The sequence below is a fragment of the Lynx rufus genome, unplaced genomic scaffold, assembly GCF_022079265.1.
Source record: "Lynx rufus isolate CCGP_SWC_20201006 ecotype Redwood Valley unplaced genomic scaffold, mLynRuf1.p SCAF_4, whole genome shotgun sequence".
In the NCBI taxonomy this organism is placed as follows: domain Eukaryota; kingdom Metazoa; phylum Chordata; class Mammalia; order Carnivora; family Felidae; genus Lynx; species Lynx rufus.
In genome coordinates, this window is record NW_025814856.1 from 3,712,755 (window position 1) to 3,845,464 (window position 132,710).

The following is a 132,710-nucleotide window of genomic DNA, read 5'->3' on the forward strand; positions in this document are numbered from 1 at the left end:
AGACAGAGGAGCTACCTAGGTTCCCTACTTGTCTCTTCCAGGTGATGTGGGGAAACCCTAGTGGCGTTAGTTTCCTGGGGCTGCTCCAACAAAGTGCCATAAACTGGGTGGCTTAAAGCACCAGATAATTACTGCCTGCCAGTCCTGGAGGCCAGAAGTCCGAATTCGAGGTGTTGGCAGGGCCATGCTCTCTCCAACAGCCCTGCCTCTTCCAGCTTCTGGTGGGTGCTGGCCCTCCTTGGCGTTCCTTTCCTGGCTACTGACGTTACTCTCGTCTCTGCCTCCATTGTGGCATGACTGTTTCCCTTCTGTGTGTCTCGTGTTTCTCTTCTGTTTGTGTAAGGACACTGCTCTTGCTGGATGGAGAGCCTCCAACTTCCTGCTTCAGTATAACCTCATCTTAATTTAACTGGTAATATCTGCAAAGACCCTATATCCAAATAAGGTCACACTCTCAGGTTCCAGAAAGGACACGAACACCCCACACCCCACCCCACCCCACCCCGCGGCGGTCGGGGGTGGGGGTGGGCGACATTATTCAACCTAGTACATTTAGTGTCTACCCTTAGCAGCCATGGGAAACTTGGGTGCCCTCCCATGAATTTCCTTCTGGGGTGGGTTCTGTTCCATGCTGCTCGAGGATGCAGGCCTTCAAGGTTGTTGGTGCCTTTCTTGGTAGTTTTGGGGTCTGAGAGTCTGTCCTACTTCCTGGGTTATTTGGGTCTGGGCGTGTCCCACGACAAGGATACTTAGGCCGCATAATGTCGTAGGATGTTACCAATACCCAAGGTATACAGATGGAATTCGACAACAGTGACAGTAATTACAGCTGACATTTATTAATGCTTACTGTTCCCAGGCACTAATTGCTTTGCAAAGACTCCAGCAGGAAGCTACTATTTTAATTCTCATTTTACAGGCAAAGAAACGAAGGCCGAGGGAGGTTAGCCCAAGATCAGACAACTAATAACAGAGTGGTTGACAGTGTGAGTTGTAGAACCAGGCTTCCTGGAGCCCTAGTCACTTCCAAGTGACCTCATAGAATACAGAAAAGTTGGGGTCGAATAGTGTTCCCCCCCATTCATATGTGGAAGCCCTACCTGCTCAGGACCTCAGAATGTGACTGTATTTGGAGATAGGGTCTTTACAGAGGTAATTGTGTTAGAAGGAGGTCATTAGGCTTGGCCCTAATCCAGTATGACTGGCATCCTTCTAAAAAGGGGAAATTTGGAGATACACACACACACACAGGGAGAATGCCATGTGATGGTGAGGAGGCACATCGATAAACCAAGGCCTGGGACAGACCCCTCCCTTGCAGCCTCAGAGAGAACCAGTCCTGACCACACTTTGATTTTGGACTTTTGGTCTCCGAACCGTGAGAGAATAAATGTGTTTAAGACACCCAGTTTGTGCTACTTTGTTGTGATAGCCCTAGCCAACTGATACTGATGGTTACAGGATTCCGTTGCATTTAAGAGACACTTAATGCACAGTGCCAGTCTCTTGGTAAGCACTCGATACATTTCACACCAACTCACACATGGAATTCTACAGTGACATAAGGGTGTGTGACAAAGAAACAATGGAATGATGCCTGAGTGGCTCAGTCCATTAAGTGTCCAACTCTTGATTTCAGCTCAGGTCATGAGCTCATGGTTCATGAAATAGACCCCTTCATCGGGCTCTGTGCTGACAGTGTGGAGCCTGCTTGGGATTCTCTCTCTCTATCCCTCCTCTGCTAGTGCTCTCTCTCTCTCTTTCAAAAATAAAGAAATAAACTTAAAAAGAAAACAACAACAAAGGAGAGGGGGTACAATGGCACATCTGTGATGTCAAAAAGACACCCTTGCCAAGATAGGGGTTATAAAGTTACAAAGGCAATTCTAGAAAGATGTGGTGTTGCAAAGACAACCACAGAGGGGCGCCTGGGTGGCTCAGTCAGGGCTCCCGTCTTGATGATCTCTTGGTTGGTTGTGCAATCTAGCCCCATGTTGGGCTCTGCGTTGAGTGTGGAGCCTGCTTAAGATTCTCTCTCTCCCTCTGCTGCTCCCCTGCTCTCTCTCTCTCTCTCTCAAAAAATAAAAAAACAAAAATAAAAAAGCCTAAAAAAAAAAAAAAAAAAGACGACCATGGATTCATAGTCCTGCATCCACAACTATAAAATCCCCAAACAGAAAAATCTTCATAAACTCCTTCAACAGCCCAAATGGACTGAACTCATGTGAATGTGTTTATGATTTTTACTGATTCCTTAGCTCAAATATTCCTATAATAGGGATGTTAGTATGCTTGATTAATGGGTGCTGTTCCAGAAGCCTGTGGTATGTGGTGGTAACATATGTATAATATATACTGTATGAGTCCCCTTTAATATGATGTGATATATATGGTACGAGTCTGCTTTATTACTCACACAAAACCACTGCTGATTCTTCTGGCCACCAAATCTGTGGAGGCTTTTCCTGACACCAATAAGCAATTCTCAGCCACCAGCAAGGAGTCATCAGAGTCCCCTTCCCCCAACCCCCGGAGTCACCTCATAGAACAAAGATGCTGCTAGTGTTTTATTTTAGGAATTTACTAGAGTTTACAAGCCCTGTGTTGGGGGTGAGGTCAGATATATAGAGATAGATATCTAGATATCTGTCTATATCTCTATCTATTACCAGTGTAAATACTGGATTCCAAAACATATTTGACTTCTAGGGTTTGGGATCAGGGATTGTGGAGTTGTATGAGAGAGTGGGATGTAAATCCAGACCCTTCACAAGAGGTGGGATGTACAAAGTGGTGATGGCCACACCATCCCAGGGGCAGGACCCTTTGGAGGAGGGTTTCCTGGCTGAGGGTTCTCAGACTTTTCAAGTGCAGTTTCCAACCTCTCTGCAAAGAGTCAAGGCTCTTCTCATCCCTCTCTTGCTTCCCTCAGTCTCTGACTCAGTCTGCCAGGAAACCTCTGCTACCCAGGATGGGTGTGGGTCTGAAGACACTGAGCAGAGACCCTGCACCCTCCCACCTCCCCACCAGCAGCGTTGTGGGATGAATTTCCAGTGATGGAAGCTGAGTGGAAAGCCTGAAGCCTTGCCCGTGTGTGTGTGTGTGTGTGTGTGTGTGCGTGTGCTGGGAGCAGTATGGTGAGGAAGGAGCAGAGATGGGTCACAGAGCATTTTTGAAAATGATGTTCAGAATACTTAACGTGAGAGCTACCCTGTTAACAATATCAGAAGTGCACAACACTCCCCCTTGTCAGCTACAGGCATAACATTGTATAGGGGAAGTCTAGAACATCTTCGTCTTGCATTACAGACCCTCTGCCCCCACTGAATGTGAACAATCACCCGGTTGCCCCTGGGGTCAGATTTCTACGAATCTGACGACTTTAGATACCACATACCAAGAAAATCTTCGGTATTTGTCTTACAGTCTGTGTCTGTCTTACTTCACTTAGTATAATGTCTTCCAGGTTCATCTGTGTTGCTGCAAGGGGCAGGGTTTCCTTTTCTTTTTAAAAAATTGTTAACTTTTTTTTTTTTTTTGAGAGACAGAGCACGAGTATGGAGGGGCAGAGAGAGAGGGAGACACAGAATCCGAAGCAGACTCCAGGCTCCGAGCTGTCAGTTCAGCGCAGAGCCCGACACGGGACTTGTACCCACAAACGATGAGATCATGACCTGAGCCCAAGTCAGATGCTTAGCCAGTGGAACCACCCAGGTGCCCCTCCTTCTCTTTTAGGGCTGAGTGGTATACCCCATGATATGGCTACACCACATTTTCATTATCTGTCAGAAGTCATTTAGGTTGTTCCCAGATCTTGGCCATTGTGAATGATGCTTCAGTGAACATGAGAGTGTAGATATTTCTTGGGGAATCCTGATTTCAACTCTCTTGGATATATATACCAGGAAGTGGAATTGCTGGGTCATACAGAGTGTGCATTTTTAGACTCACACAGAGCTGAGTTCAAGCCCTCATTCTGCCAGTGCTAGCTAAGCTGTGCACCCTTGTGCAAGTGCATTGACCTCTCTGTGCCTAGTGTGTCTTCAACTGTAAAATTGGAAACGATTTTGTGTCTCATGGGCATTTGGGAGCATCTAGTCAGCGAATGGGTTTAATAGCATAGTGCCTTGTACTTCACTCAAAATATGGAAGCTATTATCAGTTGGGTCACAGAGAGATGATATCAAAGGTCCCAGGTGCATCAGGAAAAGAGAAGGTTTGGGGAAGTGAGTTCCAGGTGGGCAGGGCAGCATATACAAAATCCAGAGGTAGGAGAGTGACCACAACAGTGTGAAACGGGGGGAAGGGATTAGACCATACCAGCTCGAGGAGGCCAGGCAGTTTTATCCTGAGCATAATGGAGTGTTAGGAATACAAGAGGTCAGATTAGCTTTTTGACTAGATTTCTGCGGCAGGGATGTCAAATTACAATGAAAAGCAGAGAGTAGAGGCAAGGAGGCCCATGGGATTACTCGGCCGAGAGAGAGCAGGAGGTTTGGGATGAAGTGTTAGGTCTGAAGATGGAGAGGGAGTGTGTGCATATAAGAGAGAGACAGAAAGGAACAGGAGTTGCCAAAGCTTTGAATATGGGCGAGAGGGAGGAGGAAGAGAAGCCAAGACTTGTGGCTCGTGCAACTAGGAGGTATTTAGGGATTTGGGGACCCTGGAAACTCATAGGTCACTTTGGGATGAATGGAATTTCCACGTGCCTCTGAGGTGGCCGTGTGGGAATATTAAGTTGGTTCTGCGGCTATGCAAGCTCTTTGGCTAGGATGGAGATTTAAGAGTTGTTGGTATATTTATATAAAGGATGTTCGGGGCAAGGATGAGATGTCTGAGAATAACAAGTGAAGAGGTAACAGAAAAGAGGGTCTCAGATCAAGCACTGAGGAACTTCAACATGTAATGGTTCAGTAGGTGGTCAGATGTGCACAAAAGCCTGCGAGAGGAGCAGTCACACAAGAAAGAGGAAAGTCAAGATCCCAAGGAATGTGCTTCAAAGGAGGAAGTTGTGCTCAATGATATCTGATAGTGCAAAAAGTCCGTTAAGATGAGAACCAAAAATATCCTCCAGAGTTTGAATCATCAAAATCATGAGTGGTTAACTCTTCTCAGGGGCATAAATGAATGAATCAAGTTGCATCAGAGTGGCTTGAGAAATTAGTGACAAGCTAAGACTTTGAGATGGCCTCTACAGGCAACTTCTTTTTAAAAAAATTTTTTTTTCAACGTTTATTTATTTTTGGGACAGAGAGAGACAGAGCATGAACGGGCGAGGGGCAGAGAGAGAGGGAGACACAGAATCGGAAACAGGCTCCAGGCTCTGAGCCATCAGCCCAGAGCCCGACGCGGGGCTCCAACTCCCGGACCGCGAGATTGTGACCTGGCTGAAGTCGGACGCTTAACCGACTGCGCCACCCAGGCGCCCCGTACAGGCAACTTCTTTTAAAGAAGTAAGTTTTTGGGGCGACTGGGTGGCTCAATCGGTTAAGTGCCTGGCTTTAGCTCAGGTCATGATCTCACGGTTTGTGGGTTTGAGCCCCGCGTCGGGCTCTGTGCTGACAGCTCAGAGCCTGGAGCCTCCTTCGGATTCTGTGTCTCCTTCTCTCTCTGCCCCTCCCCTGCTCATGCTCTGTCTCTCTCTGTCTCAAAAGTAAATAAACATTAAAAAATTTAAAGGAGTAAGTATTTGGAGCTCACTTTGGCAGCATAGACACTAAAACTGGAAGGATACAGAGAAGACTGGCATGCAACCTGTGTAAGGGTGATGTGCAAATTCGAGAAGCATTCCATAATAGAAGAAAGAGTATTTGGGAATAATTTCAGATTTCAAGAAAAGTTACATGAATAAAAAGGGTAGAAAGGACAACCACATACCCTTCATCCAGATGCATCCGTTGTTAACATTTTGTCCCATTTTCTTCACCATTCGCTCCCCGCCGGCCCCTATACGAGAATATAAACTGTAAGTATTTATTTAAGATGAGTCAGACAAGAACAAGATTATTAAGAAACAAACCCAGAGGAAACCAAAACCCCAAAGGCTGGGGCAGTTCTAGGAAATTCCAAATGTGGTGTGAGTGGATTCAAGAAATAGGAGGAAGTTTTGGGGTATTTATCAAGGTGATTACTTAGAAAGAAACACAAGAGGTGAGGGGATTGGACAAAATGGAGGAAGAGGAGTGGGAGATAGAGGTTTCCAGTTATGGAATGAATAAATTGTGGGGATGAAAAGCACAGCATAAAGAAAATTGCCGATGTTGTTGTGATAGCATTGCATGCTGACAGGGGGTGGCTGCACTTGTGCTGAGCAAAGTGTAAGACACAGACTTATTGCATTACTATGTTGTGCATCTGAAACTAGTGTAACATTGGGTGTCAACTATACTCAAGAAAGAGAAAGAGAAAAAGAAAGGAGAAAGAAAGAAGGAAGGAAGGAAGGAAGGAAGGAAGGAAAGAAGGAAGAAGAAAGGAAGGAAGGAAGGAAGGAAGGAAAGCATGAATAGAAAGAAAGAAAGAAGGAAGGAAGGAAGGAATAAAAGAAGGAAAGAAGGAAGAAGAAAGAAAGGAAGGAAGGAAGGAAAGAAGGAAGGAAAGCATGAATAGAAAGAAAGAAAGAAGGAAGGAAGGAAGGAAGGAAGGAATAAAAGAAGGAAAGAAGGAAGAAGAAAGAAAGGAAGGAAGGAAGGAAGAAGAAAGAAAGAAGAAGAAAGGAAGGAAGGAAAGAGAAAGAAGGAAAGAAAGAGAGAAAGAAAGAAAGAAGGAAGGGAGGAAGAAAGAAGAGAAAGAAGAAAGGAAGGAAGGAAAGAGAAATAAAGAAGGAAAGAAGGAAAGAAAGAAGGAAAGAAGGTAAGAAAGAAAGGAAAGAAGGAAAGAAAGAAAGAAAGATGAAGGAAAGAAAGAAGAAGGAAAGAAAGACACACATGGAAACTAGCTGCGTTAGCCCTACCTTCTCTTCTGATCCACATACTGAGCAAACCCAATGATATAATTTATCCTTAGGCTACATCAATGGATGTAACTTATCACTCCTCTCCTGAGTCAAGTTATAGCAAATAGAACAGGCAGGAAAATTGTTTTTTTTTTTAAGTTTATTTATTTATTTTTAAGTAGTCTCTATTCCCAACGCAGGACTCAAAACTTATGACACCCTGAGATCAAGAGTTGCAATGCTCCGCTGAGACCACAGGTGCCCCAGGAGAATTGTAATTTTCAAACTCAAAGCTGAACAGACAACTAAGAATCACGGGGCATGAGACCAAAAAAATCAACGCTATGAGAGACATACCCCGAACTCCACATCAGCAGAAAAGAACCAACACCTAAAGATTCAGAGCTAAGAGAACAAACAAAAGACTCCAGAATTAGTCTAAATCATTTCCCTAGAAAGGCTTTAGCAAATTTTTGATTTGATATTTAAATACATGACTAATAAAATCTATAAGAACACTCCCTCAGATCGAGTAAAACCCTCCATTATCAATCTTTCAGGGAGATATTAAAGCTTAAAGATTACACATTGTTGCTGATTAAAGTTAGGTTGTTATGACTTACCAGAGTGAGATGGGACAACACCTTTTCATTCGCTCATTTATTTACTCAACAAATATTTACTGGAGGTTTTTAATCTGTCAGCATGTTTCTAGGTACTGGGGACACAGGGTAAGGAAGAGAGGCTGGGGTTCTGCTTATATTCTAGATCAGGGGTCGGCAGCCCATCACCTGTTTCTGCAAGTGAAGCCTTATTGGAACATGGCCATGAATGAGCGTTTGTTTATGTATCGTGAATAGTTGCTCTCATGGCCCAGCAGTGGAGTTGAGCAGCTGTGACGGAGGCCATATGGCCCATGAAACCTAAAATACTTATTGTCTGGACCTTTACAGAAAATACTACTCATCTCCCTTCTAAATAACCCCTAAGTATAATAATTCAAGATGGTACAAATGCTGTATTAGTCAGAGTTCTGCAGAGAAACAGAACCCATGGGATAAGCATGTATGTGTAGAGAGATTTGTTTTGAGGAGATGGCTCACACAACTCAGGTGCCGCCCTGAAGGCATTCTTGGGGCAGAATTCCTTCTACCTCTGGGGAACTTCTGCCTTTTTCCCTGAAGGACATCAACTGATTGGATGAGGCCCAACTACATTACAGGGGGCAATATGCTTTGTTCAAAATCTGCTACTAATTTAAATACGAGTCATCTAAAAGAATACCTTCACAGCAAAATTTAGACTGATGTGTGGCCAAATATCTGGGGACTGTGGCTTAGCCAAGTTGACATACAAAATTAACCATTACAAATGTTGTGAAAGAAATATGTGGGAGATGTTCTAGACAATGGGGGGGTCTATTTTTTAAATTTTTATTTATTTATTTTGAGAGGCAGAGAGTGTGGACAGGAGGGGGGCAGAGAGAAGGAGAGAGAGAATCCCAAGCAGGCTCCGTGCTGTCAGTGCAGAGCCCAACGCCGGGCTTGATCCCATGAGCCGTGAGATTATGATCTGAACTGAAACCAAGTGTCAGACACTTAACCAACTGAGCACCCCAGGCACCCCTGGTGGGGGCGTGTCTATTTTTAAGTGGTGGTCATGGATATCTTCTCTTAGAAGGTAGCACATGTGGTGAAATTTGAATGCTAACAAAAATCCAGCCCCAAGGATATCTGGGAGGAAGACATTCCAGACAGAGGACACAGCAGGTGCAAAAGGCCCTGAGGTGGGAACAGTCCAGGTCTGTTTGCACCCCAGGGAGGACCAGTGTGGTTGGAGGGGAGTAGTGAGGCAGACAGTGGTAGGGAATGAGGTTAGAGAAATTATGAAGGCCTCCCGTGCACATTTGGGGATTGGACATTTTTCTGTCTTCAGGACAAAGTCAGTGGAAGATTTTAAGCTATGATTGTGGTGTAGAAATTGGAAGGAGGAGGGGCTCCTGGGTGGCGCAGTCGGTTAAGCATCCGACTTCAGCCAGGTCACGATCTCGCGGTCCGTGAGTTCGAGCCCCGCGTCAGGCTCTGGGCTGATGGCTCGGAGCCTGGAGCCTGTTTCCGATTCTGTGTCTCCCTCTCTCTCTGCCCCTCCCCCGTTCATGCTCTGTCTCTCTCTGTCCCAAAAATAAATAAAACGTTGAAAAAAAAATTAAAAAAAAAAAAGAAATTGGAAGGAGGAACGTGACTGGGAAGCTGGCAGAGGCCTCTAGGGTTGGCTTGGGCAAGGATGGGGATTGTGGAGCTAGATAGAAGTGGAGAAGCGTAGGCTGCACTGACTGGGATTTGGTGCTATTTCAGTGACCTCAAGTGGCTTTCTATTAATCACTAACCAAAACCCCCAGCTATTCACACTGACTCATCAGATCCTGCCCAATGTGCTCCTGTTACCTCCCGCATCTCACTGTCCACCTGCCCCTTCTGTTCCCGCCACAGTGGGCTTCCTAGCTGTTCCTGCGCACGTCAGGCACAGTCCTGCCTCAGGGCCTTTGCTCTGGCTGTTCCTTCTGCCTGGAAGTCTCCTCTCCCAGGTCTTCCCGTGTAGATTCTTGGTCACCATTCAGTGCTCAGATCCAAAGCCATCTCCTTACCTGACATTCCATTAAAAAGAGCACCCCTGGCCAATTCACTATTTATCATCGACCCTGTTTGATTTTGCTATCCAACACGGCATAATAAATCCCCCAAAGTTAGTGGCACAAAACAACAACCATTTTATTACACTCCTGGCTTCAGTGAGTCAACAGTCATGGCAGGGTGTAGTGGAAATGACTTATTTTCCTGTCTACAGTGCCTATGGCTCAACTGGGAAGATTCAAATGGTTGGAGATGACTTAAATAACCGTGAGTTGGTTATTAAGAATCCTCTAGATGCTTGTCAAAGTTCATTCGGGACTCTCAAACCATGCACATACCCTCGTCTTTCCTTAAAATTTTTTTAATGTTTATTTCTGAGAGAGAGAGAGCAAGAGAGACAGAGAGAGAGAGAGAGAGATCGGGGGAGAGGCAGAGAGAGAGAGGGAGACACAGAATCCAAAGCAGGCTCTAGGCTCTGAGCTGTCGGCACAGTCTGACACGGGACCCTGAATCCACCAACCGTGAGATCATGACCTGAGCCCAAGTTGTTTGACTAACCACCTGAGCCACCAAGGCGCCCCTATACTTGTCCTTTCTATGTGGCTTGGGCTTCTCGCAGCATGGCAGGCTCACGTGGTGGCTGGATTCCAAGAGGCAGGGAGTGCAGAAATGGAGGCTGCCAGGACAATTCAACACTATACCTGAGAGTCACTTGTGTCATCTGCCATTCTTTCCTTAGAGCCCACCCAAATTTAAGGAGGTAGAGAAAATGACTTTGGAGGTGCAAGTTCCAACTGCATAAAGGCCCATTGGAATGGGAGATGTTAGGACACTCATCTTTGGAACACACCATCTGCCACACCACTTTGATGGCTTATTAGGAGGATTTAATAAAATGATGCAACTTTAGCAACGAGAGAGAAGGCTTCCTGTTTCGGGAAATGGTAGAGTCCTGTATGTAGGATGAGGTGCAGATGGCAGAGACCCAATTTTGATTTGCCAAAGTGTGAGCTCCATGATAGCAAAAGTTTGAAATTTACTGATGAATCCCAGGTATTGAGAACAGTGCCCGACACATTAGGCAATCAGCAAACATGGGTGGGTAAGGAGGAAACGTACAAAATGGAGCATTTCAGGGTACCGCCATAGGGGAAAAGCAAAAAGGAGGCTCTCAGCACTTGGTTAGGCTTCATAGGATCCATAGAAGTCTTACAATCTTAAGAATGCCCCCCAAGAGGGAAGAGGAATTGTGCAGTGGGTACATCCTAGGGAAGGTCTGAGAGCCTCAGAATCCCTAGTAGTGCTGACTGGTGAAGCCATCTCCCTCCTGCAGCCAATCAATAAAGACTGAAAGACACAAGCCATTCTTCAAATCTGAAGACAGCAATGCAAGACTTCAAGGAACACAAAAAATCAAGAAAATGAGACACTGCCAACGAAACACAATGTTTCAGTAATTAACCCAAAGAAACTTAACTATGATGAGGGGGATGTAAGAGGGTAGAGTTATTTTATGTGGTTGAAATTAAGCTGTAATCAGCTTTTTTTTTTTTAATTTTTATTTTTCAACGTTTATTTATTTTTGGGACAGAGAGAGACAGAGCATGAACAGGGGAGGGGCAGAGAGAGAGGCAGACACAGAATCGGAAACAGGCTCCAGGCTCTGAGCCATCAGCCCAGAGCCCGACGCGGGGCTCGAACTCCTGGACCGCGAGATCGTGACCTGGCTGAAGTCGGACGCTTAACCGACTGCGCCACCCAGGCACCCCTGTAATCAGCTTTAAAAAGACTGTTTTAACTACGGGGTGTTTTACGTAAGCCTCGTGTCCACAGAACAAAAACTGACAGTAGATACAAAAAAGATAAAGAGAAAAGAATCAAAGCATATCACTATGGAAAATCGTCAAATCAAAAAGGAGGGCAGCAAGAAAGAACGAAAGGAACAAAGGAGTTACAAACATCCAGAAAACAATTGATAAGATGGCAATAGGATGTCCTTACCTACCAGTAGTTACTTCAACTGTGAATGGATTAAATTCTCCAATCAAAAGACATAGAGTGGAGGGACACTGAGGTGGCTCAGTCAGTCAAGCATCTGAATCTTGACTTTGGCTCATGTCAGGGTACATTGAACCCTGTGTTAGGGTCTGCACTGAGCATGGAGTCTACTTGAGATTCTCTCTCTCTTTCTCTGCCCCCTCCCCTGCTTGCACGGTTTCTCTCTCTCCATCTCAAAAAAAAAAAAAAAAAAAAAACAAACAAAACATTGAGTGGATGAATGGATTTAAAAAAAAGCCCAAGACACAACTATATGTTGCCTACAGGAGGCACACATCAGCCTTAAGAACACGAAAAGGCTCAAAGTGAAGGGATAGAGGAAGACATTCCATACCAATGGAAGCCAAAAGACAGCAGGGGCAACTACGCTTTTATCAGACAAAATAGACTTTAAATAAAAATGTAAAAAGAGACAAGTTCATTATATAATGGTAAAGGAGTCACTTCATCAAGAGGATATAACATATATGTACCTCCAGCACTGGAACACAAGGATATGTTATGCAAACATCAGAAAATCTGAAGAGAGACATAAACAGTCATGTAATAATAATAGAGGACTTTAATACCCCACTTCAATGGTGGGTAGATTAGCCAGGCAAAAAACCCAATAAGGAAACATTGGACTTGAACTGTACTTTAGGCTGAACAGACCTAACAGGATAGAGGACATTTCATCCAACACCAGCTGAATACACATCTTTTGGTACACATGGGACACTCCTTGGGATAGATCATATGTTAGGCTACAAAACAAATTTAAGAAGATTGGAACCAAACCAACTATCTTCTCTAACCACAGTGATATGAAACCAGAAATCAGTAACAGGAAAGAAAGGGAAACATTCGTGAATATGTGGAAATTAATCAATACACTCCTGAACAATCAATGGGGCAAAGAAGAAATCGAAAGGGAAATTAAAACACATCACAGAGCCAATGAAGATGGGAATATTATATACCCAAACTTATGGAATGTAGCAAAGCAGTTGGATAAGTTAGAAGAAATAGAAGAAATGGATAAGTTAGAAGAAATTCCTAGAAATCTACAACCTGCTGAGATTAAATCATGAAGAAATAGAAAATCTGAACAGACAAATGACTGGTAAGGAAATTTAACCAATAATCAAAAATCCCCCAACAAACGAAAGTCCAGGACCAGATGGCTTAATTGGTTAATTCTTCCATACACTTAAACAAAAATTAGTATCAGTCTCCCTCAAACTCTTCCAAAAAACAAAAGAGGGGAGAACTCTCCCAAATTCATTTTATGAGGCCAGTATTTCCTGGATACTAAAGCTGGACAAGGACATAACAAGTGATCAAAACAGTACGGTACTGGCATTAAAGCAGACACAAATCAGTGGAACACAATAGACAGCCCATAAATAGACCTGCGCATATGGGCAATTAATTTATGACAAATGAAGCAAGAGTATATGATGGGAAAATAACCATCTTTTCAACAACTGATTTTGGGACAACTGGGTGGCCATGTACGAAGGAACGAAACTAGACCCCTATCTTACACCACACACAAAAATTAACTCAAAATGGATTAAAGACTTGAATGTAAGACCTGAAACCATAAAACCTCTAGAAGAAAACAGTAAGCTCCTTGACATAGATCTTGGTGATGATTTTTTGGAACCAACTTCAAAAGCAAAGACAACAAAAACAAACGTGAACAAACACGACCAAGCCAAACCAAAAAACTTCTCTGCACAGCAAAGGAAACCATCAACGAAGTGAAAAGGCAACCCACTGAATGGAAGAAAATATTTGCAAGCCATTTATCTGATGAAGAATTAGTCTTCAAAATATATAAGGGACTCACACAACCCTATAGCTAGCAAACAAACAAACAAACAAACAAACAACAACCACAGCAACAAAAAAACAAATAATCCAAAGAAAAAATGGGCAAAGGACCCAAGTAAACTTTTCCAAAGAAGAGATACAAATGGCCAACAGGTACATGAAAAGGTGCTCAACATCACTCAGCATCAGGGAAATGGAAATCAAAACCATAATAGATGTTACTTCATACCTGGTAGAAAGGCTTTTATCAAAAAAACTCCCAAAATAACAATTGTTGGCAAGGAAGCGGAGAAAAGGGAACCCATAGGCACTGTTGGTGGGAATGTAAATTGGTGCAGCCATTGTGGTAAATGATATAGGGTTTCTCAAAAAAATAAAAAATAGAACTACTTTGTGATCCAGCAATCTCACTTCCGGGTATGTATCTGAAGAAAACAAAATCAGTGCCTTGAAGAGATATTGGCACTCTCGTGTTAATTGTAGCATTACTCACAATAGGCAAGATGCGGAAATCACCTAAGTGTTCACTGTTAGATGTGTGGATAAAGAAAATGTGTTACATTAACAACTCAGGCAACAACAGATGTTGGCAAGGATGCGGAGAAAGAGGATCTCTTTTGCACTGTTGGTGGAAATGCAACCTGGTGCAGCCACTCTAGGAAATAGTCTGGAGGTTCCTCAAAATATTAAAGATAGAACTACCCTACAACCCAGCAATTGCACTACTAGGTATTTATCCAAGGGATACGTGTATGCTATTTCAAAGGGACACATGCATCCCAATGTTTATAGCAGCACTGTCAACAATAGCCAAAGTATGGAGGGAGCCCAAATGTCCATCGATGGATGAATGGATAAAGAAGATGTGGTGTATATATACAATGGAGCATTACTCAGCAATCAAAAAGAATGAAAGCTTGCCATTTGCAACTATGTGGATGGAACTAGAGGGTATTATGCTAAGCAAAATTAGTCAGAGAAAGACAAATATCATAGGACTTCACTCACGAGGACTTTAAGATACAAAACAGATGAACATAGGGAAAGGGAAGCAAAAATAATATAAAAACAGGGAGGAGGACAAAACACAAGAGACTCTTAAATATGGAGAACAAACAGAGGGTTACTGGAGGGGTTGTGGAAGGGGAGATGGGCTAAATGGGTAAGGGGCATTAAGGAATCTACTCCTGAAATCATTGTTGCACTAGATGCTAACTAATTGGATGTAAATTAAAAATAAATAAATAAAAATAAAAAATAAATAAAATAGAAACTATTAAAAAAAGAAAATGTGTTATATACATACTTCTTTTATTATAAATAGAATGCTATTATATATGGAATTATATATTATGATATTTATGTTGTATATATTATTTATATATGATATATAAATGGATATATTTATAAATATATAAATATAATATCATTTAATGAAATATGTGATTAATATGTTAATATGTATGAATTATATAATTATAGATTAATTAGTATTGATAAATGGATATTAATATGTTATGTTGATAATATATTGATATTATATACATATATATTTTTCTTTTTAAAAATATAATTTATTGTCAAGTTAGCTATCATACACTATATACAGTGCGCTCTTGGTTTTGGAGTAGATTCCTGTGATTCATCGCTTACATACAACACCCAGTGCTCATCCCAACAAGTGCCCTCCTCAATGTCCATCACCCATTCCCTCTCCCCCACCTCCCCATCAACCCTCAGTTTGTTCTCTGTATTTAAGAGTGCCTTACGGGTTTGCCTCCCTCTCCGTTTGAAACTATTTTTTTCCCCTTCCCTTCCCCCATGGTCTTCTGTTAAGTTTCTCAAATTCCACATATGGGTGAAAACATATGATATCTGTATTTCTCTGACTGACTTATTTCACTTAGCATTAATACCCTCCAGTTCCATCCATGTTGTTGTAAATGGCAGGATTTCATTCTTTCTTATTGCCAAGTAGTATTCCATTGTATATATAAACCACATCTTCTTTATCTGTTCGTCAGTGGATGGACATTTGGGCTCTTTCCATAATTTGGCTATTGTTGAAAGAGCTGCTATAAACATTGAGGACAAGTGCCCCTATGAATCAGCACTCCTGTGTCCTTTGGATAAATTCCTAGTGGTACAATTGCTGGGTTGTAGGGTAGTTCTATTTTTAATTTTTTGAGGAACCTCCATACTGTTTTCAGGAGCGGCTGCACCAGTTTGTATTCCCACCAACAGTGCAAGAGGGTTCCCCTTTCTCCTCATCCTCAATAACATCTGTTATTTCCTGAGTTGTTAATTTTAGCCACTCTGGCCAGTGTGAGGTGGTATCTCAATGTGGTTTTGATTTGTATTTCCCTGATGAGGAGTGACGTTGAGCATCTTTTCATGTGTCTGTTGGCCATCTGGATGTCTTCTTTGGAAAAGTGTCTATTCATGTCTTCTGCCCATTTCTTCACTGGATTATTTGGTTTTCAGGTGTTGAGTTTGGTAAGTTCTTTATAGATTTTGGATACTAACCCTTTACCCAATATGTCATTTGCAAATATCTTCTTCTGTTCTGTCAGTTGCCTTTTAGTTTTGTTGATCGTTTCCTTTGCTGTGCAGAAGCTTTTTATCTTCATGAGGTCCCAATAGTTCATTTTTGCTTTTATTTCTCTTGCCTTTGGAGACGTGTCAAGTAAGAAGTTGCTGTGGCTGAGGTCGAAGAGGTTGTTCCTGTTTTCTCCTGCAGGATTTTGATGGTTTTCTGTTAATGTTTATTTATTTTTGAGGTGGTGGGAGGGACAGAGAGAGAGAGGGAGACAGAATCTGAAGCAGGCTCTAGGCTCTGAGCTGTCAGCACAGAGCCAGATGTGGGGCTCAAGTGCATAAACCGTGAGATCATGATCTGAGTCGAATTCAGATGCTTAACCAACTGAGCCACTCAGGCGCTCCTATATTTTTATATATTAGTATTGTTGAGCCATAAAACAGTAGAAATCCTGCCATTTACTACAATGTGCATGAACCTGAAGTAAAATAAACCAGACAAAGACAGATACTGTATCATATTACTTATAAGTAGAATCAGGAAAAGAAAGGTCAAATTTATAGTAACAGAGTAGGACCATGGTTACCAGGGTCTGGAGGGTGGAGAAAATGGGGAGATATTGGCCAAAGGGTACAAACTTTCCCTTATAAGATGAACAAGTTCGGACACCTGGGTGGCTCAGTGGGTTAAGTGTATGATTCTTGGTTTTAGCTCAGGTCATGATCTCATGGCTTGTGAGTTTGAGCCCTGCATCAGGCTCTGCACCGATGGTATAGAACCTGCTTGGGGTTATGTCTCTCTCTCTTTGCCCCTCGCCCCCTCTTAATAAATAAACTTGAAAAGAAGGATGAACAAGTTCTGTGGATCTGATGTACAGCACGGTAACTATACTTTATTGTATAATTGAAATTTGTTGAGAGTAAATTTTAAGCCTTCTCACCGCACATCACAAAAAGGTAACTATGTATAATGACTTTATTGTTAACTGACTTTATTGTGGTAATTCTTTCACAATGTATAGTTATGTCAACTCATCACGTTTTACACTTTATTTTATTATATTTTTATATATTTTTTTATTTTTGAGAGAGAGAGAGAGAGCGAGCGCCAGTGGGGAAGGGGCAGAGGGAGAGGGAGACACAGAACCCGAAGCAGGCTCCAGGTTCTGAGCTGTCAGTACAGAGCCGGATGCGGGGCTCAAACTCACGCAAACCGTGAGATCATGACCTGAGTGGAAGTCAGATGCTCAACTGACTGAGCCACCCAGGCGCCCCATGTTGTACACTTTAAATATATGCAATTGTATTTATCAGTTATACCTCAATAAAGCTGGGGGTGGTGGTGGTGAGTCCCTTTAAACAAAGTTACTCATTTGGACATTAGGCATTTCACGCTGCCTGCCTCCATTTCTGCTTCCCTCCCTAAAAAGGTGATTAGGAATGTGGGGGTTGGAGTGAGGTTTGAATATCCTCGTGGCAATGGGGCACAGGTGGCCCTTAGTTAATACATTTGGTATGCTTTCGTCTAGAATATTTCCTGCAACGATTCTCTCTTGTATGATGTTTGCTTCTTGGTTCTTCGTGCTATCTATAGCACGATGCACTTGACTTGTTTTTGCCATGGAAAATATCAGAATTATAAATATTTTTAGTTGTATAGGTAAAAAGCCATATTTTGGTACTTAAAAATTTCTGGTCAGAAGTATTTGCATGCTGCATACTGTTCATTGTATCTTATGAAATGGAAACTTGATGTTAATTCCTGATCTCAGAATCATGTACTTGGATGTGACCACAGACACTGATTCTACAGAAACTATCACTTTAACTGTTATTTGGGATTATCTAAACTCGTTTAAAGGAAAGAAAGGAGTCAGCCGCTATTTTGGAGATCACCCTGATGATGAATTTTACTTTTTGAATTTTTTCTTATTTGGGGGGAAAAAGAGTTTCAGAATGTGCTGCTATTGATAACTACTCACAAACCCATTTATGATCAAAGATGTAGCAGAAAACAATTTTTTTTTTTTTGTTCTGGTCAGCCTTGTCTGTCTAGGTAAATATATTGGTTTCCAATATAATGACATTTTAAAAATGTAAATCATTGTAAATATAAATGTAAATAATTTGTGAAATGTAAATAAATGTAAAATAATTTATTCTTTTAATATACATGCTCCCCTTAATGAGATTCAAAAGAAGTCAGATGTGAGGGATGTGTACCGATGCAGAGACAAGGTATGAAGTTCCTGTAATCCACATCATGTCTGTTTCAATGGGGCTTTGAGAACCAACTGAAACCATATAATTTTCCATCATAAGGGCAAGCAAAACTATAAAAAAAGGCAACTAAATCTTGGTCCAGAAACAGATAACTACTAGGGCGCTTGGGTGGTTCTTCAGCTCATGGTTTCGGTTCAGGTCATGATCTAAGGGTTCATGAGGGCGAGCCCCACGTCGGGCTCTGTGCTGACATTGGGGAGTCTGCTTGGGATTCTCTCTCTCTCTCTCTCTCTCTCTCTCTCTGTGCCCCTCCCCCGATCATGCACGGGCGTTCTCCCTGTCTGTCTTAAAATCAATAAATAAACATTAAAAAGGTAAAGAAAAGGATAACTACCCACTGACAGCCCCCTCCATCCCAAACCTCAGGACACTTCTTTCCTTGGGACTACATAAAGGGTGATTGTGGTACTCTCCTAAAAAAAATATATATATATATATATGTGCGTGTGTTGAGTAAATAAATGTGCTGAATCTTGGCTGTGCCTTGTGGGGAGGGAGAGGCTGGAAAGGAGCAAGGGGGCTGAGGAGAGAGCGGACCGGGGCACAGACCTGTGAGTGATGGGGTCACTTCGGAATTGGATTCTCTAGACCCAGCTGCCCCAGCAGGTACCACTTGGATCACAGAGCAACCACCCCAACAAACCCTTTTTTAATTCCTGACTCTTACAATTTTAAGCAAAATAAAGCCAGTACTTTTTTGGGGCAGCTTGCTGCCCCATTCCAGCCAAAACGGTGGTGATGGGGTATCATTCTGATTCTAGCAACAAAGCAGCTGAGGCTAGCGCTTGAAGTAATTTACCTAAGGAGGGGGGCTTAGGGCTTGTACCCAGACAGTTGAATTTCCAGGCTTATTATTGTGCTTACCCCAAACCTAGACTAATGGTTCTCAACTGGGGATGACTCTGCCCGCCCCCCCCCAGCCCCCTGCCAGGGACACCAGGCAATGTCTACAGATATGTATGGTTATCACATGGTGGGAGGAAAACTCCTGGCATCGGGTGGGTGTGGGCAGGGATGCTGTTCAACACCTCGAAGTGCCCAGGATGCCCCCACCATGGAGAACCACCCAGCTCCAAGCGTCAATAGCACTGAGTCTGGGAAAGCCTTCTCTAGACCTGAGAGTCTATTATTCTGCTTACGAGATGCTCTGTATCACGCATTGGCTGCGTGCAGGTCTGGAGTAAAGATCCCTTCCTGAAGTGTAGCACCCAGCTCCAGGAAGGCTGTCCTAGTCAGCTTGAGCTGACGTAATAAAATACTACAGACTCGGGGAGGGGGCGGTGTAGACAACAGACCTTTATTTTCTCACAGTTCTGGAGGCTGGGAAGTTCAAGAGTAAGGCCCAGCAGGGTCAGGTTCTGGCAACTACTCTCCTCCTGGCTGGCAAACAGCTGCGTCCTGCTTGCTGTGTCCTTACATGGTAGTGGGCGGGGGGCTGGGGAGAGAGAGAGAAAGAGAGACAGAGGGGTGAGGAGGGGAGGGGCAGAAAGAGGGAGAGAGAGAGAATCCCAAGCAGATTCTGCACTCTCTGCATGGAGCCCTATGTGGGGCTCTAACCCCCCAACCGTGAGATCATAACCAGAGCCAAAACCACGATTCCGTCGTTCAACAGACTGAGCCACCCAGGTGCCCTCATCGATCACTTTTGACACCGTATGTGTGGGTTTTTCCCCCCACACTGGCCAATTCTCTGACCCCAGCTGGGCATCCTATGATTCAATCCCCCCACCATCTATCTGGAGTTAGTGGGAGATGCCACCAGTTAAGGGCTCGGTCCCACCAGACTGCCCACCACCCCCCCTTCAGGTGCCAACCATGTCTGGGTCTCTGACCCAGCTGTGAGTAGCAGGTTTCCACAACTCCTCGGGTTGATAATTTGCAATCCCAAACTCACAGAACTCAGGAAAACAGTCTACTAACTAGATTGATTACCTGTTTGATATAAGAGGATACAAGTCAGCAACGGCCAGATGGAAGAGACACATGGGGCCAAGTTTGGAGGCCTCTGCGCCCTGTCCAGACAGACACCCTGCCCTCCGAAAACGCCTTCGGGTCAGAGCTTTCGTTATGTAGGCACGGTTGATTAAATCATTGGCCATTAGTGCTGAGCTCAATTTCCAGTCCCTCTTCCCACGTAGGCCATGAGGGGGTGGGGCTGAAAGTTCGAACCCTCTAAATTACTTTCGTTCCGTGGCAACCAGCTCCCCCATCCTTTGGGGCTTTCCAAAAGTCACTTCGTTAACACAAACTCAGGCACGGTTGAGTTTAAAAAGGGGCTTGTTATGAATAATGAAATGAGATTACAGGATTTTAGGAGCTAGGAGCTCTGTGTCAGGGACTGGAGACAAGACCAAATATATATATTATTATATTTATAATATTATAAATATATATAACTATATAAATATATATTTTTAGTATATATAGTATATATAATATATACTATAAATAAAAATATATATTATATGCAATATCACCTTCCAATGGCCCCATCTCCGAATACCATTACACTGGGGTATAAGACTTCAACTTGAGAAATTTGGGGGACACATTCCATCTATAACATGGGTACCCCACACCCCCAGTTGGTGCTTCAGCTAAGTTGTTACCTGGCTGTTCTACTGGCCTATGACTCCCCGTGGTTTTTACTTCTGATGTTTATGATTTCCCTCTCAGTGGACTCTCCATTTTATTTCTCGTGCAGGAGGATAGTTTGGGGACTACTTGGCTTCCAATTCATTAGAAGAAAAAGACTTTTTTAAGTTTATTTATTTATTTTGAGAGACAGGGGAGGGGCAGAGAGAGAGGGAAAGAGAGACAGAATCCCAAGCAGGCTCTGCTCTGTTAGCCTGGAGCCCAATGGGGGCTTGATCCCATGAACTGTGAGATCATGACCTGAGCCAAAGTTAGATACTTAACTGACAGCCACCCAGGCACCCCAGAAGAAAAAGATTTTTTTCTTTTTGTGGAAGCAATTTCAGAAAATTGGTGAGCGCCTGTGAGATGAATTATGTTAATTATGAAACCCAAATCCCAGGGCTTTAATTTATTTTTATTTCTTTATTTATTTTTAAGTAGGCTTCACATCCAACATGGGGCTTGAGCTCACAACCTGAGCTGAGATCAAGAGTTGGAGGCTTAACAACAACAAACAACAACAACAACAAAGAGTTGGACTCTTAACTGACTGAGCCACCCAGGCACCCCCAAATCACAGGGTTTTTAATGGACATAGAATTTACATAATTACAAGCATAGCATTGCAATGATATTGACCGACGCTTTTATCTCGGTAACCCACATTCCTTCCAAGATTCGGACCATTTCCATCACTCCAGAAACGTCCTATGTGTCCTTCCCAAGTCAACACAACAGGGTTGTAACCATTGTTGTGTTGTTGTAACCATTGTTCTGACACTCATTACGATGCATAAAATTGTTCCTGAACGTCTGATATGTAGAAGTATATAGAGTGTGTTTGTTGGTGTCTGGCATCTTTCACTCAAAATAAGGTTTCTGAAGTTCAGTCATGTTCTGTGTATCAGCAGTTCATTCCTTCTTCGTTGTTGAGTAACACTTCATTGTACAAATGGAGCTCAGTTTGCTTATCCTGTTGGAAAAGAAACAACGACCCTGAATGGAGTCATTTGCTCCCACGATGGCAAGCCTAGACATGATGGCAGCCTCAACCTCCCCAAAACGTGATTTTTGAACAGTCAACCTGAAAGGTCCTGATCAGTGCTAATGAGGTAATGCATGAACTAAGATCCTTTCTATTTCCTCTTCCTCTTCTGTAGAATGAATGGGGCTTAGCCTGAAACTTTTTTTTTTTTTTTTTTTTTTTACAGAAAGAGACCACAAACAAGGAAGAAGGGCAGAGGGAGAGAGAGAGTCTCAAGCAGGGCTGGATCCCACGACCGTGAGATTGTGACCTGAGCAGAAACCAAGAGACCAAGAGTTAGACACTTAACGGACTGAGTCACCAAGGTGCCCCTGAAACAGTCTTTTCTTTTGTTTTGTAATAACTTCTTTGCTCCACTCTCTCGCTCAGAAAAACTTTGTTTTATACCGCTCCAGAGTGCCATTTTCTGGAAGGGATGCTCCCGAACTGATGGATTGTTAAATTTATTCCATTGAATTTTTGTTCTTTAGAAATCTGTTCCCTAGTTGACGGACATTTGGGTTGTTTCCCGGTTTTGCTTATTATGAATAATGCGGCTACAAACAGCACTGGGCACCTGTCGGTCAACACATGTTCATCGTTATCAGGGAAACATCTAGACATGAACTGATTAGTTACAGTGTTGGTACACATTTAATTTTACAAGGCTCTTACCATATATATTTTTTTAAATAGCAATATAAAAATCAAAATAGAAACAGAAACTTGAAAACACATACGTGTGTTTGCACATCAGTTACAAAACGTGGTACCCATATGTTACCATTTTTATGCAACCACATGATAATTCAATACATCTCGCTAAAAAATTTTTTTTTAATCTTGTAAAATGTACCTAATATTTAACATCTTAATCGTGTTAAAGTGTGCAGTGCAAGGGCATTAGGTACATTCACATTGTTGTGTGACCATTCTCCATTACTCATCTGCAGGACTGTTTTTTTTAAATTTTATTTTTTATTTTTTAAAATTTACATCCAAATTAGTTAACATATAGTGCAACAATGATTTTAGGAGTAGATTCCTTAATGCCCTTGACCCATTTAGCCCATCCCCCCTCCCACAACCCCTCCTGTAACCCTCAGTTTGTTCTCCATATTTATGAGTCTCTTCTGTTTTGTCCCCCTCCCTGTTTTTATATTATTTTTGCTTCCCTTCCCTTGTGTTCATCTGTTCTGTGTCTTTTTTTTTTTTAACTTTTTTTAACGTTTATTTATTTTTGAGACAGAGAGAGATAGAGCATGAACGGGGTGGGTCAGAGAGAGAGGGAGACACAGAATCTGAAACAGGCTCCAGGCTCTGAGCTGTCAGCACAGAGCCCGACGCAGGGCTCGAACCCACGAACTACGAGATTGTGACCTGAGCTGAAGTCGGAGGCTTAGCCGACTGAGCCACCCAGGCACCCCTGTTCTGTGTCTTAAAGTCCTCATATGAGTGAGGTCGTATGATATTTGTCTTTCTCTGACTGACTAATTTCGTTTAGCATAATCCCCTCCAGTTCCATCCATGTAGTTGCAAATGGCAAGAGTTCATTCTTTTTGATTGCCGGGTAATACTCCATTGTATATACAGACCACATCTTCTTTATCCATTCATCCGTCGATGGACATTTGGGCTCTTTCCATACTTTGGCTATTGCCGATAGGGCTGCTATAAACATTGGGGTGCATGTGTCCCTTCAAAACAGCACACCCGTATCCCTTGGATAAATGCCTAGTAGTGCGATTGGTGGGTCATAGGGTAGTTCTATTTTTAGTTTTTTGAGGAACCTCCATACTGTTTTCCAGAGTGGCTGCACCAGTTTGCATTCCCACCGCAGGACTGTTTTAATTCTGCCCCCCTTTGCATTTATATTTCTTTTTCTGGTAGCATGAACTTTCTGGGAATGACCTAGAAACTGTGAAAGCCTGAAAGTGATTTTGAACAGCTTTTCTTCTTTTTGAGTGTTTTTTTGGAACTCTCTCTTTTTTCCTTTTCAGCATTTCTCTGTAAGTTTATCTCCCTCTTTCTCTTTTTTTAAGTAGGCTTCACGCCCAGTGCAGAGCCCAACGCGGGGCATGAACTCAAGACCTTGGGGTCAAGACCCGACCAGAGATCAAGAGTTAGATGCTTAACCGACTGAGCCACCCAGGCACCCCCAGAACTCTAACATATTCTGTCCATTTGTTGTTTTTTCTCTTTCACCTGTCCTATCTCTGATTCAGATGTTCTGGAGAAAATTGAACACGTGTTATAACTATTCCAGGTTTGTGAGACATACCTGCAAGGGGGCTGTTTCTCAGCATCATCTCAAAAGCTTTAAATAACACTGAGCCTTAGGACCATCTGAGACTGACTGCATTGGAATTTCTAGATGTGAGGCCCAATAATATGTATTTTAACAATATTGGTATATGGTAGGCAGAATTGAAGACTAACCCCAATGACCCCTGCCCTTATATAACTTCCTTCCCTGTGAAAAGGACAGGATATCACTTCCATGATTATGTTATACAGCAAAAGGGATTTTGCAGATTTTGCTTAGTTGACTTTGAGTTAATCAAAAGAGATTATTCGGGTGGGCCTGGGCTTTTTATACAAACTCTTCTTTTTTAAAAATTTTTTAAATGTTTATTTATTTTTGAGAGAAAGAAAGAGTGTGAGTGGGGGAGGGGCAGAGAGAGAAGGAGACACAGAATCTGAAGCAGGCTCCAGGATTCAAGCTGTCAGCACAGAGCCGAATGTGGGGCTTGAACCCACAAACTGTGAGATCATGACCTGAGCCAAAGTTGGATGCTTAACTGACTGAGCCACCCCAGGCGCCCCTACACAAACTCTAACTCTGGATCTAGAAGTGAGAGGTGGAGAACGTTAGAGGCCAGAGATTCACAACTGGAGAAGGAGTCAGCCTGTCCTTGCTGGCTTTGAAGATGGAGGGAATCCTGTGGCAAGAGCCTGCGCACATCTTCAAGCTGAGAGTGACTCCTGGCCAATAATAAGTGAGAAAGTGGAGACCTCAATCCTCCAACTGCAAGGAACCAAATTGTGCCAACAACACAAATGAACTTGGACATGATTCTTCTCTAGTCCAGCCTCCAGGTGAGAACACAGCTTGTAAACACCTCCATTGTGAAACGCTGAGCACAGAATCCCATGGAGCCTTGTCTGGACTGCCCCCTCTACGGACACCATGAGTTAATAAATGAGTGTTTTTTTTTTTTTTTTTTTTTTTTTTTTTAGAAATTTTATCTAAATTTTTTTTTTCAACGTTTATTTATTTTTGGGACAGAGAGAGACAGAGCATGAACGGGGGAGGGGCAGAGAGAGAGGGAGACACAGAATCGGAAACAGGCTCCAGGCTCTGAGCCATCAGCCCAGAGCCCGACGCGGGGCTCGAACTCACGGACCGCAAGATCGTGACCTGGCTGAAGTCGGACGCTTAACCGACTGCGCCACCCAGGCGCCCCAATGAGTGTTGTTTTAAACCACTAAGTTTGTGGCAATTCATTACATAGCTCTAGGTGACTAATAAACCTACTTATTTCTATGTGGTGAACCTGTTGATTGGGGTCACTTGTCCTGAGAATTTTACACTGTGTGGATGTAGCACATTTTGTCTGTCCATTCATCAATTGATGGGCGTTGGATTATTTCCACTTTTTGGCTATTATGAACAATCTGCTACAGACATCTGTATGAAAGCATTAATCAGTTTCATATATATTAGCAAACTCACTTCAGATATTCTTTGGCTGACTATATAAGTTATGTTTCCTGAATTTGAACCTGCCCTACTATCTCACCAATTCCTTCCTTAATGAATGAACTGAATAAACTCTTTGGCGCATGCTCATTTTATTTGCATAAAGACTGTGGTTTATATTTTTTGAACTTCACTAAAGGCCAGAGGTTTTCTGTAGCCTTTGGCTAACAACTAGGGCTATCCTTCTGGGTTCCTGTAATTGCTTCCTCCTCTGGCCTGTGAGAGCTGTGGCTAGCCCTGGGGATCCACATCTTTCCTGGTGGGTTCCCCTGACCCTCTCTACATTGTTGAACATGGTCCCTTTACCGATCACAGTGAGTGTGCTCTTTGTTTTCAGGCCGGACCTGACTGATACTGTAGAGGCAGGGAGCATTATGGGATATAGTTCCCTGTATCCCCGGCAGATACATAGTAGTACATAGCAGGTCCTCATTAGACCTTTGTAGAATGAAGAAACCAAAGGGCCCATTCAGGCACTCAAGTTGCAGGTTCTTAAAGGTTTCTTATGTTATCTGCTGCTATGAATTGGCAATGTTGATTAACTGTAGGTTAAGAAATCCCTATACCTTTCTGTTCCAGAAAATTGCTTACTGCAAGGAGCAACCCCTCACCATATGACATAGATAAGACTCACAGATGTCCCCCTCATTTATCTGTAGTAAGGCCAGACACAGACCCTCCAAACCCTCGTTCTTTGCCTCAGAAGTGCTCAGCTGAACTGCTTGTCCCTGCTGACCCATTGAAGCACAATGCTTGTTAACCAAACTTTGGTTAAGCTCCTTTAGAGTAAAACTTCCTCTGATCCAATACCCCCTTTCACTGCCTTTTCATCCCACCTTCCCAGTGCTAGAAAGCTCAGTTCTTTCTAGCATTGTTTACTCCTTTCTACAAAAGAAAAAAAAATTTCCCCCTTAAATCTTGAGATGCTTGAAGACTTTATACTCATGGTGTTCTCTTCTTGCAACGGTCCCCCTGACCAATTTCAATTATCTTTCCCTGCCCCCTTGTAAGTCTCCTTTGGAATAAAGTCTCTCCTTACTGAGTCTGGATTTGCTTTTTATTGGACAGAGTAATGGCCGGACATACATGGTGCAGGGGAGGAAACAATTGCTCTACCCTGTTTGGGGAATTATTACTAGTAGTTTTAATTATATACATTAGTTGGAATTCTTATCTCTTAGAAATCTTGCTTTCTTGGGGCGCCTGGGTGGCGCAGTCGGTTAAGCGTCCGACTTCGGCCAGGTCACGATCTCGCGGTCCGTGAGTTCGAGCCCCGCGTCAGGCTCTGGGCTGATGGCTCGGAGCCTGGAGCCTGTTTCCGATTCTGTGTCTCCCTCTCTCTCTGCCCCTCCCCCGTTCATGCTCTGTCTCTCTCTGTCCCAAAAATAAATAAACGTTGAAAAAAAAAATTAAAAAAAAAAAAAAGAAATCTTACTTTCTTAGAGAAAACTAAAAAGCAAGCAGTTATGAACTGTTATATACCAACATCTTATAGATTGGCAAATTCATGAATATACTATTTCATTATTTCTAGAAGCATCTATTTTCCACAATTTTCAACGTGGCACAAGACATGTTTACTAACAGACTCCAAAATTCTTTCATTTAAATAGGAAGCCAAAAGCGGGTACTGATTTGTAAATAATCTAGATATTCAATTAATACCCATCATTTCACTTAAATTTTTTTTTAAATGTTTATTTATTTTTGAAGGAGAGAGAAACAGAGCATGAGCAGGGGAGGAGCAGAGAGAGAGGGAGACACAGAATCCAAAGCAGGCTCCAGGCTCCAAGCTGCCAGCACAGAGCCTGACATGGGGCTTGAACTCATGAACTGTGAGATCATGATCTGAGCCAAAGTCGGATGCTTAGCCATGCTTAGCCGACTGAGCCACCCAGGCACCCCAATCATTCCACTTTTACTTGGTAGAACTGTAAGATTTAAAGGTACCAAAAATATTTTGGAAACTATTTTAAAGTGGACACACTTTAGGGGTGCTTGGGTGGCTCAGTTGGTTGAGCGTCTGACTTTGGCTCAGGTCATGATCTCACTATTTGTGTGTTTGAGCCCCCCCATCGGGCTCTGCTGACAGCTTCCAGGGCCTGGAGTCTGCTTCAGATTCTGTCTCTCTCTCTCTCTCTCTCTCTCTGCCCCTCCCCCAATCATGCTTTCTCTCTCTCTCTCAAAAATTAATAAACTTTAAAAAAATTTCAAGTACACACACTTATTAAACATAATCATTGTTGAAAAGTTCATTTATAAACTTTCATCTCACATTTCTTTAATTCAGTTGTTCTTAACAATTATGTTTAGATGACTTACCGAAACTTCATTAAACATTGAACAAAGCTGGGGCTGCGGGCTGACTCAGTTGGTGGAGCATGTGACTCTTGATCTCTGGGTCCTGAATTTGGGCCCCACGATGAGTGTGGAGATGAGTTAAATAAATAAAAACTTAAAACAAAATTAAACAAAGTTAACCATCATCTCAAGTTATTTTTCTTGCTGACAATTTTTGTTACATATCTATATTAGGCAAGCATCAAACCTTATAGGGTTGGAGCCCTCCCAGGGCCTTATGAAAGGCTATATGCATATGAGGAGGAGGGTGTGGATGTTATGTGTGTTTTCAGTTTGTGTTTGAGCCTGGGAGTCCAGATGGCAGTTCAAGCTAAAGAAAGCCCAGGCATGTCTGGGCTTGTCTCCAGAGTCACGGAGCACCGTCTATCTAGGCCTATTTGCATAACAATAATGAAGAGTCCTTCCAGTATAGAGGTGATTTTAAGGGAGAAAAGAACCATACAACTGGAATGTGATCTTGGGGTAGGAGAAAAGAAGTGTCTGCTCCAGATCTGCCAGCATGGATTTTTGACTTCTCTGGGGTCTTGTGTGATCCCAATGGGGAACAGGTGGAGAGTGAAAAAAGAAATTAACGGATCAGTTTTTGCTAAGGCTGAACAAGCCTGCCACCTTCTCCGAGAACCCAGTGTTGTGGGGGAGGTCTCACTGTCTGATAGCTTTAAGCCTCAGGGGCTTTAGTTAAAGGTCTTAATGCCTCTGGACCTTGATGTGCTCACCAAGGAACTGATAGTGTCACAGGTGCATTTCGGTCCCCGAACACATGCCAAACCCCCAGATGCAAAGAAATGCAGAATGTGGGACTCTGGTGTCTTGCATCATACCGAAGGATGTGGTTGCCCCAAGGGGGGAAATCTGAGCTATCTTTGTTCAAATAGTTTCATTTAGGTCCTAGGGCTGATGAGATCTGGGGGAAATTCAGGTTAGACGCCCAAACTGGCATGGTCTTTGAGTCAGTATTTGGTGAATTTGAAAAAGATACAGGTTTTCCTTCTCAGATTGACAGACTCTCTGGCTTTTGTCATCCTCCGTCCAAAGGGGCACACAGAGAATGTTGAAATCTGGGACTCCTGGCTGGCTCGGCTGGTGCAGCACATGACTGGATCTCGGGATTGGGAGTTCGAGGCCCACGTTGGGTGTAGAGATTTTACTTAGAAACAAAATGTTGACAACCACCATCACCACCACCACCACAGAGAATGCTGGAGTCATGACTTCCTAATGTGGATGGGCCTCAGCCAATCAGTTAAAACCTGAGTGGAACAGAAAGATGGAGGAAAAAGAAATTCCTCCTGCATGACTGCCTTTGAGCCTGGATGTTTTTGTTCATGCCTTCATACTCAAACAGGAAGCCTGGTTCTTTGGATGGGTGTGAGCCTGTGGGACTTTGGACTATTTTATACCATTGATACTCCGTGGTCTCCAGCTTGCCCACTGCAGCTCTTAAGACTTGTGCAACGCCACGATTACGTAAGCTAATTCCTCATAATAAATCTCTCCCTCTATTTTTGCGCATCCCATTGATTCTGTTTCTCTGAAGAATGGTTACTAATGCAACCACTAATCTATTTTCTGTCTCTACGTGTTTTTCTATCATGGATATTTCATAGAAACAGAATCCCATAAAATGGAATCACAAAGTAGAATCATTTTGCGTCTGACTTCTCTCACTTAGTGTGGTCTTTCTAAGGTTCATTCATGGTGTAACATGTATCAGTGCTTCGTTCCTTAACTGCCAAATAATATTCCATCATATCAATGCCACATTTGTTTACCCATTCGTCTGTTGATGGGCATTTGGGTTGTTTCAACTTGGGGCTATTTTGAATAATGTTGTAGTGAACATCTGTGTACAAGCTTTGTGAGGATGTAGGTTTTTATTTCTGTTGGGTACATACCTAGGAGTGAAACTGTAGGTCATATGGCAGCTCTATGTTACTTTTTGAGGAACGGCTGGGCAGTTTTCCCCGGACGCTAACCCGTTTTAGAATCCCACCAGCGATGTATGAAGGTTCCTTTGTTAGTCAAGGTCAGGGTTCTCCAGAGAAACAGCCAACAGGAGATACACATCTGTAAAGAGGTAGAGTGTGAGGAATTGGCTCACAAGTGTATGCCCCCTGATCTGCCACTTGTGCCCATGCTCGAGGCCAAAGAGAGCTTGGTGAGTTGGTGTAATTCGAGTCCAAGTCAAAGGCCTGAGAACCAGGGGAGCTGATGGACATCACAGTCCAAGGGCAGGAGAAGACCAATGTCCCAGCTCAGTGTCCTAGCTCCCCTTCTCTGCTTTCAGTCTATTCAGGCCCTTGGTGGGTTGGATAGGCCCACCCTCATCAGGGAGGGTAGTGCTTTCTTCTCGGTTTACAAATTCAAATATTAAGCTCTTCCAGAAACACCCTCACAGACACACCCTGACCTCATGCCTAACCAGGTGTGTGGGTCATGTGGACACCTGAAGTTAAACATCCTGGTTCCAATTGTCCTCCATCCTTGCCAGCATTTTTTATTGTCTGCCTTTTTGATTACAGCCATCCTGGGGGTGTGTAGTGCTATCTCATTGTGGTCACGATTCATACTTCCCTCACAACTAATGATGTTGAGTCTTCCTTTTTTCTTTTCTTTCACCAATATTTATCCTTTTTTTTTTTAAATTTTTTTAACGTTTTTATTTATTTTTGAGACAGAGAGAGACAGAGCATGAACAGGGGAGGGGCAGAGAGAGGGAGACACAGAATCGGAAGCAGGCTCCAGGCTCTGAGCCCTCAGCCCAGAGCCCGATGCGGGGCTCGAACTCACAGACCGTGAGATCGTGACCTGAGCCGAAGTCGGACGCTTAACCGACTGAGCCACCCAGGCGCCCCACCAATATTTATCCTTTTTTTCCCTATCATTATTATCCTTATTTGCCTGCCAAACCACAGATACTCTAATGCCTGAAGTAAACAAGGCTACCCTGGTCCTGATGGACAGTCAGCCAATCTCCCCATGGATAGCTGTTATTTGTAGACAGCACAGTGAAGGAAAGTACCAGGGGTGCAGAAGGAGAGAATGTGATCTAGTCTTGGGGTGGGGAGGATTGTGTAGACGGTTCCTGGAACGATCTCTTAAAACTGCAAGTTCAATCAGGTGCCTCTTCAATTGTTCCCTCTTGCTGAGCCTGGTATTCAAAGATCTGCCTAACCTGCTTCTAGCCTCATTTTCCAGCTCACAATACACCAAGAGCCCTTTCTATATCTGCCATCATGGGGCTCATGTCCTGACATGAGCTTTCAAGTTAGAGTGATACAATTCCTTTCCGAAAGTGGATGACAATGTCTTTGTTTATGAAAACCTCTTGATGAGTCCTGTTATATAGTCTTTGGTGATTGTTGAGCAATATAAAGTTCCCTGGATATCAATAAGGGCAGAATTCAGGTACTCTGCATGATAGAACCAGCAGAATTTTTTTTTTAAGAGGTAGAAAGTGCAAGAGATGAGTGTTGCAACTTTAAATGTTTATTTATTTATTTTGAGAGAGAGCATGAGCGGGGTAGTGGTAGAGAGAGAGAGGAGAGAATCCCAAGCAGGCTCTGTGCTGCCAGCCCAGAGCCTGACAGAGAACTTGATCTTGTGAACTTCAAGATCATGAGGTGAGCTGAAACCAAGAGTTGGATGCCCAACAGACTGAACCACCCAGGCTCCCCGTGGAGTCAGCAGAATTTTGAGACAGGGAGTCAGATCAGAGAAGGGAGCCAAGGGGGGAGGGGAGCAGGAGCTAGTGAGAAGGTGGAATCCCAACCATTATGGCAAAGGGGAAGACATGTATGGTTTTCTAGGGTTGCTGTAATGAATAATCACCAAACTTGTGGCATAAAACAACATAAGTTTGCATTCTTATGGTTCTGAAGGTCAGCGTCTGAGATGGGTCTTGCTGGGCCAAAAGAATGAAACTGGGCCCGTAACCTGCAACCATACACAAAAGTCAACTCATAATAGATTAAAGCCTTGAACAGTTGCCACCAAAGGCAAAGGCAACAAAAGCAAAAGGAAGCCAATGGGACTATCTCAAGGTAAAAAGCTTCTGCACAGAAAAGGAAACCATCAGCAAAAATGAAATGGCAACCTAGCAAATGGGAGAAAAATACTTGTAAACTATATATCTGAAAGGATTAATATTCAAAATATATAAAGAACTCATACAACTCAACAGTGAAAACAGGAAGTAATCCAATTAAAATATGGGCAGAGGACCTGACTAGACATTTTGCCAAAGAAAACATACAGGTAGTCAATAGGTATGTAAAAGATGCTCAACATCACTCATCATCAGGGAAATCAAAATCAAAACCACCCGAGATACCCCTCACACCTGTCAGAATGGCTATCCTTCCCATACTCAGCTGTGCTGTCCTCTTGAAACTCAGATACACTAGCAAGCAATCTGGAAGGATATATTGCCAAATGGCCAACAGTGGTCCTTTTAAAAGGTAGTTCAAGGGAGGGAAAATATCAGGCTTTTATTGTTGTTGTTGTTTTATTTTACTTTATATTCTTCTGCCCTGTTGGGGTTTTTTTCCACTGGGCATGTTTTACTTTTGGAAAAATTTTAAAAGCTGCAAATCCAAAAATTCCTGCTAAGACCAGTGTCAAGTAGTTTATTCCCTATGTTTTCTTTTAGGAGTTTTATGGTTTCAGGTCTTTAACAGTCTTTAACCCATTTGGAGTTGATTTTGTGTATGGTATAAGACAGGGGTCCAGTTTTATTCTTTTGCACATGGCTGTCCAGTTTTCTCAAAACCAATTGTCTTTTCTGCATTGCATATTTTTGACTCATTTATCATGGATTAATTCATGTTAATCCACATGCATGGATGTTTTTCTGGACACTATTCTGTTCCATTGATTGATGTGTCTGTTTTCATGCCAATACCTTACTGTTTTGTTGGCTATAGCTTTGTAATATAGTTTGAAATCAGGAAGTATGATGCCTGCAGCATTGTTCTTTTTTTTTCTTGAGATTTCTTTCGTTATGTGGGGTCTTTGTGGTTCCATACAAATTTTAGAATTATTTTTTATATTTCTTTGAAAAATACCATTGTAATTTTGATAGGGAGTGCACTGAGTCTATAAATGGCTTTGGGTAATGTGGACGTTTTAATAATATTAATTTTTCCAATCCATCAGCATGGGGTAAGTTGTTTTTGAGCCCTTTTATGATCCTTTGTATTTCTGTGGAACCTGTTGTAATGGCTCCTCTTACATTTCTGATGTTATTTATTTTAGTCTTCTCTCTCTCTCTCTCTCTCTTTTTCCTGGTGAATCTAGCTGCAAGTATTTTGTTTACTTTTCAAAGAGCTAGCTCTTAAATTCAATGATTTTTCTCTTGTTTAATGAGTCATTGTTAACCCTTCCATTTGTAGGATACATTGAGTAGGGCTGCTGTGAGCATGGGTGTACTAAATTTAAACATTTACATCTAATTGACATCATCTTGTATGCCCTGGTGAGATCACCTTGGAAGCTAGGATTTTACAAGTCCACTGCTTGAACTTTTGACACTTAGAATCCCTTCCTTGGCTACAGCATCTTTCCACTGAAGCAATTTTTATTGCTTTATTTTTTACTAACAAACTATTTTTAAGAACAGTTTTTGGTTTACAAGACAACTGAAAAGAGAATATAGGTTTTTTTATATACTTCCGTGCACACCATTTTTCTATTTTTAACATCTTACACTAGTGTAGTGCCTTGCTATACAACTCATGAACCAATACTGATGTATTATTTTAACTAAATCCCACAGTTGATTCAGATTTCTTTGCTTTTCCTCTCATATATCTTTTTTCTGCCCAGGATCCCATCCACAATTCCCAAGTACACTTGGTCATCACATCTCCTAAGTTTCCTCTGGGCTGCAACAGTTTCCCAGACTTTCTTTGTCTTTGATGACTTTTAACATTCTGAAGAGGACTGGTCAGGCATTTTATAGGATGCCTCCCTCTTGGAATTTATCTGATGTTTTTCTCACGGTTAGACTGGGGTGATGGATTTGGGGAGGAAGACCCCTGAGGTGAAATGTTCTTTTCATCCTATGGTACTCATACTGGGGGCCTGTGCTGTCCCCATGGCTTATCACTCCTGATGTTGGCCTTGGTCACCTGGCTGAGGTGGTGGTCAGATTTTTCCACTGTAAAGCTACTGCTCATCCCTGCACTTTCCATATTGTCTTCTTTAGAAGGAAGTCATTATGTGCAGCCCACACCCATGGAGAGGGAGTTGTGGTCCCCTCCTTTAGGATGGAGTAGCTACATTGTGAAAATTGATAAAGGGAAACCTCACTAAAATGGAGTTGGGAATGTGTGGCACAAGGGTTCTCGTGCCCTACCACTCCTCACTAATTGCAAATGCAACAGGAAGAGAGGCACCTTGTGCATGGATACAACTTTATTACCCCAGCAGGAAGAAGAAAAATTTCCCTCCTCCCCCTGGCAACAACACAGCCAGTAAGAGACAAACTAGCTCAGCCAATGAGAAGCAACTTCCTTCAAACTCCCAGGTTGGGGCGCTCCAGTGGTTCAGTGTGTTAAGCCTGGGATTCTTGATTTCTGCGTAGGTCATGGTCTTGCGATTGGTGGGATGGAGCTTGGCATGAGGCTCTGCTCTGTCAGTGGAGCCTGCTTGGGATTCTCTCTCCCCTCTCTCTGCCCCCGCCCATGCTCACATGCCCTCTCTCTCAGAATAAATAAATAAACTTAAAAAAAAAAAAAACAACCTTCCAGGTAACTCTAGTAGACTTTTTGTTTATGACAGTCTTCCCAATTTCCTGCTTTACCTTGTTAAAGAGCAGTCCTCTCCTTGGTTTGGCAGACTTGCCTGTGGTTTTGCCGTTAGCGTGCTTGCCCTGGATTGTAGTTTTCTGTTATTCCTGAATAAACCCATTTTGCTGGTAAAATAACTGGCAAATTTATTTATTTATTATCTATTTATAATTTATTTATTTAAAAAAATTTAAAAAAAATTTTTTCAACGTTTTTATTTATTTTTTGGGACAGAGAGAGACAGAGCATGAACGGGGGAGGGGCAGAGAGAGAGGGAGACACAGAATCGGAAACAGGCTCCAGGCTCTGAGCCATCAGCCCAGAGCCTGACGCGGGGCTCGAACTCACGGACCGCGAGATCGTGACCTGGCTGAAGTCGGACGCTTAACCGACTGCGCCACCCAGGCGCCCCAGTTAAAAAAAATTTTTAATATTTATTTATTTTTGAGAGCCAAAGAGAGAGCATGAGCAGGGGAGGGGAGAGAGAGAGAGAGAGAGAGAGAGAGAGAGGGAGATACAGAATCTGAAGCAGGCTCCAGGCTCTGTGCTGACAGCACAGAGCCCACTGTAGGGCTGGGACCCACAAACCATGAGATCACGACCTGAGCTGAAGGCAGATGTTTAACCGACTGAGCCACCCAGGAACCCCTATTTTTTTTTTTATTTTTGAGAGAGAGAGAGAGAGAGAGAGAGAGAGAATCCCAAGCAGGCTCTGTGCTCAGCTAGGACCCGGATGTGGGGCTCGCTCCCATGACCCTGGCATCATGACTTGAGCTGAAATCGAGTCCAACGCTCAACCGACTGAACCACCCAGGTGCCCCTGGCAGTTTTATTTTAAAGGTAAACAACATAAATTATTTGAAATTCTGCACAAAGGTTTTGGCCCTTCCCCACTTACAAATATATTGAATCACCTATTTATATCAATATAGACTCATGGATATTTATTTCATACTCTGAATTATAATCTGATACTATTCTATTTATTTTATTGCTCAAATTGTTCTAATTTTAGCCACTGGGGGCTTTGTCAGTTGGCTTCTGTGCTCCTTCGACATACACAGATCAATATGGCTTTGCTTTCTTTTTTACATAATTTTTTAAAGCTGGACGCTTAACCAACTCCTAACTGGTCTGGCCACCCAGGTCTCTCTCTTTCTCTTTCTTTCTCATCCTTATTTCTGCCACTTACCAATGCACCATTCTCATCATACATATTTTTTTTGTCCTATTCCTATAATCAGCCATTTCTCTAAGGAGCCCCGATTCCTTTTTTTTTTTTTTTTTTTTTGAGAGATGGATTGAGAGAGAGAGAGAGAGAAATTGCAAGCAGGGGAGGGGCAGAGGGAGAGAGAATCTTAAGCAGGCTCTATGCCCAGCACAAAGCTTGACCAGGGGCTCTATCTCACTACCGTGAGATACGGACCTGAGCCAAAATTGAGTTAGATACTTAATCCACTGAGCCACCCAGGCACCCTCCCACCCCACCCCCCCCCCCCCCGCTCCCCTCCTCCCTCCAATTCCTTTTTCATGGAATGGTATTAGAAATCATGATGTGGGTGCTAAGTGTGCACATTGCTATGTGGGCTCGTGATGGTGGTTTTCTAGTTGACAGAATCCATTCCTCCGTTCAAAATTACGTGCCAAGCACTCCCTCGGCGTGGGGCTCTGGCTGTGACTGGCACAGAATGCAGTCCCTGGCCTCATGGCGTCTTCATTCCAGTGGGATGTGGGGGGAAGACAGCCAACAAGCAAAATAAGTAAGTGGATTCTTCTAATATGTTCAAAGGTGACAAGTACTATAGAGATCTGTTAAAAGATAAACTGAGGCATATCAACATTTTTGAGACTTTATTTGAACAAAAACCAGTATGAGTCAGGCAGCGCCTAACCAGAAGTGGTGAGTGATGTTCCATCAACCTCACTCAGTGTTTTCTCCACGGGTGAGCACCCTCTCAGGACTTTCACTCGCTCATCAGTCTAGAAGCTTCTAACCCCATCCTTCTGTATTTTTGAGCATGACACGGATGCCATTGGTTAAATCACTTGCCCTTGCTGGCTGAGCTGTCTGCAGCCTCTCTCCCCTCCCTGGAGGTCAGGCCAGTGGGAAGGGACAGTTCCGACTCCCACCTCTCCAGGTGACCTCAGGGCTTTCCCCAAAGTCACCTCATTAACACAACAAAAGGCACCCAGACCGCTGGCCACACAGGAAATTCCAAAAGCTTAAGCTAGCAGCAAGGATTGAGACCGATCAGATGTTATACATCACTATATTACAGAGACACATCAAGAAAAAAGCTTCTACAAGAGACAGGAAAAAAAAAAAAAGAGAGAGAGAGAGAAAACACACTCTCCGACAAATCTGGGCCAGGGGGCGCAACAGTCAGGGGTGCACCAGCTGAACCCCAAAAAAGGTCTCATCAGCATTTGCGGAGGGCAGCAGAGGCAGCGTGAGGTTGGTGCACAGCGTGTCCCCGCGAGCCAACGGCGTCAGGCGCTGGGAGGCGGCCACGCAGCCTCCGTGGAAGCCGAGCCTCAGCAGGCTGATGCTGTGGGCGGCCGGGGAGCAGATGCCCACCGTCAGCGTGGCCCTGGGAGGCCGGGCGGCCCGCGTGGAGGAGGAGCAGTTGGCCAGCGTCACTTGGATGTGCAGCCTGTAGACCCCGCCGCGCCGGACACGCAGTTGCCCGCCGTCGTCCAGCTCCAGGCCATCCACGAAGGAGCGGCCCAAGGCCGGACTTCCCTGCCAGCGCAGCCTGTGGTCCAGCCGCTGTCCTGGCGGCACAGCGTCAGGGACGTGGGAGGACAGACGTTCAGGGACCAAATGTCCAAGCCTGCTCTGTCGAAACCTAACCCCCCGCCCCCCTCCCTCCCCCTCCCCTCCCCCTTTCTCTCTCCTCCTCTCATTCCCCCCTCCCTCCCCTCCCCTCCCCCTTTCTCTCTCCTCCTCTCATTCCCCCCTCCCTCCCCTCCCCTCCCCCTTTCTCTCTCCCCCTCTCTCTCCCGCCTCTCTCCCTCCCCCTTCCTCCCTCTCCCCTCCCCCTTTCTCTCTCCCCCTCTCATTCCCCCCTCCCTCCCTCTCCCCTCCCCCTTTCTCTCTCCCCCTCTCATTCCCCCCTCCCTCCCTCTCCCCCTCCCCCTTTCTCTCTCCTCCTCTCTCTCCCGCCTCTCTCCCTCCCCCTTCCTCCCTCTCCCCTCCCCCTTTCTCTCTCCCCCTCTCATTCCCCCCTCCCTCCCTCTCCCCTCCCCCTTTCTCTCTCCCCCTCTCATTCCCCCCTCCCTCCCTCTCCCCTCCCCCTTTCTCTCTCCCCCTCTCTCTCCCGCCTCTCTCCCTCCCCCTTCCTCCCTCTCCCCTCCCCCTTTCTCTCTCCCCCTCTCTCCCGCCTCTCCCCCTCCCCCTTTCTCTCTCCCCTCTCCCGCCTCTCCCCCTCCCCCTTTCTCTCTCCCGCCTCTCTCCCTCCCCCTTCCTCCCTCTCCCCTCCCCCTTTCTCTCTCCCCCTCTCTCCCGCCTCTCCCCCTCCCCCTTTCTCTCTCCCCCTCTCTCTCCCACCTCTCTCCCTCCCCCTTCTCCCTCTCCCCTCCCCCTTTCTCTCTCCCCCTCTCTTCCCCCCTCCCTCCCTCTCTCTCCCCCCTCCACCTCCCCTTTCTCCCCCTCCCCCTTTCTCTCTACCTCTTTTCCCCCCTCCCTCCCTCTCCCCTCCTCCTTTCTCTCTCCCCCTCTCTCTCCCGCCTCTCCCCCTCCCCCTTTCTCTCTCCCCCTCTCTTCCCCCCTCCCTCCCTCTCTCTCCCCCCTCCGCCTCCCCTTTCTCCCCCTCCCCCTTTCTCTCTACCTCTTTTCCCCCTCCCTCCCTCTCCCCTCCCCCTCTCTCTCCCACCTCTCTCCCTCCCCCTTTCTCTCTCCCCCTCTTCCCCCCTCCCTCCCTCTCTCCTCCCTCTTTCTCTCTCCCCCTTTCTCTCTCCCGCCTCTCTCCCTCCCCCTTCCTCCCTCTCCCCCTCCCCCTTTCTCTCTACCTCTTTTCCCCCTCCCTCCCTCTCCCCTCCCCCTTTCTCTCTCCCCCTCTCTCTCCCGCCTCTCTCCCTCCCCCTTTCTCTCTCCCCCTCTTTCCCCCCTCCCTCCCTCTCTCCTCCCCCTTTCTCTCTCCCCCTCTCTTTCCTCCTCCCCTTTCCCCTTTCTCTCTCCCTTTCTCTGTTCTCTCTTTCCATCTCTCTAGCTCAATTTCTCCTTCTCTCTCCCTCTCTTCCCCCCTCCCCCTCTCTCTCTCCCTCTTTCCCCCTCCCTCCCTCTCTCCTCCCCCTTTCTCTCTCCCCCTCTCTCCCGCCTCTCTCCCTCCCCCTTTCTCTCTCCCCCTCTTTCCCCCCTCCCTCCCTCTCCCCTCCCCCTTTCTCTCTCCCCCTCTCTTTCCTCCTCCCCTTTCCCCTTTCTCTCTCCCTTTCTCTGTTCTCTCTTTCCATCTCTCTAGCTCAATTTCTCCTTCTCTCTCCCTCTCTTTCCCCCCTCCCTCCTCTCTCTCCTGCCTCTCTCCATCCCCCTCCCCCTTTCTCTCTCCCTCTTTCCCCCTCCCTCCCTCGCCCCTCCCCCTTTCTCTCTTCCCCTCTCTTCCCCCCTCCCTCCCTCTCTCTCTCTCCCCCCCCTTTCTCTCTCCCTTTCTCTGTTCTCTCTTTCCGTCTATCTCAATTTCTCCTTCTCTCTCCCTCTCTCTTTCTCCCTTCTACACATGCACTCGCGGTTACCTGTGTGATTTAGCTGCAGCTCAGCCATGTCCCGCTGATAGAACAGAAGAGAACACGTGTGGTGAGCACAGAAGCACGGAGGTTTTACGTCCCCGCACCCGCCCCCCACCACCCCGCACCGTCCCCGACCGAGATCAAGACGTCTCTTTTCTCTGCTCATCTTCCTACCCGCTTCTCAAACAGCTGGACTGAGTTGTGACTTTTTAAAAAAGATCTTTTAAAGAGGAAGTACTTTGAACTAACAGCCTACACCTGCTCTCTCGGCTGCACAGCCCCCCCCTCCCCCCGCCCGGCCTGCGTCGCCTCCAAAGGGGGTCCCCGTGGTGGGTGTCGGGGCTCCCAGGTGAGCGGCGCGGGTCGCCCTGCCCTTGCAGGCCCCGAACCCACCCCCCTCCCGGCTTCGTGAAGCCCCCAGCAGCCTCTGAGTCAGCTCGCTGGGGAACACCGAAGACGAGTCACTTTCCATGCCCGCATCGGATGCTCCTTTCCTAGCTGCGACCTCCCCACTCCGGGATCCCCACCCGGGACTTACCTCCAGGGCGCGACTGACATCCCCCGCGCCCCCACCCCGCTCCCCCCCCCACCCCCACCCCAGCCCGGACCTCCAGGCAGCTGTGCCCCAACAGCCGGCTCGGTCTCCATCTCTCTTCGCACCCAGACCTTCCGGGACGATTTTTATCCATCTCATTTGGATTTTTTTTTTTTTTTAATTTTATGTATTCTTGGTCGTTCGCCCGTCTGCGCCCAAACGCACGGTCCCTCTGCTTCGATCCCATTCTCTTCCTGGTGGTTCGCCTCCCTCCTCTGCGCCCCCGCAGAGCCGGCCCCACCCAGAGGTCCCCAGGCTCCGCCGAGCAGGTGGGAGGTTTGCATCTTCCTCCCCCCCCCCTTCTCTACGCACCTTAGGCGGCTCGAGCTGCCCTTGCTGGACGCGCAGGAAGCAGTATGCCATTACGCCGGTAAGAGACAGGATCGCGGCAGAGCGCAGCACCGACATCCAGGACAGGCGGGGCACCGGGCAGCCGGAGCTCCCCTCCTCCGGCACCATGATTCTCAGACAGCGCTGCATGGGGCCCGTGCTGGCGGGGCGCGGGGCGAGCCAGGGAGCCGGGAGCACGGAAACCTCAGCGCTCTCACGGCTCGGGGGCCTCGGCCTGCCCGAACCTGCCAGAGACCCGCCCCACCCCACTCTGGGGATGTCCGGCAAAGGGGAGGGATTTGAGCTGTTCGCCGGGCAGGGAAATCCCCTCCAGCGTTTGCCCACCCCCAGCTCGCAGAGGGGTATGCCAGGAATCCGACCGCCCCACGGAGCCCCTCAGTCTTCTGATGTGGCCCCTTGTCCTCACCTTCCTCACAGTCATTCATTCATTCATTCATTCATTCAACAAACCTTCACTGAGCATCCCCTGTGGACCAGATGCTGTGCGGGAGCGGGTGTGTGTGTGTGTGTGCGCGCGTGTGCGCGTGTGTAGGGGGAAACCAGGGGTACAGCCAGCAGCCAGAGAGGTCAGGGAGGCTCCCCACATATCCAGGGGCTTCTTTCCATTTTCCCAGTCTCCCTGCACGCGATGGGGCCACGTGACTGACCTGCCCACCAGGAAGAGAGTAGACGCAGATGAATTTAGGAGAGCTTGGGTGGCCTGCTCGGCTAAACACCCCGCATCACCCTTCAGCCTTCTCGTCCTCTCAGAAGTGGCCTCTGCTTGGTCTGCAGTGGGCTGAATAGTGTCCCCCTCCCTCCCCCCAAGAAATTCATGTCCACCTAGAACCTCAGGTGGTATGTGACCTCACTTGGGAACAGGATCCTCGCGGTTACGATTAGATGAGGTCATAGTGGATTAGAGCGGGCCCTAAATCCAAAGAACGGCAAGCTTGCAAAGAAAGGAGAGGGCACACACAGGGACACAGAAGGATGATGGCCATGTGACGTGGAGGTGGACGTCAGAGGGACCGGTTCATCTACAAGCCAGGGAACCCCAAGGATTGCCCCGAAACAGCAGACACCGGGAAGAGGCAAGGAAGGATTCTTTCCTGAAGCCTTCAGAGGGAGTGAGGTCTGCGGACGCCTTCATTTCAGACATCTGGCCTCTCAAACTGTGACAGGATAAATACCTTTCGTTTTAAGCTGCCCCGTTTGTGGCACTTTGTTGTGGCAGCCACAAGAATCCAGTAACCTTGGGGGCCCCTGGGTGGCTCAGTCGGTTGAGCATCCGACTTCAGCTCAGGTGGTGAGCTCACGGTTGGGGAGTGGGAGCTCCGCATGGGGCTCGCTGCTGTCAGCGCTGAGCCCGCTTCGAATCCTCTGCTCCTCCCCTGCTTGCGCGCTCTCTCTCAAAAACAAACAACACCACCAAAATAAAAGCATTGAAAAGAAAGAATCCAATGATAATGGCACCACTGCCAGATGTTGAGAGATCACCTGGGCTCATAGGATTGTGCCAATAGCAGTCGGTATCAGTGAGTCTAACCCCTCGCCGGCCCCCGGGGCAGGAAAGCTGCTTCAGCGGCCGTTGACAAGCGCCTGGGGCTGTGTTCTCAGAAGCTTTACCTGTAGACCCCAGAATTGGAAAATTTCATCCCAAAGTGAGGAGTCATGGAGGCCTGGTCTGGAGGATGGATACAGGACAGAAGTCAGAGCTTGAGGCAACCACATCGGCTGATGGGGGCAGGGGGTGCGGGGAGGCAGGTGAGAGAGAGGGAAAAGGAGTCAAACATGTCCAGAATCCCCGGGATGCAGGTGACTGGGGACCCCAACTACTAAAACAATGTCCTTCTCTAGGATTATGTCTGGGGATTCAGCTGGCAGCCTCCCCATGGGGGCCCCCAACTCAAGCTTTCCTGAGTATAGGGGCATGATCCTAAGAATTTTTTCCAACCTTCTTTCTTACTCTATGACACCCCTGCTGGGTTCTAAAGTCTAGCTTTACCCACTAACCCCATCTCCAGAACCTTCCAGTTCCCATTACATCATGTTCCCCACAACGGACTTTTGATGGTTTCCTGCGGTCCCACTGGTGTCCCTTCCCCGCCTCCATCTAGCCACGGCAAAAATGCCGCGGAGGGTGTAGTCAAGTACGAGGAGTCTGCAGTCCCCCAACACACCTGCATTCCAGTCTTCAGAATGTCACATTTTAGCTTCGAAGTTTGGGAAACTCGTGCCCTCATCGTCTTTTAAGGGCCAACGCCCCCGACCATAAGTGGACCATGATGTGGTTCAGAAGAAAGATGTGTGCAAGGCCGTAGCGTCGTATAAGCACATGGCAAGCGCTCAGTAAAGGCCCGCTCCGACTCGGTTATTTTCTCCCTCGAAACACGCCTCAGAAGAACGGTTGAGGACACAAACGAATGATTCGCAAAGAAAGGAATTCAAGTGACGCATAAACCCAGAGAAAGGGCGTCAACTTCTCTCAACAATGAAGTGCAAATTACAGCCATCGCTGATTGACAGAAACGCTTAAAAGATGGGTAACCTGAAGTAAGTTCCAGCTGAATCAAAGATTTAAGCGTGAAAAGGCAAAAAAGAAACATGAAAATGCCGAATGTGGTAAATTCATAAAAATTCATCCCGGGGCAGTGATTTGTTAAGCATGTTAAAAAAGCAACTAAGAAGGCATAAAAAAGAATGATGCTCTGTTTCACGTATAAGTGAATAAATTCCTCCATTAAAAATACCAAGTTGAAAGGCATACACACACGTAAATTAAGGAGCAAGAGAAAACACAAGGAAAGGTTGGTAAGACATTGATGGCGATTGATTTCCTTTAAGGTATAAATATCTTACAAGCGATGTCTTCAAGAAATGACTAATATTCCCTAGGAACATGAAACAGAAGAAGCAGCCAGCTCGTAAAAGAAATGCCTATACACATGAAACAACATCGAATGATACGCTCGCTTTTCATAACAAAAGAAATTTGGAAGTTAAAAGCCCGTGGGGTACACTTTTTCGTTTTCATCTGTGAGTTGGTAAAAGATCAAAGCACTGAATGATTTGCCGCTTTGCCAGACTGTGTGGCATCCTTACACCTGGGATCTGAAACGGATCCAACCTTTTGCAAGGACGGGGTTTAGCAAAATCAGTCAAGATACCAGAATGCACCTTCCCTTTCTGCCATTGGTTTTACTTCAAGGATTTTCTTCCCTTAATATTATTATTATTTTTTTTATTTTTATTTTTTTTAACGTTTATTTATTTTTGAGACAGAGAGAGAGCATGAACGGGGGAGGGTCAGAGAGAGGGAGACACAGAATCTGAAACAGGCTCCAGGCTCTGAGCTGTCAGCATAGAGCCCGACGCGGGGCTCGAACTCACGGACCGCGAGATCATGACCTGAGCCGAGGTCGGCCGCCCAACCGACTGAGCCACCCAGGCGCCCCAATATTATTATTATTATTTTAATGTTTTTTTTTTTTGAAAGAGAGACAGAGAGACAGAGAGTGAGCAGGGGAGGGCAGAGAGAGAGAGAGAGAGGGAGACACAAAATCCGAAGCAGGCTCCAGGCTCTGAGCTGTCAGCACAGAGCCTGACGCGGGGCTCGAACTCACAGACCGTGAGATAATGTCACAGACTGTGAGATCATGATCTGAGCCGAAGTCAGACACTTAACCGACTGAGCCACCCGGGTGCCCCTCAAGGATTTTCTTTCATAAGCACACTCTCACACATCACAAACTCAGATGATCACGCATAAATTCGATGGTGGTGCGATTTGTAGTAACAAAAAGGAAAACACCAGCAACCCTACGATGCATTCGTTATCGAGGGCTTATGCCTGTGAGAAGCAGGGGTCGCCTTTCTGAACGTTCACGCATGTCTAGCCTTGACTTCCATCTTCCAGCCGCAGGGCTAGAGAGGGACGCGGGCAGCCGTTCGCCAAGCAAAGAGGTTGGGGGAGGGTGTGCCGGAGTTCGATCACACATTTGCATTCACAAGCCCCGGGGTTTTTCCCCCCTGCTGCTCTGAATTACTGGCTGGGACACGAGGGAGGCTCCATCGATCGAATGCTCTCTGGACGGTGTAGTTCTGCTGGGTGGTGTGGGATGTTTGAGGAAGTTCTGAAACCAGAGCTTCTCTCCCTTCAAGCAAGTGGCTGGCTCCCTCCCCTTGCCAGTTAGCTCTCCACCTCCCCTCACTACTTCTCTTCTGACTAAGCTGGGGAGGGAAAGGGCCAGAGGCCCCTGGGAAGGGGGCGGGGGAACAATTTGGATGCTGGGACTTAAGATCACTTTCCTTCCGAGCCTTGCCTTTTCCGGAATGTCACAGAATTGGAATCATACAGTGTGTAGCCTTTTCAGACTAGCTTCTTTTGCTCAGTAACACGCATTTACATTTCCTCCGTGTCTTTTCGTGGTTGAGAGCTCATTTGATTTTAGCGCTGAATAATGTGACATTGGATGTCCCACAGTTTCTTTTTCCATTCACCTCCTATACACCTGCTTCCAAGTTTTGGCAATTATGAATAAAACTGTGTGCAGGTTTCCGGGTGGATGTAAGTTTTTCAACTCCTCAGGGGAAATACTAAGGAGTGTGCTTGTGGACCCGAATGCTAAGGGTCAAGCGATCCTCCAAAGTCATCCCAAGCTCCTTTCCACCGTGGCTGGATTCTAGAAGCTGCTGTACAGGACCTCAACCAGGAAGTGGCACTGTGTCCCTTCCACTGTATTCTTTTGGTGAAAGTAAATCAGATCAACGCAGACTCAAGGAAATGGGAAGTAGTAGACTGTATGACTCGATGGGAGAAGTGACACATATATACAGAGATACAGAGATGGGGGCGGGGGGGGGAATGGCTGGGGCACGTTTCTGCAGGCAGTTCTACCAAAAAGCCAAAGCTCAAACCTCAACAACAAACGAATGTGGTTTTTAAACATTTCCCGCCCCCCCCAGATTTATTGAGATACGATTGACAACTATGTATTGTATGTGTTTAGATTGTACGATGTGATTTTTTAAAAAAAAGGTGCACAACACAATGAGTTAATACATGTTTCTACTGTGAAATGATCACCACCCTCAAGTTAATGAACACATCTGTCACCTCACAGTTACTATCTGCTTTGTTTTTTTGTGTGTGGTGAGAACACTTAATACCTACTCCCTTACAAAATTTTAAGCATGCAACACAGTGCTAGTCGTTATATTAATCATACTGCACATTAGATTCCCCAGAACTTACTTACCTCGTTATTGAAAGCTTGTACCATTTGACCAACTTTGCCCCCCTTACCCCCAGCACCTGGCAGCCACTGGTCCATTCCCTAGTTATACAAGTGAGACTTTTTAGGTTCTACATCTAAATGAGATCATATGTGATTGTCTTTCTGCATCTGGCTTATTTCACTTAACATAACCGTCTCCAGGTTCATCACGTTGCCACTAACAACTTGACCTAGTCTCACATTCAGTGTTCTGGATCTGTGAAGAGCTGGACTGCCTAGCCCCAGGTTTCTCGAAGAATCTGAACAGGTGATTACACCATCTGTGTGATCAAGATGTCATCAGCAGGAGAGCTGTGGCCTGGGGGGGGGGGTCACCCTCTTGTTTTGCAGATCATTGTTTCAGTGACAAGGAAATTGAAATTTGACCAACAGTGATGACCTTTGTTGTGAAAAGTACTCTTCTTGGAGAATAAGACGTTGGAAATGTGTGTTTGCTGATCTGGTTAGGCACTCAGTGAGGCTGTCAAGACCAGTTCCAGACTCTGTCTTTTTGTCATTGCCACCATCAGTGTGAAGGTTTATTTTTAATGGAGGCATAATTTATATACAATCGAATTCACCCTTTCTAAGCGTACAGTGTGATGAGTTTTATCAAATACATAAGGTCATAGAACAATACCACAATCAAGATCTAGAACACGTCTGTTGCCCTAGAAAGTTACCCCATGACCCTTCTGTATTTGCTTTTCCCAAAACATCCCTAGACAACCACCCATCTACTTCCTGACACTCTGACTTTGCCTTTTCTAAAGTTTCATATAAATGGAATCCTGCAGTCTGTACTCTTTTGTGCCTGATGTATTTCTCTTAGCATAGTGTTTTTGATTCATCCATAATGTTATGTGTATCAATATTCTGTGCCTTTTTATGGCTGAGTAGTATTCCATTCACTTGTGCGTTCATCAGCTGATGGGCATTTGTGTTGTTTTCAGTTTGGGGCGGGGCTATTATGGATAACAATGCTGTGAGCATTGTGTGTGGGTCTTTATGTGGGCATGAAATCATTTCTCTTGGGTCAATTCCTAGGAGTGGGACTGCAGGTGATATGGTAGGAGTATGTTCAACTTTGTATGGAATTGCCAAGTGTTTTCCTAAGTGACCATCTCATGTTGAGTTCCAGTTGTACCGTATTCTCAACAATACTTGGTCTGGTTGGTCATGTTTTAGCCATTCTAATGGCAATTTGTATCATTTAAGTTTGCACTTCCTTGATGTCTGGTGATATTGAGCATCTTTGCATATGTCCATTTGCCACCTGTAGTATATCTTCTTTAAGACACAGCTGTCCAAATTAAAAAAAAAACTTTTTAAATATTTATTTATTTTTGAGACAGAGAGAGACAGAGCGTGAGTGGGGGAAGGGCAGAGAGAGAGAGAGAGACACAGAATCGGAAGCAGGCTCCAGGCTCTGAGCCATCAGCACAGAGCCTGATGTGGGGCTCGAACCCACAAGCTGTGAGATCATGACCTCAGCTGAAGTCAGACACTCAACCAACTGAGCCACCCAGGTGCCTCCAGCTGTCCAAATTTTTAACAATTTTTTTTGGGGGGTGCTGAGGTTTTGTCTTCTAATTATTGAGTTGTAACAATTCTTGATATATGGTGGGTACACATTCCTTTCCAGATGCATGGCATAAAACATGTAAATATTTTCTTCCTCTCTGTGGTGGTTCCCCCCATCCCCCATTTTCTTAATTGTGTACTTAAAGGGCAAATGTTTTTAATTTTTGTAAGTTCCACTGGGTCTCTCTTTCATGGTTCATGCTTTTAGTGTCACTAAGCATTTTTTATTTAATCGTTAATTTGTTTACCTCTTCTTGGGGCCAAGTAATAGAAAGCAAGCAAGAGTCCCTCTGAGTCAGGGCATGCCTCATGGATCTTGTCTTAGGAAACATTCAGTCAATAACTATTTAATAAGTACCTACTCTGTGCCAGGCACTGTTACAGACACAGGGGATACAATGGTGAAGAAAACAAAGTTTCTGCTCTATAGAATTTATGTTCCAGTGGGTTTTAGACAAAAAGCATCAAGTGCTGTGGGTGCCCTACCCACATGCCCTTTGCTAGGCCATGGCACCCCATCTCCAGCTGCTATGCATGTTGGCTGCTAATGACACCATTGTTGTTGTTTTTTTTTTTCTCCAACAGACTGATCTTGTCTGACAGATGTTGCTTTGCTTAAGGACACTATGAAAGTTGTTTTCACCCCACCCTGCAGGTAGACCTTGGCCAAAGACCGAATGATTTAGGGATATAAGAGCCCACACCTCCTGTGTCTCTGGGTGGGAAAGTCTTTGTGGTGCTTGCCATGCCTCAGAGCTCCCTATGAGGTCGGGCTGAGGCAGATTCTCTTCTCTTGCAATCACATTTCTATGGCCAGCTTCTCCTCCTGTCCTGTTCTGGTTCCTTCACTCTTCTACAGGTTTTTCCTGAGAGACCTCCCTCGGTAAACCATATGCACAGAAACTCTCATCTCAGGATATGGTTTTAGGGAGCCCAAGCAAAAACATTGGATGCCAAAAGTTATCCTGAAGGAGGACTCTAAAAGCGATTTTGGAACAGGGTACCCAACTCCATCACTGGCGATAGGGGGACTGCTGAGCTCCTCCCGACTCCCAGCCTCAGGCAGTGTGTTGACACTTTCACTAGTGACAAACTGAGATGTAATACAGGAGGAAGGAGATGTTCGTGCCACATCTCTGGTGTTTGAGAGTTAGGGGGAAAACTAACTAAAAAGACTGGAATTGGATGGCTACTGCTAAGTGACACTGATGCTTTGAAGAGAGACAAGAGGAGACTCAGATATATTCGTGACCAATTCATGGTGCAGGGTGAGAGTCTGGGGGCCTCCTTGGCAGCATTTGGAAAGGTCCTCACCTGCAGCCAAGGGCAGGCAGAGTTGGGCAGGAAACTCACAACATAATGGTAAGGGTTGCAGAATTTCAGCGAAGGTTGTTGTTGGTATTGAAGCAAGTTTCCGGTATCAAAGTCAGGGTCCTGATGGGGAATGAGTAGGACACTGAGACTTTCAAGTCCCTGGGCAGGTGCAGTTGCAAATCAAACTCCACATTCCCCTGAGCCTCTGGACCCACAAGAGTGGCCCCATCCCTGTTGTTGGAAGATTATGCAAAAGTCTTAAATAGGCTGGTGTCTTCCAGGACACTCTCTTTAATATGCCCCCCATCCCCCCACCCCCTGCAAAAACCCACCTTCTCTCCTGGCCACTGAGTCAACACTAGGGTCAAATCTTAGCATAGCTTGAATGTGCCAGTGTGCTCCTGCTAAGGATGGAGATGGAAATTTTTGCCACTAAAAAGTTTTTATGGCAGCAATATTCATGATAGCCAAGACATGGAAACAATCCAAGTTTCATCTGCAGATGAGTGGATAAAGAAGGTGTATTATATAAATATTATGGAATTATTATTCAGTCATTAAAAAGAAGTCGTTCTGCCATTTGTGACCACATGGATAATCCACGAAGTCATTATGATAAGTGAAACAAGTCAGACAGAGAAACAGAAATACTTCACGATTCCACTTATATGAGGTACCTAAAATAGTCAAACTTGTAGAAACAGAGATTAGAATGGGGGTTGCCAGAGGTGGGGTGGGGGATATGGTAAGACATTGTTAAAGGGCACACATTTCCTATTCCACAAGAATAGTGCCATCTTCTTGTGTGTTTTTTAAAATTTTAAAAAGAATTTTAAAAAATGTTTTTTATTTATTTTTGAGGGAGAGCGAGAGACAGAGCATGAGCAGGGGAGGAACAGAGAGAGAGGGAGACACAGAATTCGAAGCAGGCTCCAGGCTCCGAGCTGTCAGCACAGAGCCTGACGCGGGGCTTGAAGTCACAGACTGAGAGATCATGACCTGCGCCGGGCCACCCAGGCACCCCTAATTTTGGTTTTAAATTGTATTTTCCTGATGCTCAGTGAAGCTGGACGCCCCTTTTTCAGGTGTTTACAGGCCATTTAGATATCATTTTCAGTGAAATGTCTTTTCCGGTCTTTTGCTCGTTTTCCAACAGATTGTCTAAGGACTAGGGAGTGTGGTGCCCTCAGATAGGTCATAGGAGCCCCACCCCCCCTTCCGCCCACTTTGTCCCGGGCATGTCTTCCGTCTGTGGCTGTTCCTGAGTTAATTCTTTTATAATAAAGCAGTAGCCTAATAAGTAAAATATTTCTCTGAGTTATGTGTGAGCTGCTCTAGCAAATTTTAATAGAAGTGTGGGGGGGGGTCACTGGAACCTCTGATCTGTAGCCAGTAGGTCAGATTGGCATCTGAAGTTGGGGAGAATCTTTCAGGATGCTATCTTCAGGTAGATAGTGTCAGAATTTACTGGAATTGCAGGACACCCAGCTGGTATCTGAGAATTGCTTCGGAAGTGCCATGAGTGGGGTAGCAGAGTGAGAATAAAGGAGAAACATAGGAGGAAAACTGAGTTTTCCTGAAACATAGACATACACGCATATGAAGAAAGCCAGAGACTGAAGTGAGGCATCTACAAGTCAAAGAAAACCAAGGATGGCCACCAGAAGCTGGAAGAAACTAGGAAAGATCTTCCCCTACAGTCTTCACAGGGATCATGGCCCTGCTGAGACTTAGGTATTGGATTTCTGGACTCTACAACTGTGAGAGAATATATCTCTGTTGTTTTAAGCCAATGAGTTTGTGGTCCCTTGTTATGGTGGCTCTAGAAAACAATACAATGAACAATGGTGGAAAAGGCATATTTATAGCACAATTGGTAGCAGCTATAAACATGTGAATTTCCTAAAAAAACAAAAACAAAAAAACAAAAAAAAAAAACCCAAAAAACATGTGAATTTCCATCTCCAGGGGGCAGGATTCAATAACATAATTAGTTTCTCCATAACCAGCAAAATTTCATGTTACATGTCTCAAACTTAAAGGTTTCAGCTAACGAAGGGATCATTAATACTTTTCTCCTTTGATATAACTTCATGACCTGTTTTTGGGTCTTCGGTATTACAAACCCCTTTGTTTTTCTGAATGAATGCTGAAACTCTCCCTCTCCCAAAACATGTATGCTTCCATCTTTGTTAAATGTATTAGGCTTGGAGGTTGACTTGTGAGTATAAGGCCCACCTATCCCTGTGGGTCCCAAAGTAAATCTGAAAAAAAATGTTGAGGGGGAATATTGAGTCCCTGGGAATAAACAGCCTCTAGTTTTGGTTAAAAAACTCATGTGTGAGGTTCTCGGATTCCTGGTGGGAGGGTAGCCTTCTCTTTTCTTCCTGCAATGCACTGTGGCTCTTACAGATGACACATTCCGGTTTCAGAGTTTGGAGTCTGCGGTCTTTTGTTTTTTCTTGCCTAATTGCTCTGGCTAGAACTTCCAGTACCATGTTGAGTAGAATTGGCAAAAGTAGACATCCTTGTGTTATTCTTGATCTTTCATTATTGAGGATGGTATTCACTGTGGGTTTTTCATAGATAACCTTTATTATGTTAAGGAAGTTCCCTTGTATTCCTTGTTTATTGAGTGTTTTGGTCATAAAAGGGTGCTGGATTTTGTCAAAAGCTTTTTTTTTTTTTTTTTTTTTTGGCATGACTTGAGATGACAATATGTTTTTCCCTCCTCATTTTATCAATTTGGTATCTTACACAGATTGATGTTTCTGTGTTGAACCGTTCTTGCATTCTGGAAATAAATCCCACATGTTCGTGGGTGTATAATCCCTTTAATATGCTGCTGGCTTTGGTTTGCTAGTGTTTTGTGGTGGGTTTTTATATCTATATTCATAAGGGTTACTGGTTTATAGTTTTTCCTTCTTGTGATGTCATTGTTTGGTTTTGGATGCAAGGTAAAGCTGTTCTCAGAATTAGGAAGTGTTCTCTCCTTTTCAATTTTTATTTTGGAAGAATTTGAGAGACATTGGTGTTTATTCTTCATTAAATGTTTGGTAGAATTCCTTTTATTTTTGTGAAATCAGTAGTAATGACCCCACATTCATTTCTGATTTTGGAATTTGAGTCTTTCTCCTCTCTCTCCCCCATGAATCTAGCTAAATGTTTGTCAATTTTGCTGATCTTTTAAAAGAATCAAGTTTTGATTTTATTGATTCTCTCTGTTGTTTTTCTATTCTCTATTTTACTTATGTCTGCTCTAACCTTTATTTTTTCCTTTCTTCTGATAGCTCTGGTTGAAATTTGCCTTTCTTTTTCTAATTTCTTAAGGTGTGCATTGAAGTTATTGACTTGAGATCTTTTCTTTTAATGTACACATTTACATCTATAAATTTTCTCTTAATACTGTTTTTGCTAAATCCTATACATTTTGGTATGTTGTATTTTAATTTTCATTTATTTTAAGATATTTTCTAACTTCTCTTATTATTTATTTCTTGACACATTGGCTGTTTAAAATTGTGTTGCTTAATTTATACATATTTGTGAAATTTCCAGTTTTTCTTCTGCTATTCAATTCTAGTTTCATTCTATTGTGATTCAAAAAAATATTCTATATGGTTTCAGTCCTTTAAAGTTTATTAAGACTTGTTTTGTAGTATAACTTATGGTCTATCCTGAATAATGTTCCATGTGCACTTGAGAAGGATGTGTATTCTGTTAGTGTATTAGGCCAAGTGCTCTGTATGTGTGTGAGGTCTAACTGGTTTATAGCATTAAGTCTTCTATTTTCTTATTGATTTTCTATGTGTTGTAATAATATTGAGAGTGGTGTGTTGAAGTCTCCAACTATCATTGTCCTACTGTCTAGTCTTGCTTCAATTCTTTCAAAATTTGCTTCATATATTTTGGATCTCCTTTTTAAATTATTATTATATTGTTTTGCTGTTTTGAACCTTCACCAATATAAAATGTCCTTCTTTGTGTGTTGTGATCTCTTTGATTTAAAGTCTATTTTGTTTGACAATAATATAAGCTTCCCCAGCTCTCCTTCAGAACAATTTGGATGAAATATCTTTTCCCATCCTTTTACTTTAAACCCTTGTGTGTCTTTGCATCTAAAGTGAGTCTCTTGTTGACAGATGGACTGTGGTTGTTGTTGTTTTCTTCTTTTTGCGAAGGTGCCAATCTCTGCCTTTTAATAGGAAAGTGTAACCCATTTACATTTAAAGCATTTACTGATAAGGAAGGATTTCCTTCTGCAGTTTGTCTATTTTCTGTATGTCTTATATATATTTTTCCTCATTTCCTCCATTACTGGCTTTTTTGAGTTTTAGTTAATTTTTTGTAGTGTACCAGTTCGATTTCCCTTATTTTTCCTATCTCTTTCTTTCTTTCTTTCTTTCTTTCTTTTTGTTTCTTGTCTTAAAAATTTTATTCTCTTAGTGATTATCTTGGGGATTACAATGAACATTTTAACCTCATAGCAACCTAGTTTTAATAATACCGACCTGTTTTCAATAGTATACAAATAACTTTCAGCTACACATCTCTGTCTCTCCCTCTTTATATTGTTATTGTCACAGATTGCATTTTTATTTGTTGTGTTCTCTTTAACATATGATTATTGTTTTGTGCATTTGCCTTTTAAATGAGAATTTGGTTTAACATTAAAAATAATTATAATTCATTACATGAACATAATAAAGGGAAAAAATCTCAAAAGATACAGAGGAAGCATTTAATGAATTCAACATTTTTTAATGATAAAAACTTGAAGTGATCTAGAAATAGAGTATTCTTTTTCTAAAGTTTATTTATTTATTTTGAGAGAGAAAGCACGAGTGGGGGAGGGGCAGAGAAAGAGTGGAAGAGAGAGAACCCCAAGCAGGCTTGGATCTGATGTGGGGTTCAAACTCACGAACTGTGAGATCATGCCCTGAGGTGAAGTCAGATGCTTAACCAACTGAACCACCCAGGCACCCCTAGAAATAGAGTATTCTTAATATGCTAAAGAATATCAACAAAATATCTAAAACAACATACTTGAAGGTGGGCAAATGAAATCGGGATTGCCATCACCACTTCTTACTAATATTGCACTGAGGTCCTAGACGGTACAATAAAATAAAAGAAAGAAACAAAAGGATTGGAAAAGAAGAAATAAAAGTCATTACTTAGATTACATTATTGTGCAGGTAGAAAACTAAAAGAGCCTATATACAGACTTAATAAAGGAATTTAACAAGATCACTGGATATAAAATAAAAATACAAAATCAGTGGCATTTCTGTGTACCTACATCTCTAAAAACAGACATTTGAAAATTATGCCGTTTACAAGAACATCAAAAAACATCAAATACTTGTGACTAAATCTAAGGAAAGTAGTGCAAGAATTCTACACACAAAACTGTAAGACGTTATTGAGGAAATTAAGTAAAATCTAAATATAAAGAAGGATATACTATGATCATGGGTTGGAAAATTTAATATTGTGAAAACATTAATTCTACACCAATATCTATTGATCTATACATTCAGTGCAATCTCATCAGGGAACGAATGTGTGAGTGTTATGTGTGAGTGCGTGGGTGGGTGGGTGATACCAATTCAAACCAAACGATTCAAACGATACAAAGAAATGCAAATGACCCAAGATAGCCTGGATGGGGTTCCTAGGTGGCTTAGCTGGTTAAGCAGCGTCTGACTTGGGCTCAGGTCATGATCTCACGGGTTCCTGAGTTTGGGCTCTGTGCTGACAGCTCCGAGCCTGCTTTGGATTCTGTGTCTCCCTCTCTGTCTGCCCTTCCCCTGCTCACGCTCTGTCTCTTTCTGTCTCTCAAAAATAAATAAACATTAAAAAAAATAGGCTGGATGATCTTCAAGAAAAGAAACAAAATGGAGAGTTACCCTTCCAGATAGTAAGACCTATCATAAGGCTACAGTAATTTAGACAATTTAAGTATTAGTACTAGGATGAACTATAATCCAGGTAGATTATAAATATAAAAGTGAAGGTAAGGGGCGCCTGGGTGGCTCAGTCGGTTAAGCGTTAAGCGTCCGACTTCAGCTCAGGTCACGATCTCGCGGTCTGTGAGTTCAAGCCCCGCGTCGGGCTCTGGGCTGATGGCTCAGAGCCTGGAGCCTGCTTCGGATTCTGTGTCTCCCTCTCTCTCTGCCCCTCCCCCGTTCATGCTGTCTCTCTCTGTCCCAAAAATAATTAAAAAAAAAAAAAAAGTTGAAAAAAAAATAAAAGTGAAGGTAAAACAATAACACTTATAGAAAGAGAATATTTATATTCTTGTAGGACAATATTTATGTTAAGGTAAGCAAAGATTTTTAAAAACAGAGCACAAAAACACTATAAATGTCAAGGAAGATATTAAATTTATTATTAAATTAAGTTATTCTTAGGGTATATTAAAGTAAATTAATTAAATTAAATTATTCTTAGAGTATATTAAAAGTAAGATCTTCTGTTTTTCAAAAGATACCGGTTCAGAGAATGAAAAGGTGATCCACAGAGCAAGAGAGAGAATATTTGCAGAAATATAATTGACAAAGGGCTTGTTTCCAGATTATATAAAGAATTCCTATAAATCAAAAAGAAAAAGGCAGCCCAATTAAAAAAGGGCCAAAAGATGTGACCCAATACTTCACATAAAACAATATGTAAATGGACAATGACCAGGAGACAGTGCTGAACCATATTAACCATCAGGAAAATGCAATTTAAAACTACAAGGGGGTTGGGGGCACCCAGCTGGCTCCAACAGTGGAGCATGTGACTCTTGATCTTGAGGTTGTGAGTTCAAGCCCCATGTTGGGTGTAGATATTCCCTAAAAATGAAATCTCTCTCTAAAAAACAAAACAAAACAAAAGAACAAAAGGTGTATCCCATTACAGAACAGTGAAAACTGAAGGCCAACAACGCTGCGTTGGTGTGTTATAAAGCAATGGGAACTCTCACACTTGGTGGGTGGAGATGATGTAGTGACACCTTCTTTGCAAAACTGGTATTATTTAATAAAGTAGAGCATAGGAAAACCCACTCCTATATACCCACTCAGCATGAATGTACACATATGGCCACTAAAATGCGCAAGAATGCACTAATTTCATTTATAAACTTATATGCAAAAGTTCTAATAAAAATACTAGTAAGGGGGGCGCCTGGGTGGCGCAGTCGGTTAAGCGTCCGACTTCAGCCAGGTCATGATCTCGCGATCCGTGAGTTCGAACCCCGCGTCAGGCTCTGGGCTGATGGCTCGGAGCCTGGAGCCTGTTGCCGATTCTGTGTCTCCCTCTCTCTCTGCCCCTCCCCCGTTCATGCTCTGTCTCTCTCTGTCCCAAAAATAAATAAACGTTGAAAAAAAATTAAAAAAAAATACTAGTAAGCACCCAGTAGGGATCAAAAAGAAAAAACCAAGGGACACAAGGAAAAGGTGTTCAGTGTCACTAATCATCAGCGAAACGCAGATCAAAGCCACAGTGAGATATCATCCCCTAGTGTCAGGATGGCTACAATCCATCCAACACAAAATCCCAGACAAATGGGAACAGGCACTGTTGAGGATGTGGAGAAGTTGAGACCCTTGTGCACTGTTGGTGGTGGGAATGCAAAATGGTGCTGCTGCCATGGAAACTGGTGTGGAGGTTTCTCAAACATTGAACATAGAACTACCTTACCCCCCAGTAATCCTACTTCTGGGTATAAACCCCCAATAATTGAAATTGGGATCTCCAAGAGATCCTACACTTCCATGTTCATTGAAGCATTATTTACAGAAGAAAAGCCGTGGAAACAACCCAAGCCATGGAATGGATAAAAGACAATATTTTTCAGGCTTAAGAAAGAAGTTAGTTCTGCCACTTACTGCATGAAATTAGGCAGACACAAAAGGACAAAGATAATTCCACTTATATGAGGGATCTGGTAGCCAAATGTGTAGAGATAGAAAGTAGAATGATGTCACCAGGCGCTGGAGAGAGGAATGGGGAGTTGGTGTTTAATGGGTATGAAGTTCTAGTTATAGAGGATGAGTAAGTCCTAGGAACCTACTATAAAGCATAATGCATATAGTTAACAATACTGTACTGTCTACTTAAAAATTTTTGAAAGAGGACAGATCTTATAGTAAATGTTCTTATCACACACACACGCACACAAAGAAGGAAAGAGGAAACTTTTAGAAGTGATGGTTAAGCTTATAGCTTTGTGGTGATAGTTTCACGGGTGTTTACTTATCTTTAAACTCATCAATATGTACATACTAAATATACATAGCATTTTTAATATGTATGAAAACCATACCTCAGCGGAAAAAATAAACGTAGGGTTTTTTTTTTAAGCCACTAAAAAAGAAAGTGAATTCGCAATCTTTTGTGTTTTTTTTTTTTTTTTTTTTTTTTTTTTTTGCTTCTTATGATACTTGGGTTGGTTTTTGTTCTTTTGGTGAGTAATTCCATTTCTGAAAGAATAGTAAAAAGATATTTTTATCCTAAAAATGTTTGTGGTCACATAGATGTCTTTACATGAGATTATCTGTGATTTTAAGTAAACATTACACATAAAAAAAAAAAAAGTTTACCCAAAAATCTCACTTGACTGCCATGCAGAGAATGGCCTGTAGGAGGCGAGAGTGGATACAGGCAGCCCGTAGGAGGCCTCCGGAGATGAAACCCCGAAAAGCCTTAGAGTCTGACACATTAAATCTGTACGTAAAGATGTCTAAGGAAATGGCCAAAAGAATAAGAACAGGATACATTGTTTCTGAACTAAGTAGAAGAAAAAACTGTAGTGAGAAAAAAAAATCCAAAATAACGCAAGGAGGAAGAGTAAAAGAAATATAGAAAAGGAGGGATGGTCAGAAATCACAAAATAAATCCAAAACCATCAGTAATTGGAATGAACACAGATACTCTATATCTCTGCCACCTGAGACAGTGGGCGCAAGCCGGCCAGTGCTGTGGAACACCTGAAAGGTGGGCGGTGTGGGCTGAGATCCATCTGGTGCCACTGGGAAATTCACTGCAGCAGTATTTGGAGACCTGGAATCAAATAAGAGTGTAAAGTATCTTATGAATCACTTTATGCTGATTACACTTTGACATGATTAACATTCTGGATGCGTGGGTAAGTGAAATATATTATTAAAATTCACCATTCTTAAACTCTTAATGGTGGCTGCTAGAGAAAAATTATAGAGCTGGCTCACATTATGTTTGCATTGGACAGCACTGGTCTAAATACTCAAATTAAAAGACAAATACTGTCAGACTGGATAAGAAAACTTAAAATCCAGCAACATGTTGTTTATATTTAAACATAAAAGATATAACAAGTTTCTAGTTAAAGGATGTAAATAGCTAGAGAGAAAATTGGTTTAGCCCTATTAGTAACAGCACAGAGTTTAATGTAAAAAGTGTTACTAGATATAACTAAATCTCTGCCATGGAAATATAACAGTTTTAATGTGCATGCACTTTAAAACGGTCTTGAAGTAAGTGAAGCAAAAACTGACAGAACTACTCAAACGTGGACGGTATGAATTGAGATGTGCTGTTAGTGTAAAATGCTCTGCAAACATTGAAGACCCGGAATGAAAAAAAAAAAAAAAAAGGAAGAATAAAATAGCTTGTGTTAGATAATTACACCACTGAAGCGGGAGATTTTAAAAACACCCCGCTTGTCCATTGATAGCTCAAGCAGGCAAAAAATAAGAATATAGATTTGGATAATGCAATGAACAAACTTGATCTCATGGTCACATATATGGAACATGTACCCAGCCACTGCAAAATACACGGTAAAAAATGCTTAGGGAGCTGGTAGGAATGTAAAATGGTGCAGTCACACAATGGAATATTTTTAAGCGTTAAAAAGGAAGGACATTCTAACACCTGCTACAACGTGGATGCACCTTGAGGACATTATGCTCAGTGACATAAGCCAGTCACAGAAAGGTCAAATACTCTATGGTCCCACTCAAATGAAATATTTAGAGTGGCCCGATTCATAGAGACAGAAAACAGAATGGGGTTGCCAGGGTGGGGTTGGGTGGGGAGTTACTGTTTCACAGGGACAGATTCTCAAGTTTGGGAGGGTGAGAAAGTTCTGGAGGGGGATGATTGCATGACAACATGAATGTCCTAATGCTGGTGAACTATACACTTAAAAATGGTTTAAATAGTAAGTTTTATGTTGTGTATGTTTTACCACAATTAACAATAAAACTAATTTTAAAACACTTAGAGAATCTCTCTCTCTCCTTCTCCTTCCCTCCCTTCTTTCCACCTCCTTTTTTTTTTTTTTTAACCAATCATTAAGAAGCCTTGTAGTTTTCAAGGATGAGTGTGGGCATTTTGTTCATTGCTACCAACAGGTGATAAACAGGCGTGAGAAGCCCCCAAATTATGCAGGAGGCAAAAGGCAGAAAATGTTCATTAACAAAACAGAACACACAGAATGCAATGTTTTCATATCTAGGTGAAAATAGTTAAATATCAAACTTACGACATGTAACCAAAAGAAAATTTTAGGTGAAAATCTGCAGCCTTAAATGAAAACCAGTGAGCTTGATATTGAATTGAGAGTCAGAAAAGAACAGAATAAACCCATAGAAAGCATAAGGAAGGAAAAAAAATATTACCAAAAAAAATTCTACCAAAATAAGGGTAGAAACTTTAAAAAACAAACATAATAAAAAGACCAAGATTTAGTTTTTTGAAAACAAGAAGAGATGAACTTCTGGTGACACTGGTCAAGCAAAAACCAAGAAAAGAAAAGGTGCAAATCAGAATTATTTATGGTGGAAAAAGGAACATAATGACAGAGGCTACAGAGGTTGAAAAGGCAATGATTTTATTCACCAATATGACACCTATTCACCCATAATTGTGAAAATGTAAATAAAATACACAAATTTCTAGAAAAATGTGGCTTAGAAAACCAAGTCAAGAAGAAATACAAAATCTAAAACAGTTAAAAGTCATTAGAGAAACTGGATAACAAACTAAAAACCTCCCTCCCTCCACACACACACACACACACACACACACACACACAAAACCTTTCCACAAATAAGATGCCAGATCCAGATATTTTTACGAGTTTTACTGAATATCTGTGTGACTCACAATGCTAACCATGTGCGATTCAATTCCAGCATATAGAACAAAAGCACACCCGTTTTTTTTTTTTTTAAATGAGGTCAGCATTGCCTTAATACCAAAACCTGACAAGAATAGTATGAGTCAAAAAAATCACACACCATGGTCCTCCTAACACAGATGCAAAAATCCTATCTAAAATATATTAAATCTAGTAATGTATTAAAAAATATATCCTGATCAAGTTGGATTTATTCCATGAATAAAAAGTTGGATTAATGGGGCATATGGGAGGCTCAGTCTGTTAAGAATCTGACTCAAGTCTCGTTCTCAGGGTCATGAATTCAAGCCCCATTTTGGGCTTCGTACCGGGCACGGAGCTTACTTAAGAAAAAAAATTAGATTAAGTTTAGAATACTGATGAACGTAATTCACCACACTGTCAGTTTAAAGGAGAAGAATTATGTGACACAGAGAAAACATTTAATAAAATTCAACATTTATGTATGATTTTTGAAAAACCTCTTAGAAAATTAAGAATAGAAGGGGATTTACTTAATTTGATAGGGGCTACCTGAAAAACCCAACAGCAGATTCATCCTTAAAGGTGAAACATGAAAAACATTCACTTAAAGATCAGAAATAAGACAAGGATGTCCAGTTTTTCAATGTTGTTGTGACAGCTACTGACACCTATCTCACTGTATATACCAGCAACAGATGTTGGAAAATATAATTTCCAAATGGCATGCCACTTACAATAGCACCAAGAAATGTAACACGCTTAGAAAGAAATCTAAAAATGATGCAAATTCTTTATGGAGAAAATTATGAAACATTCTTGAGAAACACTAAAAAGACCATTTTGGAAAAAGAGTTATACCATGTTCATAGATTGAAAGACTCAGTGTTATGAAGATATCCATTCTTTGCAGTTTGATCTACAGATTCAATGCAGTTCCAATAAAAATCTCAACAGGGTTTTTCATGGAACTTGACAAGCTGAATAAAAGGCCTACATAACCGAGATAATCCTGAAGATGAAGAATAAAAAGGTCCTTGCCCTCCCAAGGAGGCAAGGACCTCCCAAATAGCAGCACTTACTATGTTCATTATATTCATTATGTTAATGAAAGCAGTGTGGTACTGGTATACGTATAGTTGGATAGGGTTTATCTGCCTGGCTTCCTCTTGGAAAACGAAGAATGCTCCCGGATAACTTTCTTGTCATCAGGATGATGACTATATGACAACCTATTGCTTCTTCTAAGTTGGATAGAAGTTTGGAATACAGACTAGCCCTGTTTTTTTTTTTTTCTTCTTCTTAGTTTCACAGATTGTAACTTAAAATTTGGGTACATCCTACCATACACGCCTACATTATATGACTTAGTATTTCTTTTTTTTTTTTTAATTTTTTTTTCAACGTTTATTTATTTATTTATTTTGGGACAGAGAGAGACCGAGCATGAACGGGGGAGGGGCAGAGAGAGAGGGAGACACAGTATCGGAAACAGGCTCCAGGCTCCGAGCCATCATCCCAGAGCCTGACGCGGGGCTCGAACTCACGGACCGCGAGATCGTGACCTGGCTGAAGTCGGACGCTTAACCGACTGCGCCACCCAGGCGCCCCAGTATTTCTTTACTTTATGCCAAAATAAATAGGTTGTTACTCTGCTTAAGTTTGATTTAGACTATGTGTGTATATCCATCCACTCATCATTCATCCATTTACTGTTTTATCTGTACACCCATCCATCTATCCAATTGATCATCCACTTATCAACTGCCCATCCACATATTTATCCAACCATTGACCCATACATCTTCTCACCCACCCATCCATACTTTAACCCGTCTACCCATTCATTCATCCCTCCCCTACCCATCTATCCACCTCTCTGTCTGTCTGCCTGCCTATGTGTACAATAATAGAAACAAGCTTGCAGGGTGTCTGGGTGGCTCAGTCATTAAGCATCTGACTTCGGCTAATCATGATACCATGATTTGTGAGTTCAAGTCCCACAACGGGTGACCTTGGGCCCCGCTGAGCTCATGCCCCGCTTCGGTGAGTCCTGCTTCTCCTTCTCTCTTTCTCTACCCCTAGTGGGATTTTCTCTCTCTCTCTCTCTCTCCCCTTGCTCACTTGTGCACTCTCTCAAAAAAAAAAAAAAAAAAAAAGCTTGCAAATTCTGTCAGTTACCTACTGATGCATAACAAACCAGTCTAAAACTTAGTGGTTTAAACCAACAACTGTTGTATTTGCTTACAATTCAATGAGATGGCCCTGCAGGGTTTGCGGGGGGGATAGTTAGCTTCAGCTCCAAAAGCTGGGGCAGCTCATCTGGGGCTGGTAAAACTATTACGGCTTCACACCCATGTCTGTCACCCTCCAGGACGTCTCTGTCCACCCGTCCTCACTCACAGGATAGCCATATTTCTTTGCACTTAGGACTCTGAGAAGGCAAAAGTGGAAGCTGCAGTCTTCTAAGGCCTACATTCTAGAACTCAGGTAATTCACTTCTGTCACATTTATTCATCAAGGTAAGTCACAGTTAATTTACTTAGCCATTATTGTTTGAGAATTTACTGTGTATTAGGCACTGTTCTGGGTCCCGGCCATAAGAGGGAGAATAAAACACAAAACACAAGAGACAAAAGTTTCTGTCCCCACAGGCTTTCTGTTAAGTAGAAACTCCGTACTCACTCACCTGTTGAGCAGGTCTGAGGTCTTGATTTCTTGTGGGTGACTTTTCTTCCCATCCATAACAGGTAGGGTTTTTCTAGACTCCCTTTATTAGAGGGGACTATTCTTCCAGGTTCCTGGTTCCAGCTTCTCTCCTTGGCTTGTAGATGGCTGCCTTCTCCCTGTGTCCTCACGTGGTCATCCCTCTATGTGTGTCTGTGCCCTAATCTCCTCTTCTTATAAGGACCCAGGTCATATGGGATTAGTGCCTACTCTAATAACCTTATTTTACAGGAGGGGTGCCTGACTGGCTCAGTCAGTAGAGCATGCAACTCTTGATCTCAGGGTCGGGACTTCAAGCCCCATGAGCCCCATGTTGGGTGTATAGTATACTTTAAAAAAATACCCCTTATTTAACCTTAGTTTTCTCTTTAAAGGCCTGATTTCCAAAAGCAGTCACATTCTGAAGTACTGGGCGTTAGAGGTCACCATATGAATTTGGGGGGACACAATTCAGCACCCATAACAGGGGGAAGCTCCTGTGTTCAGCTTTTTGGAACAAAGAAAAGAGGCGGAGAAAGCTCCCCAGAGAAATTCTAGGGGCACCTCAAACTAGAAGAGCCTCGAGTCCTTCATTGCAGAGCCCAGAGAAGTCGCAGGTCCCCAAAAAGGAAATGACTCGACGGTGTCTCTGGGCAGTTGAAGCCACAGACAGCCTCAAAGAGTTTCCGGTGCCTCAGCCTGGCTGAAAATCAGCCTTGTGAGCAAGCCTCAGGAGCAGCAGAGAGTGCTCCAGTCTTGATAGGTCACAAGCATGAAAATGGAGGGCTGATGGGTAAAAAGCAGGCTGACAGTGGGCACCTGCGTGGACAGGCGAGAATCATCTGGATCCCTCCATCACTCTTAATGCTGAGGCGTCGGCTAAGCTCCCTGAAATTTTTGCAGTCTTGGGAAAGGAGCATGTGGGAAGGGTGGTTCCCGATTGACTGATAATAGTTTTCAGCATCCTGGTGCAAAGGGCTCTCTGCACAAATCGAGTCGCATTAGGAATAAAAAGGAAGTTATGTTATCTGCACTCCTTGCAAATTGCGACTTATGTATGCTTATGTATTGCTTATATCATGCATACATATTGCGACTTATGTATGTGTTGCAGTTTGCGAGGACCCCGATAAAAAGATTTGGAGCCACACTTCCCCTCCAGAAGGCATGAAGCCATGCCGGCACATTGGTTTCAGTGCTATAAGACTCATTTCTGACTTCTGACTTCTAGAACTAAAAGATCATCAATCGTACCACGTTAAGCAGCAGCAGGAAATGAATAATAACACTATGAACCCTCGCTCCTCTTGAAACTTGTGGTCATCTCAGGCTGTCATTTATTTTTCCACCTTCATCTCTCTGTGCTTAGATTTCCCCCTAAGGTGGGTATTACAACACTACCCACCCCACGGTCATTGCGAGGATTGAGTGAGTTACTGTGAATTAATGCGCTTAGCACAGTGTCTGGCAAGCGGTGAGGACATTAGAAGTATGATTGAGGATCCTTATTTACTTTAAGAGCAAAACCACATAAACACATTGCTGAAAGGCAACTGACATTCAGCCTCTGTATGGGAGACAATGAGGAGTGGTGGAGACTGGTGAGACCCCATGCCCTATCCAACAGGGACAGCTACTGCCCAGCCTGGGTTGTTGTTCACAGCTTCCAAATTTCCAAGAAAATCCAGAAATTCAGATTTTTCCACATGCAAAGTTTTGTCATGTTTAAATGCTGGCTACTAATTTCCATTTTAAAAACACACCCCGTGACTAGATGTGGCCTGTGGATGTGAGGTCACCTTTCATATAATCACTGAAAAGAATTCAAACTTTAAATGTACACATGATTACAGCTATGCTTGTACAAAAAAAAAAAATATCTACTGTGGATTAAAGAGCTCACTGTGGGCCAAGCTCTGGGAAACTACTTAAACACTCAAGCCATTTCATCTCACAATAACCACGGTAGGGTACAGGCCACTATTTGTGTTCTTTTACAGATGAGGAAACTGAGGCCCAGAGAGGCCAAGGATGGATCCCGAGATCACCCAGCTGGGAAATGGCAGAGTGGAGGCCTGGCTTCCCTCAAAGACCCATTCTGTTTCTCTGAGACAATGCATCCCAGTATTTGAACACAGTGCTATTTAGCAGGAGGGACACAGCATGATAATATGAGGTTAATAAATGATTTATCATCATTATTTTTACTTCTACTGCCTCTGGGTCTTGGGAAGAGGTGAAGGAGACCTTTCCAGGGGCTGGGGGAGGGTAGGAATGCACACTTCAGGTCTGGAGGAAAAGCTGATTGTGGGGGAAGGTGATATCTGAACAGATGCCAGAGCATGGGAGGTGAAAGCGGAAATCAAATAGATAAACTTCTCAGAAGTTGTAAAGTAGGTCAATGGCCTGGACTGGGGGCTCACTACCCCATGCGCTATCTGAAAGTCTAGGTCTCCTGGTGCACCAGCCTTGACACCTACCTTCAGGGCTCTCTGCTCCTCCTCCCTCCTGCCTCCCTCCATCTTTCCCTCCCCTCCCCTCCCTCTCTTTCCATCTCCCTCCTACCCTACCCATCCTCTTACCCACCCTCTTTTCTTCCGCTCGCTGTATCACCTCAGGACTGGAGGCCCCTCCCAGGAATGATCTTTGGAGGCTAAACTTAGTGACAGGTTCCATCCCCAGGCGGAAGTTGGTGGCTGCTGGTGGCTTTGTAATACATTGTCCCCACACCTTGGTCTCATCAAAGCCACGGAAACAGAAAAAAACGGTGATAAGAGTAAAGGAAACTCCAGCGGGGGCTGGGGCTGGGCATTAGGGGCTGCCCCACCTCCCACCAGCCCTCAAGGGCAGAGAGGCATGAAGCTGTGTGCCCTTGGTGGGAATGGAGGGGGAGTCCAGCATTCCTGCCTCTACGTCTGGAACATGGGGACAGCAATAGCTCCCGCCCAGGTATGTATATAAGGCATCTAAGGATGTGACTCACACAAGATGCCTGACATAGGGAAAGTGCCTGACGAGTGCTGTAATGGCCTTTTCTGTGTCTGATCTGATGCAATCTTTACAACAGCCCCACGGGCAAAGCCGGTGTTACCTCCCACTTTACAGATGAGGAAACTTAGGCACTGAGAGGTGGTGGGACTTGCTTGAGGTCACACAGGAGCAGGTGGCAGAGTGGAATTGGAACCCAGGACCATCTGACTGCAAAGCCTGTTTCCCTCCCTCCCTGTTCAGGCCAACGATGACAGCACTATAAACAATAATCAATAAACACTAACAACAATAATCGTCTACCTCTGGGGTCTGAGCCCTCAGCTTTGGGTCCTGGGCACCAACACCTCCCTCCAGCCACACCAGGGTACATGCTCATCTCTACAGACCGCCTGATTTGTATGCATATTGTTGTCTGCCCCTCTCTCTCCTCACTCTTCCCGTGTTCCCACTTCGTTCGAGCTTCCAGCTGGCTGCGTAGACTGCCACTCTGTCCCGATGTCCGCAATCAGGGTGCTTGGCAGGGTGTAGCCTTCACTTCATCATCAGGAATGGGAGATTCGAGGGGGAGGCAGATCTGGGCATGAGGCTTCTGATTTCTCCCACCCTTGCCCCCGAGCTTCCTACAGGGAGTTGGGCCAGCTGGGTTCAGTTTACTTATCTGTAAAGTGACCTCCACAGGTGACCCCATCTACCGCCCCTCTGCCTACAAGCCACCATTCCCCTGAGAAGAGACAGACCCAGTTGCAACATTTACCATTTATTTCCAAGACCCATGGTCAGGGAGCCCAGGGCTGCCGACAGTGGTCCTCATCCCAGGATGTATTGGTCTTAGCTGGGAGGAACCTCAGGCTGTGTGTGATGTGGTGTGTGTGTGACGGGTTGGGACCGTGATGCAGCATCTGATGTGATGTGCATGGCATCCCATGTGTGACACTTGGTGTGACCGTATGGCCCCTTTGGGTCACTGTGGCTGTGATGATGACTTGCGTAGGATATATGTGTCATACGTCACATAATCTGACTGTGTGTTTGTGGTCCTATGACTTGTGTGTGACTGTGCGAGTATCTGATGCTTTGTGTGTACGAGTGCAGATCTGAAGGGCACCTTGTGATTTTCTGTGATGCCGTAGGCATGTCCACATTCTCTCTCCATCTTCCTTTCCTTCCCTCTTTCCCTTCTTCCTTCCCCTCCTCCCTTCTTCTTTTCCCTCCTCCCTCCCTCCCTTCCTTCCTACCCTCCTCCCTTCCTCCCTTTCTTCTCTCTGCAAACATTTTCCAGGTGCCTGCTACATGCCAGACCCTGACCTGGTTACTGAAACACAGCCGTGTGTCCTGGTGGGATGTGAACACCCAGCAGTGAGATCCAGCCAGCCAGCTGGTAATACGTTGGTAGCCAGAAACCAGCCGTGACGGGAGCCTTTACACCAAGGAGATCACAAACACTACAGAGCCTCTCCCTCCTGGGAGAGCTGGTGGTCAAACGGTCACCGGCACGTCCCTGCGCCCGTGTCTCTGAGGGTGAACTTACACAGCCAGGAGGAGGTACAGCCACAGACCTGTGAGCAGATCTTGAGTGTGTGGCTCTGGCCGTGGGGGGGACTGGCTGGGCTGTCCACATGGGTCAGTCTTGATGATGACTCCCTTCCTCCAACCACCCACACTCATGAGAGTGGGGAAGGCTGGGGTTGCCCGTCCTGAGCCAAAGTCTCTGGACCCCCACGTCCCACTCTTCTCTGAAGCGAAAACATAAATACCCACCCCTCACCCCTTCTTCCTGAATATCAGGCAGATCAGCTTTCCCCCGGCTGGGGGGCCTACAGACCCTCACGTCTCTGGGTCTTTGTCTTCAGTATTGCCCGTAGTGGCTCTGCAGTTTCCTTTGGGGCTCCAGGGGTGCCAGCTGGGTCTCCAACCTTCAGGGGTGGCTGGGTTGTTGGCCCCTGGAGGTGCCCGCTGAGCTCTTCGCTCGCCGGGTTCTCGGTTCCCCAAGGCACCCTCTGAGGGAGGCATCACTGTCACTCCTTTCTTACACCATGAAGGCCCCAAAGTAGGAGCGGGTCCCGTCACGGAGTCGGACCAGGCGCTCATCCGGCACACGGACAACCACCTCCTCGCCAGCGTCCAGGTGCACCACGCCTCCCAGGAAGCTGCTGTCCCACCAGACGCGGGGGCCGGTGGCTCGCCCACAGGGTGACCGCCGACTGACCAGCAGCTCGAGCTCCTCGGGGTAGCGCGGTGTGCGTTTGTAGAGGCCATGCGTGATGGGCAGGCCGCTGGTCAGCCCCTGCGGGCAGCCCACGCCCCCCAGCTGCACCTTGGAGTAGATGTAATAGTAGCCGGCCCGGGCAATCACCAGGGAGCCGTCACGGTAGCTGAGGCCCCTCAAGAAGGCCAAGCCCAGCTTTGTCTCCCAGAGCAGCGGGCCCCCGCTGCCCGTCAGGCTGGAGTTGGCACCTGGGGGCAGAGACAGAGGGGTCCAGTCAGCCTGTGTCCCTCTGCGGATGGGCGAGGGTGACGACTCTCCTCCGTTTTAGGTTGGGGACTTTATATGTGTTAATTCACTTTATTCTCACTTTGAGGGGAGGGAACTGAGGCACCGAAAGGCCAAGTCACTTGCTTCTTACGCCCTCCCCTTGCAGGTGGGGAAACTGAGGCATGGAGCCATCAAAACTTGTGAGTGGCATAACCAAGGAACAGAGACAGAGCGCACGCCGGGCCAGAAGACTTGTAATCTCCATGCTCTTCAGTTTTTCTCCATTAAAATGGACATATGAATAGCGCCTCCTTGAGATTTAATGAATTAATATGTATAGAGCGTATTACAGCCCGTGACACACGGTGAGCGCCTTGTAAGGGTTTATTCAATGATATGAGAAATGCATGGACATAGGCAGCGGGGCAGGTCTGTGAATCAATAGTGAACGGGTGACTGAATGAATACTCAGACATGCTGGGTGTCTGTCCCCTCTCCCATGTCACGACCCGGGGTCCCCCTCACCTGTAAGGTGTGCTGCTGGGTTGGCCTGGAGGGACCTTCGTCCTGGAGAGAGATGGTGAGCGGTTAGGGGCAGAGGCGGTGAGGGGTGAGGGCCAGCCTCCAGCCAGTGTCATCAGGTCCACCTCCTGGTGTCAACCCCACCCTTTCCGGAGTGCCCCAGACTTCTGCTTCTCAGGCCCGGGGGAGGGGCACCTGTGGAGCTCAGGCCAGTTGTGTAAATCACATTGGGCAACCGGCTGAGGGGGCGGGGGCAACGTGGGAACCATCCTACCCCCGCCCTCCCCAGGACCCAGGACTCTGACTCACCTTGGGTCAGCTGCTTCCAGGATTCTGCTTCTCCATCCTGAAAATGCAGAGAAACCCACGGTGAGGACCTGCGTGGCCCACACATTGGCATCCTCAGACTCATGTCTGTGAGACACACACAGATGCGGCACACGGACACTGTCCTCACCCCAGTGCCCAGGGCCATGTGCACGCTCCTGCCCCACCCAGCAGCCTTGTAACCACCCGGGCTCTCATATTCCCCCTCTGCAAATAGACATACGAATGCTGCCTATTTAAGATTCAGTGAATTCACAGGGACAAAAGCATGTTCCAGTGCCTGGCGCATAGTAAGCACAATATGAGAGTTAATTAAATAAGTAATATTATAGACATGTACACATCGAGATGGCAGGACACGTGGACATCTGTGGCAACAAGTGGATATGGGCATGTGACATAGGGCACAGACCTGGACACTTACGTGACACGTGGACACGGATACATGGGTGTGTGGTTTATGGATCCGGGTGGGTCTGTGCACAATGTCAGCACATGGGCTGTAGACAGGCCAGTACGTGGACATGCGGGCACACGCACACAGGACAGCAGTACGGGTTCACACGGGCGACATGCCCTTGCGGTCGTCAGATCCAGTCACAAGGACAAATGCCTTGGAAACACACGACGCAAAGGGCCAAGACCACACGGCCGTGGCGTGGGATGCAGAGACTCACAGGTGTGGCCAACAGATACATCCACAGCCAACCGTAAACAGAGGCAGAGAGAGATTCTCGCAGACTTGGACAACGTGAATTAGTGACAGTCCCGAATAATGGTGATCAGGGTATGGCTAACGATACTTCGCAATGTCAGAACATCAGTTCCGCGGGTTGCAGACAACAAGACTGTATTATAAACACGAAATGTGCTGTGAGACTAGGTTTTATTTGTTACCACTACTAGAAGAAATGGTAGTTATGTGACCCCACAGCATGGTTAGCTAATGCTACAATAGCAATCATATTGCAGTATAAATGTACCAAATCCCTATGTTGTACACCTGAAACTGACAGAATGTTAACATGTCATTTATATCTCAGTTTAAAGAAAATATTAGTTCTGGTTGGTTGAATTCTTGCCCTGGGCAGCCACTGCCGGGCACCACACACGCAATATCGTATCTCGTTCCCTGTGAGGTGGGCACTCTTATTATCCCACCCATTTCACAGATGAGGAAACTGAGGTTCAGAGAAGTGAATTGACTTGCACTGAGCTGCTGTTAGCCTATGGTCTTGCACACACGTGCACAGAGACACGCACAGTGACACAGGAGACCCACCTCCATGAGCCCCGAAGCCCCACTCACCAGCAGGGGTGTGACCATCTCCCCCAGACGCCAGTGCAGCTGCAGCAGGAACCAGCCCTGGACGGCCAGCCCAGCCGCCAGCAGCAGCAGCAGGAGGCCCAGGCCCAGCTGGGATGCACTGCAGGGCTGTCTTTGGCGGCGGCTGGGCCCCAGCCGTGTGAATGGGATGTCTGTCTGTCCGTCCACCACAAACACTGAGGGCCGCACAACCGTCTCCTCCATGTCCTGAGACACCTCGGGGCTGGGCTCGCACGGCTGGGTCCCTGAGGGCAGGGAGGAAACCACGATTGCCCAATGCTTCTGGGCTTCGCACGCTGCAGACAGGCACCCGTGGGTCCCGGGGTTCAGCCTTTAGAGCAGGGGCTCAGCCCCTCCCCTTTCCCCACTGGCCCTCCTCTTCTTCCTGTCCTCCCACCCCCAGGCTGGCCCCATCTCACTCTCACTCATACAAGCCTCTCACTCTTTCCAGGGGCATCTAAAGATGTGACTCAGGTAGGGATGGAGGGGGGAGGCCCCAGTTTTTCCCTGTGGCCACTTCATTCACTCCATGACCAAATATTTATAGATCATCTCTGTGTGCCAGGTACTGTTCTAGGCTTGAGGGTACAGCCGTGAACAGGAGAGACAAAAGTCCCTGGTCTTACGGAGCTCCCATTCTTGGGGTGAGAGACAATGAGCCTAGTAAAGAAGAAAATACTATAGAGTGTTTGAGATGGTGGTTAGGGAAGTGCAAACTACGAGAGTGGTTTTTGTGTGTGTGGGTGTGTCCAGGTGTGTATATTGGGTCCAGTGCATGTGTGCGTGTGTATGCTGTGTGTATGTGTGCATGGAGATGAGTGCAGGGGCAGGCATGCATGTTGGTGAATCTATGCACACATGTGGGTGTGTGCAGGTGTGTGTATGCAGGTGTGTGTGTATGTGGGGGGTGTATGATTGTGCATGCATGTGGGTGCATGTAGGTGCATGTGCATGTGTGGTGTGCATGACTATGCATGCACGTGCGTGTGCATGTAGGTGCGTGTGCATGTGTGGTGTGCATGAGTGTGCATGCAAGTGGGGGTGTGCATGTAGGTGCGTGTGCATGTGGATGTGCATGAGTGTGCATGCAAGCAGGGGTGTGCATGTAGGTGCATGTGCATATGTGGTGTGCATGACCATGCATGCACGTGTGTGTGCATGTAGGTGCGTGTGCATGTGAGGTGTGCATGAGTGTACGTGCATGCAAGTGTGTGCAGGTGCAGACACACATACGCCTGCATGTGTGGATGTGTGTACACGTGCATGAGTGTGCCTGTGAGTGTGTGTGTGCATGCGTGCATGCATGGATGCAAGTTCAAATTGGAACTCACAGACAGGTGGTGTAACCACCAGCCGCTAGGTTAACTAGGCTGAATCCAAGGCCTGGAAGTCGTCCCGGGGGCACCTCGAACTGGCCTGAGGAGCCCTCTTTCTCTTCTCCCCCACATCCCACCTTTTCACAAGCCCTGGCCATTCAGTCTCAACGTCTGATCTGAACCCAGCCGCCTGTTTCCAGACCCACTGCTACTGCCTTTGCGAAGTGCTGTGGGCCGAGTGTGCCCCTCCCCCCGTTCATTTGGTGATGTCCTGATCACCTACCTGATGGCCTCTGTAGGTGGGGCCCTGGGGAGGCGGTTAGGTCAGGAGGGTGGAGTCTTCCTGAATGGGATGAGTGCCCCTGACAGGAGACTCTCTCCCTCCCTCTCTCCCTCTTCCTCTCCGTCTCTGCCATTTGAAGACGTTTGAGGACCCAGTGAGAGGGCCACTGTCTACAAGCCAGGAACAGAGCCCTCACCAGAGCCCGACCAAGCTGGCACCTGTGTCTCAGACTTCCAGCCTCCGGAACCCTGAGAGATGCATGTCTGCCGTTTGAGGCGCCCGGTGTAGGGCATCTTGTTACAGCCGCCAGACTGCACTAACACACTAGGGCATCCGTCATTTCTGGCCTGACTCTTGCAGTGGTTTCCAGCTGGACGTTCTCTCTGCCTCTTGCCACTTCCTAATTCATTCTCTGCCCTCTACAAGTGTGAACTTGTGTATTTGTTTCCTTTAATTTATATGGTTTAATTTAATTTACTATTTTCTTTTATTTTAGAGGTGAAATTCACATAACATAAAAGCAACCATTTTAAAGTGAGCAGTTCAGCGGTATTTAGGGCATTTCCACAGTCGGACAACTCTGTCTGGTCCCCAGACGTTTTCAGCACCTAGAAAGGTAAGCCCATACCCATAAAGCAGTCCCCATCCCCCAGGCCTCCCAGCCCTCGGCAACCACTAGTCAGCTTTCCTGCTCTATGGAGTTACCTGTCCTGAATAGTTCAGGTATTTCAGAAAAGTGGAAATACACAACCTGTGGTCTTTTGTGTCTGGCTTCCTTCACTGAGTATAATGTTTTCAAGTCTCAGCCAGGTCCTTGCTTGTTAGGGCTGAGGAATGTTCTAGTGTATGGACACATCCCAGTTTGCTTGCCCATTCACGCACTGAGGGACGCTTCAGTCGTTTCCACCTTTGGGCTACTGGGCAAAGGGCTGCTATGAGCATGCTCGCACGTATATTTGTCTGGGTACCAGCTTCCAAGTCTCTGGGCACATAGCTAGGATTGGAATTGCTACCATCAGCTTTCCAAACACATAAGTCAGCCTTCATGTCTTCCAGCAGCTGGGGTGCCTGAGTGGCTCAGTCAGTTAAGCATCCGACTTCAGCTCAGGTCATGATCTCATGGTTCATGAGTTTGAGTCCCGCGTTGGGCTCTGGGCTGACGGCTCAGAGCCTGGAGCCCACTTTTGATTCTGGGTCTCCCTCTGTCTGTCCCTCTGCTGCTTGCACTCTGTCTCTCGCATTGTCTCAAAAATAAATAAACATTAAAAAAAATAAAAAAAATCTTGCAGTAGCTTCCCACGGAGTGGTCAGGGGCTAGCACATTCCGCCTCGTGGCTCAAATCCTCCAAGGCTTTCTCCTCTTTGTCATCTGTGTTTTGGCTTAAGAAACCCCTTCTCATGATAGGTTTCTTTGTATTCCCTGGCCATCTGCATTAGTCATGACTCTCCAGAGAAAGAGAGCCAGTAATATATCTCCATCCATCCATCCATCCATTTGTCCACTCATCCATCCATCCATCCATCTACCACCTATTACCTATCATCTATGTGCACTCACACACAGACACACACACACATGCACACATACACAATTTATTTTAAGGAATTGGCTCATGTGACTGGGGTTTAGCAAGTCTAAAATCCACAGACAAGCCAGCAGGCTGGAGATTCATTTAAGAGTTGATGTTATAGTTTTGAGTCTAAAGGCTAGAAATTTCTATGCTGATATCCTGAATTCCATCTTCCTTAGGAAACCGATTCTTTTCCTCTTCTGCCCTTCAACTGATTGGATGAGGCCCACTCACATCATCAAGTGTAACCTGAAAGTCAACTGACTGTAGGTGTGAATCACATCTAAGATTTACCTATGCAGCAGCATGGAGATCAGTGTTTGAGTAAACCATAGCCTAGCTAGGTTGACACATAAAATGACCACTATTTGGGGGCGCCTGGGTGGCACAGTCGGTTAAGCGTCTGACTTCAGCCAGGTCACGATCTCGCGATCCGTGAGTTCGAGCCCCGCGTCGGGCTCTGGGCCGATGGCTCAGAGCCTGGAGCCTGTTTCCGATTCTGTGTCTCCCTCTCTCTCTGCCCCTCCCCCGTTCATGCTCTGTCTCTCTCTGTCCCAAAAATAAATAAACGTTGAAAAAAAAATTAAAAAAAAAAATTTAAAAAAAAATGACCACTATTTGATCTAAATGACCGTAGTGGTGGCCCCAACGTAGGCAGGTTTTCTCACGGTGCCCTGTTCTTCATTCCTTTTTGGATACCTAAACTGTCTGAAATCAACTCTACACTGTCTTTAGAACGTGAGTCTCATGATCAGGTCTGTGCTGTTCGCAGTCTGGAACCACAGGTGCCCAAACAGAACAATACCCAGTGTCTTTGTTTTTTTTCTGAAAAAAAAAAGGAAGAAAATGAATCCCAGGGCAGAAGAAAGGGGGAATTGGCATGAAAAACCATGACAAGAAGGACATAAAGGTGGCCGGAGGGGCAACCTGCCAGAGGTCGGCTGGGACACCTAGTGAGTGATGAGGACTTTTGAGTCTCCCCTTGACAGGGGTGCTGACAACCAGGGACTGGAAGTAGCAGGAGGGACGGTTATATATTTCCCTCATATTCCTGGAATTGGGAGGTGGGGTTCACAGGACCCAGTGGGGTTCACAGGACACAGCCAATTTCATACAGGAAATGGGCTGAGAAGGGGTGACTGCCAGGCTCAGGGCTTTTCCCATGATGACCTCATCTAGAGTCAGGGACTGGATCCCAACATCTACAGACCTAGACGTACTAGTGGTGTTATTAAACACAAGAGACATCCAGGGACTCAGTTCCGTCTGCAGAGAGTGAAACTATTCACCTGTGACTGCTGCCCCCGATGCAGTGCAGGTGGTGCTGTGACCGCAATACCCCCACGACAACCCCCCTTCAGCCCTTGAATGCTGACTCATTCCTTCCCCTCCCTGGTTCACGCATATCTCCAGTGGAAATGAGCCCAGCCTGCCCCTTAACGCCCCCTTCTGGGCACAGCCGCTTGAAATGCAGGCAAAGTAGTGAATGGAGTTGTAAGGGAGCTGCAGATGAGGGGCAAGTGGGGAGAAGGTGAGGAGGGGAGGACCCAGGTGGGAGGAGGTGAGGAGAGTGAGGGTCCAGGTGGGAGGAAGGGATTGAGGGGGAGGATCCAGGAGGGGAGGAAGATAAGGAGGTGGAGGGTCCAGGTGGGAGGAAGGTGAGGAGGGGGAGGGTCCAGGTGGGAGGATAGTGAGGAGGCAGAGGACTGTGGAGCCCTCGTGCATAATGATGCTCGGGAGGGCTGGGGTAAAGCAGGTGAGGATACTGGTACCCACACAGTGGATGAGAGAAGGATGTAGGTGAAGATACTGGTGAGGACCCAGAGGAGGAGGCAGAGGACACACAGGTCACGATGCAGGTGGAAAGACAGCAAGTAGGTGAGCACTTGGCGCAAATGCAGGCTCACTTCAGACTACGTGCAGGTGCAGTGCAGGTGCATGTGGGCACGGGCTCCCCGGGGGAGGAAGCAAACGTGCAGGTGATCCACAGGGAGGAAGGAGTTGCAGGGGAGGAAGCAGGGGATCACAGCTGCCTCTTCCTCCCTCTCCAAGACCTTCCGACTTTGGGAGACACATGAACTCTCAGTGAAGCTTTATTGTGGGGACTGTGGGCAGGGGTCAGCTGGGACAGCCAAAGACAACCATGTTCTCAGTGAAGTTGGCCAGGTCTTGACACAGCTTCTCATTCTCCTCATCCTGGCATTCATCAGCCTCTGGCCACTGTTCCAGCCAGGTGTCCTTCCCGATGATGTAGCTGATGCTGGGGGGAGGACGGCAGGTCAGGATCAGGGCAGGGAAAGCATGGGAAGGGGCGACCCACTGTGGGGGGTGGGGCATGCACAGGGCTGACACTCACTTGGGTTTCTCTCCCCACAGGTCGGCGGACATGCCCCACATGAGGTAGTGTTTCCCCTCCTGCAGCTTCAGGGCTTCTCTGCACTTGATGTGGCTGATGAACCTGCGCTCCTGTCCAACCTGCACCTCATCAGAGCCTGGAAGGGACGGACAGGGACGCTGAGTGGGGGAGGGCAGGGAACCAGCAAGAAGGAAGTGGAAAGACAGAACACAGACTGCAGGGCTGACCTGATTTGATGATCTGCTCGACAACCATTACGTAATCATCAAAGTCTTCTGACAGCTCCTTCTTGAGAAGCCTGGTCTTGTACACTGATGGGGGAGGAGGGGAAGGACGGTGGGGTCACGGGCAAGGGGGGCTGCGGGGACCCTCAGCTGCAGGCGCACCTGGGTGTATGGCGTCCCCAAGCAGACACATGCAGGGTCACAGCCACACGTGCAATAGTCCCTGCCCCCCAGTAGCACACCTGCCACATGTCTTCCCACAACCACCACGTCACACAGCCACACACGGCCATGTGCACAATTACACTCACCACAGTGGAGTCCTATGCATAACCTCCCATCCACTATCCCCCAGAAGCACTGTCTCTCATCTCCATGGCTTGGCACGACTACAATGTCACACACACAACGGGCAGACGACCATATCCGCTCTCACACTGGCTGCACACCCGGCCGACTCATTAGCGTGGCTCCCCATGCACTCATGGCCCCTCATAACACATTTACACCCACACACACATCGGCTGCAACCACAGGCTGACGTATAGCCATATGCAGCCAGGGGCACTCACAGCCAGTCACGCACACAGCCATGGCCACACAGTGTCGCTCACCCAGGCACCCACGTGCACGTGCCCACTCACCGTAGTCTACTCCTGGTTCACAGGCCTTGTCCAGACGGTCGTCCAGGGTGATCTTTTCATCCATCGGGTGCATGAAGCAGTTCTCTGTGTGGTGGATGAGTGGGGGACATGGTGGTATTACACGCGTTGTCCAGGGCCCCCAGCCCCTGGGTCCGTGTGGGTGTCCACTGGGTGTGGGCTTTCAGAGCCCCCTTGGGCCACCCCCATGGAAGGAGGATCCGGGGGTGTGTGTCCACCCTTCCATGCTTCTCTGCACCCACCCTCGGCACAGCGGCACATGTCTTTGTGACAGAGCTTGCTCAGCAACCCGTCTTCTTTGTCTGGGTGGTAGAACCGGATGCAATTCTCATCTGTGGGCAGAGTGGCAGGGAGGTGTCAGAGGGCTAGGGCCTCCAGCCCAGAGACCCAGGGGCTTGGATTCCCAACTCCAGTCCCTCAGACCTGGAGAGGCCAGGTCCCCAACCCTGGGACCCTCAGGCCCCTGCCTCGCACGGATCCCTTGGACCCTCAGGACCCCCAGCCCCCCAGACCCCCCAGACCCTAGGTGGGCTGCTCACCCAGGTTGTAATAGGAGTACACCTTGACCGACCCGGGCTGAATAAGCCCCACGTTGAAGTACTGGTGCACCTTGAAGGTCAGACAGTCCTCCTGGTCGTGTGAGATCTGGGGGGAAGGAGGAGGCTGGTCAGTGGGGCGACAGGTCATGTGAGATCTGCGGGGAAGGAGGAGGCTGGTCAGTGGGGCGACAGGTCGTGTGAGGACTGGGGGGAAGGAGGAGGCTGGTCAGTGGGGCGACAGGTCGTGTGAGATCTGGGGGGAAGGACGAGACTGGTCAGTGGGGCGACACGGAACGGAGCCCAGCATAGGGTCCTGGGGGTTGAGACAGTGGTGGAGAAAGTGAGGGAGCGGGAGTCTCCACCAAAAGACTGATGAGCACTTCAACACAGCCATTTCCACTTCTCCAAGGCTTGAAGCTACATTATCCCTGCCAGCTTCCTTTCCTAGTTCAGTGTGGCCATGTGATTGAGTTCTGGCCACCAGACTGCTGTCTCTGCCCATGAAAACATCCATGGCTAATGGTACTGAATGCTATATTTAAAAGTTGTTATGGGATGGCACCAGGAGGGCATAGTCGGTTAAATATCTGACTCTTTATCTCAGGTCAGGTCATGATCTCATGGGTTTGTGACTTTGAGCCCCACATTGGGCTCTGCTTGGACAGCACAGAGCTTTCTTGGGATTCTGTCATTACTTCTCTCTGCCCCTCCCCTGCTTCTGTTCTCTCTTTCTGTCTCTCTCAAAATAAATAAACATTAGAAAACTGAAAAGAAAAACTTATTGAGAGGGTAGATCTTAAAAGTTCTCATCACACACACACACACACACACGCATGCATTAAAACTATGTGAAGTAATAAATATGTTAAGTAAACTTATGGTGGTGATCATTTCCCAATATACACATACATCAAATCATTATGTTATGCACCTTAAACTTACACAATTTTATATGTCAATGATACCCCATTCAAGCTGAAAAAATAAAGACAAAGAAAGGGACAGAGAGAGAAACAGAAATAGATATGCATAGACAGGTGTACTGGAGGGACAGGCTAGCACTTAATGAAGTTGGGTAGAGAGTATATGGAACTGTGTTTTACTGCTCTGCAATTTCCCTGTAAGGTTGGAATCCTATAAAAATTTAAGTGCACAAAAAGTCCAGTACAAGAAAACGTCAACCACTAGCTCATGCACAATCCTCTTTTCTTCCAGAGAGGAGGGGTCCAGCAGAGGACTCTAAGATCCTAGGGATTGCAGAGCCCCAAGAAGGAATGTGAGCAGATCCCTGACTTACTGTGTGGAGCAGAAAACCCTTTCCTTAGCCTCCCAACTGGACTTTACCTGAGTGGGAGGCACAAGACTCTTGTGTTGGGACCCTCATATTCTCGAGAGGTTTATTACAGCAGCTAGTGTTACTTATGCTGACTAATATGGGGTGAGGGGACTTTGGGAATTTTGGAAGTTAGCAGGGGGCATGTGAGGATAGGGAAACGGAAAGATGTAAGTAGGGGAGAGGAGGAAGCTCAAGTCAATGTTAGAGAAGAAGGCAGTGACAGAAAGTCAGATGGAGAGCAAACACGGAGAGAGAAAACCCAGGGGGTGCGGAGCAAGGGGAATGCTTTTCAGCACTGAGCACTTTATTTTTTAAACCCAAGTGGCTCCTTTCAAAAGTTGTTTAGGACTATGATGAGAAGTTGGAGGAAGCAAGTGTAAAATGAGGTTAGAAGGAGACTGGTCAGAAGGTAAGCTGCTTAGAAAAGATGAGAGGACCTGGGTTGTCCACCTTCTTTTTATGCCCCTTCCCTCCACCACCCAGCAGCAGAGACCCCTTACTTCCTAGACTGGGCTTGGTGTGGCCCAGAATGAGGCCTGCCTGGTAGACGTCAGATCCCCATTGGAAGCCTTACCTTGTCCAAGTAGATGGTGACGGTGTTCTTATTTGAGAAGGCCTTGTTCAGCTCGTACATAGAGATGTATCTGTCAACACCGTTGCTCAGCTGCGGAAGGGTAAGACTTGTGAAAATTGCCCTCAAGCCTTTGTCCACTGATGCCAGCCCCCAAGCCCAAGCCCTTCATACCAGGTCAAGGTCACCAGTGTCAGGAGAAAAGCCAGTCATCATGGATATATCCAGGATCGACATGGTAGCATCCTGGTCTCCCAGGTACCTGAATAGGGCAGGGAGAGGGCACTTGGGTCCCAGGGTAGGGTCAGCCCTGGGGCACAGTGTCTGCACAAGGGGGTCTGGTCAGAGACTGGGGTTACTGGTTCCCACACAGCAGCACAGAAGGATATTAGATTGTGGGAAACACTCCCCAAACGGAATAAAGGAAAGGCAGTGTCATGGTCAAGGTGACTAAAAGCTCAGGCTCTGGAGCCCCTTTGCACGGGTTCAAATCCCAGCTCCATATGACATTTGATGAGTCACTTGACCTCTCCATGCCTCAATTCGTCCAGAAAGTGCAGACGAGAAAATGTTACCATGCTCTAGCTCGATAACGCCAGGCCCCCAGCACCAGGGGACATTAGTCGTAATTGCATAAAGTACGAGTACAAATCTTGTCTCTGGATCTTGGGTCCACCAATCATTGTGCAAATCACAGACACGCATCACGGTCAGTGACCAAGCACGTCATTCCTTTCAAAGTCTGTCTGTGATGGGGCACCGAGCAGTTCATGCACAGACAGCAAGGCCTGTGGTTGTGGCACTTCCTTATCTCCCAGGGATAAACCGCATGACGTTTCACAAAACTGGTCAACTGGCAGGGGGATCTGCCAGCCAGGATGAAAGGCAGCAGAGAAATGAAGACACTGGAGGCAAAATTTGAAAGCACAGAAACGGAGTTAGAGAAGGAGCAGCAGACTGTGCGAATGTCACCCTTGCTGCCATTGGAGGGGCCGACCGGCTCTCTTGTGACATCGGCCGCTCAGAAGATTAGAGTTGGAAGCTGACCTAACTTAGAAGGGAGCGTGACAGTTCACTATGTCACAGGAAAGATGCCTGCTCAATCCCTACCCCAAGTGACACAACAGAAGGAAGACCCACAGCACTTTTGGTAAGTGTTTTACAAAGGAGAACAAGAACTGCTTGTTATCTCCATGTTCTAATGTTGTAGTTTACAGCATGCTAAGCAAATTCTCATGTTACTGTAATTTCCATTTCTCTGTACCCTCCTAACTGGCAGTTTGAGAGTTCTGAAGCTGTGATAAAACGCTTTAAAGGTCATGCAACAATGGCAACTTCCCCCACTGATTTGTTGACAGTGCTTGAATAATTTCAGGTTATGGGGCCATCGCTCGTGTTGGACTGCCAATGCAAAGTGAGGACTGCCTGGGGTACCCACCTCCTGGCAGGTACTTCAGACAATACCAGATGCACAATATGCTCTTAGAAAGGATTAGGTCATGGAAAGGAGAAGTCTTGCTATAGACAGAGGAATGGCCAAGATGACCCCCAGTGACCCATCACTTACTTGGCACAGATGTCAAGGATCATGGTGTCCAGGGCTTCCTGAGGCCTCTTGACTAGAAACACAGACAGAAAAATGGGAGGGGGATGTCCCTGGGTCCCAACTCAGGAAGGAGGCAGACATTAGAATGAGGGCGGGGGAAGGGTAACAGGTAGGGTCTTAACTCTTTTACCATCTTCAGGAGCTCGTCGTATATCAACCCTGAGGTCAAACTTCTTGCAGGTGTGTTTGCTTTTGAGCTTGGCATGGTACATTGTCACCACCTGGTGAGATCACAGGGCAGTGCAGTGTCAGCCCACTTGAGTTGAGAAGAGCGTCCCTCGGGGCCAGAGGGGCTGAGAGAAGGCGGGCCAAGCTGGTGTGTGTTCCTGTTCCTTACCGACAAGGTGCCTTGTCCTTTCCCTTTAGCTGTTACTACAAAATCCTCATTTTTCTTGGTCTGCAGGGAGCAGGGAGAGAAGAGAGAGGATTTGGGAACCAAGCCTTCCCCTGGTTGCTACAGTCATATGCCCTATTTCTTGCCTGTGGCAAACACTGGTTGTTGTGGAGGGGGACGGCAAACGTTTGGCTAGGCAGTTGTACCTCTGCTGACCGCTGGAGGCTAGCAGATTCCCAGAGGATGGTGTGCCTGATGGCAGAGCTGCGGCTGGGCAGTTCAATGGATACTTCCAGGTTCAGGTCCTTGTGGTCAGGGACATCCTTCTGGAATTGGGCCAAGGCCTGGAACACCATGAAGGTGGCCTAGAGCCCATGAGAAAGAACGAGCGTGAGCCAGGAGACTGAGAAAGTGGTTAGAACCCACTGGGGAAGGAAGAGACTCAGATCAGAGGGAAGGGGGTACTGGGACTATAGCTTAGGACCCCCTCCCCCAGAGAAGGTGAGGATAAGATTAGGGGTTGTTAGACACTGAGGACTTGTTCTTGATTCTCCAAGGGACAGTGGCTTAGACAAGAGCTTGGACACACTGAGAACAGGTCTAGAATCCACCAGAAATTGTAGGTATAGGACTGAAACTCTAGCACCATTGAAAATATGGCACAACCCATCCAGGGCAGAGTCTAGGACAAAGGTTTGGAGCCACTGAGAATGTGTTTAGAACCCATTTGTGTAAAAGGAATGAAGTTGGAGGGGCGCCTGGGTCGCTTAGTCAGTTAAGCGTCCGACTGTGGCTCAGGTCATGATCTCGTGGTCCGTGAGTTCGAGCCCCGTGTCGGGCTCTGTGCTGGCAGCTCAGAGCCTGGAGTCTGTTTTGGATTCTGTGTCTCCCTCTCTCTCTGCCCCTCCCCTGCTCATGCTCTGTCTCTCTCTGTCTCAAAAGTAAATAAACGTTAAAATAAAAAAAATTAAAAAAAAAAGGAATGAATTTGGATCTTGGGGTTACTGATCATATGCTCTAGATTTCAAATGGACAGAGACTGGCAGCTTTCCAGGAAGAAAGGGGTCAACTGGAGACTGAGGCTATTGAAACCGTGTCCTAGAACCCACTCTCCTGGGTCAGAGAGGCTTATATGCTGTCCTAGATGATGTCCAAGAACATGATCTAGAACCCACAGTAAGATGAACTAACTCTGGGTGCTGGTGGAACTGGGATCCTGGTCTAGATATCAGGAGGCTCAGAACACAGCTTGGGCATCCAGAATGTAGTCTGGAATCTTCCACTGGGTTCACAACTAAAAAATCCTGACCTCTCAATTCCATTACAGCCACTGTGGCTTGTGGGACAGAAGGACTGCCCCTCTTGGTTAACATGTTCTCTGGGAGACCAGTGGGAAGCCAGAGGAGGTAGGCATGCAGGTGCCTGGGGGATATGGGGTCACTTGCCTGGGTGGAGCCATAGCCACCTTCGTAGTATCTCTGCTCATTGAGCCAGCTGGCGATGGGACGAGCAGAGTCAAAGTCTTTGAGCACCAGCTGGGCCAAGAGGGCATAGGATGTGGCCTCCACGTTGTAGAGGTGCTTGCCAGGCTCCTCCCAACTTGTCTTCTCTGCAAAGAGATGCACCCCCCGCATCCCGTCCCCCATGCTCACTGCGCTGTCCAGTCTTGGGATGGCTCAAGAAAACTCAGAAAAAGACTCACAATAGACTCCTTGGTGTTCAGGTGTCCTGACTGACAAGAGTTTGTGAGGCCCTCCCTCTGTCTCTCAAAACATCATGTGCTGTCCTGTCCTAACACTGTGATGCTCTATAGCAATCTATTTACTCATTTGTTTCCTCAACTGGAATGTGAACCACGTTGGCAGGGGCTGTGCTGTATTCACTGCGATGTCCCAAGTGCCCACGAAAGCACTTGTGGCAGAGATCATCATTAAAAAGCATTCCCTCCTCAGGGACACCTGGGTGGCTCAGTCGGTGGAGCTTCCAACTTTGGTTCAGGTCATGATCTCACGGTTCAGGAGTTCAAGCCCCACATCAGGATGTCTGCTGTCAGCACGGAGCCAGCTTTGCACTCTCTGTCTCCTACTGTCTCTGCCTCTCCCCTGCTCATGCCCTCTCTTTCAAAATAAATGAACATTAAAAAAAAAAAAAAACACTGCTCCCTCCTCCTGGGCACACAGTTGGACTACATCTCCCAAAAGTCTTTGCAGGCAGGTGCAGCCACATGACCGAGCTCTGTATGATGGAATGGACACTGGCAATGTTAGGGGCCCCTTCCATGCCTGGTCTACCTCCCTTAAACAATCCACCTGACCATTTCCCCTTATGCTTACATGGAGTGGATCCCAAGCACCCCGTGGTGGCAAAGTCATGAAAAGATAGAGGCCCAGATCTCCACATGACTGTCTGGAAGAGAGCTGTCCACCAACAACAAGCTTCCATTGTGCTAAACCACCTCAGTATATGTACTGACACATGTTACATCAGTGAGTGCAAACCTGATGCGGTATATTACCTGAGCCAATGATTAAGTGCTCACTGTGTGCTGGGCACTGTGCTAAATTCCCTATGGCATTATCTTATCTAATCCTAATTACCCTTGAGATAATGACGACAACAACATCGGAATAGAGCTCTCACTGTATGCTGGACCTTCTACCTGCATTACTCCTTCAATCTTGTCAACCACCTATGATGTAAGTATCTTCTTCAGATGAGGTCCAGGGAGGGTCAGTGACTTTTACAAAGTCGCACGGTGAGAATGTGGCAGAGGGGGATTTGAATTTGGGTCTGTCTGATGTCGGAGCCCACGTCCTTGTTCCTGTGTCATAGCAAGTGCTCAACACACACTTGTTGAATGAATGATGCCATGTTCTTGTGTAGCTTACAGTGAGGATTTCTCACACCTCAGAGCCATTCACCAAGCAGGGCTTAGCACCATCCACTCCAGCTCAACCTGAAGCTGCCCATCCTAGCATAGCTTAGAGCCACACATGCCAGCTCAAGATGACCACCCCCAAACCATGGCCATGCATTCCTCTGTACTTCACCAGGATGCCACTCACCTTTGGCTGTGCTCAGAAATTTTTTGAGGAGATCTTCCTTCAGCCTGCCTAATCGGGCCAGGGCGTAGCCTGCAATGGCCACAGAATATGGTCTCCGCAGGTTACTATAGTGGAATTCAATATAATCGCCTGCCTTATTGATGTTCTTTTCCAGGCTCTGTGAGAAAAAGGATTGGTTTTCTGGTAAGTTGGACATCGCAACCACAGAGAGCTGGTAAGCATCACACAAATGCCAATTCTTGGGTATGAGGAAGGATTCTGTCCTTGGGACATATTTGTTTAGAATCTTTTTTTTTTCTTTTTTGGGTTTTCCAGACATTTTAGTATCCGTGAACTGCCTCGTTGCTGAGTAACTCTGATGCGCCTGGGACAGTTTATATACCCAGTGGTGTTTTGGTAACAGTTTAAGCACCAGCTCTCCGGAGTGTGTATGGGGGCCAGGGGTCTGTTTCATCGCCTGCCGATTACTGTGGTGTAAATGCTCCCACTGTGGGCAATTTCAAGCTATCAACATAATGGCCCTGAACATAAAGGGGAGAATATGTGTCGCAGATAGACACTCATGACCTAGCATGACCCAGCTTCAGCACCCCACTGGGAAACCTCTTCTCTAATCATCAGCCTTAGAGCTAACACTTACTATATGGCAGTCACACAAGCAATCGCTGAACTTCAGGATCCTATGGGGTTGGCATTATTTTCATCATCATCTCTACTGCACGAATGACAAGATTGAGACCCAGAGAGATGATGGAAGGAGGAAGACATGATGTGCAGCGTTCACGAACTTTCTTGGTGTAAATATTACCATGGCCAATTTCAAACTATGTGGAGTCAGTGAATGCAGAGTTGGGGGGAGGGGGGCAGTAGCACAGAAGTAGATAGCATTTCCACCTTATAGGTACATAACCTCGAGATGGATAGATTTGTCATAGATAATGAGGGAAAGTAATAAAACAATCAGGAAGTGATGAGTTTTGAGTGTTTCTTACCTTTGCTTTTAATGCTTAGTGTTTAGTCTAAAGTCAGTTTACATAATTTGCTTGAAAGGAATGATTGTGTTTAACAACTAGCTTGTGAAAGTCCTGGAAGTTTAACGGTTGGCTTTCACAGACTGATCCCAGCACACTCTTCATCTGCACCCCAGTAATCTGGGTCTACAGCCTATGCTATACTCAGGCATAGTGTTGCCATTTTGTAGAGGAAATGTTGGTGCCTTGCAGCAGAAACTAATCCTTTTCCCGCCAGCTGCCTGTCCTCCATCTACTCTTGACTTTTGCAGAAACTTCGGTCTTTCATTCACTCGGCCACAGTGGAAGCAGCCATATTTGCTCAGTAAGACCTACTTCCTGCCCTCAAGCTGATTGGTCCAGGTATGACCACCTGACCCGGGGTGGGCCAATCAGAATTTCCCCTATGGGAATCTGAAAGCTCTAGGTTTGGTCTGGCTATTTCCCCAAGGAAGGCAGCCAAGTTCTGCTGGGCAGGCTGGGTGGCAGGGAGAGAGGAATTATTGGCCCCAGAACGGCCTGGGTCCCTCTGAGGCCCTCAAGTCAACAGCCCTGTCCCCTCTATCTTGAGTCTGATGAAGGGAGGGGCAGCTGCCTGAGGTAAAATCTGGGCTCTCCACCTTGGCAAGTTAAGGTCAAACAAACCACTCTCAAACCCCAGGACAAAGCAGAGGGAGTAATTGCAGAGACTCTCGGGAGTCCATCTTTCTAAGCTTCTCTGCTTCAGAACCAAAACCAGAGGAAAAAGAGACAGCCGTGAGCCAATATTTGTAATCACTTCCTTTTTGGGGTCATGGGCCCCTTGGAAAATTTCCTAAAAGATCTCCTGAACTAAGAGAGTAGCCTTGATGTGTTCTTGGGTCTGGGTTGTGCCTTTTCTTCAGGGAAGCAGCAAGGTATGCTGCACTGCTCATGCAGCAGTGATGGGGAAAGCAGGCTGAGGGGGCTTTTGTTGAAATTGGCTGACACTCTCTGGACAGGGTAAAGCAGGCAGAAAGGACCCATTCTTTGATCTCTTTCTGTCTTAGTTTTCTCCCCTGTAACCTGGGGATAAGAAGAGTAGCCTACGTCTCGGACTCTCAGAAGGATTACAGGACTTAGCATGTGCAGCACTTAGATGAGCATCTTAGTTAACTGCTCAAAAAATGCTGGGAATTATTATGGTTTTATGGGCATTATGGCTGCTGTGGTGGCTGCTATTGCACTGGGAGGACCGGGAATCACCCGAATGCAACACCTCACCCTCCAAGGTGGATGTGCCATGGGTAGGGAGGCGAGAAGGAGACGGTGGCAGACACTTACATTGACCCTTTGCTTGCAAATATCTTTAGCCTCTTCCAATGCAATGAGAACAAAGGCTGTGAGGGACACATCCTTCTCCTCACTCTCCTGGTAGCCACCCTAGAATGGGAAGCAAGAAACAAGGATAGTATGACCACTGTGTCCCCACATGCTGACCAAACCTCTTGTAGGGTCAGCAGGTCAAGGCAGGGTTGAGTCTCTCAGCAGTATCTCCCCTAGGTGGGCCACACTTTTCAGTATTCATTGATTCAGCAATTGTTGCTGGTGCTGTGGATAAGATGGTGCGCAAGAACTAGACACCAGCCCCAACCCCCACAGTGCTCCCCATCTAGTAGGGGAGACAGACATGAACCAATTGGCTCACCAGTAGACATATCATAACAAATTGGTGAGTGCGGTGCAGGAGGAGAAGTGGATGTGGCAGTGAGATTGGAAAGTGGGAGTGTGACTCAGTTGGGGAGATCAGGAAAGATTTCCTTGCAGGATGACCAGGGTTGGCATGACAGACAGTGAGAACAGCATGTGCAAAGACCCCGTGGCTGGGTAGAGCAAAGCTCCTTCCAGTACAGATGGCATGTGATGGGGGTAGGGGGATGGTGTGAGATTGGAAATCTGAAATGTCAGGCTAAGGCAGTGATTCTCCACTTTATGCATGCATCAGCACCTCATGGCAGGGGGAGGGGGTGTTGTAGCAACTGTGATCCCTAGGTCCTACTCCTGAAGTTTCTGATTCCTGCATCTCACGTCTATATTGAGATCATACTTTTCTAACAAGTTTGAAGGTGATTATGCAGCTACTGGCCTGGGGACCACATTTGGAGAACCACAGCTGGGAAGGGTTCTATATTTTCAGAGTGAAGGGGGAGGGACTTTGGTGTTGCACTAGCCTCTGAAGGTCTCTGGTCTTCGCATTGGGAAAGTGACACTCTCAGCTGAAGGGGTAGCCTTTCTCCTGTCTATCCTGTGACTCCAGTCGTCCCTCCCCCAGCTTGCCCGATACCCATGCTTCTTACAGTCATTGCTTGGGACATTACGGGCGCATCTTCCCGGAAGACCCCGTCGGGATTCTGCCTGTGAAGGATCAGCCATTTGACCGCCCCGCAGATGACATCGGCCTGAATGGCAATGAGATTGGAAGCCAGAGAGAAGACCTTGACCACGTAGGCTGTCAGCCTGTGGGCGGCACAAAGCGTCAGCCAATCGCCTCCGGGATCCAGAGACTGCCATTCCAGGAAACCAATGAGCAGAGAGGGGCGGGGCCTACAGGCTGGCCCAGCTTCCCCACCCAAGGCAGGCGCCAGCCTAGCCACAGGGGGCGCTTGATGTCCACAGGCCACGTGGCAGCTCAAGGTGGGCACCTCATCTCTGTGGGCTGAGGGTCCATAGCACAGGGTGTTCGGGCGACACCTGGCTGGAACACCCCAGGCAGGCCTGCTCAGTGGGGTGCCAGAACCACTCACCAGGTGCTGGGCTTCCTGTCCAGGTAGGCCGCATAGGCCGAATTGTCCTGTCTGTAGGCCAGCTGCTGGGAGTACCCTGCAGGGAAGCCAGAAGTGTCTCCAGAGGAGCAGGGGCTGAGTGGAGGGGCTCAGGGGACAAGGATTCTCTGAGGGGCGAGACAGGGGTTCAGGGAGGAATGAGGGGGCTCAGGGCTGAGCAGGGAAGTCTGCTAGAAGAGCGGAAGGGGCTTCTAAAAGGGGAAGGAGTTCTCAGAGGAGAGGGGTTCAGAGAGGCGAAGGATCTCAAGGGGGTTCAGGGCAAGGGGGCCTCAGGGAGAGAGGGAGTTCTAGAGGGCTCAGAGGGGCCCAGGGTCTCAGAGAGGGCAAAGGTCAAGGGAGGTCTTTGAAAAGAAGGGATCCTGAAAGGGGAGGAGCTTAGAGGAAGGGCGTGGCCTGGAAAGGGGCCTGGGTCTCAGGGAGGACCCTGCTCTGGAGGTGGCTGGAGCAGAGAGGGTCTCCCAGGCAGACCCACCGGTTTCGATGAGCTGCAAGGCTTCCTTTCGCTTTGTGGGTCCCAACTTGTCCCACTGCTCCGTTTGGTCCAGGTAATGGACGGCAATGACCGTGGGCGTCATGCTTTTCATGTTCTGCTCCCCACAGCCCGAGGGGATCACAATGAGGTTTTTCAGTCGCTCCGCGTCAATGGCATCCTCAGTCAACTGAGCCACCGGGGTCCCTGCAACCGGGCGGGAGGACGGGGCTCAAGCAACTCACCCACCATGGGGTGGGGTGAGAAGGGTCAGGGCTGTCCACAGCGATCCCAGGCTCCAGGCAGCCAGTGCCAAAGAGGTCAGGGGCAGTTGGGGGCTGAGGGGACGTGATGGTAGGAGGTAGGAGGCGGGGGTAGGGGAGTGGGGAGGGTGTCTACATTTGTAGGGAAGGGGGTCTTATGCTTCACACAAATCTGCTCCCTGAGCCTCTTGTTACAAGTGGCAAATTAATTCCAGAACAATCGTCATCAATACTTAGATCATGCTTCATGCTGTTGCCAGGCGCTGTTCTAGAGAAACATCATACAGTATCTCATTTAATCCTCTCAACAAGCCTTTGATATAGGTACTATTATTCACCCCATCACAGATGAGAAAACCAAGGGTCTCTCCCCCAAACCTTACAGCTTACAGGTTACAAGGTGCTTTTCCAGGAACTTCTTTTCCCTTCTGGCTCCAGTTGTCCAACTCAGACAATTAGTTCCAGAATTTCCTGCTCTTGAACTATACTGTTTCTCATTTAAGCTTCTCTATCAGCAAAGCTATTTGCTGAACTAAATACTGCCTGGAACCCTCTATAAAACAGATCAGGGAGGTGGCCTGCTGTTCTAGCTGTAGTGGAGGCAGGGGACGCACGGTAGCATATACACCCAGAATTCGGAGAAATTAGGTCCCCTTCTCCAGAGCTGTGCCTTCCTGGGCGAGGGTCAGTGGCAGCTCACCTTGCAGGAGGATCCTGGTCTCTGAATCTGTGTCTGGTACCTGGTCACTGAGGTCTGCGGCATGGACCTCCTCTCGCTGCACTCCGTCTGCCAGTGGAATGGGAGGGACCCGTGGCGTCACCCTCTCCCACAAGGCCCTGCCTCTCCACCTACCCCGCACCCCCAGGTCTCAACCCTTCTGCTGTGGCTGACTCACTTTGGCCCCGGTTTTCTGGATCCAATGTGTGAACAGCCACAGTTTTGTTGACTCTGATCCCTTCAGGCTGAACAGTGTTGGGATGGGATGGGGGAGGGGGAAGTCAGGTGAATAAAAGAACAGACACAGCTCATCAGCAGGGCATGGGCACGATGGCATCACCCATCCTAGTTCTGTGACTGGGAGTCAGTTTACCCCCACTGCCTCTCAAATGTCCTTAAAAGAAAAGAATGTGCATAAAGTGCTGAGTACAATGCCTGGCACTTAGTAAGCGCTCAGTTAAACTAGGGGCTATCTTATTATCAATGTCCCAAGTGAAGCTCTCCTTCCATGCTGGACTGCTGCTGTTTGTGCCCTTCCATCACACATTCTCCTTGAAGCTGGTACTAATGCACACCTTTTCCTTTGGAGACCCAGTCTCCTCCATGGCATGCTGGTAAACATTTGGTAGCCATCTCTCCAGGAAGAAAAGATCCTGATTTGTGGCACTGGCAGTTTCCATCCCGCGAACATCCCTGCCATGATAGATTTCAAGCTACCAGCATCAGAGGGTGCAGAATTGGGAGTTGTGGACACACTGTCTCTGGGGAGCGCCGTGCAGGCTCCAGCGCCCTCTTGGGTTTCTTCCCATGTTGCCACACTGAGCCACACTGGGACCCCTGATAAAAGGGATAATTAAGATTGTGCTCCTGGGGGCTCCTGTCTGCCTGGATGGAAGAGCATGGGATTCTTGACCTTGGGGTTGTAAGTTCGAGTCCCACATAGGGCATGGGGATTACTTAAAAATAAAATCTAAAAGAAAAAAAAAGAGTTTGTTCCATTAAGGAAAGAAATATATAATAATAATTATATATAATTATATAATAATAATATATATATTATAATAATATATAATATATTATAATAAATTCTAGTTTGGGTATAAATAAGATATTTCACTGTAAAATAACACTGTCAATTTTAAATCATTTTCTTTCTTTTTTTTGAGTTAGGTTCTGTTATCCTTTATTTTTGTTTTTTTTTTGTTTCAATATATGAAATTTATTGTCAAATTGGTTTCCATACAACACCCAGTGCTCATCCCAAAAGGTGCCCTCCTCAATACCCATCACCTACCCCCCCTCCCTCCCACCCCCCATCAACCCTCAGTTTGTTCTCAGTTTTTTTTTTAATTTTTTTTTAATTTTTTTTTTATTTTTGGGACAGAGAGAGACAGAGCATGAACGGGCGAGGGGCAGAGAGAGAGGGAGACACAGAATCGGAAACAGGCTCCAGGCTCTGAGCCATCAGCCCAGAGCCCGACGCGGGGCTCGAACTCACGGACCGCGAGATCGTGACCTGGCTGAAGTCGGACGCTTAACCGACTGCGCCACCCAGGCGCCCCATGTTCTCAGTTTTTAAGAGTTTCTTATGCTTTGGCTCTCTCCCACTCTAACCTCTTTTTTTTTTTCCTACCCCTCCCCCATGGGTTTCTGTTAAGTTTCTCAGGATTCACATAAGAGTGAAAACGTATGGTATCTGTCTTTCTCTGTATGGCTTATTTCACTTAGCATCACACTCTCCAGTTCCATCCACGTTGCTACAAAGGGCCATATTTCATTCTTTCTCATTGCCACGTAGTACTCCATTGTGTAAATAAACCACAATTTCTTTATCCATTCATCAGTTGATGGACATTTAGGCTCTTTCCATAATTTGGCTATTGTTGAGAGTGCTGCTATAAACATTGGGGTACAAGTGCCCCTATGCATCAGCACTCCTGTATCCCTTGGGTAAATTCCTAGCAGTGCTATTGCTGGGTCATAGGGTAGGTCTATATTTAATTTTCTGAGGAACCTCCACACTAAATCATTTGCTTTTTAATGTTTCATTGTTATTTCAATGACTTTAACATTACGGGGGAAAATTAACCACTAAACAATTTCAACCATTAAATAAAGACACGTAGATGGGGGCCTTCATTTGTCCTTTAGCTTCAGGCTCCAATTATGGTTTGACTTGGCACTGTCTCTATTTAAAATTTTGATCTTTTGTGTATCATGGATTTTTTGGCATTAATTTTGATTCCTTACAATATTGCATTAAAACACTGTTGCTCTTATGATCTCCCATTTTGCTCGAAAATATTAAGGAAAGATGATATGAGGCTTTTATTTTTATTGAAGACTTGATCTCCTATTATATTTGAGAATGTTCATCACTAGGAAAGAGTGAAAATGTAAGTGTTTCGCACTTACCCTAATCCTGGCCTTGCTCCGAACTTGCAGGACTCCCAAGCATCCTAAGCTGGACACTGGACACTCTTGGTGTCTCAGAGTCAGTGTCTCCAACCTGGGTTGACAGCATGGGGAGACAGGAGCCTCTCTCAAAGGACAAGGGACTGCAGGTGCCCCAAGGACTCACCACGACCTTCAAGGGCTTCTTGACACCATCCATGAGGAAACGATTGTAGACTGCAGCCTTGACCTCCACCTCATGTAGACCGACCTTCAGAGGCACGAGGAGAAAAGGCACCGCTATTGAGGACTTGGCTGGGATTTCCAGAATCTGCTGATAGGGTTTCCTTGCGGTGGCCTGGCTGCAGAAGGCTGGGTTGTAGAGCAGGGTCACTCGCACCTGCCAGGGAGAGAGTATCAGTCAGAGGGGCAGGTGCCATGGCCACCTCCCCCAACCATCCAAGCTCTCCATCATACCTCTGCCCCCACCCCCCCGGGAACCCACCTTGAGCTCCCCAACATCCTGGTAATTGTAGAGCACGGCTCGGATCTCCACTTGCTCATTGCGCACGACAGAGTAGGGTAGCCGCAGGTCGATGAAGAAGTCTTGCATCACCGTGACCTCATAGGGGTCAGCCACGCAGATCCCTGCCCAGGAGTGGAGTGTCAAGGGAAGGAGGTGGACAGGCTCTCAGTGCTTACCCCTCACTGCGGGAGCTGTGTCAAGCTCAGCCTGTGTTTGTGCAAGCCCAGGGGCTAAACAATTGCACAGGTGACACATTACCGATAGTGGTGGCAGCTGGGAGTCACTGTGATGTACGGTTTCCATTTTCTTCTTGTAGTTTTACTCATAGGTAGGTGTGCAAGGGGAAGGGCTCGAGCACACCCGAAGGGTCCATACCTGGGCTCTCCAAAATGGTAGCCTGAGCTCTCTCTGGTTCCTGGGCACTTGGAATGTGGCTAGCTCAGAAAACTTTTTTTTTTTTAACGTTTATTTATTTTTGAGACAGAGAGAGACAGAGCATGAACGGGGGAGGGGCAGAGAGAGAGGGAGACACAGAATCGGAAGCAGGCTCCAGGCTCTGAGCCATTAGTCCAGAGCCCAACGTGGGGCTAGAACTCATGGACCGCGAGATCGTGACCTGAGCTGAAGTTGGACGCTTAACCGACTGAGCCACCCAGGCGCCCCAGCTCAGAAAACTTTTTAACACATGTTTGGAACAATTTGCATATGCCAACCTACCTTTTCAGCTGTACATTTTGCAAATCCTAAAATACAGATCAAAGTATTTCTAATGAAAGGCTAGGGGTGCCTTTCCACTGACTGGCTCAGTCAATGGTGGGTGTGATTCTTGATCTGGGGCCATGAGTTCAAGCTCACGTGGGGTGTGGAGATGACTTACAAATAAAATTAAAATCTTAAAAAAAAAAAGATGAGCACCCTCCTTGAGATGCTCTGCAGACATAAATATGTACTAGATTTCAAAGGCTTAGTACAAACCAAAGCAAAATGCATCTTTCACAATTTCGAGATATTAATAGGTTAGTCTTAAATATCAATAGATGATTATTATAACATTATCATTAGAGTGATGGTGGGTTTTTTTAACATATTTTTCAGCATATTTTTTCAACGTATTTACCACAAGTTGCAAGAATAACATTGTGGAGATATTTGGTTACAGAAAATGTATGATAAAATGGATGTCACCTCCTCTTTTTTTATGGGGCTCCCAGAAAATTTAAAATGACATGCAGCCTGCATCGTATTTCTGGTGGACGGTGCTGATCTACAGGCAGTGAAAAATGACTGCAAAAGCGATGGTTAATTTGTGATTCAACAGCTACTTGGCTATATTGAAGCACTCGGTTGATGCAAGCAAAATTTGCAAAAGCATTATCATATTGAAATGTTACACTAAAAAAATAAATAAAAATAATGTTGCACCAAAGGTGTATTAAATTTGGGGCACCTGGGCGGCTCAGTTGGTTAAGCATCTGACTCTTGATTTTCGCTCGGGTCATGATTTCCGGGTGCCTGAGTTAGAGTCTGAGGTCAGGTTCTGAGCTGATGGCGTGGAGAGTGCTAGGGATTCTCTTTCTCTCTCTCTGCCCGCATGCTCTTCCTCTCCCCCCCCCCCAAATAAACATTTAAAAAAGACAGTTAAGGAAAAGAAATATATAAAAATTTAGTATATATATATATATATATACTAAATTTTTATATATATATAATATATATATTTATATTTCAATATAATATAATTTTCAATATAATATATATATTTATATAAATATATATATAATATATTTATATATATATACATATATATATATATATACCTTATTTTTCAGCAATGGAAAAAAATAGAGGCTTGAACCTTGAACCTTGAAAATCCTTATTTCCTAACCTACGGTCATTACTTTTCATTCTCGCAGGGGTCTGTTATAGTCATGGGAGGTAGTTACCATTTCTTATCTACCATTCATTTTTACATTTTAAAAAAAGTTTATTTATCTTTGGCCATCTCTACACCCAATGTGGGGCTCGAACTCACAATCCCAGGATCAGGAGTCACACGCTTTTCCCACTGAGCCAGCCAGCAGCCCCTGTTTTCACATTCTTAAAGCCAGATTTAATTTACTCTGGTGAGTGAAAAACCAGCTTTTGCACCACAAACAGGAGGCTACCTCCAGGGAAACAAAACGGTTTTGTTTTGTTAAATACTGGCCAGCTCACGTTGTGCCTGCAGAAAGCAGACCTGCTCTCTCCTTGCTAATGCAAGTCAGTCAAGACCTACAGAGGAGATGAGGACATCCTTGCACCAGACTTAGCTTTTCCCTTGAACAAGCTGGAAGGAGCGAGAGAGAACCACACACAGAGTGACCTCTGACACACCATCCGTGTTATGTTTGAGGCAGAGAAACGCCTACTCTCCATGACCCTAGAAGGACAGCTACATGTCACTGCATGTTGGTCCAAACCCATGGAAGGTACATCACTGAAAGGGAACCCTAGCTTTTGACTGCAGTTGATGATAATGTATCAGTGTTGTCCCAGAGATTTTGGCAAAGGTACCACCTAATGCAAAAAAGGGTTAGAGATGGGAATTGGGGGGAATTGAGGAGTGAGTGGTAATTCTCAGTTGTTTCTGTAAACCTAAATTGTTTAAGAAAACCCATAAATTAGTGGCCCCTGGGTGGCTCAGTCGGTTGGGCGTCCGACTTCGGCTCAGGTCATGATCTCACAGTTTGTGGGTTTGAGCCCCACGTTGGGCTCTGTGCTGACAGCTCAGAGCCTGGAGCCTGCTTCAGGTTCTGTGTCTCCTTCTCTCTGCCCCTCGCCACCCCCGCTCGCACTCTGTCTCTGTCTCAAAAACAAATAAATATTTTAAAAAAATTAAGAAAACCCATTAATTAAAAAAATATCAACCAGGGCACCTGAGTGGTTCAGTCGGTTACACATCTGACTCTTGTTCTCAGCTCAAGGTCACGATCTCATGGTTCATGAGTTTGAGCCCTGCATTGGGCCCTGTACAGCCGACAGTGCACAGCCTGCTTGGGATTCTCTCTCTCTGCCTCTATCTTCCCCTCCCTCAAACATACTGCCTCTCTCTCTCTCAAAATAAATAAATAAGCCTAAAAATATAATCGTACCTGGTAAGACAACAGTATTGAGAAGATGTCACACGGGTACAGAGAGCAGAATAGAAAAACCATAGGGCCCTTTAAGATGCTGACCCCATCACTCCCAGGGGGCATTGGGCAACTTCTGGGGATATTTTGGGGACATGTTACAACCGGGGGTGGGGGTGCTCCTGGAGTCTTTAGGTAGAGGCCGCGAATGCTGCTCAACATCCGATATTGCACAGAGAACCTTCCACAGAGAACCACCTAGCCCTGAACAACATCAGTGATGAGGTGCAGAGACCCCGGTGCAGGACAGGCCTTCCCCAACCTCCAGACACACACAACCCCCCACTCCCCGCCCCGTGGGTCATGTTAAATGCAGGTTCTGATTCAGCAGGTCAGGAGTGGGGTCCAAGATTCTGAATTTCTACAAACCCCCAGGGAAAGCACCTTTGCCAGATTGCTAGTGGTTCAGGGAGCAGGCTTTCAGAAGCAGGGATCTAAACTGTGCCTTTCAACTTTCTCTTTTCAAGCGGCAAGAACCTTTCTTATTTCAAGGAAACCTCACGCAGGCCCTCCATATGCAAACAGGGACAACGAGGAGATAGGAAGATGCTCTGATCTGAAACGCGGGCTTGGGCCTCCAACCAGGAGTGTGCTGAGCTGTTACTGGAGCTCCAGACGAAAGGAAAAGTATGTGCCCCATGAATGCATGCACCACCCTCCCTCGGTCAGGAGAAACTGCCAGTTTCAGTTCCCTCAGTTAAAAAAGACAAGCAAAGACGCAGGTTTTGAACATCTTGAAGCCAGGAAAGGGAAGTGATAATAATGTGTAATGTATTATAAATGGTAACAAAACAAAATTATTAAACACGTTGGTGTGGCATGAAAGAGATATTCATGCCTCCCGTCCTGGGTCTTCACATGTCCTTTTTAATGTTTCAATATTTTTTTCAACTTCTTTAACGCTCAGGGAAAAAATTAACCTTTACAATGTACCTAAATCATGGGGCGCCTCATTGGCCCACTCACTTAAGCCTCTGACTTTGGCCCAGGTCATGACCTCACAGGTTTGTGGGTTCGAGCCCTGCGTTGGGCTCTGTGCTGACAGCTTAGTGCCTGGAGCCTGCTTTGGATTCTGTGTCTCCCTCTCTCTGCCCCTCCCCCACTCGTGCTCTCTCTGTCTCTCAAAAATAAATAAATAAATATTAAAACCCCCCACAAAATGTACCTAAATCAAGTACAGGGGGCAGGGGGCACACATTTTCCCTCTTGCCTCAAACTCCAATATGGTTCAGAGTGGTGCTGGCTTCTATTTACAATGGAGATATTTTGTTCATGATTGATTTTTTTTTTGGATTCATATTGATTTTTTCAAAATCATCACATGAAAATATTACTCATCTGGTCTTAAAGTTATTGCTTCTCTCTCCTCATCCTGCTCTCAGGCCTGCCTGAGATCATCACATTAGACCAGGGCTTGCCAGCTCCCTGTGGTGGATCCCCCAACCCCGGGACACCTTTTACCCAAGATTCACAATCTGACTGTCTATGTTCCAATCATGCATTTCATCCTGCTTCCTCTTTTATATTTTCTTAATCACTTTACCCATTATCCTTGTCAACATGTCAACATCACCCCTTAAGGGTGTTTTTTGTTGCAAATTATTCTAGAGACTGTGCATGTCAACATGGGGGAGATTGTATGTAAGGGGTGGGTGGAATGGAGGTATGTGGGAACTCTTTGTATCTTCCCCTCAATTTTGCTGTGAACCTAAAACTTTTCTCAAAAGAAAATTTATTTACAAAAAGCACTATGTTCCCACAGAATAGGATCTGACACTCCTCTAGTCACCTGGGAGCAGAGTGTCAGACACCAAGAAACAGGGGATCTCTCTGGATGGGATGAGAAAATGCCCAGTGTCCCTGGGGTCTCTGCCCGCTGAGCGTGGGGGCACCAACTTCACTCACCTTTCTTGTCTGACAAGCTCACAGCCAGAATCTCCCAGGTGGTGATGGAGTCTTTCAAAAATATATTCATGGTCTTTGTGGAGATTCTGGATGGAGGAGAAGTGGGGATATTAAAAAGAGGCAGGTGTCAGAGGTATGGGGGAAGCTGGTGTGGAAGGGTCTCAAGGGGTGGGTTGGAGGGATGGGTGGGGGCTGGGCACATGGAGGGAGCCTGACTCTTGATTTTCTTTCTAGGCTGGGTTGTGGAGTTGCACAGTGATTCCAGAAAAGAGGTGTATAGGGTACATACAAATGAAGTGGTCCAGTCTGGGCTGCCATAGGAGCTGGCCTGGGGGTTGGGTTAAGGTGGGGGGTGTCTCAGCCTTACCCATCTTTCGCAGGTTCATTGAGATCCTCCATGCGCCATAGCCAGCTCTCAGGGAATTGGCTTCGGGAAATGATATCTTCTTCCGGGATTATATCCTCATCCAAGTCACCTAGGAGGCACGGGTGAGGAGAGGGCTTTATGGGTTTAGAACACACCCCTTTCTCCACTGTCCCCAGAGATACTTATCTCTACACATCTCTGGATTAACTTTATAGCTAATAAACTTTATAGTTTATTTGATTTTCTTCCCGACCTTTTTTTATGCCCCTTTCATTTTTCTCTTTGTATGGGAACCAGGCTCCTCTCACCTTTCCTTTTTCCAGGGTTCCTTCAATGAACAAAGGAAAACACACCTGGTGGAAGGTCCAAACCATCACCACCATGAGCAGTGGGATAGAACAGCCAAATATGCAACAGAGTGCATGATCACACTCCACAAACACCTCTGGAAGTCCCAGGACCTGGGCAGTGTATGACCTATTCTTATTATAGTAGGACTCACAGGTGCAGGATACAAAACAAGGTATTAAAATGTGTAAAAATCAGAAACCTAGCCAAAATGATGAAATGGAAGAATTCTCCTCAAAAGAAATTCCAGGATGAAATGACAGCCAGAGAACTTCTCAAAACAGATCTAAACAATATATCTGAACAATAATTTAGAAAAACCATCATAAGACTGATAGCTGGGCTTGAAAAAAGTATAGAAGACAGCAAAGAATCTATTGCTGAAGAGATCAAAGACCTATGAAATAATCAAGGTGGATTAAGAAATGTAAATGAGATGCAAAATAACCCAGCTGCAGTGACAGCAAGGATGGAAGAAGTAGAGGAGAGAATAAGTGAAATAGAAGATAAAATTATGGAAAATGATGAAACTAAAAACAGGAGGGCAAGGAAATTTTAGACCATGAGGGGAGAATTAGAGACCTAAGTGATTCCTTGAAATGAAATAAATCTGTATCATAGGTGCTCCAGAAGAAGAAGAGAGAGAAAGGGTCAGAAGGTTTATTTGAACAAATTATAGCTGAGAACTTCCCTCATCTGGGGAAGGAAACAGGCATTCAAGTGCAAGAGGTACAGAGAACTCCCTTCAAAATCAACATAAACAGGCCAATACCATGACATATAGTGAAAGTGGAAAAATACAAAGATAAAGAGAATTCTGAAAGCAGCTAGGAAAAAATTGGTCTTAACCTACAAGGGTAGACACAGAAAGGTAGTAGCAGACCTGTCCACTGAAACTTGGCAGGCCAGAAGGGAGTGGCAGGAAATATTCAATGTGTTGAATAGGAAAAATATGCAGCCAAGAATCCTTTATCTGGCAAGGCTGTCATTAAGAATAAAAGGAGGACGGAAGTGAAGATGGCGGTGTAGGAGGACGCTGGGCTCACCGCGCGTCCTGCTGATCACTTAGATTCCACCTACACCTGCCTAAATAACCCAGAAAACCGCCAGAGGATTAGCAGAACGGAGTCACCGGACCCAAGTGCAGACGAGAGGCCCACGGAAGAGGGTAGGAAGGGCGGCGAGGCGGTGCGCGCTCCACGGACTGGCGGGAGGAAGCCGGGGCGGAGGGGCGGCTCGCCAGCCAAGCAGAGCCCCCGAGTCCGGCTTGCAAAAGCGGAGGGGCCTGACGGACTGTGTTCCGACAGCAAGCGCGACTTAGCGTCTGGGAGGTCATAAGTTAACAGCTCTGCTCGGAAAGCGGGAAGGCTGGAGGACAAAGGGAGGGTGAGCTGCGGAGCCCCCGGACGACAGAGTTCAGTTTGGCAGGGAACAAAGGCGCTCGCCAGCGCCATCTCCCCCGCCCATCCCCCAGCCAAAATCCCAAAGGGAACCGGTTCCGGCCAGGGAAATTGCTCGCTCCGCGCAAACACCCAACTCTGTGCTTCTGCGGAGCCAAACCTCTGGCAGCGGATCTGACTCCCTCCGGCTGCCACAGGGCCCCTCCTGAAGTGAATCACCTAAGGAGAAGCGAGTTAAGCCTGCCCCCCCTGCCGCCCGCCGTGCACCTTGCCTACCCACCCCAGCTAATATGCCAGATCCCCAGCATCACAAGCCTGGCAGTGTGCAAGTAGCCCAGACGGGCCACGCCACCCCACAGTGAATCCCGCCCCTAGGAGAGGGGAAGAGAAGACACACACCAGTCTGACTGTGGCCCCAGTGGTGGGCTGGGGGCAGACATCAGGACTGACTGCGGCCCCGCCCACCAACTCCAGTTATACACCACAGCACAGGGGAAGTGCCCTGCAGGTCCTCACCACACCAGGGACTATCCAAAATGACCAAGCGGAAGAATTCCCCTCAGAAGAATCTCCAGGAAATAACAACAGCTAATGAGCTGATCAAAAAGGATTTAAATAATATAACAGAAAGTGAATTTAGAATAATAGTCATAAAATTAATCGCTGGGCTGGAAAACAGTATACAGGACAGCAGAGAATCTCTTGCTACAGAGATCAAGGGACTAAGGAACAGTCACGAGGAGCTGAAAAACGCTTTAAAGGAAATGCAAAACAAAATGCAAACCACCACGGCTCGGATGGAAGAGGCAGAGGAGAGAATAGGTGAACTAGAAGATAAAGTTATGGAAAAAGAGGAAGCTGAGAAAAAGAGAGATAAAAAAATCCAGGAGTATGAGGGGAAAATTAGAGAACTAAGTGATACACTAAAAAGAAATAATATACGCATAATTGGTATCCCAGAGGAGGAAGAGAGAGGGAAAGGTGCTGAAGGGGTACTTGAAGAAATAATAGCTGAGAACTTCCCTGAACTGGGGAAGGAAAAAGGCATTGAAATCCAAGAGGCACAGAGAACTCCCTTCAGACGTAACTTGAATCGATCTTCTGCACGACATATCATAGTGAAACTGGCAAAATACAAGGATAAAGAGAAAATTCTGAAAGCAGCAAGGGGTAAACGTGCCCTCACATATAAAGGGAGACCTATAAGACTCGTGACTGATCTCTCTTTTGAAACTTGGCAGGCCAGAAAGAATTGGCACGAGATTTTCAGTGTGCTAGACAGAAAAAATATGCAGCCGAGAATCCTTTATCCAGCAAGTCTGTCATTTAGAATAGAAGGAGAGATAAAGGTCTTCCCAAACAAACAAAAACTGAAGGAATTTGTCACCACTAAACCAGCCCTACAAGAGATCCTAAGGGGGACCCTGTGAGACAAAGTACCAGAGACATCACTACAAGCATAAAACATACAGACATCACAATGACTCTAAACCCGTATCTTTCTATAACACTGAATGTAAATGGATTAAATGCGCCAACCAAAAGACATAGGGTATCAGAATGGATAAAAAAACAAGACCCATCTATTTGCTGTCTACAAGAGACTCATTTTAGACCTGAGGACACCTTTAGATTCAGAGTGAGGGGATGGAGAACTATTTATCATGCTACTGGAAGCCAAAAGAAAGCTGGAGTAGCCATACTTATATCAGACAAACTAGACTTTAAATTAAAGGCTGTAACAAGAGATGAAGAAGGACATTATATAATAGTTACAGGGTCTATCCATCAGGAAGAGCTAACAATTATAAATGTCTATGCGCCGAATACCGGAGCCCCCAAATATATAAAACAATTACTCATAAACAGAAGCAACCTTATTGATAAGAATGTGGTAATTGCTGGGGACTTTAACACCCCACTTACAGAAATGGATAGATCATCTAGACACACGGTCAATAAAGAAACAAGGGCCCTGAATGAGACATTGGATCAGATGGACTTGACAGATATATTTAGAACTCTGCATCCCAAAGCAACAGAATATACTTTCTTCTCGAGTGCACATGGAACATTCTCCAAGATAGATCATATACTGGGTCACAAAACAGCCCTTCATAAGTTTACAAGAATCGAAATTATACCATGCATACTTTCAGACCACAATGCGATGAAGCTTGAAATCAACCACAGGAAAAAGTCTGGAAAACCTCCAAAAGCATGGAGGTTAAAGAACACCCTACTAACGAATGAGTGGGTCAACCAGGCAATTAGAGAAGAAATCAAAAAATATATGGAAACAAACGAAAATGAAAATACAACAATCCAAACGCTTTGGGATGCAGCGAAGGCAGTCCTGAGAGGAAAATACATTGCAATCCAGGCCTATCTCAAGAAACAAGAAAAATCCCAAATACAAAATCTAACAGCACACCTAAAGGAAATAGAAGCAGAACAGCAAAGACAGCCTAAACCCAGCAGAAGAAGAGAAATAATAAAGATCAGAGCAGAAATAAACAATATAGAATCTAAAAAAACTGTAGAGCAGATCAACGAAACCAAGAGTTGGTTTTTTGAAAAAATAAACAAAATTGACAAACCTCTAGCCAGGCTTCTCAAAAAGAAAAGGGAGATGACCCAAATAGATAAAATCATGAATGAAAATGGAATTATTACAACCAATCCCTCAGAGATACAAACAATTATCAGGGAATACTATGAAAAATTATATGCCAACAAATTGGACAACCTGGAAGAAATGGACAAATTCCTGACCACCCACACTCTTCCAAAACTCAATCAGGAGGAAATAGAAAGCTTGAACAGACCCATAACCAGCGAAGAAATTGAATCGGTTATCAAAAACCTCCCAACAAATAAGAGTCCAGGACCAGATGGCTTCCCAGGGGAGTTCTACCAGACATTTAAAGCAGAGATAATACCTATCCTTCTCAAGCTATTCCAAGAAATAGAAAGGGAAGGAAAACTTCCAGACTCATTCTATGAAGCCAGTATTACTTTGATTCCTAAACCAGACAGAGACCCAGTAAAAAAAGAGAACTACAGGCCAATATCCCTGATGAATATGGATGCAAAAATTCTCAATAAGATACTAGCAAATCGAATTCAACAGCATATAAAAAGAATTATTCACCATGATCAAGTAGGATTCATTCCTGGGATGCAGGGCTGGTTCAACATTCGCAAATCAATCAACGTGATACATCACATTAACAAAAAAAAAGAGAAGAACCATATGATCCTGTCAATCGATGCAGAAAAGGCCTTTGACAAAATCCAGCACCCTTTCTTAATAAAAACCCTTGAGAAAGTCGGGATAGAAGGAACATACTTAAAGATCATAAAAGCCATTTATGAAAAGCCCACAGCTAACATCATCCTCAACGGGGAAAAACTGAGAGCTTTTTCCCTGAGATCAGGAACACGACAGGGATGCCCACTCTCACCGCTGTTGTTTAACATAGTGCTGGAAGTTCTAGCATCAGCAATCAGACAACAAAAGGAAATCAAAGGCATCAAAATTGGCAAAGATGAAGTCAAGCTTTCGCTTTTTGCAGATGACATGATATTATACATGGAAAATCCGATAGACTCCACCAAAAGTCTGCTAGAACTGATACATGAATTCAGCAAAGTTGCAGGATACAAAATCAATGTACAGAAATCAGTTGCATTCTTATACACTAACAATGAAGCAACAGAAAGACAAATAAAGAAACTGATCCCATTCACAATTGCACCAAGAAGCATAAAATACCTAGGAATAAATCTAACCAAAGATGTAAAGGATCTGTATGCTGAAAACTATAGAAAGCTTATGAAGGTAATTGAAGAAGATTTAAAGAAATGGAAAGACATTCCCTGCTCATGGATTGGAAAAATAAATATTGTCAAAATGTCAATACTACCCAAAGCTATCTACACATTCAATGCAATCCCAATCAAAATTGCACCAGCATTCTTCTCGAAATTAGAACAAGCAATCCTAAAATTCATATGGAACCACAAAAGGCCCCGAATAGCCAAAGGAATTTTGAAGAAGAAGACCAAAGCAGGAGGCATCACAATCCCAGACTTTAGCCTCTACTACAAAGCTGTCATCATCAAGACAGCATGGTATTGGCACAAAAACAGACACACAGACCAATGGAATAGAATAGAAACCCCAGAACTAGACCCACAAACGTATGGCCAACTCATCTTTGACAAAGCAGGAAAGAACATCCAATGGAAAAAAGACAGTCTCTTTAACAAATGGTGCTGGGAGAACTGGACAGCAACATGCAGAAGGTTGAAACTAGACCACTTTCTCACACCATTTACAAAAATAAACTCAAAATGGATAAAGGACCTAAATGTGAGACAGGAAACCATCAAAACCTTAGAGGAGAAAGCAGGAAAAGACCTCTCTGACCTCAGCCGTAGCAATCTCTTACTCGACACATCCCCAAAGGCAAGGGAATTAAAAGCAAAAGTGAATTACTGGGACCTTATGAAGATAAAAAGCTTCTGCACAGCAAAGGAAACAACCAACAAAACTAAAAGGCAACCAACGGAATGGGAAAAGATATTTGCAAAGGACATATCGGACAAAGGGCTAGTATCTAAAATCTATAAAGAGCTCACCAAACTCCACACCCGAAAAACAAATAACCCAGTGAAGAAATGGGCAGAAAACATGAATAGACACTTCTCTAAAGAAGACATCCAGATGGCCAACAGGCACATGAAAAGATGTTCAGCGTCGCTCCTTATCAGGGAAATACAAATCAAAACCACACTCAGGTATCACCTCACGCCAGTCAGAGTGGCCAAAATGAACAAATCAGGAGACTATAGATGCTGGAGAGGATGTGGAGAAACGGGAACCCTCTTGCACTGTTGGTGGGAATGCAAATTGGTGCAGCCGCTCTGGAAAGCAGTGTGGAGGTTCCTCAGAAAATTAAAAATAGACCTACCCTATGACCCAGCAATAGCACTGCTAGGAATTTATCCAAGGGATACAGGAGTACTGATGCATAGGGGCACTTGTACCCCAATGTTCATAGCAGCACTCTCAACAATAGCCAAATTATGGAAAGAGCCTAAATGTCCATCAACTGATGAATGGATAAAGAAATTGTGGTATATATACACAATGGAATACTACGTGGCAATGAGAAAAAATGAAATATGGCCTTTTGTAGCAACGTGGATGGAACTGGAGAGTGTAATGCTAAGTGAAATAAGCCATACAGAGAAAGACAGATACCATATGGTTTCACTCTTATGTGGATCCTGAGAAACTTAACAGAAACCCATGGGGGAGGGGAAGGAAAAAAAAAAAGAGGTTAGAGTGGGAGAGAGCCAAAGCATAAGAGACTCTTAAAAACTGAGAAGAAACTGAGGGTTGATGGGGGGTGGGAGGGAGGGGCGGGTGGGTGATGGGTATTGAGGAGGGCACCTTTTGGGATGAGCACTGGGTGTTGTATGGAAACCCATTTGTCAATAAATTTCATATAAAAAAAAAAGAATAAAAGGAGAGATAAAGGCTTTCCCAAACAAAAACTGAAGGAGTTTGTGACCACTAAGCCAGCCCTGCAGGAGAGCCTAAGCGGGACTCTGTGAGTGGAAAGCAGCAAGGACTACAAGGGACTAAGACATCACCATAAGTGCGAAACCTGTAGATAACCCAATGACACTAAATCCATCTCCTTCAATAATCACTGTGAATGTAAATGGACTAAATGCCTCAATCAAAAGACATAGGGTATCAGAATGGATAAAGAAACACTATCCATCTATATGTTGCTTACAAGAGACTCATTTTAGACCTAAGGACACCTGTAGATTGAAAGTGAGGTGACAGAGAACCATCTGTCATGCTATGGGACATCAAAAGAAAGCTGGAGTAGCCATACTTGTATCAGACAAACTATATTTTAAAACAAAGACTGTAACAAGAGATGAAGTAGGCCATTATATCATAAACGAGGGGTCCATCATCAAGAAGAGCTAAATTGTAAATATTTATGCCCCCAACATGAAACACCCAGACCTATAAATCAATTAATCACAAACATAAATAAACATGTAGATAATACTGTTGTTCTGGAGGGGACTTTAATACTCCACCTGCAGCAATGGAAAGATCATCTAGGCAGAAAATCAATAAGGAAACAATGGCTCTGAATGACACATTGGACCAGATGGACTTAACATATATTCAGAACTTTTCATTCAAAAGCAGAAGAATACACATTCTTCTTGAAGGCACATGGAACATTCTTGAAAATAGATTACATACTAGGTCACAAAACAGCTCTCAACAAGTACAAAAGGATTGTAATCATACCATGCACATTTTCGGATCACAACACTGTGAAACTTGAAATCAACCACAATAAAAAATCTGGAAAGCCCCCAAATGCATTGACATTAAAGAACATCCTACTAAAACAGGGGGTAACTGGGATATTAAAGAAGAAATTAAAAAATGTATGGAAGCAGATGAAAATGAAAACATGACAGTCCAAACCCTTTGGGATGCAGCAAAGGCAGTTCTAAGAGGACAACACATTGCAATTCACACCAATCTCAAGAAGCAAGAAAGGTCCCACATACATAACCTAACCTCACATCTAAAGGAACTAGAAAGGCAGCAGCAAAGAAAGCCCAAGGCCAGCAGCAGGAGAGAAATAATAAAGATAAGAGCAGAAGTAAACAATATAGAATCCAAAAAAAACAAAAAACAGAACAGATCAATGAATCTAAGAGTTGGTTTTGTGAAAGAATAAATAAAATTGATAACCTCTTAGCCAGGGTTCTTAAAAATAAAAGCGAGAGGACCCCAACAGATAAAATCATGAATGAAAGAGGAGAGATCACAACCAGCGCCACAGAAATACAAACAATTATTCAAGAATACAATGAAAAATGATATGCCAACAAACTGGAAAATTTTGTAGAAATGGACAAATTCCTAGACACCCACACACTACCCAAACTGAAAATGGAATAAATAGAAAATTTGAATGGACCCATAACCAGTGAAGGAATTGAATTGGTTTTGAAAAATCTACCAACAAATAGGAGTCCTGGGCCAGATAGTTTTCCAGGGTAATTATACAAGACGTTTATTTTTTCTTAATTTTTTTTAACGTTTATTTATTTTTGAGACAGAGAGAGACAGAGCATGAACGGGGGAGGGTCAGAGAGAGGGAGACACAGAATCTGAAACAGGTTCCAGGCTCTGAGCTGTCAGCACAGAGCCTGACGCGGGGCTCGAACTCACGGACCGCGAGATCATGACCTGAGCCGAAGTCGGCCGCCCAACCGACTGAGCCACCCAGGCGCCCCATCTACAAGACATTTAAAGCAAGAGTTCATACCTACTCTTCTAAGGCTGTTCCAAAAACGGAAATGGAAGGAAAGCTTCCAGACTCATTCTATGAAGCCAACATTACCTTGATTGCCAAACCAAAGACCCCACTATAAAGGAGAATTACAGGGCAATATCCCTGATGAACATGGATGCAAATATTCTCAACAAATTGAGATACTAGCAAATTGAATTCAACAGTATATTAAAGGAATCCTTCACCATGATCAATTGGGATTCATTCTTGGGCTACAGTGCTGGGTCAATATTGGCAAATCAATCAATGTGATACACCACATTAATAGAAGAAAATATAAGAACCATATGATCCTGTCAATAAATGTAGAAAAAAGCATCTAACAAAGTACAGCATCCATTCTTAACAAAAACTCTCAAGATCATTGGGGTAGAAGGAACATACCTTATCATCAAAGCCATATGAAAGGCCCACAGCTAATATCATCCTCAATGGGGAAAAACAGAGCTTTCACCCTGAGATCATGAACATGACAGGGGTGTGCACTATCACCACTGTTGTTAAATGTGGTGTTGGGTGTCGTAGACTCAGCAATCAGACAACAAAATGAAATAAAACTCATCCAAATTGGCAAAGAAGAAGCCAGACTTTCACTCTTCACAGATGACATGATACTCTACCTGGAAAACCCCAAAGACTCCACCAAAAACTGCTAGAACTGATCCATGAATTCAGTAAGGTCGCAGGATACAAAATAAATGTACCAAAATAGGTTACATTTCTCTACACCAATAAGGGAGCAACAGAAAGAGATATCAAGGAATAAATACCATTTACAATTGCACCAAGAACCATAAAATACCTAGAAATAAGCCCAACCAAATAGGTGAAAGATCTGTACGCTGAAACCTATACAAAGCTTATGAATGAAATTGAAGACACAAAGAAATGGAAAAACATTCCATGCTCAAGGATTTGAAGAACAAATATTGTTAAAAGGTTGATACTACCCAAAGCAATGTACACATTCAATGCAATCCCAATGAAAATAGCACCAGCATTCTTCACAGAGCTAGAACAAACAATCCTAAATTTTTTATGAAACCACAAAAGATTCTGAATAGCCAAAGTAATGTTGAAAAAGAAAACCAGGGGCACCTGGGTGGCTCAGTTCGGTTAAGCTTTTGACTTCGGCTCAGGTCATGATCTTGCGGTCCGTGAGTTTGAGCCCCACGTCGGTCTCTGTGCTGACACCTCAGAGCCTGGAGCCTGTTTCAGATTCTGTGTCTCCCTCTCTCTCTGACCCTCCCCCGTTCATGCTCTGTCTCTCTCTGTCTCAAAAATAAATAAACGTTAAAAAAGATTAAAAAAAAAAAAAAAGAAAACCAACGGCAGAGGCATCACCATCCCGGATTTTAGCCTATATTACAAAGCTGTAATCATCAAGACAGTATGGTATTGACACAAAAGCAGACACATAGACCAGTGGAATAGAACAGAGAACCCAGAAATGGACCCACAAACGTATGACCAACTAATCTTCAACAAAGCAGGAAAGAGTATCCAATGGAAAAAAGACAGTCTCTTTAGCAAATGGTGCTGGGAGAACTGGTCTGCAACATGCAGAAGAATGAACCTGGACCACTTTCTTACACCATACACAAAAATAAATTGAAAATGGATGAAAGACCTAAATATGAGACAGGAAACCATAAAGATCCTACAGGAGAAAACAGGCAACAACCTCTTTGTCTTCACCTGCAGGAACTTCTTACTTAACATGTCTCTGAAGGCAAGGGAAATAAAGGAAAAATGAACTGTTTGGGACCTCATCAGGATAAAAAGCTCCTGCATAGCATAGGAAACAATCGACAAAACTAAAAGGCAACTGACGGACTGGGAGAAGATATTTGCAAATGACATATCAGATAATGGGTTAGTATCTGAAATCTATAAAGAACTTACCAAACTCAACACCCAAAAAACAAGTAATCCAGTGAAGAAATGGGCAGAAGACATAAATAGACACTTTTCCAAAGAAGACATACAGATGGCAAACAGACACATGGAAAGGTGCTCAACATCGCTCATCATCAGGGAAATACAAATCAAAATCACATTGAGATACCACCTCACATGGGTCAGAGTGGTTAACATTAACAACTTAGGAAACAACAGATGTTGTAGAGGATGTGAAGAAAGGGGAACCCTCTTGCAGTGTTGGTGGGGATGCAAACTCTGGAAAACAGTGTGGAGATTCCTCAAAAAATTAGAAATAGAATTACACTACGACCCAGTAATAGCACTACTAGGAATTTATCTAAAGGATAAAGAGTGCTGATTCATAGGGGCACTTGTACCCCAATGTTTATAGCAGCGCTTTCAACAATACCAAATTATGGAAAGAGCCCAAACACACACACATACATACAATCAAATACTACTCATCAATGAAAAAGAATGAAATCTTGCCATTTGCAACAATGTGGATGGAACTGGAAGGTATTATGCTAAGCAAAATAAGTCAGTCAGAGAAAGACATATATCATATGACTTCATTCATATGTGGAATTTGAGAAACTTAACACAAGACCAAAGGGGAAAGGAAGGAAATTAAGATAGAAACAGAGAGGGAGGCAAACCATAATAGACTCTTAAATACAGAGAACAGACTGGGTATTTATGGGGGCAGGGCTAGGAGGGGGGAGGAAATGGGTGATGGGCATTGAGGAAGGCACTTTGGGGATGACAACGAGGGGTTGTATGTAAGTGATGAATCATGGGAATCTATTCCTGAAGCCAAGATTACACTGTATATTAGCTAACTTGACAATAGAAAAAAAAAAGAAATTACATAAGGCTGGGGGAGAAAATATCTGAGCATGTGTAAGCCATATCCCATTGGATAGTTTTGTCTAGTTTTCCTCTTTGAGAAAGAAAGTCTGTAGATGGCTGGAGCAGAAGGCAGCAAGCCTAGATTAGAATAATTTGCACAGACTGAAGATACAGCTCTTTGCTCATGTGTGTAGGGAATCTTTTTGTTTTTTTTTGGGGGGGGGTGGTGGTGGAGGGAGTGCTAGCCTTCCAGCTAAAATAATACAAAAATATGTGTCCCTTTGGTGATGTCTGCCTTTAGGAGGTGACTGCACATTTCTAAGCAAAAATAAATAAATTAAATGAATAAATAAATAAATATAAATAAATAAATAAATAAATAAATAAATAAAATAAAAATAAAAATATGAGTGTACTTGAAAAGTATGTGTTACCATATAAGGATCTATACCTGCTGTCATACAGGCTACATAAAAATTGATTTGGGGGAAATTTTCCCTTGGCTTAAATTTTGCCCTGATCTGATAGCAGAAAGAGGTTTAGAAATAGACTATCCAGGAATAAGGAGGAACTTTACAGTGGAGAGACCCAGCAGACAGCGCCTTAATCACGTGATCAAGACTCACAGCACCAACAATGGGACAAATCAATGTCTTTGGGCTCCCGACATGCTGCACTGAGAATCCATAGTGTCTCTCCTGTGACAGTGCTGCCCCCAAATGCAAAACCTGGATGTCATTACGAGGAAGCATGGAGCCAACCCAAACCGTGGGACAGGCCCCCAAATAGCCGGATGTGAAAGTCACTCAAGACGGCTGTGCTGCCAGGGGTTGAGCAGATCCAAGGACACCAAGGAGACCCCACCAGTAAATACGACGTCTGCTTCTGCACAGATCCTTTTCCTATAAAGGATCCAAGCCAAACCAGACCAGACCAAACCAAAGGGAAACCACTGGCCAGCCTGAACAGGGTTGGAGGTTTTGGTGGTGGTAACAAGTCAACATTAACGTCCTAATTCTGATGCCTGTGCTGTGGTTTTGTGGCAGAATATCTTTGCTTCTAGAAATTCCACACGGAGCTAATTAGGGGCCTCAATGGTGCGGCCTCAAATGATTCAGAGGGATAAAAGGTTTTTATGCCCATTTCTCCTTTTTCTGCTTGAGTCTAAAGATTTTTTAAAAAATGATGTTTGCTTGGATCGGGCAGCCTGCCGCTATGGCGTTTCCCCATCTTCCTTAGTTTTTAAGCAAAGGGGTTCTGTTTCGTGACTTTTCATCCTGTGGTCGATAAGGTAACTTCCCTCGGTTTCAAGAGCTGCTCACACTGGCCCTTGTTCTCAGAGCCCAATTTGGACGACACAGTTTCTGGTCCCCCATGAAAACGATGGGATGTGCAAAAGAAGTGTTCAAAGGGCCAGTGAGAAGGGTCAGTGCAGCAAGCACCACTCTGCACACAGGGGTTAAAAAGAGCAATCTGGACAGGGCGGGCCGAGAGGGAATCTGCCAGGGGGACCCTCACGACAGGGGCCATGCTGCCCGTGGTGCGGGGGGCTCTCTGTGGGCTTGGTTTCCACTGCACCCATCCTAGCAGAAAGGCCTTTCTCTACATAAGACACATCAAAAAGCATTTTTAAAAAGCAGACATCAGGCCTCACTGGGCTCAAAGGCTCTGAGCAAATGGCAGGTAGGATTCCCACCAGTTCTGTCAGGGCCGCCTTGTGGTGGGGACCACTCTGGTTCTGCTTTCAATGGGCTTCTTGGAAGAGAAATTTCTCTTGGCTTAACATTTATTTGGCCCGAGATGTAAAGTTTCAAGCGTGCACATGTTTCGTCTTATCCAGAACTGAATGAATGAATGAGTGAATGAATGAATGAGTGAATGAATGAATGAGTGAGTGAATGAATGAGGGAGGGAGGGAATGAATGAATGAAAACAAATCAACAGATGTTGTTAGGCATTGAGTTAGGCACCTCTTTGGAAAGCGACATAAATGAGTTTTCTTTGGTAAAGGCAGGCTAAAAATGCATCTCAGACAGAAGCATCCTCCCCCTTCAGACAGGCCCTCCTCCCCCCTCAGACACAGGCATCCTTCCACCCAAACAGGCACCTTCCCCCATTCAGATAGGTTCTTCTCCCTCAGACAGGTCCTGGCTGCTCTCACCCAGTCTCCCCACTCTGGCTGCCCTCCCCCCTCAGATCAGGCCCTACCCCCTCTGATCAAGCTTTCCCACTCTGGCCTGGGCCTCTTCCCTCAGACCAGGCCATCCCCACTCTCACAGAGCTTCCCCACTCTGGCTGGCCTCCTCCTTCAAACCAGGCCTGCCCCCCTCTGACCGAGCCTACTCCCTTCAGTCCAGGCCCTCCCCGCTCTGGCCGGCCATAGGCAAGTGGACTCACTCCGGGCCAATCCCAGGTGGGCACTACGGGTGTGGTTGAGCCTCAGCTGGGTGATGTAGTTGCAACAGTCCAGGAAGGCCTTCACGCACGAGGCCTCGTGCTGGATGAACCGGGCCCTGCGCTGGCACGAGAACTTCATGGGGTTCTCCCGCATGCCATGTTCACAGCACTTGCGCAGCTGCTTTGGGTACTGACCCGCTGCGTGGACACGACACCGGTCAGGGCCTCAGCTGGGACCTCAAAGCAAAGGAGCTCGGGCGGACCAAGGGTAGGAAGTCCCCAGGGCCCGGCCCTGCCCTCCTCCCTCCTGGGCTGGATCCCGGATGGGCAGGGTTTGGGGGGAGGGTGGGGGCCCCCACCTTTGTCCATCCTCTTCTCTGTGAGCATCACCGAGCGGCGGCGCCGGGCATCTGGTTTGGGGCACTCGGGATCTGAGGGGAGGGCACACGCGAACAAGATGGGTTAAGCGCCAACTGAGGGTCCCCGATGTGCTCCTCTTAGTAGCCGTGAGGGAGCCATGAGTTGTTGTTCCCATTTGAGAGATGAGGAAACTGAGGCTCAGTAGGCAGTGATTCACTAGGTGGGGGCTGGCGCAGGACTTGAACCCAGGGCCCCCACCTGCTCTCAGCATCTGAGGACCTCAGAACAGTGCCCTCCACCTGCTCTCAGCATCTGGGGTACAGGCCCCACACTTCCCGGGCCCTCACCTGTCCTATCCGGGGTCTGCAGGTTTGTGTTGGTCTGGAAGGCCAGCCCTGCGTCTGTGAAGACGCCGGCATAGTCCTTCCCGCTGCCTGGAGTGCAGCCGATGTCAGCCTTCTCCACCATGTTCCAGATCTGCGGGAGGGCAGGGGTCGCGGGCAGGCCTCCACCACCAGGCTGACATGTCCGACCACCCCTGCGTTCTGGTCCCAGGCCCCTCTCAGAGGTGTGTGCACAACCCCCGCCAACCACCCCCAGCTCGGACTCCTCCATCCAAGCTCCCAACCGCAGCCTTCACTTCCGTGCCATGTCTGTGTCCGTCCCAGGCTCCGTCCCGCCCACGCCCAACCCCACTTCCGGTTCCCTTCTGAGCGCCACCCGTGCCTCCGCCCCACGCCACCCCTTTGCTTCTGCCACACCCCAGCGGTACGGGGCGCACCTTGCTTTGAGTTAACTTATTCTTCTTGTTCAGCACGAACACGCCCTTGTCCACCGCCACAAGCCCTACTCGGGCTCCTCTGTCACCCTCAATCTTGAGGGTCATCTGCTGGCCAGGTATGTACACTCTCTCTTCCTTCCTGCCACCTTTCACCACCAGCTGTTGGGGGTGGGGCACAGAGGTGGGAGTGAGGGGTCAGCCCTGCCAGGCTGGGTCTCCATCAGCAGTCAGCCCAGGGCAGTGTCCGTGCTGTGCTGGACAGGAAGGGGCAACGGTGGAGACAGACAGACTGAAGTCGGAAAGCCAGCAGGGAGGGAGATACTGAGGCTGAAACAGAGGTGGGGAGAGAAGGAGCTGGAAAAGGAGAAGATGGGCCTCGGTTGGGGAGCCCACCCAGAAGGCTGGAGAGAGGCAGAGACGGAGCGAGCACTGGCCAGGTGGGGAGAGCCAAGATGGGTGCAGAGGAAGGCTCCGGAAGCTTACCTTGCCCACACAGGAGTCCTTGACATCCACCCACACGGAATCGGCCACCACCTCCCTCTGGCCCTTGTTGTTAATGAAGGTGTAATAAGCCACCAGGCGGAAGGAAGGAATGAAGTCCTCAGTGATGGTCAGGGGCAGCGCGTACATGTCCTGGCCGGGCTCCTGCGTCTGACGCTCCACCTTCAACATCTTCCCTTTGTTCATGATCTGGGGGAGACAGGTTGGCGTAAGGAAGAATCAGCAAGGTCGGGCGGGGGGGTGGCCCTGGCCTGGGGGTGCTGCAGAAGTAAGGAGGAGGGGTCTGGGGATCCTAGGAGGGCACGGACCAGGTAGGTGAAGTAGCGGATGTTGTTCTCCTGGGTGGTGGTGGGGTCAATTCGCAGGTGGAAGTTGACGTTGAGATCTTCCCCTGGCTTGAGCTCCACGCGAGGCACAGAGATGTGCAGGTAGTTATTACTCATGGTGCTATAGGGTTGGGCGTTCATAGTCCTGTTGGTCTGTCGTGACTCTGGGATACCATCCTTCTTAGTGCTTACCTGGGTGAGGAAAGGGGGATGAATTCTGGCCCCCCAAAGATGTCCACATCCTAATCCCTGGGGCCTGGGAATATGGTACCTTCCCTGGCCGAGGGAGTTTGCAAATGGGATTAAGGGTCTGAGGATGGGGAGTGTTTTGGATTATCCAGGTGGGTCAAATGTAATCACCAGATCCTTAGAATATACCTATGCAGATGGCCAGACTGCTGGTGCAGATAAGATCCCCTCTATGCAGATGAAAACACTCTGTGAATGGCAGGATCCCCTGATACAATAAAAGGACCCCACTCCTCACGTGGCAGGATGACTGTGGCAGAGGACAGATTCCCTCCATGCAAATACAGTCCCCTATCTCCCAGAAGTGGGGCTAGAGGTGGGCGAGAACTCACGGTGATGGGCAGGGACCTAAAGGTTTTGTGTGTGTTGATGATCAGCTTGGCCACGCCGTCTTCCTGGGTGAAGGAGCGTGATTTGGAGTACTGGGTCACCACGGGGACGTTGCGTGCTGGGGAGCCGTCGGGGTTTGTCACAAACACCTGTGGGTGCAGTGCAGGGGCAGGTGGAGGGCGTTCAGGTCGACCCAGAGGCGTGGCTGATGCTCAGGGGAAGGGTGGGGGAGGCAGCCCCACACCGGGTCTCACCATGAGGTCAAAGGGCATGCCTGGTTTGAAGAACTTGGACGTCTTGGTGAAGTGGATCTGGTAGGGGGAGGTCACGATGGGGATCCCGCTGCGCTCCGCCTCCACCATGTCGCTGCCTGAGGGGGTCAGCCGTGAGGGCAGGTTCCTGGGCCACCCCTCCAGGTTGGACCACACCTTACACTGGGCCTCCCTCGGACTGCGCCTCCCCCATCAGACTGGCTGGAACCTTCATTCTGTTCCTCCCCCATCAGACTGGCTGGAACCTTCATTCTGTTCCTCCCCCATCAGACTGGCTGGAACCTTCATTCTGTTCCTCCCCCATCAGACTGGCTAGAACCTTCATTCTGTTCCTCCCCCATCAGACTGGGTCTCCTCTGTCAGACAGCTTCCCACCTTAATACTGGGCCTCCCCTGTCAGACTGGGCCTCCTCTATTAGATTGGATCCCACTTTCATACTGGGCCTCCCCCATCAGACTGGGCCTCGTCTACAGACTGGATCCCACCTTCATAGTGGGCCTCCCTCCTCAGACTGGGCCTCGTCTATCAAACTGGATCCCACTTTCATTCTGGGGCCCCCTCCCCCCTCAGACTGGGCATCCTCTATCAGACTGGATCCCACATTCATATTGGGCCTTCCCCCTAAGACTGGGGCTCCCCTGTCAGACTGGATCCCACCTTCATTCTGGCCTGCCCCTTCACTGGGCCTCCTGTATCAGACTGGCTCCCACCTTCATACTGGGCCTCCCCTCTCAGACTGGGCCTCCTCTATCAGACTGGATCCCACTTTCATCTGGGACTCCCTCCACCCTCAGAATGGGCCTCCTTTGTCTAACTGGGTATCACTTTACTCTGGATATTCTCTCTTACACTTGGCCTCTCCCTTCAGGCTGGGCCTCCTGTATCAGACTGGATCCCACTTTCATTCTGACCTCCCCCCTCACTCTGGGCCTCCTCTGTCAGACTGGATCCCACCTTCATTCTGGCCTGCACCCTCACTGGGCCTCCTGTATCAGACTGGATCCCACTTTCATTCTGGACCTCCCCCCTCAGACTGGGCCTCCCATGTCAGACTGGATCCCACCTTCATTCTGGTGTCCCCCCATGAGATTGGGCCTCCTGTATCAGACTGGATCCCACTTTCATTCTGGACCTCCCCCCTCAGACTGGGCCTCCCATGTCAGACTGGATCCCACCTTCATTCTGGCCTCCCCACATCAGATTGGGGCTCCGCTTAGACTGGATCCCACATTCATACTGGGCCTCCCCCCTCAGACTGGGTCTCCTCTATCAGACTGGATCCCACCTTCATTCTGGCCTCCCCCCATCAGACTGGGCCTCCTCTACAGACTGGATCTCACTTTCATTCTGGACCTCCCCGCCTCAGAATGGGCCACCTCTATCAGAATGGATCCCACCTTTATTCTGGGCTCCCCCCTCACTGGGCCTCCTCTGTCTGACTGGATCCCACCTTCATTCTGGCCTCACCCCATCAGATTGGGCCTCCGCTATCAGACTGGATCCCACATTCATACTGGGCCTCCCCCCTCAGACTGGGCCTCCTCTACAGATGGGATCTCACTTTCATTCTGGACCTCCCACACTCAGAATGGACAACCTCTATCAGACTGGATCCCACATTCATTCTGGGGCTCCTTCCCCCCTCAGACTGGGCCTCCTCTATCAGACTGGATCCCACCTTCATTCTGGACTCCCCCTCACTGGGCCTCCTCTGTCAGACTTGATCCCACCTTCATTCTGGCCTCCCCACATCAGATTGGGCCACCTCTATCAGACTGGATCCCACATTCATACTGGGCCTCCCCCTCAGACTGGGTCTTCCCTGTTAGACTGGATCCCACTTTCATACTGGGCCTCCCCCGCACACTAGGCCTCCCCCCTCAGACTGGATCCCATCTTCATAGTGGGCCTACCCCTCAGATTGGCCCTCCTCTATGAGACTGGATCCCACTTTCATTCTGGACCTCCCCCACTCAGAATGGGCCACCTCATGGGGCGCCTGGGTGGCGCAGTCGGTTAGGCGTCCGACTTCAGCCAGGTCACGATCTCGCGGTCCGTGAGTTCGAGCCCCGCGTCGGGCCCTGGGCTGATGGCTCAGAGCCTGGAGCCTGTTTCCGATTCTGTGTCTCCCTCTCTCTCTGCCCCTCCCCCGTTCATGCTCTGTCTCTCTCTGTCGCAAAAATAAATAAACGTTGAAAAAAAAAAAAAAAAAAGAATGGGCCACCTCTATCAGACTGGGTCCCACTTTCTCTCTGGGGCTCCCCCCACCCTCACAATGGGCCTCCTTTGTCTCACTGGGTATCACTTTCCTCTGGATATCCTCTCTTACACTTGGCCTCTGCCCTCAGACTGGTTCTCCCCTGTCACACTGCATTCCACATCCATTCTGGGCCTCTGCCCGCACACTGGGCCTCCCCCCTCATTTGGGTCCGTTTCCTCAGACCAGGCCTCACCTGAGTGCAGGATAACGGTGACAGACACGTACAACGACTTCCCCACCAGGGCATCTGCTCCGGAGGGTTCCACCCCGCTCAGCAGGACCTTTCGTTCCAGCCTGGCCTCCCCACTGCCATCATTGATCTGGGAGAGGAAGGAAGGCTCAGAGAGGGGGAGGGGCGCAGGTGAGGGAGGGGGAAGTCCACAGTGGAGGAGGCTCAGAGGGGCAGAGCACCTGAACACGGCTGAGGGACTGGGGCAGCGAAATCCTCTGCTCACCATCCTGGACCCCAAAGATGACGAAGGCTATTCCATCCACATTCTTCCCATACAAGAACCTGAGAGGCAAGAGGGTCTCAGATGCTCCTCTCCTGAAGGGCGAGCCTGCCTGCAAACTTCCACGGACCCCTGGTCCCGCGCCTGGTGCTTACCTGGCCAGTATCTGGTCCCACACCTGGCCACACCGCACCCGGGTTCCCTTACCCAGCCCCTACCTGGCTCCACCCCTAGCTGCCAACCTGGCCCATCATCTAGCCCTCACCTGGCCCCCCTCCCCTCCCCTCCCACCTGGCCCCATTCCTAGCCCCTCACCTGGCCGTGATGGTGACCTCCAGGCCCTGTGGGTCATCAATGTAGTAGAATTTCTCTGTAGGCTCCACTTGGACCTCAAAACTGGGCAGCACTGGGGTCGAGACGGCACCAGTAGGGTGTCAGCACTGGGCCTGGCACTTGGGGCCCCCACCCTGACTCCTTCCTCCTCTTACCGTACTCCTTCACCTCGAACTCAGCAGAGAATACCTGCTGTGGGGCATCTTCATAGTGGGCTTCTATCTTCCACTGCCCTGTACTGTGGGGAAGGCAGGTGAGTGAGCCAGCCAGACGCCCTCCCTTGGCAAAGGGAACCCCCTCTAGGAGGGCCTGACATACTTGACCAGCTCCGGGATGTTCCAAGACAGGGACAAGATGCCAACCTGGTTCTGAGAAGATAGGGAGTCCTTCTTGATGAGAATATTGTCGGGGGTCTGTGGAGACAGAGAGGGCGTGTCTCTTCAGAGACCTGGCTTAGCCCCTAGGCTCTCTTCCTCCTCTCTGTGTCTGGACACTGTCTGTGTCATGACTACTGGGGCAGTGGTTATGAACATGGACTTGAGTCAGTCAGCCTGGGTTCAAATGCCCACTCTCCCACTTACGTGCTGTGTCACCTTGGGCAAATTACTTGATGTCTCTGTGCTCAATGTGCCCAGCTAGAAGAAGGAGAGGAACATGGCCCCTACCTCACTGGCTTGGCACATGATTCATGTAAGCTGGAGCTCACTCTCGTCGGCGGCTGTCTGAACACTGATAGTAACTAGCATTTATCACCTACTTTGTGCGGGACCCTGTGGTAAGCATCCTATGGGCGCTAAGTCACACAGCATTGCCTACCTTCGACTCTTTGACCTACAAGAACACAAAGTCGTGTGGTTCAACCTAACACACAGTATGTCATTCGTTGCAAATAACTAAACACCAGGAGACATCATGTAAAAATCTGGCTTTCTGGCTTCTCTTGGAAATTGGGATAACCGTGGATACGGGTTCCTGTTGGCACATAGAGACATTTGACTGGAACTGGGCAGAGGCTCTACCGTTAGAGGTGTGTGTTCTCCATTCCCCACAAATCCCACCGATCCCCACAGTCAGCTTGTGGCTGTCAGGACCTGGTCCCTGTTACCTTTGCGTGATTGCAAGAAATACTCATGACGATCCTCTGAGAACGACCTACCTCTTCCCTCTGTCCTTCACTTCCTCCTTCCATTCCCCCTCCCCCCCACCCCTTTCCTGCCTTAGCCCAGTAAATTGTAATGAAATTACTGTATGCCAAGCACCCATCCTGTCTGGAATTTAGGTTCTGTGGAGGTCTAGGGAGCGGGCAATTAGCAAATGAATACATTCAATTTATAGGGTGCCTAAAGGAGATGACAGGAAGGGAGACCAGTGGAGTGTGTGTGTGTGTGTGTGTGTGTGTGTGTGAGAGAGAGAGAGAGAGAGAGAGAGAGAGAGAGTTGGGAGAGAGTGTTTGCAATTTTACAGGTCCTCAGAGAGGCTTCTCTGTAAAATTGTGCCATCGGTGACATTTGAGCAGAGACTTGAATGACGTGATGGGGCAAGCTATGTGGGTATTTGGAGGAAGAGCGTTTTGTGAGTAGTGGGGGAACAGCCTGTGCAAAGGTCCTAGGGCTGGCTCTTTATGGCAGTTGGAGGGACAGCAATAAGGCCCATGTGGCTGGAGCAGAGTGAGTGAGGGGAAGAGGGGGAGGAGAGGAGGGGAGGAGGACAGGTAGGGGACTGGGCAAGTCTTGCAGGGCCTTGGGGAATGCTGGGAGGACTTAGGCTTTTACCCCAAGGAGGTGGGAGCTCCTGGAGGGCTCTGGGTGGAGGAGGGTGGGACAGGAGTTGGGTGCTCGAGGCTGCCCCCTGGCAGCAGGAGGCGGATTGGGCTACAGAGAGTTTTTATCTGTCATCTCAATCTTCAGCTGAGCAAACCAAGGCCCAGGAGGCTGAAGTGACCTGTCCGGAGTGACACGGTCCCCAGAGGTTTGCCTGGAGCCGGAATCCACGGGCAGAAGCATCACTGTGCCTGGTATCCCTGGATCTCTGCCCTGTGTCCAGGGCTCTTTCTGTGTTCAAGGCTCTACACATTTCTTTGCCTTTCGGCCTCTGCAGTCTTGCCCTTTCCAGAGTCTCTTTCTCTGTCTCAATCTCTTTGTCTCTCCCTGAGTCTTGCCTGGGGTGTGTCTGGGTCCCCAGTTGGCTGGTACCTGGATGCTGATGACAACGGCCCGGCCCACAGGCAGTAGGTCATTGTTGACCGTGAAGATCCGATAGAGGACTGGAAGATGGTGGGAAAGAAAGGAGGTGGTGAGTGAGGCCACGCCCCTCCCCACAATCTGGCCCCTGGGTCCTCAGCTGCTGCCCAGCCCCTTACCCGTGGAGCCTGGGGTGTAGATGGGCTTGTCCGTCTGGATGAAGATGTACCCGCTCTGAGAGCTGACCAGCACTATGTTCTCCAACACGGTGCCCCCAAAGTCCGCCTGGATAGTCACGAATTTTTTCTCCTTCCCTGATGTTAATTCCTGGTTGGCTGGGATCTAGGCATAGCCAGAGAATAATGAGATGTTGCCTCCCGGCCCCTTGCCCGCATTCAGCCCCAGGCTTTCAGTGGGGTCCACACCTGCCTGCCCTTCCTGCCAATAGCACCTGTCCACCACTCCGGGTCTCCCTGATGTGCCCAGGTTGGGAGCGGAGGGGTAGTAGGGGAGGGAGCAAGGGTCTAAGATGGGTAGGGATCAGAAAGGGGGATGAGTAGGGGGAATTAGACAAGGGGCTCAGAGGACCTCTCTTAGGAGAGGGGATCAAAGCTAGGGGCTCAGGATAGAAGAAGCTAATTGAAGGAGAATTCTCAGAGAGGGGAGGGGCTCCAAAGTGGGAACTGCTCAAAACAGGGAGGAGACTCAGACAGGTGGGAGGGGCTCCAGCAGGTGCACACACATTGATGTTGACTGTGCCCATGTGGTCAGTCTCCCTGATCAGAGCAATGGTCTCGCTGAACATCCTTTGCTTCTTGGCAGGGAAATCGTAGACGTTGACTGTGACTACAAGGTTCCCTCCATAGTCATGGGCCTCCAGCAGCACCTTCTCCTCGTTTCCCAGCTGCAGGATGTTGGGGGTGATCATGGAGAACCTGCAGGTCGGGTGGAACACGGGACGGAGCTGCCGTTCTAGGGACCAGGGTTCCAATCCTCACCCACATAGCACGAAGCCCCCAAATCCTGTGAAGTCAGATCTCGAGGCCTCCAAGTGATTCCACAGCCACGGAATCACTGAACATACCACAGGCACCCAAACCCGCAGACCCCTGCTTCTAGAAACATCCGCCTCCCATTGTAACCCGAGTGCCATGAACCCCCAGCACATGAAATCATGAGCTCACAGGCAGCCCAAGGCCATTCACATCCCAACCCGCTGACCCCTGCCTCCGCAGACACCCACGTGCGCCCTGGATTCTACTAGGACCTGAGCCCCACCCCCACCTCACAAGTAGCCCGGTTTGGAGAAGGGTCATGACCACTCACATGGGGTCCCCCGGTGCCAGGGGCAGGATGGGAAGCAGCAGCAGCAGCAGCAGGCGGGGGCCTGAGGCAGGCCCCATGGTGCAGGGACGGTGGAGGGACAGAGGGACGGAGGAAGCAGACTGGGAGGGAATGAGCAGAGGCTGCTGGAGGCTGCCTTTTATCTGGCTCCCGCCTCCCCCCTGCAAGCTCAGCCCAGCCCGCAGCTCCCGTGGCTTCCCCCTTCCTGGAGCTGCCCCAGATTTCTCAATACCATTTCCTAAGTTTTTCAATCCCTGGGGCCAGTGTGTCCTGGGGTAACTAACCCAAGGGCATGTCCTCCAGCAACATGGACACACCTTCCCCCTGCCAAGGTCTCCCTCAGGGTCAAGGTCAGTTGGTAAACAGGGACCTTTCCCTGTTGCACCTACTTAGCGGTGGAGGAACACTGAGGGCCAGAGAGCTCCCCACCCCAGGTATCTGGGCCTGGCGCCCAGTCAGTTTCTGGCCATGCGTTTGTTAACCAGTGCCTTCCTATGGGTCTATCTCTATGCTGGTGGCTGGAGTCCCTCTTCTATGCTGGGGTCAGACTGAGGGATAAGGTCCAGCACAGACACTCCCGGCCCCACGGTGTGTCTTCCCAGTGGAGAAGAACCCTGCTTTGTAGAGGGTCAGGTAAAAATTCTCAGAGGAGGGGACATTTCAGCTGGGCTTTGCTGTATGTGTAGAAGTTCACTCTCTCAGTGAGCATATATTTTAATATAAGTGGAACTTGGAGCTCCCTTCATGTACCCTTGTCAGGATGCCTGAGAGACTATAATGGTTAAAAAGAAAAACTTTCCTCATCAGTGAGGCAATTTCCCATTGCTAGCTTTTTTTATTCTGTCTTAACGTTACAATATTATCATTAATATTCTTAATTACTATTATGCCATCTGTATTTAATTTTTTATGAACAGCTAATATCTTCATATGGTTCAACACCTAAAGGGTCCACGTAGATGTTCCCGTTCTGAACCATTCAGGTCTCAGATGCCACAGTGAAACCCAATCCCTTGTTTCCTTCCAGAGATGCATTTTGAATGCTTGCAAGTTTTAAAAACAAATTACCAGTCTTCTCTGCCTGCTATTCTTCCTGGTCTCCCTGGGTTACGCCTTGCCTTTTTCGTAAACAGTATCCCTCAGAGATCGTTTAATATCAGTGCCCAGAGAGCTTCCTTGTTGTTAGAGGCAACTGCCTCCTTTTACATTGTGTGAAAGCGACCAGCCTCTTCCGCGTGGACAGACTTCCCTGGATACAGTGAGTGGTCTTGACCTGCATCACTTTCCATCTCTGACACTTAGAGGTATACTTTGGCGCTTGATTAATAGCCACGCTGAGCCTCAGTTTCCCCCGTCAGATGAGGTTGTAATAGCACTCACGTCACAGTTGTCATTGCCTTGAAAGGACATGACCCTGGACCAAGAGCTACTTGCATTAATAATCCCGCAAGATATGGCTGTATTTCCCTCCGTGATTGTATTGATTTACATACTTGCTGGCCTTGCAGGAAATTGCTGGATTTCCCCACTGTCTCACCACGACAGCATGTTGGCAAAGCTTTGCGTTTTTGCCTCAGTGTCATTTGATGTGTGCCTGTTGGATTCCCAGCAAGGTTGTGCATCTGGGGGAAGGGGTGTGTGAAGTCCAGGGCACAGGAAGCAACAGGTATGTGGGTGGGGGATCCTGATCTCTGAAGGCCTGGTTTCCAAAGTCCCAAGGAAGGGGTTAATGGGGAACCCAGCTCTGATTTCCTGTAATCCATGTGCCTTTCCTGGCCTAGGCTGCATGCCTGGAGTTGGGGGAGGTGTGCAGACACAGAACAAACCTGGACCCTGTCTGCTTTGATTGCGTCACCCCTTCTTTGGGAGAGGGAGGGTGCAAGCACCTGCTTACTATCCAGAACTGAGATTCAACTTCTGAAACAGGGGTTGGGGTACCTCCTAGGATCCCCCAAACCTCAATTACTCCCATTTTCCTCCCCCACCCCATTTCCTGGTTGCATTATAGCCCTAAACATTCAGGGTTTCTGCTTTGACTGTCTTGGGAAGGTATTCCTGCTGGCCTGTGTCTCCCCGCAAGGCTTGGTTCTGGCTTTCTGAGAGCCTCAGTTAATCCATCTGAACAATGGGATTGATGATAGTTCCTGCTGTTTTGACAAAGGTGCTGAGATGCTTCAGAGCGCTGGGCTTGGAGGGAAGGTTCACGCCTATGGTGGTGGAGGTCTGCGGAGGGTCCTGGCCCCGACCTCCAGGAAGTGACCAGAGGGGTGAAGGCAGAAGCAGAGGTGGACCTGGGAGAAGGAAGGGATTCTTGGAAGCTTCATCCTGGGGAATGTGCATTTGTGCCCAGAAGTGTGGGAGAGGGATGGCAGGCAAGATAAGCCAGCAGGGGAGAGAGAGGAGGAGGCCTGGAGGATGGGATTCCCGTTAGCTGGCTTGCCCTGCCCAACATTCCAGGTTGGACAGCCGGAGAGCCAGGCTGCCTGGGTTGAGGCTAAGTGGGGTCTCCGGAAGGCACTTAACCCTAACACAGTATTGGCTATGTGTCCCCGATTCCAGTTGAACTGGTGTCCTGAGTTTCGTCTGGCACCCCAGCTGGAGGAAGGAGAAGAAGGGGAAGGAAGGGGGAGGCTTTCTGGGTGGGGGGAGCCCAGGCACCCCTCTCCCCCCCACCCCCTTGAGTGCAGCGATTTCCCTGCTGCACCCCCCACCCTCACCCTTGAGTCGGTGCCAGGCCTGGGAACAGTGGGGACTGCCCCTCCCCTCCTGGCCCCCCACTTCCAGGATGGGGTCCTTGCTACACTGCTTTCTGAGATTTTCCCTCCAGGACCCATGGCCTGGGCACCTCCCCCACCATGCAGCCCAGGCCTCCCCTTCTCCCCCTACTCATTACTCATTAACTGGAAGGTAAACTTGGCCCGGCTGGATTTGATCTGCCCCATGGCTGCTTCCCCCGCTCCCCTGCACCCCTGACTCAAACTCAGGAGAGGCCTGAGCATCAGGGACCCCCACCCTGGAGGGTGCAGGGGCAGGCTGGACATTCACAGCCACGAATGTCCCTCTGAGCATTGGGTGACAAGCCAGTGGCATGGGGCGGGCAGAGGCTCAGCCTGGTGCCCCGCACGTGGTGAGGCCCCACTGCACATGGACTGTATGTTTATTGTTTCCAACACCTGCTTCTCTTCCTCACCTTGTTTCATTGACAGCCCTGCCCGTCCTCCAAGCCATCCCCCATCGTCCTCCCTCTCCCCTGCACTCACTGTCCCAGTCCATCTGTCTGTTGTCTGCACCCCTGTGGTCTGTGGCCTCCCTGCTGCAGAACCACTCCTTTCAGCTCATCTACTCTACAGCAACTGGGGACTTTGTGCAAAAACACAGCTTTGTGACCCTGCAAAATTATGGTGTAGAATACGTGAATGCATGCTAATGAGTTGGTCTCCATGAGATTCAGACACAGCAGTTTATTTCATGAAACTTGTTTCTTCTGCATCCCTGGTTTGCAGACCAAGAGACTGAGGGCTTTGAACACTTGCCCAAGATCCTCTAGGTGGGAGGAGCTGGGATTTGAATCCAGGCAGCCGGGGTCCAGGCTTCAGGCTCCTAAGCTGTAGGAGTCTCTGACTGCTGTTGTAACAAATGACCACACACTTGGTGGCTTAAAATAATACCTACGTATTATCTTACAGGGCTGGAGGGCTGAAGTCTGAAATCAAGGTGTGGGCAGGGCTGTGTTCCTTAGGGAGGCTCCAACGGGGGGAACTGGGAATCCACTTCCTGCCCTTTTGGGCTTCTAGAGCCCATTGCACCCCTTGGCTCAGGGGGCCAATGAAACCTCACAGTACATCCCTTATACGTGTTTCCTTGTGGCTCTCCTTGTCTGACTGGGACCCTGATGCCTCCCTCTCATAAGGACCCTGGTGATGACATTGGGTCATCCAGGATCACCTCCCATCTCAGGGCCTTTAGCTCAATCACATCTGCAAAGTGCCCTTTGCCGCTTCATGTGACATCCTCGCAGGTTCTGGGGATCAGGACGGGGACTTCTTTGGGAGCCTTGATTCTGCGCACCCCTGCACGCACATGGAGTAAAGCACCGACTTCGATGGTCACGTCCTTCCCTGCTGTAACCTTCTTGGCTCCCACAGGCATCAGCACGAAGTCCAACTGTTGTGTTGAGGCTTCTGCCAGCTGCTCCCCCACCCTCCCTGCCCCCCCTCTCGGCCTCAGCCAGCCCTGCAGGGGGACTGGCAGGCTATTCTGGGCTTCTCCGCTTGCTCACATAACTTGCTCAGTCTCCAATGCCTCCTAAGTTCCTTGTCTGGCTGGGCTATTTATTCATCTGGGCCCCGTTATACTTGTTTCTGTTTGCAGGAAGCCTTGACCCCTGCCCGATTCTCTACCTGTCATCCCATGCCTGTGGGGTGGGGTGTGGCCCCCACTGAGAACTGTCTGCTAAGCCCCAAAAGGGGCTGTAGGCACTCTGGCTGAAAGGGGGTTTGGGACAAGGGAGACAATGACATCTCTGGAGCTGCCCATGTGGGTGCACAGGTGCAGTGCTAATCTGAGGTCCCTCTTCAAGGTTCAGGGCAGCCCACGAAAGGTTAGGCTGTGCTGAGCCACTCACACCATTATCACATGTGTGATACTCAGTGGCCTCATGGGAACCTCATTTGACATGTTAGGATACAGAGGTGAAACTGCATACCCAACATCCGGAGTGGGGGAAAGTTGGAAGGTTTGGTCACAGGGAGCTGAGGTGCAGAGGGGCAGTGGACATGATGAGGGAGCATAAGGCTAATGGAGGGCAAAGTACAAGCTAGAACACCTACATCCATCCCAGGTGGGATATGTGTGACATTCCTCGGACACTCCTGGCTGCCCACGAACAAAGAAGTGAAAACTAAAGGCTGACTGATAGAGATCACAGTCATGAAGTAAAGGAGTCTTCTTCAGTTTACAGATAATTTAGTAAACTGCAAGAAAAAGGCAATCTTATCCATAGCCTAATCTCTAGAAACCTATAGACTCCATTTCCTGGAGCCCTAATATCACCCTCATCAAGATGTAAGGGCATTTAAGTGCTTGCCATGGTGATGTGGGAAACAAAGAGAAATGAAAAATTAAATTCCCTTACTGCCTACAGTCCATTGGTAAGTCCTTGAAACCGGCAGAGTGACCTCCCTCTAGGAGCTCAGCTGCCTTGATGGTGACACTTTGCTAAGGGCAAAAGGGTATCTTGGCTTAACCTTATCCTGAACCCCCAGTATCCTGTAAGTCTTCTTAAACACATAAAAATTAATTTGCAAACCTCCTTTATCTTGAACCCCCAAGTATATATAGGCAATTTTACTCCAAGCATTTGGCCCTCAATATACATCTGAAGGGTCTCTTGACTGACGTTTTACTAAATGGTAATAAATGAATTTTCCTAACAGCAGCTAGCCCCTCAATTTTGGCTTCCAAAATTCCTTAGAGACTTATGCTGTCCCTAACTCCCTCCCAATCTGAAGGTATATAATTCTGTCACTCTTCACAATCCCAGTGCAGCTCTTTCTGTCCACGGTTCCTGTCCCTGTGTTTTAGTAAAATCACATTTTCTTTTTGCACCGAAGACGTCTTCAAGAATTCTTTCTTGGCCATTGGCTCCAAATCCCCACCACAACTCCAACATACCATCATTTGGTGCCCATTGTGGGGCTTCGAGTCTTTTCATCTGGACTTTGAGCTGGTGTAACCTTGATGAGTACTTTCTCTCTTCTTCCTTTTCTCTCATTTCAGGGGCTTTTCGAGAAGTATGGTCTTACTGGAACAATTTGACGTCAATTGATCAGGTTGCAATCCTCTAGCCTGTGGCTACTCTACGGAGAGGAGAAACCTCCTTCTGGCTAATAAGACTCAGAAACTTGATGTCCTCTCTTTATTCCTGTCCTTATACAAAGTTGTCTATCTGGGCACAGGACAGCCACCTAAGTCCCCAGGATGGGTGCCAAACTTAAGACTCACATGTGAGGTTTCCTCCTCATTGGTCTAATGTGATCCACTCCACATATCTGGTCTAGCCGCTTCTAGCCATGAGACCTCCACTGGGAGCTGGCTGAAACAACTACGATGGAATTAAAAGCCAGTCGGGGATGGTTTCCTAGGAAATTGGCTGTAAAGACTCTAAATGTTGGAATGTCCCTTAGGTCATGAAGAATTTACTGTTTTCAGTCAATGTCCTCTACGAACTAAATTACAAAATTGGGTAATGCCCCCTTGTAAAAAATTTCCAGTATTTTCCATGGGCTAAAAATGGTGGTTTCTTTGCAGCCTTCTCAGCAAGGCAAACTTGGTCCATATGCCAGCACCCATTTGTAGACTAGGATATAATGGGGGAATTGGGGGGACTCTAGCATCCCTCCTACAGGGGCTCTTAGCAGCTTGCCCATAACAATTTCATTGGAGGGACACCTCAGGTCACTTTGACACCTCTGGAACCTCTGACATATCTTGGGCGTGGGATGCCAAGCTGGAATTGGTGGGGATTTTCGTGGTAATGGACCTTGTATCTCTCTCTAGGAGGAACCTGGGAGCTTCTCTTCAGTCTCCAAGGACCCTCCCTTGGGATGCCTTTTTAACCCACTGGAAACAATTTGGATTGCAAAATTTAGAAAAGGACTGATCTGCTGTGACACTGCATGGCCTTGGTAAACAGGACAATTGCACAGAGGTATCCTAGGTCCAGGCCTTCATGGCTCTAAATCAGGACCTGGACCAAAAGACCTCTTTCAGAACGTGTTTGCCCAAATGTGTTTTCCCCAATAAACTCCCTCCTAACATACTAGATGCCTAAATAGGCCTCCTCTAAATAAATCCAGGACACTGGAGGAAACCCAGGCCATCCCTGACAAAGGGGACGACGACTCTTTCTCTCTGTTCCTCCTCCTAATAGATGTGAAGGCTTCTCCCTCATTTATTTTTCAGGTTAATGGCTATGATAGTTGAAACCAACTGTGGTTAGTCTACCTCAGGACAGAGACTTTAAGGAGTATTCCCAAGCACCAGCTGATACTCCCTTTGTTTCAGGGAAATTCCATGTCTTCTCTGGCCTGACATAGACGCCATATTTCCACTTTGGTGGAAAACAAACAAATACACATGGCGTCTCATCCTCTGTCCAAACGGACAAGGTTCAGGTTCCTTCTCTGCCTTCTGGCATCTCACCTCTTCTGCCTTCCCCTCTCCCCCCCCCCCCCCCCGTTTCTGCATCACCTTGAGTGAGACCTACCTAACTGGTGTCTACCCCGTCTTGGGTGCTCCCGGGCACTGTTGGCTCCTCCTGTCACCCTGAACAACAAGGAGTGAAGAGCACCCACTTGCGCCCCCCCCCCCCACTTCAGATTTCCCCACTGGTGTCCCAGGTAAAAACTGAAAATGGGGAACAGATTGTCTTTTAAGTGGACCCAAGTGGAACATATTTGCTTAAACTAATTTAAGTTTTTTGGTTTAATTAAGATAGACATGTCTTTAGAGTTAGCATTAAATATAAAATTTTTTCTACTTAGGTTTACTAAAGGTCAAATAAGCTCATGTTAGCTCTGTTGCAATTTTTCAGCAAAAAGGTGAGTTGAAGTGATAGTTCATTTTGTCTGGCTCAAACTTTTCATGGGTATTTGTTAAGGTAGCTTTAAGGGTAACATACAGCTTTAAGGTTTTGCTTGGATGATAAGCTGGATTAAATTCATGGGACATTTAGGCCTTTTCCAAATAGGTTGCAATGTTGAAGCATTAGTTTCTAAACATAGGTTCGTGCTTTTGACTTACTGCAGAAAAACTAAGGATATTTGGGTCTGTTAGAAAACATGTTTTGTGCTTAACTGATTCGTAAGTTTGCCATCTAAGGAATTCTGATGTAACAGACAGTTCACAGTTGGTTACTACTTAGTTTTCACTGGTTTCTAAGAGTTAAAATTCTATAAGTGTAGTTAAAACTGTTGGAAATAAGGAAAGCAGTTTTGTAAGCAGAAAAGTAGGAGATATGTGAGAAAGATATAGGGAATGGAAATACATTTTTGTTGGAGGTAAAAGAAAGTAATTTTGTCCTAAATGAGACTGGTTGTTTGGAGAGAGATGGCTTGGGACAAAATCTGAATGAAAAGGAAAGATGTAGAAGGTTTGTGAAGGGAAACCTTTGGAAAGGAATTTTATGTGTGTTCAGGGTGGACTAGGGTTGAAATGAATGGATTTTAAAAGTATACTAGTATAAGATTAAAATTCTGCTTTTCTCTCTGTTCAAAAGGCAAAGTTTTCTTGGATTGTTGGTCTGCTCTTGATAAGAAAATGTAAACAAAGGTTATTTTCTCTTTTGTCTACCAGGAAAACCAAAGGTTACGATTTGTCCATATCAAATCTTTGATGACATGAAGTTAAACCTTCTCCATGTTAAAGGAGCTAAGTTTTGCTAACAACTAGAGAACGCTACATAAATGCCTTTGGAATCTCTTATTGCCACCTTGGTTAAATAAATAATTTAAAGTTTTAAGATTTATAATGACCTGTAATCCTATTTAGGACATGCTTTACAACTTTCTAAGGTTTTTACAAACTTTCCAAGATTTAAATTGTAAATGAAGTCTTTTTGACAATTTAGGCCTTTTCATTTGGTATACTAAGTTACTTGGAAAGAACTGTCAAATAATGGTAAACCTTAGGTTGTATTGGGTAAATCCTATAACTGGTCAAATACATATATAATTCCTAAAGTTTTAATATGTTTTGGTAATAAGGTCATGACTTAATATTCTGATTGTTGAAGTGTTATGTGTCACAGAAATAACACAATTTCTTTGCCAAGTGCATCGTAATGAACTCTCAACATATCTTTAACAATGTCCATTTCTGAGATTTTGTCATTTATAGTTATTGTTCTGATGCTTTTACAAAATGTGTTTCTTCTTCAATGAGAGTTATAAAAAGGAGTTTTAGGGAAAATACAGGTATTTGACATCTTTAAGATTAATACTAAAATAGGTAAGAATTTCCAGAACTAAAAAGCTAATTCAAGAATTAGTAATATGGGATTAAATGAACTGAAGAAGATGGTTATGGGTTTGTAACTGTTGTTTTGAAGTATTGTTGGTTTTGTAATGTTGGCTTTTCCAGATTAAGGGAACTTTCTTTTTTTAAAAATACTATTTATTGTCAAATTGGTTTCCATACAACACCCAGTGTTCATCCCAAGTGCCCTACTCAATGCCTATCACCCATTTTCCCCTCTCCCCCGCCCCAACTCTCAGTTTGTTCTCTGTATTTAAGAATCTATCGTGGTTTGCCTCCCTTCCTCTCTGTTTGTAACTATTTTTCCCCTCCCCCTCCCTCATGGACTTCTGTTAAGTTTCTCAAGATCCACATATGAGTGAAACATGATATCTGTCCTTCTCTGACTGACTTATTTCACTCAGCATAATACCTTCCAGTTCCGTCCACATTGCTGCAAATGGCATGATTTCATTCTTTCTTATTGCCAAGTAGTATTTCATTGTATATATAAACCACATCTTCTTTATCCATTCATCAGTCGATGGACATTTAGGCTCTTTCCATCATTTGGCTATTGTTGAAAGCGCTGCTATAAACATTGGGGTACATGTGCCCCTATGCATTACACTCCAGTATCCCTTGGGTAAATTCCTAGCAGTGCTATTGCTGGGTCGTGGGGTAGTTCTATTTTTAATTTTCTGAGGAACCTCCACACTGTTTTCCAGAGTGGCTGTGAGGTAACTTTCTTTTAAGATATCTATGACATACAGAAATGTGATAAAGTATTTATTTGTAAACAAACTGGGGCATTTAACTTTTCTATTTACTGATACCCTCTGAAATTAAAAACTCTCAGTGAGTATTCTTTCTTTCATGGAAATTTCAGTTATTTGCATAAGTTCAATAAGAATCTGCTCTCTCTGTGACAGGACACCATTGGAAATACTGGTCATTTTACCAAGGCTTTGACTAGAATGTCATATTTGAGACTGACATACATAGACTCTGATATGACTGTATACAGCTTTAAGGAACTAAATTGACCTTATGAAACATGCAGTCATAAAGCCCCCTAGAAATGTTGGCCCGATACCTTGCTTACTAAGTTCCCAGCAGCCTTACCAGGCAAGTAAAGACTGTCACTTCTTGGCAGGTACAGGAACCTCAGGATATCTTGGGGACCTTGTGAATAGGAATTCACCCAATTCTACAGGCATTGCAGGTATGTCTGATGGCAAGTATTTGGCTTGACTTCTGGCCTGGAGAAGCTACTAAAAGTTCAATCTAGAGATTCCTCATAAAAAGTTCCAGCAAAGCAAATTTAAAAGATATATATAACCAATCACTGTTCTTGCTGAACTTATGTAAATAGTCCAGGTTTATTAAAATTAGACTTGTTTTACAAGGGAGCTAGTCTTCATTTGGCTATCTCTGAAAATAAGGGTTTTTAGAGAGAAAAACTATGTTTCATTAATGCACCTTTATGGATGTTAAATTCTAGTTCTGATTGTTGTTAAATGTTGTTTGGCTAAAGTAGGCAGCTTGAGGTAAATGTCAGAAAAATTGTCACAATAGCACAGGTATGAACGATCTTTTTGCTTCTTATTCTGTTGGGAATAATAATAAGACCCCATGGCATATGATTATTTAAACAGTTGGAAAATGGGATGGATTCCCCCAACAATGGTATATAAAAAAGCCTTTTCTCACTCTAGACCTATCAATAGATAAAGACTATAGTACTTTATTAAATTATTCCCTTGAGTTCAGGTTAATTCATAAATCTCTAAATATGCAAACCATACCCTTCCTAAACCTGATCTGACAGTTACTAGAAACCCACCCCATATAAATCCAGGTGACATGGTTTATTTAAAGGATGAAAAGTCCAAAACAACAGGGGATTTAACTCTAAAATGGAAGGGGTCCGTATCGGGTCATATGACATACTACCCTGCAGTAAAATTAGAGGGGCACTCTTCATGGGCTCATATCTAGAATCAATCCTTTTCATTGTTCACAGGAAACCAATGAGCAAACTAATGTACCTTCTTATTCCTATAAACCTGTAGAAGACCTCAAACTTCTCTTCAAATGAAAATAATAGTTGTGTCTTTCTTTTTCATTCTCCTTTTTCCAATTTATACTCACAATTTCTTCTTATAATGGGGCATTCAAAAAGATAACCACAGACATTTGAATTATAAACCAGAAAAATCCGTGTGATTCCTGCCTGTTCCTACTCTATCGGAGGATGGCTCAAGACTGACATCTAATAATCTTCTCAACGGTAGACACTGGGTTTATAATTTGCTGTAACCATTAACCTATA

General features: G+C 46.3%; 3 protein-coding genes and 1 non-coding gene across 5 annotated transcripts; 1 reads left to right on the forward strand and 3 right to left on the reverse strand.

Annotated features, from left to right (window-relative positions):
- Positions 1-5,692: 5,692 nt before the first annotated feature.
- On the forward strand, positions 5,693-5,799 carry LOC124525224 (U6 spliceosomal RNA). The gene has a single exon (XR_006965442.1). It is a non-coding gene; the product is annotated as a U6 spliceosomal RNA (small nuclear RNA).
- Positions 5,800-36,673: 30,874 nt separating this feature from the next.
- On the reverse strand, positions 36,674-40,637 carry CD70 (CD70 molecule). 2 transcript variants are annotated; one of them, XM_047097086.1, is made up of 3 exons: positions 40,470-40,637; positions 39,569-39,602; positions 36,674-37,612 (listed from the first exon to the last, which is right to left on the reverse strand). In XM_047097086.1, exons 1-3 carry the CDS (start codon positions 40,635-40,637, stop codon positions 37,221-37,223), a joined length of 594 nt encoding a protein of 197 aa, XP_046953042.1. In that variant the 3' UTR covers positions 36,674-37,220. The 2 variants fall into 2 exon arrangements, with proteins under 2 accessions (XP_046953042.1, XP_046953043.1); XM_047097087.1 differs by lacking the exon at positions 40,470-40,637 and adding an exon at positions 40,171-40,329.
- A 25,602-nt stretch (positions 40,638-66,239) lies between these two features.
- TNFSF14 (TNF superfamily member 14) lies at positions 66,240-70,458 on the reverse strand. The gene is made up of 4 exons (XM_047096407.1): positions 70,130-70,458; positions 68,803-68,839; positions 68,497-68,538; positions 66,240-67,952 (listed from the first exon to the last, which is right to left on the reverse strand). The coding sequence occupies exons 1-4, from the start codon at positions 70,349-70,351 to the stop codon at positions 67,525-67,527; spliced, it is 729 nt and encodes a 242-aa protein (XP_046952363.1). The 5' UTR covers positions 70,352-70,458; the 3' UTR covers positions 66,240-67,524.
- Positions 70,459-75,392: 4,934 nt separating this feature from the next.
- On the reverse strand, positions 75,393-121,419 carry LOC124522820 (complement C3-like). The gene is made up of 41 exons (XM_047094454.1): positions 121,343-121,419; positions 120,759-120,951; positions 120,196-120,358; positions 120,029-120,099; positions 118,155-118,249; positions 117,992-118,074; positions 117,819-117,909; positions 117,463-117,565; positions 117,245-117,371; positions 114,773-114,888; positions 114,521-114,667; positions 113,922-114,131; positions 113,596-113,802; positions 113,113-113,271; positions 112,679-112,808; positions 112,331-112,402; positions 111,972-112,169; positions 97,634-97,742; positions 97,267-97,352; positions 92,171-92,313; positions 91,853-92,065; positions 89,450-89,516; positions 89,254-89,340; positions 88,294-88,497; positions 87,783-87,858; positions 87,336-87,495; positions 86,323-86,421; positions 84,011-84,167; positions 82,391-82,554; positions 81,152-81,310; positions 80,949-81,008; positions 80,742-80,832; positions 80,573-80,624; positions 79,180-79,267; positions 79,009-79,098; positions 77,099-77,204; positions 76,802-76,891; positions 76,542-76,625; positions 75,901-75,984; positions 75,674-75,809; positions 75,393-75,577 (listed from the first exon to the last, which is right to left on the reverse strand). The coding sequence occupies exons 1-41, from the start codon at positions 121,417-121,419 to the stop codon at positions 75,436-75,438; spliced, it is 4,989 nt and encodes a 1,662-aa protein (XP_046950410.1). The 3' UTR covers positions 75,393-75,435.
- Between the last annotated feature and the right edge of the window lie 11,291 nt (positions 121,420-132,710).

Coding starts and splice junctions, on each gene's coding strand:
- CD70 (XM_047097086.1), bottom strand. CDS start 40,637: ATGCAGCGCTGTCTGAGAATCATGGTGCCGGAGGAGGGGAGCTCCGGC. Junction 39,603..40,469: donor GGCAGCTCGAGCCGCCTAAG/GTGCGTAGAGAA, acceptor CTGTTCTATCAG/CGGGACATGGCTGAGCTGCA. Junction 37,613..39,568: donor GCTGCAGCTAAATCACACAG/GTAACCGCGAGT, acceptor CTGTGCCGCCAG/GACAGCGGCTGGACCACAGG.
- TNFSF14 (XM_047096407.1), bottom strand. CDS start 70,351: ATGGAGGAGACGGTTGTGCGGCCCTCAGTGTTTGTGGTGGACGGACAG. Junction 68,840..70,129: donor AGATGGTCACACCCCTGCTG/GTGAGTGGGGCT, acceptor CTGCATTTTCAG/GATGGAGAAGCAGAATCCTG. Junction 67,953..68,496: donor CCCAGCAGCACACCTTACAG/GTGAGGGGGACC, acceptor CTCTGCCCCCAG/GTGCCAACTCCAGCCTGACG.
- LOC124522820 (XM_047094454.1), bottom strand. CDS start 121,419: ATGGGGCCTGCCTCAGGCCCCCGCCTGCTGCTGCTGCTGCTGCTTCCC. Junction 87,496..87,782: donor GACAGGAAGCCCAGCACCTG/GTGAGTGGTTCT, acceptor TGCCGCCCACAG/GCTGACAGCCTACGTGGTCA. Junction 75,578..75,673: donor CTGTGGGGAGAGAAACCCAA/GTGAGTGTCAGC, acceptor TCCTCCCCCCAG/CATCAGCTACATCATCGGGA.